Source organism: Passer domesticus, chromosome 11, assembly GCF_036417665.1.
Source record: "Passer domesticus isolate bPasDom1 chromosome 11, bPasDom1.hap1, whole genome shotgun sequence".
Taxonomy (NCBI): Eukaryota; Metazoa; Chordata; class Aves; order Passeriformes; family Passeridae; genus Passer; species Passer domesticus.
In genome coordinates this window covers 13,324,202-13,425,860 of record NC_087484.1, presented here as the reverse complement: position 1 = coordinate 13,425,860, position 101,659 = coordinate 13,324,202, and the positions used below count along the sequence as shown (strand labels likewise).

At 40.1% G+C, this 101,659-nt stretch overlaps 2 protein-coding genes across 4 annotated transcripts; both read right to left on the bottom strand.

The window, feature by feature from the left end:
• Window positions 1-24,953: 24,953 nt before the first annotated feature.
• Window positions 24,954-72,128, bottom strand: PLOD2 (procollagen-lysine,2-oxoglutarate 5-dioxygenase 2). Of its 3 annotated transcripts, none has more exons than XM_064385797.1 (20): window positions 72,029-72,128; window positions 56,976-57,067; window positions 55,382-55,518; window positions 49,736-49,899; window positions 48,511-48,623; window positions 46,545-46,608; window positions 45,713-45,810; window positions 45,039-45,140; window positions 41,311-41,436; window positions 39,612-39,733; window positions 34,497-34,601; window positions 34,112-34,237; window positions 32,778-32,919; window positions 31,508-31,570; window positions 30,070-30,183; window positions 29,600-29,665; window positions 29,013-29,117; window positions 27,549-27,695; window positions 27,191-27,316; window positions 24,954-26,165 (listed from the first exon to the last, which is right to left on the bottom strand). In XM_064385797.1, exons 1-20 carry the CDS (start codon window positions 72,111-72,113, stop codon window positions 26,010-26,012), a joined length of 2,253 nt encoding a protein of 750 aa, XP_064241867.1. In that variant the 5' UTR covers window positions 72,114-72,128; the 3' UTR covers window positions 24,954-26,009. The 3 variants fall into 3 exon arrangements, with proteins under 3 accessions (XP_064241867.1, XP_064241866.1, XP_064241868.1); XM_064385796.1 differs by lacking the exon at window positions 72,029-72,128 and adding an exon at window positions 71,442-71,797; XM_064385798.1 differs by lacking the exons at window positions 31,508-31,570; window positions 72,029-72,128 and adding an exon at window positions 71,442-71,851.
• Window positions 72,129-90,183: 18,055 nt separating this feature from the next.
• Window positions 90,184-101,294, bottom strand: LOC135278903 (phospholipid scramblase 1-like). The gene is given in 11 exon segments (XM_064385795.1): window positions 90,184-91,186; window positions 91,188-91,214; window positions 92,410-92,571; window positions 93,597-93,758; window positions 94,546-94,766; window positions 95,851-95,893; window positions 96,914-97,065; window positions 97,423-97,491; window positions 98,303-98,331; window positions 98,982-99,101; window positions 100,655-101,294. Coding segments are annotated over 9 exon segments (873 nt in total). The 5' UTR covers window positions 98,310-98,331; window positions 98,982-99,101; window positions 100,655-101,294; the 3' UTR covers window positions 90,184-91,156.
• Between the last annotated feature and the right edge of the window lie 365 nt (window positions 101,295-101,659).

Sequence of the window (101,659 nt, the reverse complement as noted above, 5' to 3'; positions counted from 1 at the left end):
TATAGCTTGCCTGTTTAACACACTGCTGCAGTGACAGAAACATTGCCTGCAAGGTGTTCGTTTAGAATATTGATCCCAAAATAAAAGGCTCATGTTTAAAAGCCTTCTTACTGCAACACTTTCAAAACATTTCAGTGAACTTTTTGTACTCCAACTTTAATCACATATGTCCCACATATTTGACATATTAATCAGGTACTGAATTTCCTAAATCAGGCAGTTTGAGGACATGTGTGTGTGTATTTGCTACCTAAGTGCTAATTTTTTCACCACAGTAAAGAATCTGTCTCTTTAATAATTTGGTTAAAATTTTAATTTATTCTTTCTGACTAAAAGTTTGTTTCTTTGTATTGCTGATGCCAGTAATGCATTAGCTCTTTAATTAAAGCAAACAGCAGAAAAAGAGGTGGCTGGGAAGAATTTCTAAGACCTAAAAAACCATCTTGCTTAAGATTTAGACACTATTAATACAGGGAGATTTATAGCCCACCTTAAACAAAGACAATTTAGCTTTTACTGAGAATATAAATTGAATGTCTTTCTTCTCCAATGTCAACACTGCCTTCCTATTTTATACCAAAATCCTACTTAGGCTCCGATGTACCTTGAGTTTAAACCAAAGCATCAAAAGCAGGAGAGTTTGATAACCTAAAATCCTGTGCAGGTGTTTTTCCAGTAATGAATAACTGAGTATTCTGATTAATCCCTACTCTTGGAGCCAGTGAGGGTTTTATCATCAGTTTTAATTGTAGTAAGTACACATTTGAAATTTATAAACACCTTCAAGAAAGCTGTTTTAAGAACAAGACTGGATATTTAAGAGCATTTTATATAGACTTCTAAAATTAATTTCCTTACTCGTAAGATAACTGATGGAAGAAGGCTGGTTACTCTCCCAGCTTTATATACCTACCAATCTGAATTGCTTTCTAATATTTCAGCATTAAAATGTTCCAGACTCTGAACACAATGGCTCTCATCTGTTTCTTCTGGGCTTTTACACCTGCAGCTGAGTTAGAGCACAAACCCAGGAGGAAGAAGGCACTGCCCGTGGGACTGGCAGCTCTCCTCCAGAGAGTGCCAGACAACCCCCACAGGGTGGGCTGGGCACAGATGTGCTCAGGAAGGTCCAGGAGCACCCAAGGGCCACTTTGGTGTCTGGTCATGCCCTGGCAGGGGATGGTGCCTGGCTGCTGGGGCTGGGACAGGGCTTGGTGACCTTGGGCACACCTTGGAGTCCTGGAAATGTCCCCTCACTCCTCGCCAGGCACAAATAATGAGAAAGAATGGAGAGACTGGGTTAGAGGAGTGCTAAAGGAAGCACAAGTCTTGTGTGCTTAGAAGCCAAGCTAAAAGAAAAAATTAAACTCCTGGTGGATTAAACTGCCTGTGTAACCCCATACCATGGAGCTGTGAGAGCAGGAGATGTGATTGCAGACTTCACCTTGGAGGACAACGTTCTCCAGCTGTCACTTTTAGAGATATCTTTCCAAAGGATGAGCCTAGACTCAAAGGTCTAACCTGGAAATTAAAGAATTGAGAGAAATTATTCCTCAAAGGAAACCACCCATGTAGTTAATTAGCAATGAGCCTTTCCATGACAGGGTGCTTTTTTCATAATTTTACTTCCACTGAACTCAAATGAATTGTATATTAGCTTTTTAAAATGCTTTGAAATGAAGATTTTTGGACTTAATATAAGAGAATGTAAAAGGGGTTAAAAGTTCAGAAACATACTTGAGACAAATAATTGCATAAAATGTGTCAGTACATCCTCAAGGAGGAGAAAAAAGCAATGGTGGTTTATGAATCTTTAATGATTTTACTCCAGGACCAGCGAAGTCTTAATCAAAGTGGGATGCACACTTAGCCTGGGCAAATAAGGCATAAAGATTCAAAAATTCTTTCTGAATACTAATGTGATTTTATACTTGGATATTTAAGAAACTGAGATTATAAAAATGTCCAAAGACCTCCAGACCATGTGCAAAAAATTCATGATTCAGTTAAACATTTTAAATTTTGTGTCTTACATGTAAATATTAACCTACTTACTGAAATTAAACTCTTTACTAGCCTTTTTCTCAAGCAGACTCAGGAATGCTGGATGCCTTTTTGCAAGCACACTCTGAGAAAGGTTTCTGAATATTCTCTTTAGCATCAGAAACTTTATATTCTCTTCAGCAAAGAGCACAGCAGGCAATAGTAACACATGCACAGAAATGTTGGAAAGTAGGAAACTCCACCCTCCTGTGTTATGGCAAGATTGCTAGATGAGAAAATGGATAAGTACATCCTAGGAACAACAACAAAAAAAGCAAGAAAAAGACACAGCTATTTTGGTTTTGTGAAATGGAGTTTTAAATACTTAATTTACTTTTTTTCTAATCAATACTAAGGCATTTAACTGCAAATGTGACCTAACAGTTTATTAAGGTCTGTAGTTAATTAAGGCTACAGCAAGATTTTGATTTATCCCTGTTAAAATGGCCATTCTCCAATGATACCCCAGTGTGAGTGCTTCTGCACTCCTGGGCTTTGCTTCCTTTACTTCCACTGTTATTACATACACATGCACACCTTGTCTAGACCTGAAATAGGAAGAAATATGAAATTACATCCATTAGTAATGTCCTCATCCAAGGTTTGTAAAGTTCCCTGGAATAGTTCTTCCTATCAGAAGGAAACAGCTCCACCAGTTATGTGGGAATTCAGTGATGGTCAAGGATCCCAAGTCAAACACCTCTTACTTGCAAGACCCAAAATCTGTGCAGAGAAAGACAAAGATATTTAACAGCAGGCATTGCAGACCAGCCAGAACCTGATTTTAATGAGGGAGAAGAGATTGATTTTATTGTGCCAATGCAGAAATACTTTCATATCATGTATGTCCCCCACAAAAATAAGTTGAACATTTTAATATTTAAAATATATAGAGAGGAAAAACGCAGCATCTCTGGGAAATAATAGACTGAGATATTTCATTATTTTAATAATTAATGTTTGTACAGTTAATTTTTATAGGCTGAAGAAGTGGGTGGATAATTCCTTATGAAAGAGGGGAGTGGTTATAGGACTTCACTATCAGTGAGACTATCCAAAATCTATTCACTGGTGAATGTGTGCCATATAAATCTATAGAAGGCAGCAAGCAGAGAGAAAACTTAGTGAAGGTATGATTACCAAGGAAATTAACAGGACAGATATTCATTAATTCTTAAAATTTAAGAAATGGATGTTTAGCCCTTTAATAAAAGAACAAGAATTAGCAGCTTCTTCCTGTATGTACACTTAAATTACTTTTTCTTTGAGGAAAGTTACCTAGATTCCTGCCACTCAACTAAAACTAATATGCAGCACTTTATGCTGTTTAGTACAATGAGGATTTTAGCCTTCATCCAAATATGTGACGACAGAATTTTAATATGAATTCCTCTAATATGCACTTAGAACTGTTAGCAATCCATCCACTCTGCTTGTTATTTTTTAGGTTTTTTACAGTGTTTGCTGAAAACCATTCCACTGTTAGGACAGTCAGAATGGCTCACTTTAGTCAAGATAGCTGTGATGTGGAAAATGCAAGCCAGCCATACCCAAGGAGACCTGGCTGCAAACAGAATGTTCTGACATTTGGTGGTGGTATTTCCTTCTCTGGCTTTATGAAATAAATCTTAACAGTATGAAAATCATCAACACTCAGAGAAAACTGGAAAATATGATGTTGTTGAACTTGCCTCTTGCTCCTGGAGGTGGCCCTTTCAAAACAGAGCTGAACACCTCTGCCAGAGCTCAGTGCCAGCACTGGTGTTGCTCAGTTTGTCCATACACTGAACTCAAGGTTTCCACCTCTGCTGAAATTTGGCAGAAGTTCTTTTTAGGAAGAAATGAAAGAAAAATACTTAGTTATATGGAGTATCTGAAACAACTTTCAATTCTAGGATAGCTTTCTAAAGTCAGGTATTTCTGCTTGTAGAATTCCTAAGGGAAAAGGATCCTCTCAGCTCAAATCAACAGCCTTTGACCTTTCCAGCTCTTCAAGGACACTGGGTTTGTGAGACACTGGTATTGATTGTGTCTAGCAAAAAAGGACACTGCAGCTCAGAGGCTTATGGATCCCTTGTTTGATGAAAGAGCTTGGCACCAAATAAGTGATCCAGGAACTGACTCCTGGTCACTGCTTCCATTGGTTAGAGGAATTTCCAGGGGGACCCAAACACCAGCTCTGAGGCTTTACACCAACACCACTGGAGTATTGATGGATCTAATTGTTCCTGACTCCAGTTTCACAACTGGGAGCACAGACAGCACAGATGTATCCACATTTGCTAGGGCAGAGAATTGTTCTTGGCAACTAGGTTGCCAAAATACTAAAAAAAATTAGATTATATGATACTTTAAGTAGTAACTGCCTTCTTTCCTTTACTGTATTTAAAAAAAACCCCAAGAAACAAAAAACAAAACAAAACAAAACCACTGTTTCTCCCTTAGCAATGCAAATGTTTTGAACTAATAAGACAAAGTGAATACATAGGACTATATAAACTCCCCAAATGGTAGCATCACATGCACCTTGCAATTCCTGTTTCCAGATATAGCAGCTCCTTGACTGCTCACTTTTAAAAGTTTTCATAAGAAAAGGTCAATTTATTATCTGTGACTCCCTATTGGAGGTTTTATTTTCTGTCACTACACAAATACTGTGAGTTTAGATCTTAGAGTAGGTATCAATTATTTAAAAAGGTGCTGCAGAAAGCAAGCACAGTTTTTCATGACAAATGGCACCATCAGCAGAGTTCCATAATCCAGCATGCAGCATTTTCATTTTTCAGAGGACAAAGAGAGGAATGACTAATACATCAATTTCAGTGCTGTTCCCTTGCACTTTTTGAAAAGCACCTTGCTACCCAAGACCACCCTTAATTTACCATCTTTTGAAGACAGAAAATGTAATGAAAACATCCGTCTCTGGTTCCTGCTAGCCTGTAATATTAAACATCAAGGTAATAGTTATTCTCCACCCACTCATCAATCATGCCCTTATCAATGCACACAACTCTGCTCTTCTGACACATTATTTAAACAAGCTAAAATGGACACCTCTGCTTCAGGAAATTTTCAAAACTGCAGAGGTGGAAAGTGGCTCTGAACTCTATGAATTCAAGATGGACAGTCTTTCTCTTAGGCTGATGATCCAGACCTTTAGATTTTAATTCCTTAGTGCTGTTAATGAGTTTAGAATTCCTGGAATTTAGAATTACATTCATCAAGACATGCTAAACACTAAACACGTAATTCTACCTCTTACTCCACAGTAAGAGGTTTTCAGGAGACACATCGCCATGTACTTCAGGTGAATTAAGGTGTTTGTACCCACCTGAGAGCTTCCCACTCTTTTTTACAGTTCAATAAACAAATTGTCTTTCAGCCACCCATGACACTTGGAATGAACTTGTGTTCATGCCCTGGAGGACACAGACCAGCTGACCTGATCCAAAAGCCATCTGACTCCATGAGTGCAGCACAGGGCCCACACAAATGCACTTGTTTCTCTGCAGGACTGACTAACTCAGAAGTGTCATGCCAGTACAGTGACAGAGCTGGCAGCAAGCTCAGAGCATCACCAGGGGGTCCTGTTCCTGTCCATGTCCCCACTGCCCTCAGAGAGAGGCTTGCTGCTTTGGAAAGGTTTATAAAACACAGTGGAACAATGTCAGTCTCTGCATGTCAGAAATTATGGCAACTGCCTGTAGTTGGCCATGCACTTTTTAGCTGCAAAAACTCTGCTTCTCTCCCCCACTGGCTGCCACAAGGTTCTGTGCTGACTCACCTGCCCTCCTGAGCCTCCCACAGCCCTGCTTTGAGGATTCCCAAATCTCCCAGCCCTTCCCAGGTTCAGCCAAGTCCCAGAACACTTTGTAAAGTCCCTGACTCCTCCTCCACAGTAGGAAGTCAGTGCTAGGGAATAAATTTCAAATCATTTATGAGAGTTCAATGGCTGGGTGTCTAAGGGATTAAATACAAAGGATACAGTGCATGCAGAGCACTTCCTTTTCAGAACAATTTGTGTGTGTGCACGTGAGTGCGGGTGTGTCAAACAAATTTTTCAGTGAAAGAATTTGGAAACATCAGTTCATCCTTACTCCTTTTATTTACTGCAGTGCCCTAGGCCCTGGCTGAGGCAGTCAGTGCAGCTGTGTGGATTTCTGCCACACAGAAATCCGTGTGCTGCTCCGGCAGGTCCCGACAGCAGCCAGTCATAGCCTAGTCCTGGCACTCACACCCAGGGCCCAGGGGCCAAGGAACTCATTGAAATCACTGAGTTTATACACAAACACAGCTACATGCATGCAAAAACACATGCTCCACTTGGAAATCATATTTTTCCATTGAAAAAAATCAAACCAAGCCAGAAAGCACTCACCAGTACTTGGTAACAGAAAACTGTTGCACACCATCCCGAGTGGTGGGATGTGTGCAGCTCTGTCCAAGAGGTTGCCATCATTGTTCAATGCTTTATGCTATCTGAAGCTTGATTTAGCAAGGCTATGGAGTAAAGAATAGCAGTCTTTTAATTTATGTTGAAAAAATATTAACCCCTGTAACCACCCTATATCCTGTCTCCTTCCTCAGTTTCAGAGTTTTCTCTAAGTTTTCCATTTGACACTGTTTAATGTAGAAACCTGTGCTATAAGTGGATCCACTCTAAATACTTTATACTTTTTTGGAGGTGGAAAAAAAGGGGGTTTTTATGAATATCATATTTCCATACCACATCATCCCACTTGCTGTAAGTCAACTGTCAATGAGAATTTAACATTCCAGCTCCAAGGCATTTCTCACAGCAGCAGGGATATCTTTGAGATGTTTCCTATCCACAATTTGTGGGGTTCCCCAGCAGCAAAGGCTAACCTAGGGCTGCCACAGCAATGCAGCAGTGCAGGGTTGGGGGAGGCACAGGCACCAGAGACAGCTTGTGAAATTATTCATCAGAACATGTTTGTAGAGTGCTCCAGGAAGAGCAAAACGGGTTGGACAACAGGGATTAGAGGTGGCATGAGAAGGGAATTTGTAGATGGAGTAAAATTGAGCAAATTGTGGCACCTCTGTTTGAGGCATTCTACCTGTGTAGTAAGGTCTGGAAAGGAGCCTGGGACTGCTGTGCCCATTGTGGGAGCAATTCTCTGCCACGGCAGACGTGTCTGACAGCCCTGGGGCTGCCTCTGCTGGGAGACTCCCATGGGCAGAGAAGGTGCTGTGCTGCCACAGGCCTGAGCCCTCCTCCTGCCCATCCACAGCATGGCCACAACTGCATATTTGCATGTGCCCACCTTTGGGGGCTTATTTTGGCCTCTTTTTTGCCCTGGATTTGATCTGCCTGAGTGTTCTTTATAGGGCAGCCTTCTCCCTGTAACCATGCAGGGAGCATCTTGTCCCCAATACATTTTGACAAACCAGTAGGAGGAGGTAAAATGTAAGTGGGACAAACCCCCTAGATTCCACATAAGCCATCAAAAATAAGTCAAATGCAGTTGTAGAAATGACAATTACTTTTAAGAAGTAAGTCTTAAGAGACTTAAAACTCATCTGAGTTTAAGTTTTCATTAGCATAATTGAACTTTACATAAAAACACTAAGCTCCTTTATTACTCACCCTTAAGAGATCATGCTGACTGATCCCTTAGTACCTACACCCTTTGCTGATAATCAGTTGAACTAACACATCCAAAGACCTACACTTCTTCCTGGCAAGGGCAGGACTGCACAGACAAAGCAAGCTGTTGTTTGAGAATCCAATCACAGAAGGCAAACAAAGTAGGTTTGAAGGCCAAATAATTTCCAGACTGATTTCTTTTCCCCTTCATTAAAAAATAAGGATTTGGAGCAAATCTAGCTCCCAAGGACCCAAAAATGGCATTTGCTGATAAAGAGCAAAATGGACACAAGCCTGTTCTTCTACTTGAGATTTTTTTTTGAGTCCTTGGAAGATTGATAACTTCCCAAAATGTCAATTCACAGAGAGTTAATCTTGCTGGCTATATGAAACTATATAACTGCCTCTGGCTAAACTCGAAGTGATACACATCCAAACAATTGCTTTTGTAATAAAATACGAGAAGGTATTCTTTACACACCAATCCATCATCTATAATGTCCTATCAGTGTTGTTTTAGTATATGCCAATATACTTCAGGAGTTCCTGGGGTAAAAAAATAAATGAAAAAAGAGGGCTGGGGAGGAGACTAGGTCATTCTTTCCTGATTTGAACATTAAAAAGGAAAATCAAGTGTTATCCCCTTGCAGAACCATGGAACTTGGCACAAAAATCCATGCCTTGTTACAGACTCCTGGCTTTCAGTTTCAATAATGCTTTTAGCTTACATTTCTGGGGCAGGGGGAGTTTCCAAACTATAAATTTTGTTTTAATTGGCAATATACTGCCTATATGAAACCCCAAAGCACCTGAATGAAGATCTCTTAACCATACCACTAACATCCATATAAAACCTGAAACCTCCCTCCCCCTGACTGTGGATTAGTTGGTCTAATAGACACCACCTTTACTAAGTCATTTACCTTGTTTATCCCTCCAGAAAATTTTAGTTAGAAACAAAAATGTTATTAGTGCCTGGTATATTACAACCTCCATTTGGGTCTCCACCCCCCTTGGAGAAAAGACCCTGAGAGTTCAGGTAATTCCCCTGGCAAAATAGATTGGCCAGCCAAAGGGATACAGCAGAAGAAAGGTTTGTGAAGTCCTGTTTGCAGTCACAAGTCCTCTCTCCCTTTACTAATCTGTTAATGATCCTGACAGGTCTCTCAACACAGCATATTCTATAGTTCTATGAACCTGAAAAAAATGTAGCCAGAGACTCAGAAAGCCTGAGTGCCAAGCTCTGTCTGGTCTGCTTTCCCAGCCTCTTAGGATCTGGCAGATCTGCTCCATATTTTAGCTCCTATACAGTGAGGCTTCTCAGCCTCCCAGAGCATCTTACTCCCGAGTGTGATCAGCATTTATGGCGACTGCAGGTTATTGCAAAACAAACCCTTTGTGCCACTACCCTTGCTACACTGCTACTGCAACTGCAAGCCAGCTGCATTAAACACCAAAGCTGATATGTTGCAGAAACAACTGAACTTCATGCCATCAGTATTGTACAGTTCTCGGTCTGCAATCTGTGTTGCACACCCTTTAACATTCAGATGCTTTTAGATAATACCACAACTTAAAATTGTAACTCTAGGTGTCCATTTTCCTCAACACAACACTTAATTATGCAATAGGGTTTGGCAAGAGAAGCAAGAAGAAAGAAAATCCAGTACTACAACCTAATAAACAACTTTGGCTTATTCTTCACATCATATGTTGTTGGCTACAGATGACAAAAGGAATTTAGAGCAATTACAGATTAACCACAAATACAACCAAAGCCAGAGAGGATGCAGACTGACATACCACTAAATAGCCATAGTCTATAACACCTCTAAATTAGCTCATTCGTTTCAATTCATTGATCCTTATATTAGCAAACTGTACACCTGCTCTGGCAATGCTTGTTTCAGCTGCAGCTCGATGTTGCCCTCCTGTGGGCCGAAAAAAGGGAGAGCCCTTGAGCTCCTTCACACCTTCACCACAGCGAGAGAAATCTGGGCATTATTTGCTTCTTTCCAGCTGAGAAGGAGTAAGCACAGATGAGCTGAATTCCTGTGGATCATGTAAATGCAACATTGTTCTCCAGATTTAATCACTTCTGGACTACATTTGGAACAAGTCTGCTGCATAGGAAATTATTCCATAGGAATAAACATCTGCATCTTGCCAGATCAACCACAGTTTACAAGATGATATTTATGCTTTCTTCCAGCCAAGGGAGGGGAAGAGATACATGAAGTTTGCTGGAACAAAAACAACTCTTCAATTTCTTCAGCAGTTTTTAATGGTGGAGTGATTTTTTTCCATCCTTTGCTTAACAGTGGAGAGTTTCAGTCTTGAGGAACTCCAGACAAACCATTCTTGCTTGAAGTGTGATGAAGACCTCTCCCTTGCCTAGGCTGGGGTGAGTTTGTCTGAAACAGCCTCATTATAACAGTTTAGTCTTTGTCACTTGGTGACTGCAGGTCCCCATTTCTGTACCAGACTGAATTTGGGGCCTATCTGCATTCTGACCTGTGGCTGCATTGATTTGGGGATAGCATACAGTTAAGTTGGTCTCCAGCTAATCTTCCACTTCCTAAGGATGGGTTAAAGGAGCAAATTCCCCACCAGCAGGAGGTATGAAACACTCCAAAATCAGCAATTCACAAAACACAGACACTACTTAAACACTAGGAAGCTAATATTTGATTTCTTCATGCCAGAAGCAACAGCCAGGAGACAGGATGGGATTATCTGGGCTGTGAGAAACGAGCATTCTCCTCTTCTTGTGCTTAATGCAGAAGTAGTGAGAGCTACGAGGAACACAGGTTAATATAGCTTGTTTTGGTACTTACATTGGTAATTAAGAATTCTCTCTGCAAAGTCCCAGCACTGTCACATCTGTTACTCCAACAAAGTTGGCTTCTCCAAGACTCCTCTAGGAGTAATGGGAAGGAAAAGGTGTTTGAGACAGCTGCAAGAAGAACCTGAGCTCCAATTCCTCTTACCAGAGCAGCACAGCTCAGGTCTGTGCCATGGTCATTGGGCAGAGATGGTCTCACTAGTATATGATACTGATATTTATGGCCCTCAAGAACAAAACCACATCAAGCACAGAGTTTCAGGTTATTTAATTCCTCTGAAGATGCAAGCTGTCCATAGCAGTGTTCCGAACAAAAGGAAAGGGGTTAAGTCTTCAGCAACAGGATTTGACTCCACACGTAGTCAACATAAAGCCATAAGCTGTGCAGTCTTGGGTCGTTGGTAAAATCCCCCTCTGAATCCAGAATTGCACTTTGTGGCTGGGTCTGACTGTTGCCATAGGCCAAACCAACATCTTCAATCCAAACACAACCTCAAACGGAGGAAGCTGAGGTCAGACAGTTGTGGCTTGTGTTCATGTCTGCTTGCTACCAAGTCAAAGGCTTCCCTCTCGAAAACAGAGTGCTAATGATCAAGTGACAATCCAAATGCAAACAAGAAAAAAGCACCAAGACAACATCTGGAAGCAATACTGGTAGGAAGAGAACATGAAGACGTGGCCAAATGCTTCACTGCCAAAGAGGGGTGAAAAAAAAAATATTTATGACAAGGGGCTTTTCCCTGCCTGTGTTCAAAGAACATCAATAGAGCATCTGTGCAGAATAAAAGACTAGGAGAGAAAGTACATACGTGGCGAGGGAATGAGGAAAGTAGAAACTGCTAGAAAAGCAACTCCAGGCTAGCTAAGGAAAAAGAAGCTGATTATCATGCAGTCAGTTGAGATCTACACAATAAATAGCATAATCAGCATTCAGATACATCTGTCCAATAAAGCCTGAAGGAGCCACCATTTCTCCTTAAAAATCTCAAAGTTTAAATCAGAAAATACCATGCACTGGCAAACAAAGTCAAATTTCTGAAATCTTTCTTGCCATGATCAATCCATTGATTAGGCATCAGCATAACACAAGGAGTCAATTTAATAAAATCCCCTGGAAACTTTTACAGTAGTGTTTAGGATATAGTGACTGCTGCCACAATGAATGCAGATGAATTCCAGAGACGAGCTGGCAAAGAAAATATGTTGAAGCAGAAGGAAATTTTTAAAGCAAATCTGTGCATTTCCTGAAATGGTAATTTTGCTGGATTTTGTTTCTGAGGAGGAGGAGAGGAAAAAAATTTAGAAGCTACTACTTTTCTCTCCTCTTCTGCTGCAGCTTTAACAGAAACATTCCTCTTTATTCCCTGTCCAGTTCTTATACCCACACACCTTCAGAGCAGATTTCCAAATATTAGGAGAGAGATTCAGGACAAATATTTATTCTGTTCTGGGAAGGAGGAATTAAGGGACAACAAAACCTAGGTATGCTGTCTTACAAAAAGAGTGATGGATGCTGCCAAAAGCACACATGGCCTGGTTTCCATTTCCCAGCTCCCAATCCCTCTCTGCAGGAGGCTGAGGCTCCCAGTGGTGTGGGGAGAGCCTGGCAGCAGCCAGGGCTCGTGGTCTCGGTCCTCAGGGGTAAGCTTTGGCACAAGCCTTCAAGCTGGGCTTCCTCCTCATGGCTGCAAACACAGAAGCCAACACCTATTAGAGTGAGGACATGGAAAAATCTGTTGTTTGTACAAGCTGCTTTTAGAAGACATGATTCTGCAGCTGAAAGCACTCCTAACCTACTGTTCAATTATACAATGGAGCAAGAGACAAATTACTGCCTCTTGCCACTCCTGCTAGAAGTGAGTTTCACAGGCTTTATTATTCCTCTGAATCACTTCAGCTCTGAAACAGTCTTTCAGTTAAAAAGCCATTTCTGAAAGCACCTCCATCCAAATGACAATTCAAATAAAATATACTATACACATTTATTTTTCCTAATAGTATCTTCCTTAATGGATACATACTTTCCATACACCTACAAAATGAAACCTGACCAGAGATGCGAAGAATTCCTGAGGATGCAAGATCTGATGAGTAAGCAGCTGCTTTACTAGCAGCCAAACAGCTCTTGATTTAGAGGCTTCATTCACTCAGAGCTGAGGAACATCTTCTGTGCCTGATGCTATGAATGTCAGTCAGGACTGAAAATGGCAATGGGACATTTCTGGTTTTGCTTCCCAGGCGTGTCACCCGAGCCCAGTGAAGCTGAAAGGGTGATAGAGGAAGCAGATGCCCTGGCGCGGCACAGCAGCCCCACCTTTTGCATCCACGCCTCCTCCTGTGCTCCTGCAGTGAGGACGGCTGTCGAGGGAAAGCAGAGCCATAAAACAGAGGCCTCCCTGCACCCACCCACAGCCCAAAGCACAGACTGAACCCGCTCCGCATTTCCAAATTTCCACCGATGGGACGAAAGCTCGGCTCTCCAGCACTGCTTCACTCTTTCAAAACTATCTGGGACTGCCAGATCTGTATTGATCCCTGGCCAAGAATGACCTCTCAGGATAAACACAGCGTGACCTACCCAGCTGACAGCCCAGCTGTGGTTGCAGAGTGCTGTAGGATGACCAGGGTATCCAGCACCGCCGCGCTGGTGGAGCAGTGCTGACACGTGGCACAAGAGCCACTCCATGCACCTTCCCATTTCCAACACTCTGCTTTCTCTGTGAAGAAAGTTGTCCTTTCCCCCTTGCCCCGTCAGTCTATTTAACCTGACTCATTACTGCCAACCACAGAAGTCCCATGATAAATAAAGATACTTGCTACATTTTCCATTCTTATGGGATAAAAGGTTCTTAACCCTTCATGTGCTCCTTTAGTGCATTTCAAAGGAGTAAAACATTAAGTAGCCACCAAACAAGATAAGGATTTCATTTACTGGCTTAGTCTTTAAGGCCAACTTAGGCATTCCCTTATTTTCCAGCTATTTTTTTGGAAAATGCTCTTCTCATTTACCATATCTAGAAAGGAAATTCCACAGCATGAAAAGGCTCAAAACCATAACTTTTCAGCTCACATAAAGATGACATCAACAATCTCAAGTAAGAAAAAAATTGCAATTGCAGTTGTATTCTCTGATCTGCCACACCCATAAAATCAAAAGCCAATCCAAAAAGTTCAAAATGGCTTTACTCACAAAGAAATTGCCTCTTCTGATAATGACTTCCTTTGACAATAAAGTTACCTTGAAACAACTGAACTTGGCCAAGAGAGAACTTATGAGGTAACACAAAGATTTTACATTCTATTAGTCAGCAGCTCAAGATCTTTACTTCCAGAGCAGGTAAAGAAACTAAATTAACAATGAATATTCATAAAACATAATAGCCCAAGCATTTTACAAGTTTAAGGCATAAAATGTACATAATTTTTCCTTTTTATATTTTTCTCCGAAGCCTACAAACCACATAATTGATTAATGCACCACTCAAGTATACAAAGTTTCCATTTAAATTTTTCTGACTTGACTGAGTAGACAAATCCATCAAATTAGAGCTGATGAAAATTGCTCTATTCACCTGCCTCTTGTCAAGAAATTTCAAGACATGGGTCTGTGCATTTTTTTTATATAGTTTGAAGTTCTATATTATTTTTTCAACCTGGCTTTGAAAATGTACAATTAAACATGTATGTTAGCGGTCACCTCAAATATTTGAGTGTTTTGGTAAGGAGTTAAGATATTAAAAAAAAAAAAAATAGGGTTTCATTATTTGAAACAGCAAATAATTTCAAAGAAACATGACAACATTTTACTTCTGGGAGGTAACAGTTGTGTTTTTTTATCCAAATAATTAGCAGAAAGGCTTGGAAAAGGGGTCACACCTCTCCAGGTAACTTCATACTCACCACCATACACCACATGGAAGTGGCACATTCAACCACCATCTAGGAAAACATTAACCAAATAACTAGCCCTGTTGTGTATTAAAACAACCTCTATATTTTAATGTTCAAATTTACAAGAGCACGAGACTCAGAGGCAGCATTTCATTAGAAGGCAGAACAGGTACAGGAGAGGCTGAGCACAGAGCAGGGAGGTGGAGGCTCTCTGCTGACCAGGGAAGGGAAGAGATGCTCCCACGGCATCGCTTTGGCTCTGCTGCTGCTCTTGGCTCCCGCAGTCCGGCTGATTTTGGGCTCGCACCAGAAGACATTTTTAGAAAGTAACAGAATAGCACCAGGAAAGAGATCCTGCACCAAACATCAGCTTGTTGGGAAAGTTTTGTCTTTGTTTCCTTGCTCTGCAGACGGAGCTGGCAGAGGCTGTGTCTGCTGTTCAAAGCCCCCTCTTACCCCAGCCCAGCCCCAGCCCAGCCCCAGCCGCGCTGCCGGGAAGCGCTCGCAGCACCCGCGGCCGCTCGCCTGGCAACTGAGTCACCCTGCCAGGGGCCATGGCCAAGGCTGAAACCGAGACTCTGCAGCCTCTTCCCGGATTTGCTGCCAAATGGAACGAACAAATCGGTTCCGAGCCACAATTTTCCCATCAAATGCTTTGACGCACTTAGATGAAAGGCTGTGTGAGCGCTGCTCTATTACCAGACACTATTTCATCCTCTCCCAGGTTGTAAATTGCAACCTCCACCTAAAAATGTGGGTATGCAAGCATTATTCATGACATTTTTAGGTGCATGTGGACAAATGCACACTGTACAAATATGACCATATTGCTTGACTTGACTCCTATAACTGTACCTTAAGTATTATGCTGGAAGTATTTTTGCAGCTTTTATTTCTGTCTTAATTTCTATTATCCAGACCCCATTAATAAGCATCTGTACAATTCAATTTTGGCTGCAGGATGGCAGACAGGATAAAGGCACTACTTTATCTGCAACTTCTATCCACCAGAGAAAAAGTACATGGATAAGACAAAGCCTTTTTTTCCTTCCACTCTCTCTGCTCATACTTTTATTAACTAGTTTAAATATTTTGACCTCCCCAGCAAATTACAGAAGAGAGTTTACAGAACACACAGATCATGAAATGAAATTGAGAAAGGTCATTTCCGAGAAGCTTAAGTCAAATGTGCAGAAATTCAGCATTTTGCCAGCAAGGCCCCACATTTTAATTGTTTCAAAATTATGGTTATTTAGTCTCTATTTATCAGAGTTTTAAAGATTATTCCTGTAAGCAGCCTTAAATAACCATCAAATAAATCAAATAATGTGCTTGTGGTATATTTATGCAATACATACCCAAGATAGCAGAATAAATTACCAGAAGCTTAGCAGACAGGAGACTATTGTAGAACTATCCAAAACTCACTCCTAAATTATAAGCATTTTTTCATGCTGTTATTATTCTTGGTTTAAGTTTAGTGAATATGAGAGTTCTAGTAGCCTTCTGCCCCAAGTTCTCATGAAAAACTTTATATATTCAGAGGGCCTTCTTTGAGCTTCATGTGTTATCATTTAACCAAAACATAATGCACTCCAGCTCACAGAAGGCAGCAGTTCAGTTCAAAGAGTTTTAACATACCTTCATATAATTTTCTGAATGACAAATAAATACAAAATTTACACTATGCAAAGCTGTTAGTCCACTATCTATGCAAGTCTTCAGACAGTCCTGAACTTACAGCTAGTCTAAAAAGGAAAGGAAAGTTCTATTTTGGCATTTGGTTTGAATATATTTACTTCTGAGCTGAAGGAGGGATGAAGAGAGAGGAACTGGAGCCTGGAGAAGCATACCATGAAGAAACCATACTTCACATTTAAGTAGCATTTTTATTGCCAGTGGTATTGGCTGTGTTGTTGGACTGTTTTCTCCTTTCCCACACCACTCCACTAAACAGAAAAACATTCATAATTCAAAACTTAGGCAGTTGGAAAGCTAGATGAAAAGGAAGAATATTCCCTTTATCAAGGTTCACTTTATACAGAGAGCTATCAACGTGCTGAACTCAAGCCAGGTGGGAACACAGAAAGAAGCTCTGTATCTTCAACCAACTTCCAGGAATCCAAGAGAAGCAGTGAAATGTTCCATAAAACAGTGAGGAAGGACTGCAGGCATCTCTGTAATCACTTTACCAGTGGACCACAGGCGTTTAGGAAAACACTGGGTTCAAGAAAGAAGCTGGCACAAGGGATGGAGAAGTGCCATGGCTCAGCAGTGCTCTGCTTGGACCACAGGACACTGCACCAAGCAACACACAAGGAATGCAGCACAGTAAAGGCAAAAATTAATGAATTCAATTTATCCAGGGGTTCCAATTAGTGGCGTTAGAAATAATTCTTACTGTTTCATCTGGCCAAATGTGAAATGACAGCAGAGATGCCTACTGGGAATTCAGCCCCTTAGAACAGAAAATGAAAGACAACTGAGGATCTGTTAACTTCTGACATGATCAATATATTTCACTCTCCATTACAGCTTGGCAAGTGGATTTAAATAAGACATTTAATATTATTTTTTGCATGAATGTTAGACCATGATATACAGTGTTGTCACTTGCTTACTCAATTCCACTGCTTTGCACTTTTTCTAAACTCATTTCCTACGGATTAAGATTTATAACTTTGCTTTTTTATACATCTACTTGGTTCCATTATTAAAGAAAAAAATCCTAACAAACAAAAACCCAAAAAAATCAAACCCACAAACTTACTTCTTTCCTTTTAAAAATAACTGATTTAGGATTCAGTTTCTTCTTTAGTAGGGTGTTTTGTTTTTTTTTAAATCTGCAAGCTTCAGTAGTGAGAGGAAAACATTCTTATCATTAGCAACAAACACTCATCACTTCTTAGACATTTAAAAGAGAAAAGATAAAAATCTAGTAAAGTTTACAGTAAGTTTTTATCATGAGCAGATTTTCTGAGGAAGATACTCAGTCCAAAAGAGCTTCCTTGGCTTGCCTTTGAAGTAAAGAAGCAGCACTACCATACAGCATGCTGCACATAAAATCTTCAGCTTGGAGATAAGCACATCAAAAACAAAAGGGCAAGAGCAGATGGGAATATTTGTAAAAGAATTATACACAAGCAAAATGTATATTTGAGTTACTTACATACATGAGTATCGTTCTCTAAAGTTTCTTTGTGAAGCAAAAAAAAAAACTTTTCAGCCTTATGAGACCAATTGCTTTTACATTAGCAAGGAATTTTACTTAGTTCATATTTTACTCCATTATCTGCAGAAATCAAATAACTCTGTAAGGGCATTTCCAGAAAAAATAATAAGATTTGCTTAATGCAGATCTCCAACACTTTGTCAACCAGAGTTTCTTCATATTTAAACACTCAGATTATGTATTTCTGTGATTTCTCTGAAAGAAAGAAGTGTTCACTTCTTATTTCTATAGTTCTAGTGATTTACATTGTTCTAGAACGGTACTAGCTTCCTTCATTTCCCAATTAAAAAGAAGAAACAAAAAAAACCCGAAGAAAATAAAAAGGGCATAAGAAACCAGCCCAGATCAGTGCCATGGAAGAAACACAATGTGGTATCAGCCTTTCCTCTTCCAGAGGCTTTGTTCTGTCTCAGTGTTCTGCTTGGACATTCATCCAGCCCTGGTGCTACTCTGCAATTGCCATCCTGCTCCTACAGATCCACAAGAAAAAACAAGGAGCTCTAGTTGGATTTCTTAATTACCAAGACAGAAAAGGTTCATTTTCTCCCATCCTCAGCTATAAGAGCCAGGTGAGATTTCAGCATCCTTTGAGAGGAGCATCCTTTCATTCAACAGTCATCTCATTTATCCCAAATGTGAAGCTTTTCCCAGACACCAGAATTGTTGTCCTATGCTCTCTCAACCCTTGGCCTCTGTGGTCTCACTATCAAATTGCACCTCCTGCTTTGCAGGAAATACATAAATTAGCACTTTAAGCCCAAGTATTTTGCAAACTTCTTACCTGTTCTTATGTATCCACAAGCAGAGGACATGTAGAAGCTGTGTGCAAAAGCTTGTTCCAGCTGAAATTAATCCTTATATTAGCAACCTGCACTCACAAATGCAATCAGTGTCAGTACTGCATGAAACCTGTCAAAAATACACCTGTCCCTATACTTACTGGCTAGCTTAGCAGAACTTACCCTGGAATTTTAATGCCAAGCATGAGACTGGGCAGGTATTAGAACATTGCATGTGGAGGCATCTCAGCTAAGGAACCTTGACTAGGTTGGTAGTTTGGCTTTATTTCTGAAATTCATGTTTTAATGAAATCTCTCATTTTGGTTGTACATGAAGAAAAGACCCTTCAGGAATCAAGTCCACAACTAGAAGTTCTTTTTAAAGAGAGTTAAAATTATGCAAAAAAAAAAAAATTGTCTTCAGGCTGTGGTATTTTGATGACATTCCTCAAGTGCCATCTCAGGGTTCTGGTCATAAAATCCTCCACACAGGGAATATTTTTGTTGTCTCAATGGCTGCAAAGTTTGTCTCTCCTCTGCAATATAATCTCTATTTATTTATTTTGAGCTTCTGATTCCCAGCATTCGAATACTGCCATAGCAGTACATTCATGTACTTTTGTTCCCTTGATACTAGAAGTAAATAAAAATGGAAACAGCTTGCCAAGAACAGGTCCATTTATTTGCTCAAAAAACATTTCAAGAACACCTGCACAGCTATTTTGGAAACATGCCCATTCAGCCTTTCCTGTTTGTGTAACTTCAGGTAGATTATGTCGACCTAATGTCGGAAAACAGAGCATTTCCCATACCACTATGTTCAAACTAAAGAACATCTCATTTTTCCTCCTTTTGCTATTTGAGCAACTAACATTAATTCATGTGAAGTTCATATTCATATACCCCTTTTTCAGGAATATTTAGAGAAAAATGAAGCCATCCCTGTGTACTCTTCTCTGTGCCCTAATTTTCAGAAAAAGGGGATTATTTTTTTCAGGATGAGCTACACAATGAAAAAACCTATTTGCTGAACAAGGCCAAGCCACAGCCAAGCTATAGGAAAAAAATGAAGCATAGGTTTGTGTTCACATACATACACTGATGGATAATGAGATGAAGACTAAAAAGCCCTCACCAAAGACAGACCACAGCAGTGAAACACGGCACAGGTCACCTGCTCCAAGAGCCACAAGCTCAGGATGAAGGGCTCACCTGTGGCAGCTAAGAAACTGCTCTTGCCTGGAACCCTCCATGTCCATCTCATCCCACTGGCTGCACAGACTACCCAAAGAAAATCAGGAAACCTCATCTGTGCTTTTTTACAGAGCACAGCTCTGTTGAGCTCTGAAGAAGCAGTTTAAAAATTTACACTTCAAGAACACTTGAAAATAAAGATCCCTTGTCTCTGTCTCCTTTGCTCCTGCCTCCATTCATGCAAAAGCCATTGGCCACCCATGCTTGTTTTTTGTCCCTGGAAAGCTGACATCTGGCAAACACATGAGATGTGAAGGGGGCACATTTTGGATGGAGAGACGTGCGCTGTATGCCGAGTGGTTGGAACACAGGCAAGGAGGCTAAAAGAACTAAAAGTTCATAGCACATGTGGCCAAAATGCTCTCATGCAGATTAACAGATGTGATTGAAGTATAAGAACTGAGAATTTCCTCTATTTTCAAGTAACTCTATCAAAATCTCCAGTTTGCAATTCCTGATGGCACAGCAAAGACAAGTCTGTGACAGCTGGATCTAGGAATTCTACAGCAAATCACTCTTTTATACACCAGCACCTAGCCTACTTTACGTGGCACGTGTTTTAGACAATGACCAAATGCTTGAAATAGCTCCCTGGTGAATCACAGTGTACAAAAGTGATTCAGAGATGATGAGTCTCTAAATTTGGCTGTACCAGAAGTTCATTGTTGCACTCTGTTCCCGCCCACCTCATACATTCTCCCAGCCCTGCCAAAGATAAATCTAGCTTCTAGTAGCTTGTACTTAATACTTTCTGCCCCAGCTTCTTGTGCATTCTATTTGCTTCATGCTGGAGTACCTTCCTTTAGGAGGCACTTCTTACAGAAGTAAGTGTAATACACTTCTTACCATATCTATGTTAGAAGTCTCTGAGGAAAAAGCAAGTTAACCCTCCCAAATCTTCATCTCTCATAAGCTCAGAGACTTGATATAATTTAGGAGCTAAAACATCAGAGGAGTTAATCCTTAAAAAGCACACTCCATTTTCTCTAAGCTCTTTATACACATCCTAGGGCAACTAAGTTGGATCAAACTCTAGCAGCAAACCCTAGATTTCTCTTTAATCAGTGTGCTTACCGTGGGATCAGAGCAGGATGCAGTTTGCTGTCTCTGGTACCCTCACCAATTCCATCTCTCCATCCTGACTGCTACCACAAAAGGTGGAGAAAGACCTATTGTTCAAATATTAACATCACAAATTGAACACTTTGAAGTTGAACTTTCCCATTACAGAAGAGTGATAATTGTTACCAGTCAGCAATTTGCTTTAAGGAACAAAGACCCGAGCAGTTATTCTGCCAGTCCTGCTGCTAGAGACATGGAGAAGTGGAAAACAGCAAGGCTGCAAAACTCCTCTTCACACACAGTGATGACCGTACACTGCGAGAGACCAGTGACCCATGTCTGAGGAAGCTTAAAGCCTCAAGTGTCAGCAAAGCCCACTCTGAAGGGTAGGTCGTGGTGTTTTAAACTATCAAATATGGTAAACCATCTCATGGGCTTACATTACTGCTCACTGATTGTCACTATTGCTCACACTGATTGTCATTCCAGCTCAGGCTCAGAAAACACAATGCTTTCATGCCTTCTCTACACTACAGACATTGCAGCAAGGAAGTAGCTTATAATAAATTTATTCTGCTCCCTTCCTTCTTTCTCTGCTCCTCTCTCTCAACAGACTGCAGAAACAAAATGGTACAGTCACTGGTAGTTGAGCAACTCTGCTCACAACTGCGCAAATTCTGGGAAATAGGAGAACTCTGGTTTGAGGCCAGCAGACAAGTTCCTGAGTCTGTTACTATATGACTATACATCTCCCTTGCCAACCTCAGGCACTCAGACATTCAACAATCATAAAACAGAAGTGCAGCAGGCAAGTGCAAAGGGATGCACAGGACCCACAACACGAGCAGGTTTTTTCAAGAAAGCACAGTTTTCTTCACTGCCTAAGCAGCACAGCATCACCGCAGGCCAAGACCCTCCTCGTGGCCAGGCTCTCAGCTTTGCTGCTTCTGCAGCTGCACTGATGCCAATACAGGCTGTAATCATGCTGACTGAAATCCTACATTTGAACTGTTTCCACACTCTATTAAATAACTTAAGACTAATATGATTTTATCAGAGAGCTGATCTTACATTTGATCCTTGTGCAAAATAATCCTGAGGGGCATTGCTTTAACACAGCTGAAACAGCTCTTGTGAAGTGAAGCTTAATCCAGAAAACTCACTTTCCAGAAGCACTGAATTGCCAAGAGAAAAAGATGATCCTGCATTTAACAGCCTTTGCATCATGCCAGGATATCAAGTGCTTCTCAGACCTCCTCCTGTTAGTTTAGGATTGATGTGCTGTAGGAACACAGCTCTGTGCAAACAGCTGCAGAAGGAAGGAATTATATAGGGTGAATTCTGACTTTCCACCCATCCCTTCCTCCTTCTGCCCTCCTCCTAGCCCTGAAATACAACAAAAGACAGCCACCACACTGTAAGTGGGATGCACTTATAAAGATTTGACCCATATGTCAAATAGGAAGAGAATTACAAACAGAAGAGAATTAAAAAAGAAAAGAAGGAAAAAAGGGACAAAGTGCCAAATATTTCATTGAAGAACAAAAAAGCTTCTCTTTCCATTTGTATTTAAGGTTTTGACCTAGGTTCTTAGCACTGTTGAGCAAGACTATCTGCTTTATTAGATTCCAACTTCTTACATTAAAATAAAGAAAGTAATTTAAGTGGCACTTCCACCATCTAGGTACAACAAAATCCTGGCAGCCATAAATTAACTACTTATACTTCCAACTCTACAGTTAACACTACTACTGTAAATCTGATCTCTAAGAACTACCAATATCAATTCTACAAATGCATTTTGTGAAAGCTCTGCCCTCCAATTCATAGTCTGCTGTGGAATCCAAAAAGAATCCTGGAAAAAGTAATAAAGTAATTTATTTGACACCTCAGTCATAGGGGCTGCTGAGACAGGTATTGTCTTCCTTTCCACTCTCAAAAATAGCAGAGCAGCTTACTCTGCCATGCAAGAAAGTGAGAATTCACAGAGGAAAATATTCAAAAACATACTTACTCATTCCAGAATTGAATCCACTGAAGACCATATCAGAAATAAATCAAATAAAACTGAAGTTCTTCAAAAAGCTCACTGCAGTAGCTGAAAATAAAAATCTAAACCAGTTCTTTCAAGCAGAGAAACAAAAGCAAAACTGGTTACATGCACATGGGAGGAAAGAAGTACAAAGGTCCTTACTAAATTTTCTGTCTCTTTAATATCTTTATCTGCTGCAAAAGAGAAGCTGCTGTGGAAGCCCTGCATTGAATTAGCATTTAGTCCATGAATACAGCAGATGTGGGGGAAAAGTCATTATAAAGAAACAGGCACAATCAAATAGATTTCATTATTATTGCCTCACTGAAAACAAACTGTTCTTTTGGGGCTGTCAGTCTTACTCCTACCCACTCACAGTAAGCATGAATCCTTTGGGAACAAAAAAAATGAACTGGCAAATAGATGCTGGAATTACTTGTTGAACAGTGAGGTTAAATAAGATTAAATGTGCAACAACATGACCAAAAGCGCTGAACATTTCTGAGGAGTACAGCTGGAATAGTTCACAAATATGAAATAAAACCAAGCTATATTCAGTATTTTTAAGAAAAAGGAGAGTTCAGAAATCTATTAACTATATATTGTTCTCTGACTCACACCACAGTCTCTCCAAGCACTTAACAGTGAAAAGTGAAGCTTGATGAAAGCAGAACAAACAAATACTTTACAAATGCCTCATCTGTTGCAGAGCACCCTTATGTCCCTGTACTCCTGAGGTTTCTCATACACTGCTGGAATTTAGATTGCTGCTGTATGTTCTATGCCTCAAAACAAACTTTGCTAAAGAGGCACGACAGTCTAAGTGCTGTTAAAAGTAATGAAATACAGAAAGAATCTTCTAATAGTGTCTATGTGATTTCATATCCTCACATTCCAACAGCATGGCAAAGCTTTCAGAACTAATTCAGGTGAACTGTTCAGAAAAAAAAATTCTTTTCCTGGCATGTGTGAGTTCCCAAGAAGTCAATAAGGACACTTCCATACCTGTTGCTGTCCACTTGAAAGGCAGCTGCCACCCTTTGCAAATACTTTATTGAGAGAAGAAATAAGAGAATGTTAGTAACTCAAGCATGGCAAACACATTTTCCCTTCCAACAAATGTACAGCACAGTAAACACAGAGTTACTTGTCACTAAGTGACAGAGTGAACTAAGAGTTGCAAACAAAAATTTAGCAGTAATTAAAGCCTCGGGGTTTTCTTGAGGCAAAATACACACTAAAAAAAGAGACATTTTGCTGAGAATTACAGAATACATAACTAAAATACAAGTTATGGGGAGGAGGAAAAATTTTGCAGAAATCCAGAAACTCCCCTGTGCTACAGGATTGTATTTTTGTGATTTTTTTTTCCAAGAAATCTCCTCAAAACAATAAACTGCCTGTTAACTGATCCAATGGTAAAAAATATTCTTCTGTTCTAAGTTAGCCTAAGAGACCACAGACAAATGCTCAGAAAAAGATGACTAACAAAGGCTTCATTCTGAAGGCTTGAAGATTTTCTTATCTGTAAGGTTTGTCTAAGCACAGGCAGTAGAGAAACACTGAGACAGCTGTTCCACACCAGAAACACAGCTGTGGGATAGCAACCCCCAAATATTAGCCTGAAAAGCAGAAAAGTTGACAGTGTAAAGAGAAATTAGAAGAAAGCAAAAAATTTCCTGTCAAAAGCCATTCCTTCTCAAGCCAGCTCATTTTAATACATGATTGAGGTTAACTCACTTTGATGTATTTGCTTCAGCATAACTTTAAATATGGTTAAAGCTCATTCCTCTAAACTGCAGAACAGGGACATAAGCAGATGTGGTTATTTTCAGTAAAAGAAAAATCTTTGAAACACTCTCCTAATCCTGTCAGCTGCAAACAAAGTTTCTGTTTGGAAAATGAGATTTAAAGCTTCTTCAAAGATACACAGTTAAAGAGTGAAGTACTGCTTAGATCATCAAACAGCCTCCACAGAAAAACAAACCCAGGAACCATCACTGCTGCTGGGGTTGTTCTAAAAGTGTAATGCAAGGCTTGGTACACAGGCACTCACTGAAATAACTCCAACAGCAAACAACCCAAAATCTGACATGCCCAGCTCCCCTCTACAGCTCATTAGAAAATATTTGTCAGTCAATCATTATTTTAAGAACAGTCACAAATGCAAAGAAACTACCTGATACAGTCAAGTAACAGCTGCTCCATTAATTTAAAATTACCTTTTATTTTTCTCAAGGTTTTCCAACATGTCGTGCATTTTGGCACGGTAGACTTTGAGACAGTTAGCTTCAAGTTTCTTTAAATTACAAACAGTAGATACAGTAGGAATATTTTAAACCAATTTCTTCAAAATAAATGTCAAGTTAAGATCCTTAGCTTTAAAAGAGACTGCCACCATTTCATTTTCCTGATACAAAATTCAAGTAATTTTAAGAGTAGAAAACTGTCCCTATAAAACATCCTATTAAAATTGACCAGCATTCTGAAAATAAGCATCAAATTTCCAGTATCCATTGGGTGCAACTACACATTTAGAAAAATAACTCACTTTAAACAAAGGTCACTTGCTGAAGAAAAGTAAGCTTTCAACAGGATAAGTTCTCAGAACGAATGATAAAACATTTTCTCCTTAGATAAAGGATTTAATCCTCGTCCCATATCGGCAATTAATTTATTTTTTTCCTTCTAAGGCTGTACATTTCAGTATTGACAATGAATTAAGCGACCAGGCTACAGAGACGTTTTCCCTTCAGTATAAACCAACATATGGCATTATTGCTTACCAGAAACAACTGTAAACAAGATTCATTTGATTTTGTTTTTATGCTGTGATTTTCCTTTCTTTGGTTGGTACCAAATATACAGACCACCAAACTTTAGCTGTGTCACTTAACTGAATGAAAACCACGATAAATTTTTCCGATGATTTTGTATTTAGCATTCCTTGGGGTTTGGGTTTTTATCAACGAAGAAATGGGTTCACTGTGCTTTTCCATTTTCTCTCCTTACCCACTCTTTAGGACAGCAGAATGGAAAAACAAGTAGGACATGTTTACTTTGGGACTCAAGGCTCAGAGCAGATATCAAGAAATCTCCAACAATATTAGAACATTTTCTGTTTTCCTCCTTTTAGCCCAAAGTATCTCTGCTGTGTAGTAACAGTAACTTAAGTTTCTTTTATCACCATCTTCCAGAAGAGATCTATAAATAAATGTTTATGTAAAGAACACTGCTGTTGAAGAGGACAAAGAAAAATAAAATTAAGGATCAATAAATGATACTGCAATGTATCTTGTGCCATTCAAGATAGGAAGTCCTTCGTGTAAATGCGTAAGTCTTCCTGGGTGCATGAAGCTCCATCCTTTCCTGGGAGACTCAATGGAGCAGTTGTACCTAAGGAATTTACATCCACCTCCCTGTAGTAAAAACACGAACACAATAAATCCCAAATATTTATCTTGTGCTTTAATAAATTCCTTTTTATATATTCATTACTTCAAATAATTTGCTATTATTAATAAGCTGGGTTTTTTACTTTTATCATGCCTCAGCAAGGTTGTTTATGTGACACTATCTTTAGAACATTAGTTAACAGACAAGCATTTGCAATCAGATTTCCTCTTGTCTTGCTTTAGCATTCACTGCATAACAACTCATTCAAGCAACGAATCTGACAAACAGATCTTCAATAACTTCATTACAGATTCTACCAGAGAGAAGCAAATTGTGTTCACAGGCCGTGTTTCAGGACTGCATCCCTACCAGGACAGCATTTAAATAAATCTTAAATTAATTAATCTGGCTGCTGATTTCACTCTGTAGGTGTGCTTTTTAAAATAGTAAGTGTGCCACGCACATTTATTGGTGTTAAGTACTATGAATGATAAAGGCTTATAAACACAACAGGTTAAATTTCTCTGTAAGTAAAAGTTCGATATTATTGCAACTGCCCTGTCTAGCTCCACACTCTGGGGACTGTCTTATTTGAATCAATATCAGACTAGGAAATAGTTTAGCCCATAAAAAACCTAAACAGATACAAGACTTAAAAATTTTCATTCTGTGGTTGATCTAAAAAAGAACCATTAGAAAAATTCTACAGAAAAGAAGCCACTTGAGTCAACTTGACACTATTTAAACTCTTTTGAAAAACTGGTTTTCACTGTACAGAAATGAAGCATTTCAGAATGAAAATTAAATTACTAACATCTCCTAAATTTTTCTTCAAACCACTTCTCTCCCACCATCTGAAACCAGCCTGACTGCATCAACAGTTCTGGATCCTGGAGTTGAGCAAATTTAGTGCTTGTCAAAAAACCACAAGGCATAATGTACTCAATTTGTGATGTGCATCTTTTCCTTCTCAGCTGGGTCTCTAAGTATCTGTGTTTGGGCTCTAATATTAGATACTCCAAGGACAAGTTTTAAGTCAGTAACTCACCTGGAAGTCCTCTCCTACTTTGTTGAGGGCGATGTTGATCGTGAAGGTAGAGGAGTCATGGTGAGGTCGGAGCGACCGCTGTCTGTCAGGGCTGTATTTTACAACAAAGTTCAGCAGAGCATAACCCTGCAACAAAACACACAGTCAGACTTCCAGCTGTGAACTGCCAAGTCACACACAGGATTCTTTGACTAAGCTTTGTTTAAAGCTTAGTCAAAAGAAAAAATCAACAACATTCATCTTTAACTACTGCTATGCCACATACAAACTCCCAACCAAACCAAAGAGCAATAATCATTAAAATAATTAAATTTGGTCACACCATGGAGTCATTTCTGCAGAAGCTTTTAACACATACCTTGGTATAGTAGCCAGCAAAGACTTTTAGTGTTACTGGGGCAATGAACTCTCGTATGAAATGCAGCCATTCATTATCCAGTCCTATTTGCTTCATATGAATGTCATCGGTTGGGACATTTTCATAACCTCCAGAAATGCGGCTGTCCTAATGAAAACACCACAAATAGCTTGGAAACAGGAACATGGGATGTTTCTGACATTTCAACAAATATTTATTTGAAATCTGCAGAATCACAGAACAGCAACAAAGCAATGTTTCAGTGGCTGTCTGTACAGCAATCCCACAGCTAACTGCCAAGGAAAAAAGTGTGTTGAGATACCAATGAGCAAAAACTGGAAGAGTCAAAAATAGGATGAGTCAATATTTGGATGTGTCACCTGTAAATAAAAGAGCTTCTAGGGATAATAAGTTTTATTTACTGAGCTGCAGATGCAATTGAAATTCTATCAGATAAGAGACTACAGGCCTCAACTTGACAGGGTAATAAATGTTGAAATATTTTAAAGACAAAAGTATGTTAAAATTCTTTCCAGAGGCTCCTACTTACACTACAATTGTGACTATAGTTTCTCATGGTACCACATTTGTGAATAAGATAAGCATTCCTCTGATTTTAGTGGTAGTTAATAAATACCTTGAATTCTCTGAGAATGTTGACACAACAACTCATAACATTTTCAGGTAACTCCTTAGGGGGACAAGTCTGACAAATTAGCACTTAAGAGACAAATGGGTAAAACTTGTCTGAACAGTTATCAACAGCTACCCAAAATCAGCCTTGGGTCACTGTAGGTACCTGCCACAGAGCTGCACCACTGTTAGTGTCTAATTTGCTGATTCAAAGTGTGCACTGGGTTTATGTGGCACAGCCTGGGCTGCAGGGGTGGCCTTTGTGAGAAGCTGCTGGAAATTTCCCCTGTGGAGCCAATGCCCTACTGCAAAACAACTGCCACTGCCAAGGCTGAGCCCAGCAGTGACAGAGACAGCACCTCTGGGGTGGCAGTGCCTTTAAGAAAGGGGACAAATGGCAGGAAGGTGTTTTTAAAATGTTGTTTCATTGATCATTATATTACCAACTGAACCAGATCAGAAAGTAAACTCATTTCCTCAAACTGAGTCTGTTTTGCCCTGTGTTGGCTATTGAATGATCTCTCCCTGTCCTTATCTCTCAAGTGAAACTCTTTTTTTTTTTTACGTTTTCTCTCCTGTCCAGTTGAGGACAGTGACAGAGTGACTTTGGTGGGTGCCACACCACAATATTAATTGAAGAATGCCTCTAAATCTACTGAAAAACAGCTACGTGATAGACTAAACTAAGCACTTCATACCACAAAGCAGATGTTTCAGATCATTGGCAATTGCTGGAATGTTTGTTTGTTGCAGTACACCGTGAGTTACTGTGAGTTGTAAAAGTAGTTAAGATCACTCATTAAGATTATGTTTATATAGGCTGACACTTACTTGGTGTTTTCCACCAGACCATTGCCCAAAATGTTCCATTTCTTCTACCAATTCATCACAGGCAGTGTCAGAAAATATGGGAAACCAAAATACATCTGGACATGGCTACAAGAAAACCCCAAACAATTAAAAACTTGATTCTCAAGCACATTCTCACAAAAGCAAAAACTATGAGCTGCGTTCTAAGGCCTGACCCAGCACTAAGAATGTGTCAATGCACCCACATCTTCTGTGCCTTATGGTTCTAAGTGACAACCCCAGTCTTCCACATTACAGGTTAATATGGGAAAACAGCTAAAAAATTAACATTGCTTTACGCAGAAAAAACTTATCCCAGCTTTTTAGAGAGGCAAAGTTCATTAAATCACTGTCCCTAATTGTCACAACTGATCATCCAACACAAGTGCTCTTTCCAGATTAGTTGCATAAAAGCAAGCAGCCTATATCAAATGGCAAAAATTCAGTTCTGATCCAAAACATCAAAAAACTGTTTAATCACAGACCAAAACAGCATTTGCATGGAAATATTTACTGCATGCCAATTTATTATGAGTCACACAAATTTCCAAAAAACAACTTCTACTCACCTGTTCTACTATGTTATCAGTGAAGATCTTTGAATAGTTTGGATTTATGTAAGTTTCCTTCCAATCCTAAAAAAATATGATTTAAAAACATTACAACAGAACAACGATATTTGTAAGTGATAAAAAAATAATTTATATTCTATTCATTTGTTCCAATGAAAGCACTGGAAACAATTCAAAATTTTCTTATTCTCATAAACAAACTTGTTCCCATCAGGTCAAAAATCATGAAACCTGTTACCTCAGGGCCATATCTCCAATTTCATGCTCTGGTCACCACCTGGCTTACTGATATGACATACTGTCATTTGCTTGGATGGGTAAAAACACCTTTTAGCACATAATCAATATTTAGCACACAGTAAACAAAGGTTTTCCACATAAAGCCTTCAAATTTCAAATCCTTTACAATATATAAGTTTATACTTTTTTAAAATGAAATAAACTTTTTAAAAGAATTAGACGCATACCACAGGATTCTCAAATATCTGCCAGAGGTCATTGTTGTAGTGGGAAGTATTGTAATTGGCTGTAGAAAGAAGTCTTCCAAATTCATGTCTGTTGGTGATGTACATGAAAACACCCTATACCAATTAGAGAAAACATCATTAGCAAAACTGTCCATCTTAGCAAAGCTTAAAAAGGTTTTCATGATTGTGCTTTCATAAAATATAATCACATTTGTACACATTAATTGTAAAGGTGCTGTTAACTTAGCATCCTAATTTTCAAATGGTTGACTCTAATCACCAAGTACTCTTCATAACTCCTTGTTTACAAGCATTTACTTGCATTTATTTTCTAAACACATTAAACCAAAACATAAAACATATATTGTTGGGAACATATGTAGAGTTATAGAAAGGAAAAAGCAGAGGAGTGATTGGTCAATTTGTTTTCCAGAAAACTTAAGACACACTGAAAGAATCTGATCTCAAACTGAAAACACTCACAACACAAGAAAACCAACATCTAGAGTTTAGTTTCAAATTAAAATCTGAAAGAATAAGCTAACAATCAAAGTGTTCATGAAAGTCAGAACAAGAAACTTATTTCAGAGTATTCACAACATGATCCATCTGGTGAATTGGCCTGAAATAAAAAGATATTGGCAAATACAGCACACAAGAAGATTCAGATCAGCTTCCAAAACAGCTGAGCACTCTGAAGTCTGTGCATGTAATTATATGCAAAATATCAACTGTGGTAAGATACAGCTTTATTATTAAGAGAAGGTATTAACAGAAGTCTCTTGATTAGAAGTAGTAGCAGAAAATAGTATTTTTAAAAAGAAATCTATGTTCTATGGGATACTTTTTAGTTTAAGGTTTTTCAGACTAAAACTTCTTTTCAGAAATATTTGTGACTTTTGGATTTACAGCAGATGAAGACATTACCATTTGGGTACTTTGGTACTTCTGTCTATGTTTTTGTCTGAAAAAGAGTTAAACTGTTAGAAAAGTAATGATTATGTTAAACATGCCCAGTTCTGGGCACTTACCAAATCATAAAATAGCTGCAGCAGGGAGAATAAGGAGGGCCTGGGTCAAGAAAAACAGCTTAAAGTGACAATGTGGTCACTGAGGGGGCCTGGCAGACCTACAAGTGATCTGAGCTTTACTCCTTCCTAGGACTGCTCTATCCATTTTAGCTACAGAAGCAGTGTCAGCACACCTTGACCTCAGAAGCACTGAAAAACCCCCCTGAGGAAACAAAGAGCCTCTATGAGATGCTTTCAGCTGGGCATGAAAAACCTGTCCCTGGCAAAAACCTGAACCCTAGAAGACTGAAGAGAAAGCCAGAGCAGTATTTCATCAGAGGAAGTGGACAGAGGAGAAGTATCTTTCTGTGGTAGAATGATACTGCATGTAATAATAACTAATCAATAAAAAACAAATAAAGCAACACCTTTGGGGCTCTGAGCATATGGAATGTTTCCGAAGAAGGGGAGTCTTTTTCCCTTTGTAAAGTCTAAAATGAAGGAGAATCATCACATCAGTTTTCTGACACAATCTCTCTCTCTTGCCAGCTACTTTTAGGTTTCCACGGGTACATCAGGGAAATAGCAGCCTTTGACCAAAAGCTGATATGCCTTTACAGACAACATGCATCTCCAAGCAAAGCTCTTCATACACATGTCAAAGCTGTTTCCACCAGCCCCTTCTTATCTGCTGCAGTACAAAAACAAGCACGTACCAAACCCTCCTACAGCCCAGACTGACAAAGAGGAAAAGAGGAAGCAATTTTTTTCACGAGCCAGTCAGATTAGTTTAATGAGCACATGGAAAGCACAGGTTTTGCAGGAACTGATGCTGAGGAGGTTTGAATACAACAGGACTAGACGGGGTTGTTCTGAAGAATCAGTACAAACACAGGAGATCATGCCTTGTTATGAGGGAATAAAAAAATTAATACTTGCCAACTTTTCTTGTTCAATTCAGCAAAAATATTTTTCAATGCTATAGTGTCTGGAAATAGGCCTGGTTTGGGTCTTATTTGTCTCTGTGCTGAAACTAGTGTAAATATCAGTAGAAATATGGATTTACAGGTTCATAACTTTACAGTACAAATAAGTTCTCTCATTACTTCCAGATGAACACAAGTAACATTTATCAGATACAGTTTTAATCTGTCTAGAAAAATTAATGAGTAATTCATGCTCCCTAAGAAGATTCCTAACATTTCTTACATCATCTAGGCTTTTTATTTGACACTGCCCATTGTTAGTTTCAATATATATCTACTTAATAAAAAATGGTAAAATATTCCAACTTAGTCTGCCAGAAGTTTCACACTGTATAAAAATGTGCACAATAGAGATAATCCAAATGAGTTGGTAAATTTTAAGTCATACACAGCAGAGCAGTTGAGCCCTCTTTCATCTACTGAGGTTGTGCCAAGGAGAAAGGTATTTTAACCTCAACAGAAATTTTCAAGGAATTTAACCAGAAAATACCATGCAGTCATTGCATCTGTGCATTGGCCTTGAAAAAAACATCTGTTCTCAACAATTTAAAAAAATACACCTGAAGGGTTTTATCACACAAAAATTGGCTAGTACTTTGAATTAGAAGTAAAATATAATATCCAAGATCAATCAAGTGAAGCAGTCTATGAGTACAGCAGGACACAAAGGAATGTGTGTATTTGAAAGCAAGCTGTTACAGATACACCTTACCATCTCCCTGGCATTCCTGCAGAGTGCCATATCAGGATCCAACTTATCACGCATGAAATAGTTCTTTTCTTTCATCTCAGATCTGAGAGTCTGTCCCTTAATTAAATATATATTAGCCATATAAGGGATATTCCATACTCCTCTGTTGAAAATAAGAAAAAGAAAAACCAACACAAAAATAGTTTAAAGCTATGAAAACTAATTTGTTGCCTATTCTATTAAATCAGCATCTTTGAATTTGCTGACAAGACTAAGCAAGCTGCAAGAAAAAGAAGCTGAAAGGTTCCCAAGACACTTGGAAAACTGCATCTGGACATCTCAAAAGTAGGCGTAGGCAGTAATTCAATTTTTATGAAATACTGTTATAAAAATATAGCAAGGTCAAATTCTCTATGGAATTTTAACTACACATGTACTTCATGTTTCCATAGTTAAGACAATCAGTCAAACTCTTTTAATATTATTTTACAATACCAGATGGAGAAAGTAACTCCAAAACAGATTTTTAAATGAGTTTAAAGACTTCACTGAGACTCCACACAGCTGGTCTGACCTCCTCACACAAATACCCACAGACCACAGCAGGCCATGTATTTATGTGAGTTGGGCCAATATCAACACAAAAGCATTGCTTTCAAAATGCTCCCTCTGCAGATTTCCCCCCTCCCAGTGCCACAAGCACTCTTTTAGTACAGTAGGACTGAAAACAAGCCAGTCCTATTCAAGCAGTCTGTTTCAGTCCCTTTTGTTCTTCCAGGGTGTAGAAAAGGCATCACCATATGGAACAGTCAAGCTTAGAACAACTTACATCACATTAATTTAGAGGAGGGATAAACCCAAAAGTTTATCCTTGACAAAAGTATTGCTGAAGAGCTCCTTAAGAGATATGTGACATCATATACAGTAGGAAACGCACAAAGAAGTTATAGCTGTTCCATTGATTAAGCATTTACCCCAAGGAGATTACAAAGTCATTTAATGAATACAACAACCATTCCTTGTGCTTGAGATGCCAGGGATGTAGAGTTTTGGGTTTGCTATTTATCTTGCCTTTTTCTGTATTGTACACTGGTAGAGCAACCAGACACCATCAGACAGGTACCAGTAATAGATGTGTCCAGTCCTAACACCAACTCAGCAGGTTAAACACTTGGTTTTTTCCCAAGCTGTGAGTGGGAATAAACAAGTATATTTCTATGAAATAGACAACACAAAACAATATACCAAACCTCATCTCTCCAGGAGTAATACCATATTCATATAGCTTCATGCAATATGTTGCTAATAACCATACTGGGTGCCCTGACTCTAGGAATTAGTTTACAGTTACTTACACTCTGTTCCCTTGGACAATGTCCACATAATCTTCTGATCGAGCATAATAACCATCTGGGCTCAAAGCACCCCAGAAATTGGACCAAAGCTTCCCATGGCGGGTTACGAGCGGAGCAATTATCTTCCTGTGAAGTGACATAATGAATAAGAAAATATGAAAATCTGAAATTGAAATTCACATCAGGAATTGCTGTTTGACAGGAACAAAATGCTTTGTGAATTGCTGGCCCCCAAGCCTGTTATGAACTACGGCAATGAAATACCACAAGTAAACAAAGAGGATTTAACTCTGCAAAAACAAATGGGATCTTATTTTCCCTGGACAGACCCCAGAGAATGCTTTCAATTTAGAGGAAATTCTACAAAATAAGAGATTTACTATACCTGTTCTGTTCAATCAGTATTCTTAAAGTTTTGGGGTTTGTCAGCACGACATCTGCATCTATGCTTAAGTAATATTCACATGTTTTATCCTGGCGACAAAGGTCCCTAAAAATACAAAAAAGAATTATTAACTCATGATAATAATAGTGTCTACATGGACAGATGTCCAGAAAAAAAAATCACAAACAAAACAAACACAAAGATTTTTAAAAACCCCAAACTACAAGTAAGTACTGAACTGATTCATTGCATTAAGAGTCCTCTGCAGCACAGTTTTGTAAAGAAAGGTGTCTTTAGACTACGTTAGTTTCATTAACTAGAAGTTTAAAATATATGGATTAGATGCCTTATATTTTTCTTTGGCCTCTAGCCTTTACCAAGTTCAGTAATACCTTCTACAGAGTGTCCTAATAGAAAATGGGATAGGGGGAGCAAGCCATTAATTTATATAGCTGGGTATCAGTACAATCACTTAACAGTGAAGTGTGACCTTATTTAGTAAGCTCCTCTAGCAAGTGGCTGTAATGCTGTCTTTGGAAAAAGAGTCCAGAGATGCAATCTGAATGGTAATTGAAACCTTATGGAGGGTGTAGGACAAAAACTTATAAACTTATATAAAGAAACATTTAAAGACTTTTTCTTTGTCTTTTTGATCTACAAGAACAACAAAGATGGTAAAGAGAAATATAAACCAATTGCAAAGGCAGTGAATTTATACTGGGTAAAATAACTGAATGCGTCCACACACTACTTCTATCAGTTGTGATTTTGATCTCAGAAGAACAAACTGCACAAACTCCCATGCCTCCAAGAGAAAGACAAAGAAAACACATTCTACTGTAAATATGAAAGATACACAGACTATGTTTGCATACTTCTGGTAGGGTGGACTTGCTAGGCCAAAACTTGGTATAGTGGATTCAGCCTTCCTGTGCCCTCAGAATAATAGGAGATTATAAGAAATCAAATATACTTTTAGAGAAGGTGGAACAATTTCCTCAAGTCAATAATACAGCAATAGCTTCCTATCATGCAGGTGGCATTACTGAATGTTTATTTTCTCTATTTTAATTCCACCATAATAACTTGAAACATTATCTTACTTTCTTGTTTAAAAATATCTATAATCAGTGCTTTAGTTCAAGTTCCACTTGATTTGATTGATTGTGACTGTTTTCTGCAAAGGCAAAGATCTCTGTCTATTCAAAAGATCTGACAAAGTGTGGATGTGACAGGTTACATACAAATGAAGGTAAGGGCTGCCATGGCTTCCTGCCTGCTCTTCTTCCAACCCCTTCCAATCCTAGGACTAAATCTTACATCAGAATTACTACTTATCAACACCTTCTGGGTCTTTCTGTTCAAACTTTCTTCTTCTCAAAGGACTCAAGAGGTATGACTTTGTTGGAATCACAGTAGAAGGCAGAGCTTTTTTATTCCATAACTTTAAGCACTCCTTCCTTTTCAAGCTTGATCACTAAAGATCAAGCAATAATTTCAGAAAAAATGTTTTAAAATACCCATATGTCAGAGATGATCTTCCCACTGCTGCTAAAATCACTGTGTTTTAACACACACCCAGTCTACATCTCTGGCCAGTCTCTGGGCATGCCTTACCTGACATCGTATACAGACATTTTTGTGACAGAAATTCCTTAATCAGCACTTTCACATTGCCCCAGCTGAAACCAGCAGGTTTTATTTTGGCCATAACATGGCCCTGCTATTCAGTCTTTATGGTATTTTCCTTTACTAATCCATTCTGTTCAAAGCTTTACAACCACTGAACACGAGTCACATAAAGACTTATCATTGGCTTAATTACAATTATTAATAGCAACCTGACTTTTATACTGCACTTGGCATTAGATGTAAAATTTCTTCCAAAAACATTCAGCTCCTTTATTCTAGTGAGGAAAATAGACCTGAGACCAGACTTGATTTCAGTCCAGGGTTCCAGCCACAACACTTGCCAGCACTACTCCAAAAGCAGGTAAACCCTCTGCTGCTAACAAAAACATGAAGAGAATAAATGTTTTTAATTATAAAAATGTGATGAAGTGGAACAAATTTATATTTAGTTATAGGCAAATATACCTTGAAAATTAATTACATAATAGCAAAATGCATAATCCTTTAACTTTTGCCTTTTTTTCTGCCCCCATCCCTTTTAAATCCAGACCCAGAAAATTCTATTCTAACTGGTCCCATGTGCTTAGTGTTAGAAACCCTCCTGTGCCTCAGTCACCTAATAATCCAAACCACAAATACTAAATTAGAAGTTTTGGTCTAAGTCACTCTCAGTCATTCAGTACTCTGTTGAGAACTCTCTAAGAGCATTCCTGTCCTAAACAGTCAGGAAACTTCAAGGTTACTATTCTGACTTATTTTTTTCTCCTTATTTCTTTCTCTACAGTATTGAAGACTGGATCACCACATGGCAGAACTTATCCTTCACATTTGACATGATGGCTTGCATCTGAAAAAGCTGGAAGAATTACGCTGCAAGCATGAAGTTTTGGCATTTGGTGATCCTTTGCACTTTAAGGTCACTAAAAAAAAAATCTCCTTAAAACACTACAGGTTTCAGATGGAGAGAAAGTGATAAAAGTTTCAGTCAAAATTAATAAAGCAAGCATGCTCTCTAGAAATTAATGCATCTTATATGTGAAACTATTTGTATGCATATCCAGGTCACTCCAAGGAATGAATACGTGGAAAGTGCTTTCTGGCAAAGCTCATGTGTAAAATGTTTCCTTATCTACATTCAAAGGCTAAACCCTTCAATCTACTTTCCTTCCACTCCACCTGATCTGAAGTAAGACCAAATGTTGAAAAGAAAGCTGCGTCCTTGTACATCACTTAGAGCAATTTCAGTGCAGCAATTAACAACAATTCAGAAGAAAGCCAAGATTTTTGGTTGGCAGTGTGAAGCTCAGCAGATCAGTTTAAAGTATTTTGCAATCAGAGTGATGTCTGACTGAGTTTACAAACCACAAGTCCATCTGGAACAGTGACCTCATCTGAAAATGGGAGAATGTCACAGCTCTTCCCTTCATCACACTTTCCACTGAGATAGTCCAAGGGTCTATTGGTTGTGACAGAGACATATTGTCTACCCAACTTCTCGGCCATTGAGCCATCTCTCTTTTTTTTAGACATAGTTCGAACTTGCAATTAATCAAGTTATCATTTTCAGACCTTTCAGTTTGGAAAGACAATTCCAAATATGGACTGCAAGCACAGAGGGAGAACACTTAAATAATTTGACAGACCTCTGAAAGAAAAGGTGTTCCAGATACAAGTCTGCAAGCAATAGCCTGAGTGATATCTCCTGCCTCCATTTAGGGTTACATTTTGCATCTCTCCAGACAGCCACAATGTGCACATTCCTACTTAACAGCTGAGATAAAGGACATTTTTGTATAAAAAGTTTTGGAAAATTCCTACCCTGTCCTGTTACTAATATTTTTGAGGGAGGAACAAAAAAGAACCAACTACCCTGAAAGAGAAATCCTGAAGGCTGTAAGTACCAGGAGAAAAAATATTATGGAAAACATACTTTTTATAAATAAAACCTCAGAAGTGAATATTTCCCAACTTTCCGTTATTACTTGAACATATTTAATTGCTTTTCATGTTTTCTGTCATAACAAATTCTGTAACAGCTGGCTGAAATCTCATCTGCAACCAAGACAAAAACAAAGATGATTTTTCCTTAAAGAAATAAAGAACTAACTGTAAGAACTCATACCTTAGAGACAAAGGCTAAAAAAAAGAAAGACATGGAAATGCCACTCGAGTGTTTCAAGTGTCATTATAAGTCAGTAGGTTCTTCCAAAAAATGACAGGTTTCCAGGTCTTTGGCTGAGATTTAGTATTACTATAGATATTGATGACACTGAAGATTCTGCCTTACGTTGTCAATAACAACAAAAAGGAAAAGGCAATTCCAAAAACTCCACCTCAGTTACACATAACATACACCAAAAAAAGTTTGTCATCAGTGTACATCTGCTTTAGAGAGTGTTAAAAACAAAGAAAGCATGATTTATAAACATGTGAGTGGGTGCTTCGACTACCACTGGACATCTGCAGCATTTCCTAGAAAGGCAAGGGGAGAGGTGTGGACCTCAGCCAGAGAACAGTCTTCCAGTGGCTTCAGCACAACAAAGCCCCATTCAAACAAGTTTCCAGCAACACCACGAGACTCAAGACCCTCATTCTTTCAGCTGAGGCTACGAACAGCCTATGCTCAACCTCTGAACAGAAATGGCCTTTTGAAATTGACTTCTGTGCTCTGACACTCAGGGAAGATCTGGCAGAAGAGTGAGTCAAAGTATCATCATTGAATGAATCCTGCTGCAGGGCCACAGCAAGGTGGTCCTGATCCTGGTGGGATCCTGCAGCACTGAAGAGACCCTGTGACAGGCAGGGCTGAAATAGGACATACAAACTCCAAGGTTCAACTTCAGGCACAGAAAGTGCCAGGTTTAAAAGCTAAAGTTTTGGATATGCTAGTAAGAACAAAAGAAAAAAGCAAGACCAAACATAAGATAAAGTCAGTTGCCTTTGAGAGAAATTTCTGCTTGAGCACTTCTGAAGGAAGTGCCTCTGAGCCACAGGAGGAAAGAGAATTCAGTCATCTGCACATCCAGGTCAACCATAGCTTTAACCATATGGCTTGACCCATATGGTTACTTAAATATAATGTCACTTTAGAAAAAAGAAAAAAGAGCAAGCACTAGGACAACAAAAGAGCAATTGCTAAAAGCATATCCAATGCAAAAATGAAAAAAATTCTGCAGTAAGGTAGCTGGAAAATAAAAGAAATACTATGCATTCTCTAGGCCATCATCACAAGACAAGATGATCAACTATTGAAGTAGCCCAAACCAGAGAGATTTTTTTCACAATGATCAACAGCTTTTTATATTACACAGAAACCATAAAACACTTGACAATTCATGTCTTATATCTACATCTTTTCTATCACAAAAGCTCCCATTTTCACAGGTGAAGATGTAAACATTAAAGGCACAAAGTAATACCCGTGCAAGATGAAACATTGTGAGTGTATGCATCAATATAAGAGATTTATAAATTAGAACCTACATTCCCATGTTCCGGGCTTCTGCTTGACTCAAGTTTTCTTCAGGTCCAACAATTTTAATATTTCTGATAATGTTCTTGGCTTTTTCCCAGAATTTCTTGATGTGCTTTTCATGGTAAACCTCCTGTAACCATGTAAACATTTTTTATTGCAAATGTAAGGCATCAATAAGTATGAATCATAAACACAGTGTCCAAGAACACACTGTATTCTGTCCTAAAGAAACAGATGCCAAACAGTGTTTGAAGATATTCCAGTATATCTGTCATTAAAATGAACCTCCTCTGTCCAAAACTTTAGGAAAATAATCCAACATGTCATCAATATTACTCAAAGCTGTACAATAATGCAAGATTCACAAACTATCTATGCAGTATTTCTCGGGATATTTATGTTACAGTCTTTAAAACCCCTCCTACAACCTCAGTGGCATGCAGGAGTTTTTTATGCCCCTCCAGAATCACTTTAGAGAGGGAGCTGTACCTGTACCAAACTGTACAGGCACAGCCGTTGTTTCTTTAAAAGGCAGTCCCACTGATTGTTCTTTTAATTTCTATTTACCCTCCTCCTTACCTCTCTATTTATTTATATTTAAGAGCTCTCAGCTGCATGCAATACTTCCAAACCAGTGCCCTCACTGTAGCTTTTGCCTGTTGTGGCTGACATTAGAATAACTGACATAGGGTAGGGGTTTTCCCCCTCTAACATAAAAAGCTCTTCAGACCTTATATTCCATTTCAAACACCATAAAACGTTTGGATGAAGCTACAAAACCTACACAGCCTACAATTCCCATGTGCCAATCACATTTATACCCCCAAAATCCCTTTACAAAACCACAATGGACACTTTAGAGATAAACTCTGCTTCTATTACTGATCCCCTTTTTGCTTTCATATCAACAGCAATGCATGCACACTGAAAAGTGGTACAACTAAATTTTACTCCCATATCTTTTCCAGCCTCATTTTTTTTTCCAAAAAAATTGCACACATTTGACACCTCACTGATTAAAATCACAGAATCACAGAATTATTTGGGTTGAAAGGGACTTTAAATATCATCTCCTTCCAACCCCCTGCCTTGGGCAGGGACAGCTTCCATTGGACCAGGCTGCCCAAAACAGCAATACTGGCTGAAGTCACTGGGGAAGTACCAGCAATGCCAGATCATTAGGTAATGAGCAGGGAGTATTCAAAAGCAACTTATTTGCAGTGCCAGCCAAAATACATCTGAACACACCAATCCTACCATGGGAACCAGCAGGAGTGCCAACAGAAACAAACTGGGCTATCAGCAAGATGAAGAAGGGTCCCATGTCCACTGTCAGGTGACAGCTGTTCATAATTTGGTGTCACTGCTGCTCAGTCCTGAGGTGGTCAGATGCAGGCCCTTCCAGCTGGAGGTGTTCTGTTATTTTACTCTATTGTTTAGGGCTGTCAGTACTTCCTCCAGAAGCACACACTTCAAAATACATTTTTTTCATTAGTAAAATAATCTAAGCAGTTTCTTTAAATACACTTCAGTAAGTCCTGAGACAATTTCATTTAATTTCTCCAGCTTTGCATACTGAACTCTGAAGGATTATCTCTTCCTATGCATTTTAACTGTGTTCTTATACCAAATCCATATACTCCACACTCTGATTCATTGCACAATTTCCAAAACTGAAGCTTTGTACAATGATAAAGTCATACTTACATTATTATGAATGAAGATACTGAGTGCCTCCCGTGGGTAGTCCAGAGTCAACAGTCTGTCTAAAAATTTAGTTAGGAAAGGAGTGGGTTGTTCAATGAAAACACCAATTTTTACTCTTGGATATTCCTAAAAAAAATGATATGTTGATACAACCAATAAGACTTGCCTCTTTTCTAAGATTAGTTATAATAAAGGGCAACTAATGTCATATAGTAAACAGTCCACACAGCTTTCAAACAATCAAAACCAGTGTGCTCAGAATTTTATTTTCACTGGCTTCAAAAAATAAGCAAATATAACGGATTTAATATTGGTATGAAACACACAGTGGAAGTAGAAAATAATGTAATATGGTTTTAAAATTCTTACTTTAAAAAACCCCACTAAAACAGAAAAGAATCATTTAAGGAAATATACCTAGAAAAGAATGTAATTTTTTTTAACAAGGTACAGATGCAGACTACATTTACAAGAAAATATAGAGGAGAGAAGTTTTTAAAAAATAGTTAAAGAATGAATACTACTAAATATTTTACTCAGCTGTACTTTAAGCCAAAGACTACAATACCCTTCTATAAATGTATATGCACTATTTCTCCCCATTCATTTGAACTGAGCTCTGCATTCCTTCCCTACTCACTGATTTTAGAAAGATCTTCAATAAACTAATGGAGCTGCTGTCCTTACATCCAAGAATACTGAACTTTCATGGACCTTATTTTAAAGTGAATTCACATCTTTTGATGGTATTTGGCTGCCTTGTATGTGCTTGACAGAGATCATGAGATCATGACCACTAAAAGAAACACAGACAGCACTTATTTTCTAGTCCTGAAGTGTATTACTGCAGTGTGCAAGACAAAAAAAGTTAACCTTCAAAGGCCTCAACTCCTACACAAAGAAATACTGACTACAAATTATTTCCATCTCTAAACCAGACAATTACTATAAAAATCGAATCCATTACAAGGCTCAGAGAGAAACCTTATATGAGCATAAAAGGCTGCCAGCGAGCTCTTTAAGCAGGCCAACACCCACTTGAGAAGTGTCTGGATAAAGCATCAACACATGCTGAGGTTTCACAGTGTCACTGTCTACACAACCGTGTTTCTGGGAGTCCAGAAACACCCAGTGTTTACCCTGACCCCTCCTGCTCACAGCTGCATCTGCAAACCTCGTAAGGGCTGCTGGGAAAGCACAGCCTCACAGACACCCCAATAACTCCAGAACAATCAGCAGTGCACTGATGGCCAGGGACAAGGAGAGGTGCCCGGGCTGAGCTGGGCACACTGAGCTACCAGTGCTACAGCTGCTGCAGCCACTGTACTTTGCACATTTTTCTAACTCAGAGTCATTACCGCCTTGTTCTCCAGGGGAAAGAGAAAGAGGTTCTGGCTGGATGTGCAAAGGCTATGGGGACAATGAGGAATTACTGACACTGCTTCATTACACTGAAATGTGAACTGCTTGGCAACACGCTGAAATCTCAGTGTAACCAAAGCATAATGGTGTTTAAAAAAATTAGGGGGAAAAATTCCTGTAAACTGCATCTCCTCAAAGCACAGAGTTCATCAATTCAGACCTTGGTTTACCACAAAGAGTTGTCACTGCCTAATCTGAATCTAGGTCACAATGAGCATTTTGAGCATGTGAAATCAGAAGTTGCCTCTCAGCAAAACCTCTTTGGGAATACCCAGTCTGCACCCAGATGCTGCATTTTCTCTGATAAATTTTCTCATTTTCAGTGAGGTCATGTATTTGACTTTTAAAGTTTACTTTTTAATAAACAGTAGTTGAGTATAAGACAATTTTTGGAAGAAACACAGGACAATGTCTCAGTACAATTGCACAGAGCAAAGTTCAGGATCTCTTGCCACAAGAGTTGCCAGTGAAATGAGAAGAGTGAGATCATCCTTTTCAGCCACATTGGAAAGTCTCCACACCAGTAAGAAGCTTTAGAATTTAAAAGCATTTCTAGGGAGGTTAAGTTGGGCAACAAACTTAATTTAGGTTTCAGGGAAAAAAAAAAACCCTTAAGAAAGTAGCAACAATTTGCACTTATTGAGTCCAGGTGCCCTCTTCAACTTATTTTCCATTATGCTGCTTCTACCTGAACACATGGTTAATTTGGGGCTGGCACAGGTTGCTGACATTACCAGAACAGAGCAGTTCCCACACCTCAGCCATGATTGCAGAAGATGCTGTTTCTGTCAAAAGGACAAAGACTGAACAAAAGACCATGTGTACTTCTGAGCTCCTTTGTAGGCAATCCCAACAAGCAAGCAAAATCCTCAGAAGATATGAATGTATAAATGCAGGCAGTTAAATAAAACAATATGGAGAAAATTATTAGAGGCACAGAAAAGGAACTGCTCTTTTCACTGAAGATTTCTTGTTAAGTAGCAACCAGACTGGCCTGAACAGAGAGCACGTTCAGAAAACTAAATCCTGATGTACTTAGAAATGCCTGAAGTAAACACTTCCACTGAGGCCAAGGAAAAGCCTTGTTATTTCTTCTGGCAGTGTGACTGAGGCATGAAGTCCAAAGAATGCACTACAGTAAAGACACATTCCAAGTAGATGTACATAAACTATAGGAAGCTATCCAGTAAATCATTGTGTCCCCCTTACTGGCTTTCAGATTCAACTGCTCCAAAACCACATCTTGATTACCAACACCATTGGAAAAAAATCTTTGACAACATCTTTTCCTCAGGTAAACTTTATGATGGGAGTGCAAACACTATCTAATTATAACACCATTCAACTGTTTATCTTAAAAGAGAAAATAAAATTTAAAAACAGAGAAAGAATATGAAAGTTATTAAAATTCCAACAAAAACTTTTTTAGTTTATATTCCAGCTCACTAGCTATTTATTGCCCAGAAATTTTTTCACTTTTTCCTTTCATTGCAAAGATAACAAGCCACTATTTCTTTCATGCTATCCTCCCAAAGACCTGTTCTCATTCAGATCTTCAATACAGAACAGAAATGAAACATCTGCTGGAAAGATCCTGTTAGACATAATCAGAATTTACTTTTTCATCCAAGTCTTACAATTCCACATGGTAGAGGTCAGTATTTACTCTGCCTCAAATTTACTGTCTACAAGCTGAAATATTTACAGAGACATGAAAGACATCATGCTTGGAGTGGAAGAGCCAAAGCTGCCAAGTACTGGATACACACACAGGCCATGTGTATGTGTCCTACAAGAATGCTGAAAACTGTACTGAAATCCAATCATCTTCTACAGAAACACATTTGCTTACATCATACAAATTATTTGTATTGCTCTCTACAAGGCAAAGCAGTTTTGCACTGTTTAATCTCAGAAAAGAGTAATTGTAACATGTTAGTTAACTATTAAACTCTATTTGCAACAGAAGTTCTTGAAATGATCCATATTGACTGTTTTATAGGTCAAAAACTCTGAAATATCTAGAATTTTTCTACCTCTTCCAAAATTCTAATTACTCCCTAGAACCTTGCACAATTCAGAAATTGTTCATTCACCCTCAGTGAACAGAGGTGAAGATCTAGAGGGCTTTTGGGGTTGGCATCATCTTCAGCAACACTGTGCAAAGCTATATTAAAATACATGCATAAAAATATTCCTGAAAGTAGTAAAACATATTGCAGGAAGAAGCCACTTGGCCTCAGGAATCACTGAACACCCATCAGCTGCACCCAAAAGGGCCTTGTTCCAGTGCAGAGTATTCTCACCTTTACTGCTGACAGGTCTAGTAAGTCCAAATCACAAACACTGCAGCCAGTTTCCCGTGTCCAAGCATTGGGAATATAGTTTCCCAAATAATTCAGGTGGATCTGATACAGAAATGAACAGTTTAAATTAATGAAAGATGAGTGCCAAGGATGATCTATACCTTTCAAACAATGCAGGTTAACTCATTTAATCACTTGTAACTAAAGGCAACTGACAGGAAACAAACATTAAAAATAGCAGGTAAAAACTTGACCTTATTCTTTTTGTTGACAAAACAGATTACATATGTACCATGAAGTCTACAAAAATAGTATTTCATAAAAATGACATGCATTTGAGGTGAAAAATAAAAGTATTACACATCAGAATGTAAAAATTATTTGGTAAACATTTCGAGAGATGTACCTAACCAATGCAATTTACTAATCTGCAGATTAGTACAAAGCAGAAGTATCTCATGAATAAAATACTTTAAACAGTTGGGAGTGAATTCTGGGAATTTTTTAATGCTAGTTGATTTACAAACTAGAGAAAACTTTTTGCCTAATATATTATTACCCTTTTGATTCCATCCTGCATTTAAAACAGAAGAATTTAACCACACTAACAAAGTGATGCATAGCAAAAGTTTCCTCTTGGTTTTACATGAAATTAAAACCAAACTGTCACTCACTTTAGTTGGACCATTTCCTTGAATGGTGACTGGTAGGGTGTCATACACTGAATTCCTTGCTCTTACTTTTCCTTCTTCAAATTTCAAAAGGACTTCATCTGCAAATCAACAAAGCAGTAGAGTAAGTTCATAAAAAAGCTAAAATTTCAGATTTTTAAGTCCTTGATGATATAATATACCTTGCTGTTGCTGTCATTGTCAGTATTATTTATTTAGAAGCTTTTGTTCACTTCTGCTAACTAGATCTTGAATTCTAAGCTCCTTATGATAAAAAGGTGACTTCAAACTTCATAGTTTCTCATCAGCAGCTTCAGTATTGCTATTTATAGAGAAATCAGTTATTTCAGATATGATCTGACTACAAAAAAGTTGTTCCAAAATTAAAGGTCAGATGTAAGAAAGGGAGTTTGCACAGATGCACTTTTCCATTTAAATTCATGACAGTTAAATAAAGAAAGTTTTACATTATTTGATATTCAACTTCATATGTATAGTCATTTGCTTGAGAACATCTAAAATGCAATTTTAATTACTAATCTTACGCCTGTAATTAAGTTTTAGAAAGGCAGATAGAAAAATTAACCTTAACTTTATATTTTCTGCCAACTTCATTTATTTAGAACTATTTTCTCCATTTTAAATCAAATATTTTACAATGAGATAATTCAACTAATAATCAACCCAAAAGCCCAGTAACTAATCTGGTGATCAGTTTTACCCATCCAATCACTTCCTTAAAATAATCACATGTTTAAAGAACTACACTCATGGTTAAGCAAAAAAAGAAGTGCTAATAACAGTTAATGAAACAATGTGCCAATCATACACTTACCAACAGCTCCATTTAGGGTCTGGAAAATTGTACATTTGTGGTCCAAAGTAATGTTAATGCGCTCCTGAAATCAAAGAACCAAAGCTGTTGAGGCGTTCTAAAAGCCAATGTTTTTACAGCAACACTGCAATTATACCACAGTGGCAGCAAGGAATCAGGGAAAATGTGTTCTTCAAATTGCTATATTTGTCTGTATTCCCAAGTTGTGCAGTTCTACAGCAATCACTTTTGCATATGCAGAAACTTTAAAGTTGAAGGATAAAGGTCATAACTCTCCACAGGAACTGTAATTTAGCAGTATAAGCCAAAGAAAATTTGTGTATTTAAAAAAAATTAACAAGTCTTTGCCAAGAAACAAAACATACTGTGTTTCAGAGTCACAAAAATATAAAAGTCAAATTTAAGTATCATGTCAGAATAGAAAACACTGGTGGTTTTAAAGCATGTTCCTAATGTTGTACTACTAATCCTACCTTATTTTAAATACCATGTTTTACCATCTTTAAAATGCTGATTCAAGTATGTAACATTCAAAACAGCCTTAAAAACAGATGACGTCCTTTGTTTTGGCCTTCCAAGACTTTCTTACACATTCTACAGCATTGGGCACATTATTACTACATAGAGAATCAGTGGTGATGTACAGTAAGCACCATGGAAGTGTTTTGAACCACAGCGCAGCAGTGCTCTGCACTGATACACAATTTTGGTCTAGAAGACAATCCATTTAGACAACCAATTATGTTACTTCTGACTTGGATGCAGAATCAGCTTTAATGTCTCTACACCCTGTCTCTTCAATTGCATACCTGGCATCTGACTGAACTTGCACATCAGCAACTCAGTCATTAAAGGCTGGAGGGAATTTCCCGTGAGGCGCAGCTGAGGTTTGTCTAGTTTAGAGGAGCAGGCTGAGGGGCCCCTCCGTGCTCCCTTCAGCTTCCTGAGGAGGGGAGGGGGAGAGGGAGGAGCTGAGCTGGTGGGAATGGTTAAAAGGTGCACCAGGGAAGGTTCTGACTGGACATTAGGAAGTGAACAGGGTGGTCAAACCCTGGATCAGTTCCTACAGAGGTTGTCAAACTTCCAGCCTGTCAAGTGCTTAAAAAGCATTTGGGCAATGACCTTAGTAACACACTTGAGCTTTTGATCAGGCCCATACTGGTTAGACAGTCAGACTAGATGATCACTATAGGTCCCTTCCAACAGACATGTTCTATTCTATTTCTGAATCTCTAGCCAAACAGAACTGATTTTCCATTAAGTTATGCCAGAAACAACACGTATATATTTCAAAAACTTTGCATCTGTCTTAAGCATACCAAATTATCAAAATCCTTCTCAAAATTCTTCTGTATCAGCTTCTAAAGTCTTTTTGCATCAGTATATTGTCAGCTTCCCTTATCCCTCTTCTTCCAGCATCAGGGACACACCTCTAACACCTTTCATGCTTTAACGCTGCAATTCAGCAGAGAACTTTGTTAAGTGAGGACACAGAGAGGTCTTCACCCAAAATTTACAATGCAGCTTTATTGAACTTATTTGCACAGAAAGCTAAGGCAGGATCTGAAATGGCAGCAAGCCAAAGTAAAAAACACTGGATCAGCAAGTAGTTCAGTGACACCCTGGCAAAATGCCACATTCTCTCGCCATCAAACTGCCAAGTACATGGGACCCTCATTGAGATAAATGTGTCTGATCATACACCTCAGAGCTGTTATTTCTAACAATGAAGCACAACCTGCCTGGGGCTGAAGACAGCCTGAAATAATATATCAAGTCATGACCCTTTGGGAGCCTGTTCATCATTCCAGCAGTAGGAATCTCAGGAGAACAAACAACTGTCAACATGGGACTCCAGTATAGACAGCATTCCTGAAAAGACAGAGTCTTTTCATCTCTTGGTGTTTTATGAGGAGCTGCGTGTTATTTCAAGCAGAAAGAAAAGAGAAAGCGAGTTACTACCTACCCTTGCCAATGGGTCAACATAGATTTTGGTGTAAAACAGCTGGTCATCATCATTATCCTGCAGATTCCATTGCTGCACAATACGATTTATGGATGGAGCATAACCAATAAATCCTGCAACATCACACACATAGGTTATTTCCATAAAAAACACTACCCTGTCAATGCTGTCCAACAACCAGGGACTTCATTCTGAGTGCTGCCAGTAAAGAAAAAGTATGAAATTTATGAAACTTGGCTCAAAAATCCAATCTTCTTCCTGAGGTATGTAACAGGTCTGTTTCAAAAAGTTAATAATTATTGGCTATTTTTATAGTAATGGTATTTTAAGGAAAAAAATAAATCAGATCTGTCCAGAATGGTTCTGAGAGCACCAAAGCATGATATCAGACTATCACTTTCCCAAGAAGCCTATCTGTGGAAAAAGTTTCCTTTTCATCAATCACTTCTTACTGGCAGAGACTCCTGAATCTAATACTGCCAGGAATACAATGAGAATTCAACTCAAAACCAATATACACCAAAATAAAAAAAAGACAGGACAAATAGGTGAGGGAAAGAAACAGGGACACTCCCAGATCTGCACACTGAAGAAGGGTGCCCCAGAAATGACACACTCAATAGCTTCTACACAGCACAGTGTTTGTATCAGTGCATGCATTAATCAAGTGCAAAATTATTAGCAAAGCTGGCATTTAAAGGAGAATTTCAGAATTCATCTGTCATTGAGATTACAGGGAGTAGCTCCCACTCCTTGTAGAAGGAGCTGTGTAAGCCATGCTGCCAGGCCAGGCTGAGCTGCCAGCACATCCACCCTGTGTGCAGAGATCTCCAGGAACCAGGCAGCCAAGTTTGGGAATTCTGTGACCAGGCTATAAATAGCACATGCTGCCCTGCTGGGCTTGTGCACTGCATTGTTTCTGCAGCAATGGGGTCATCCTTGCACAGCATTACACTGCCACACACAGCTGCTTGCTAGACCCTGACTATATTTATCTGCTTTTTACAAGTTATTGCCAAACACACACTGTGCAAATTTTAATGAAAACTATGCCTGAGCACAGAAGAGGAACAATTCAAGTGGGGAGGGGAGGAAGATGACAGCATATCCAGTCATCAGTTTTGTACTTGGGTAATTGAGGAACAGCTCCACATGCAACAAGTACATAGAACAGAAAACAGAGAAGGGTCATGCTCAAGTTCAAGTGTTTGAGGATCCCACTTGCCTCCTGCGTTCAGGAATCGTTTCCCACTCCGGACAACAGGATACTTGTCAGCCAGCCTTTTATCTGGCCAAATTAGTCCATCTGCTGCAAACACCACTTTGTGATTAGTTTCCTGAAATTTCTTTAGCAGCTCTTCAGGGCCCCCAGCAAAGATAACATCATAGCTTAAAAGGAAAGAAAATACATCCATTAGGTTAATTTCGTTGTAATGTTTCTGTGTTCAAAACAAGTCATTGGACTATTCATATTTAAAAATCAAACAGCCCTTTCATTCTGAAAAATGACTCAATTAAACAATATGTAACCACCATGTAAAAATTCAATACTCCTCTTGGAGAGGAACTTCAATCAGTACTACTTATCCAAAGTAGTTTCTCCTTCTGCTTTTTAGCCTTCCACATTTTGGACATTCTTTTTTCTTCACATTTCGTTTATCTGAATTTCATTTTCCTATTTCAAGCATTTTGCTTATGTCTTTAAGAACAACAATTAAAAATACCAAATTTTAACAGATGAAAAGTAGGACTGAAAGATGACTTAGATGACTTTCACTGGGAAAATCTAGATGATCTTGTTCCTAAACACAACAGCACTGACTCTTCTAAAAAGTCTTATCAGGAATGTACTAAGATCTCAATGAAGTCTAGTTGCCCATAAAGAATGTATTGCATCCTGACAAGGCACAGATTTCTCATTCAACCTCTTTAATGTGCTGAAGACTTAAAAGGTTCAAAGTATCACAATACCTATTTATGAAAAACTTTACCTGCCTTTGAGTCACAATTCCTATTGAGGATAAAGACCTAAAGGTGGCGAGGGGCTCATCGTTGTTAGACACAGCCAAAGGTCAACAGTGTGCCAAACCAGAATGAAACCTGCCTGGTTTGGCCAAGGTCCTGTAGGAATGGAGCACACCAAGCCTGGTGGTTTCTTATGGCTGAGCCAAATCTAAATCAATGCCTGGTGGGCACAGGGGGTTGGGAACACCACCAAGCAAACAAACCAATCCCCCCACCATGGGCAGGGATGCCACACACTAAACCAGCCTGCTCAAAGCCCCATCCAGTCTGGCCTGGAACTCAGAATTAGCCAGGGATTGGGCATCCACAGCTGCTCTGGGTGACCTGTGCCAATGCCTCCCACTTCAAGGTTCACTTTACACAGCATGAAGAATGTCACAGTGAAATTGGAATCACATCACACATTAGTCTCTGGCTGAAGCAGCAAAATATTTTAATGGCAGCATCACAGCCTTGCAGTTTCCTCATCTGAAAACAGGGATATTCTTGCTCTACACACGTACCTTAAAAATTGAAAATCACTAGCCCTGATAACAGGCAAAGTAACAGTAGAGTTACCAAAAACCAAGGTCTAACCTTGACCAAGACTTTTCTTGCAAAGCCTTTTAGCTGGGCTAACTAGGACAGCAGCACCCCACCTGCACTACACAGAATATTTTGCATTGCAATGGATTACCCAGCAATAGTGCCAACAGATCAACCATTACTGACTTATGGTTCTCCTTTACCACAGTTCTGAAATTATTCAAGATGTCATTTCTTCAAAAAGGATTTCATGAAATTGGCCTAAGAGAACTGAACAACAGCTGGCTTACAAATGTAAAAAAATATTTTCACCACAAAGCAAAGTATAAACCCTGGAGAGGAACTGTGTTATGTAGTCTATATAAGTAAGTGGTTTTCTGAAAACTCTGTTATGTTTTTCTGCAACTTTGGCAGAAGAATGCATGACAGAAATTGTACATTTTGGACCTTCCCCAGTTTCACAAAAAAAGCCTGTTTCTGCCCAAATTTACAGGAATACATTTCACTCCCCTTTCCATTCAATTTCTGTAGCCCGACTCAATGCCAGACCAGGCCTGTAGAACACACAAGAAACAGGAGACACATTGAAGACAGACAAAAAGAGATCTGTCTGAGGCTTTAGCTTAATAGCTCATGGCAGGCTGTGCTTCTCCTCCGTGATCAGGGCAGTGCTGCTGCTGCTAGCACTTCCAGCTGCAGGAAGGAACCAAACACCCTGGAACATTGCTTCCAAGGACTGTCATTCTGTGAAAGAAAGCCAAAGTTGAGCAACATGCTGGGCCAGCCACAGGCTCTGCTTGTGAAAGGGATATGCTACTTAGTACAGCACAGTTTATAACCCTAAACCCAGAGCTGAGCTGCTAAACTGCAATGGATATTATGCAGCTCTATTAATCCAGCAGGAACCTACATTTGCCATTAATGGTCAAGGCCCTCTTGTCAAGAGGTGACTTGCTGTCACCACACCTCTGGGCAGGACCTCCACCAGCCTTCCACCCCTTGCTGACACAGATGCTTTATGAGGCTCCCACTTTTCTCTCCATGGAAAGGAAAACTTCTTAACACCTGAAATGCATCATTTGCCTTGGTCACCTGCTCTGTCAGATTACATTCAGCCTAGTCAGACCCCACCTCCTGCAACAAGGGAGGATTCACATCAGGTCTACACCACTAAAGCCATCACAAAATAGGTCCCAAGACTATCCTTGACAGTTTATACTGTTATTAGGGGTGACACAATGACTTACTTTAAACAGGACTTCAAAATTTGACAGGGAAAAAGACTGTATACATATCCAGGAAAAAGCAGGCTTCCCTGGCAAGCAGGAACAGCTCAGATACTCTTTTATTTATTCTTCATAAATCCTTCAATTTAAGTAGAAAGCAAGAAGAAAAAAAAAAAAAGAAAAAGAGAAACCAGAAAGTTTCCACAACCTAATCCCATTTCCTGAAGCTCCCAGATGGCAGATGCTTGGGACTGGAATCCACCCCTCCCTCCCTCTCTTTTGCAGCAGCAAAGCATGCTGGCTGTGCACCCTGCACTCCCAGCAACCCAGGGAAACAGCAGCAGAGACTCAGGTGCTCTAGAACTGACCTTGCAAGTTCTGCATCCACAACTTCAACAATGAGAACTTGCTGCTACTGGAGCTGCAGGGTAAGAGCACAAAATACAAGACAGTGCCTACTAGTGACTAGCAAGGTCACAAAACAGACACAAAACTGTTTTGTCACTTAGACTGTGTCCCCACCAGGGCCACACCTTAGCCATTTTGAGATACATAGAAAATATAATTATCCCTTAGTTTCTGATGAACATTTAAATAAATACAACAAAACAAACAACAAACTGAGAGGCTTCAAGATACAAAGAGATGTGTGTGAGAGTTCTGGATGAACAGTCACAGCACCAACCAATTTATCCAGTCTACATTGGCCATTAGCCAGTTCAATCTAAAATGGTCCAAAATAAACCAGAAGTTGGCTGGAGAAAAAAACAAGCCTAATTTAAATAGTGTTCCATCTGCAGGCATTTTGCTATCTACACATAGGCACAAGCTGTCCACAGAAGAAGCTCAAACTATTTCCAGAATTCTGAGCCATAGAAAAAACTGCTGGGGAAAAAAAAAACCAAACCAAGAAACTAAGTTTGTTAAGTAAACAGCTCCCTAAAAATTACTTTCCTAGTTACAGTAAGCAAACCAGACATTTCCTTTCCCCACCCCCAAGATTAATATTCCAAATGCTTCACAATGAATATAATAAAAAACACTTGAAGAAGAAAGGAAGTTCATGACATTTGTCTTTTCCAAACTTACTGCTACATTGATCCGCGTTTAAATTGCAAACCAGGATTTCTGGAAATGCAAAAGCTCATTAGAATTAAAATATAATGCTAGAATCAGCAGACTGGTTTTTTCTCTCCTGTCTGGAATCAGTTCCACCAGCTTTAAACAAATATGTACTTGGGATTTCGGACTTCTGGAACTTGGGAGGCCTTAAATCCTGTGATTTTTCATGGGAAGAAAGATTATGGCTTTTGCACTTGGACACACATGGTCCTCTGTACTCTCTCACCCATGCCAGCAGACAGCCTGCCCCTCCAGAGAGCAAATTATGATGGAAAAAAATTTGAGCTAGACCTCTGTACAAATGTGATAATAAATTTGTATATTTTACCACATAAGAAGAAATAGTGATGAATTAGGATAATAAATTCAGAAACAAAGAAATTCAATGTAAGTAGAAAACATTTGGGAAATGTTTGTTTTATCTGAGCTTTAGCACAGAACAAAATTTTTGAAATTAACCTTTGAAAGTTTCAGTTCTTGTATGATTAGCAGGACAACACTATGAACAAACAATATATTTACTTTTAGAAAGATTATTTTTCCATTTAGCAAATACAGAATTGAACAAGTCAATTAAAAAAAATCAAAAACTTGATATGTATCTCCAAACTAGGTAACTTTTACAGACCTAAGCAAGCATAAAAAACATTCAGCATAATAAGCATCCCTTATTATGCTTATTTATAAATTAGTGACAATTTTTTGCTTTCTAGGTACTTTTTATTTATCACAAGAGGTAAAATTGGAACAGAAAATTAAGCAACATATTTGAATTTACTACCAGTTTAACAGGCCACTCCAGCTTTCCCAAAGTGTTAACTTATGCAAAACAAATTAACTTTCCCTAAATTGTCAGTGTCTAGCCACTTTGCCTTGTGATGATCCAAATGCTACCAAGCTCCTGCCTTGAAAAAGTTCCCCTAAGTTTCTTCAATAAGTTTTAAATAAATAAAGCAGGTTAAAAGCTGAAAGAGTATTCTGGAGCAGACACTCCAGCATGACGTGGTAACAGCAGCATGGGTGAACTCATCCATGGATCTCTCCAAGCTCACACTCAGCTACCCCTCTCCAAGGCTGCCTGTCAGCCACTGGAGCTTCCTGTCCCTGATCCCAGACCTGGTCCCACGCCTTCCCTGCAGTGAGGATTTCAGAGCTGTGACCCTGCTCTGGTTAACACGAGTGTGGAAGAGCCTGGTGTCTGCTGCAAGCTGGATTCTGAGCTACTCTGATCATGCTGCTGGCACAGGAGGAAAATAAGAGGAAGAGAAAAGGAAGAGGGAAGCAGTAGAGAAAGTGTTTTGAATACATTTGAGCTCTGTGCTCTCTGTGACAGGAGAAGCCTATCTGGCCTGCAGGGAGGATGTTCAAGCATAGCTGTGCTGTGAGCTACAATCTGGCACCTGCAGCAGCAATGTCTCTCTGTGCTTCCATCACACAGAGAGCACAGGCATCAGGCTACATCTGACACCAAGACTCTTGTTTCAGCTCTCTAACACATTCTCCTGTTAAATGCTTTCCTCAGGGAGCCATTTTCCAGCTTCCTCCATATCACTGTTTGTTACTTCGTGGAACAAGGTTATGCCTCTGGTCCCTGCTGGACATTTTATTTCTGGAGCTGCTTTTGCTCCCCCTCCCATCCACACTCCCAGCCTGCAGCCACATCCTGCTCTCACTGCAGCTGAACAGGGTGAGGACAAATGCTTGCCTAAAAGCCTCTCAGCTCCCAGCAACATTTTTTTACCCTCTCGAGGCAGCAGAACTATGAACCGCTCTTACATCTGTAAATCTGTTAAAAAGTAACAACTGCTCCAAAAGCAATCCACTATTTTTATGAATGAAGAAAGAAAGACGCCAACTCTCTCAAAATAAAACAGTGAAGAACAAAAGCATCAGGCAACTTTCAGCATGTCACAACAGCTACTTTTGCATATCTACCCAAATTAAAACAAAGACAAGGAGCCAGGTTTGCTCACCATTCCACAAACAGTACAACCAAGTCCTCTTGGTCAGCATAGCTTTCAATGCCCTCTTTCAGCAGTCGAACTTTCTGCCCTCCACCAATAGAGTTGGGCTGGTCACCACCTTTCCATTCTTCACCTTTTCCAAGAACCTGGAATAAAAGGGCAAAAAAAGCACTTTTTGCTAGTACCCAAACCCATAAGGCTTTTTCAAAGCAGACCCTTATTGAAAACAGATGCTAAAGCAGAAGTAACACATTAAAGCATAGCAAGCCAGCACTTCCAGCACCGTCGGTTTCCATGTCTGAAGCAACATTCAGCACAATGACATCACTGCAAAAACATGAGAGAGACATTTCTTAACCAAATAAGAATCAAGCAATTGCCTGCTACTGCCATTTATTCAAATGTGTCTCCTTCAGGAAAAAAGAAAAAAAAGAAAAAAAAAAAGCCAAGGATTGTTTCAAAATCTGTATTAGAAAAACATTCTGAATGAGACTTTAAAAATTCAATAATATCCCTTTAGGAACAGGAGGCACAAAAGACCTTGGTGGATCAAGGTATAACTAATTCGAATTGCAAGTTTTTTGTACGAAAAGGAAAGGATAGGTTTCCCAGTACACAGCTCACTGCTAAAACTGAGTTAAACATAAAACTCCTCCCCAGCCAAGCACTATAGCAGATTACATGCCAAAAAAAAAGAAAGGAAAAAAAAAAAGCTCTATGTGTTTTGAACATAAGGTTTTTGGAACATATAAAGGCTGGAAGAACTACACTGCATGATGCTTTGGACAAATCTGCAAAGCAGGAAGACATATCCAGAGCTCAGGCTGCTCAGGTGCTCTAGTACAACTCTGTCATATTAAGAAAGGCTCTCTCAGTCCTCTAAATTCAGTGATAAAAGTCAAAGACACAAATAATTTCCTATTTATAGTGCAAGCACTGTGGTAAGTAAGAAGAAAAATTTCATAACAGCATCTGAATATCTGAATTCCTGGATTTTCTCTTGGCAAAACCAATTTGTGGGGAAAGTTTAGAAGGTTAGTGCCCTCCCTTTTTCCCAAGGTCATGCAGAGGCCGACCTAAGTACGTGACATACAGAGGCATGGAGCAAGGCAGAAAAGGCTGGAAAGAATGATAGAAACACATTGTCCTCTCAGAAATTACAGGCTCCTGGGATACACAGAGAAATTTTCAGTTGTGAGCCTCCCTCTGTCCTTGCAGCAGTGCTTCAGCCTTGCTTAAGAAAAAAGATCCAAAGCCTTGAGTGCAGTACAGCTCCCAGAAGTGTTTATACAAACAAAATCGGCCACACTGAAAAACAAGGCTCTGAGATAAAACGTGCCAGAGCCTGTGAGTGAGGAGGATGCTGACCATGATAGCTACAAACAGCTCCTAAGGCAGTGGCAGCACCTCCCTGCCACGGTGGTTCAGAGGGACACCAGCAGGTAAGCAACAGGGAGAGCAGCAAGTGCCCTTCCTGCCCCCCAGCTCTGCTGTTGTTTCTCTCTGTCCCAGCACACAATGAAGCTAAGGCAAGGTCAGCTACCATTTACTGGTTGTTTTACAGCATGGACAGCACAAATCTTTGTTACAAAACACACAATACCTTTACTGTGTAGTTGAAATGCTTTGCAGTTCGCATGAAACGGTGAAAGCCATCGGTTTCTTTAGTTGCTACAGTAAAGACTAGAAGTTTATCTGAGGAAGAAAAGAAAAGAACATATATTAATATGCTTTCAGGGCACAGTTTTGACAAAATGCAATGAACAACAGCACTAACTCAGGGGACTCTACAACTTTCTGCATCTCATTCAAAGAGAGGAAGCAAATATGCTGCCACAGAATAGGTGTGAGATATTACCAAACAACAACTGCTATGGCCAAGGTGCTGCATTTAAAATTATCCTCGGGAAGACAAAGCAAATAAGTCTATCTACTCTGTAAACAACTAGTTCAAGGCACAAAACCAAAGTGTGATTACCGGACAAGAAGAAATCTTCAAAACAAAAAAAAATTTACTACTTTTCAGTCTGAGCTAATCCTGTTACCTCTTACCACAGGACTGAGTGGTGGTAAGAGAACTTCACCCAACCCCAGTAGCTCCCCTGAAAGCCACCAGTGCATACTCTTCATGAAAATAAGTCAAAAAAACCCAACCAATGAAACCAATCCCCCAACAAACAGTGTTTAATGCTTTTAAGTCCTTGGGCAGAGACAAAAGAGCAAGGAGTTTGCTTGGTTGGTTTTTTTATTCAGAGCATAGGTACATTACAGCACCACTAATTTTGCCCTCTTATTGCACACAGGCAAGTGACCATGCAACCAATTTCCTCCTCACATTCCAGAGCTTTTAACACAGTTCAAATGGGATCATGAATTTCCACTAAATAGCTTCCCAATTAAACTACTGAACAACATTTAGAACCCTATGTAATATGTTGTATAATGAAACTAAATAATTTGAAGCTATGAGAAGGTTTTATCCCTATCTAAAGTCAAGTATTTAATCAAACCGGTCTGGATGTCAGAGTACAGTGCAGTTTCCCCAATTCAGGCCCAGCTCAAGCAATAGCTGTGCTCTAACCAGAGCCCATGAGATCAATCTTTACAATAAAATAAAATTAATCACCTATGATGAGTATTCCAGACAGAGTGCCTGTTACTGCATTACTTGCCAAAAAAACATCTTCTGGATTTACCTTCCTCGATCCAGTAACATGTGCAAGAAGTGTCTGCTATGGAAAACATTCCTATTAACTCTTCAGCCTCATCCACCACCACAGGTTTAGCAGCCCTCAGACATCCAGGACATCATCCTGAGTGTATTCAAACCACTGACCACTTCCCATTTTGTTTTATGTGACACCAGCAAAAGTTAACACAAAAGATGATGACCCAGTTCCCACGCTGTAGAAGAAATGCACCTTGCAACTCACTCATGCAATGCTCTGCAGCCAATACTTCAAGTGTATTGACTCAGGCAGAAATACCTGTCAGCATGCATACATAGTTTGTAGAGCAGCATAAATGAAATTTATGTTCTAATGAAATTCAAGTCTGTCTGAAGTACAGTGGACAAACTCTGCACCAGTCTCAGGTGGCACTCATGTTTCCACTGAAATACAGGTCAGATTCAGCCCTGGTCACCTCCAGAGCATCCTGCCAGGTCTGACAGTGGTCTGGCTGCTCCATCCTCACCAGCAGCTCCACTGGTAGAGCAGGGATAGAGACAAGCCCATGTGACACTTTCTCTGCTCTTGCTACTGGTCTCAGTTTAAGGGTGTTCTTGGCTCAGGTGGTGTTTCTGCAAATTGCAGAACACTTGATCTGCTTTGTGACCTTGCTGTTCCCCAGACACTCCTTGAACAGGTAAAACCTTTAAGCAGTGACAGCACCCTGTGCCCAGTACCTACACCACCAAAACCAACCTGTGCCTTGAGCAATTTTATCTGACACTGCCCAAGTTCCTCCGCTACAGATGACATCTCTACCTGCCCTCCCCACTACACACAATTTTGTGGATTTCTCTCACATCCTCCTATTGCCTTTTTTTTTTTTTTTTTTTCCCCTTGGGTGGGGAGGTCTGGGAGGCATGTCTGTGAACAGTGGGGCAAGACACAATCCTTTTCCTCAAAAGTCCTAGAGACAATTTTAACTGCTGGCTCAACCAAACCAGACTGACACTCCGCCAACACAATATGCAACAAAGAAGAAACTGGAAATATTGTAAATTCTTCCATCAACTCAACTTGAACATCCAAAATTTTGGAAAGCCAGATTTGGAAGATAATTTGCTCCACCTTTTTTCCCCCTTAAGTGCTAGTAGACTTTTACAGTAAAGAATCAGAAGAAAATCCTCCAAATACATCTCAAAAGGACAGGAGGACCTCACAATGCAATGAGTTCACATGGATGCACAAAGAGACAGAAACAGAGAAATAATGGCTCAATACCTTCCAAACAGTTCATTACAAAGATCATGCAATTTCAAGTAATTCTACTGAAATCACCACAAAAATAATAAATACCATTGTATCTTAGACTGTGACTAAAACAGAACTGAAGGCAGAGGAGGGTTTTCCTCTATGAAGGAAATTAAGACTACTTTTTGTTCAAGCACTACATTTTCAAGTTACAGGGAACTGGAAAAATCTGATCATACCAGAATTGCATCATCAAGCCAACTGGATTATGAAAAGTTTCCTAGGTGACCAAATCACTGACTATAACCATGGAATTTGGTTTGAAGAAGGCATATTTCACACCTACACATTGCTAGGAAATGCTAACAGCAAAGATCTCAGAAATCTGTACTTGACAACATGATGTAAATGACAGAATGTGGGCTGCATCAGATTCCTTCCACAGTTACTAAGTCAAAGAAAGTTTAAACTAACATACAAGTACAGTTTGGCAAGCAAAAAATAATCTACTGTTCTTTATGGGATATTGTTACTCACTCTTAATGGAATACACATTATTCATGTATTTGAAGATTCACTATGGAGTCTGGTATGTTACTTGACTTTTGTGGAACAGGAGGAAAGAGAATAATGTGCCAAATCATAAGGGATTTCAACCTGAACTACACAAAATGAAGAAAGCTGAGAAGGCAAATAATACAGTTTATACTGATATGAAATGGTGAAAGAGCCTGTAGTGCACCAACAGACAATGAAGCAATCTAAATAGGCTGGATTGCTAGACCGGGGTTTGCAAACAGCCACAGAACAAAAGAAGGCTATTTTAAAGGTACTATTTACATGGGAGATGTTTTCTTTTTAACACGTTTACCCATGGTCTTGTTATTTTTTAATTAGACTTGAAGAAGTTGAAGAGGCTTTATTTTATGTCTTTGTTGCACCACTGACTTTTAAGTGCGGGTGGTACTTAAATAACTTTTTAAAGTGCAGCAGAACTGTAATTATAGCATTTGAAGTCCCCTTAGAATTAGTGCTTCTTTCTAGATTACTTAATGGGGCCTCTTTTGTTTTGGTTTGTTTGGTTTTTGTGGTGGTTTGGTTTTTTTTTAAGCTGTGTCTGACCAAAGAGCAGAGAAACATGTTTTTATTCTATATATGGTATAAATAGAGAGACAATGGAAACTGCAGTAAATGATAGTTACCTTGGCACATTATGGAAGATATTATTAACCAAATGAGGAAAGCAGAACCATTCTCCTCCAGCTAATACAAATATTAACCTAGTTCCTGTAGGTTGCTGTGATTATATTTAAATGTGACAACTTGAACAGTTTCACTGGCAGATTTCCACTAAATGTAGCATGGGAGATGTTTGTTTCTTCCAGTGGAAGTGAGTGAAGAGAATGCTTCTGACCACTAAATGCCTCTGCTAGTTTCTTTTCAACTTCATTCACTTTGAAAAAATCCACTCCTTGCTTACTACATGTAGGTACAACAATTTCTTGGAACACTTATACCAGTTGTGCATAGCAACATGGATACAAAGTGACTTTCATGATCTCACAGGAGTGTCAATTGAAGCACAACATTCCCAAGGCAGTAAGTTTATCCAAGTGTCATTTCCATTTCAGGATGCGCTCAGCTGTTTCAGCTGCTGCCACCCACAGAGTCCCTGGGCACAGAGCAGGTTTGGCCCAGGATGCCCGGTGGGTGCAGAGGTTCAGGGCTGCACCAGAGCCCTCCCTGCACAGAGAGGCTGAGTGAGAGCCCCAGCAGCATCCCTGAGGACCCAGGCACAGCAGTGGAAGGATGTCTGCAATTACTCAGACCCCAAGCTGCCACTGCAGCCCGGTACTCCCCAGTGAGAGCACTGCAAAATCCCCACAAGGAATTCCAGCTGCAGCTAGACACCATTCCTGCTTCAGCATCCCCTGCCTTCCATCGAGGTGTGCACCCCCAGGAGCTCTGCTGTGTGACCTTACAGACTTCAGCTCTGCAGTTCAGCCCTGACTATCCACCCCACACAGGGACAAATACAATCTTGGGAGTGTCTTCCAACAGGAACAGCATCCTCAAAGTGCAAACTCCCATGAGACCAAGAACACAGCAGGTGGTCCCCCTGCTTCCCACTCACAGGGTGCTGAGATGCCACAGTGGGTTTGGGCTGGCAGCTCCCCCACACACAGCCTGCCAGAGGCACCTTGGCACTCGCCCAGGGGATTGCTGAGCTTGGCATTTATTTCCACAAGTCAGTTTGTATAAAAAGGAAATGTAAACCCTATGCTGAAGTTCAACAGGAAGGCATGAAAAAAAATCTCCCAGGAGCTCCATGCCAGGTATGTGTTCGGTTACTAGGACGAAATTGTGTCAGACAGATTTCCGATAGTTACACCCACAAAACAGCTGCTCTGTTTTGAATACAAGCCCGAGAGGGCATGAGTTTAGCCAAGAAAAGTATATCCAGTGACTAACAGAATTCATTTTTACATGCAAATTAGAAATCCTCTAGCACACAAGTTGTGAAAGACAACAACACTGCACACAGAGGACATGCAGCGCGTTAGGAAATCCAGTGAAAGTTTATCAAAACAACTCACACTTCTAGTCTTTTTTGCTGCTACCTTCAGGGACCTGACTGCATGATAAATATTTATTTCCAGAAAGAAGATCAATAAACCAGAGACTTTATCTTCAGTGAATTGCCTGGCAAGGTCTAAGCCAGGAACTGCTGTGGCAGGACTGCTTTAAGCAGCGGTGACCTTTCTCAGTGTATCCTGGCAAAGAAGCATGCAAAGAACTACAGTCATTCCTCACACACCCACATGGTTCTTATTTATCTTGAATGAACACTCTCAGAGATTACTACATAATTTCTACCAGGGGTTGTGGGCACTGGTATAGTAGCTTCAGAGCAGCCAAAACTGAGGATATTGCTCACAGCCACAAGGAAGCTGACATTTAGTTCTTGGATTCGAGTACTACAGACTTCTCTGGAGTAGAAGTGAGCTGGAAGATCAAAGGACATCTGTTCATGGTACCACATTATGACATTAAAATCTATCTCTATCTTTAAAACCAGTGGCTTATAATGGTAAACAAATGATGTGTGGTACTTGTAATACATTTTTATCCATATTCTACATAGAACAGCTTACTTTCCTGTTTGCAGATTACATCCCACCCTGAGCTGCCCAACACAGGAATGACTGCTCATTTAATGGAAAGATTGATACCCTAAGTCAGTTATTACAACATGCAAAATAAATCAACAGCAAGCTAATAAATGAGTTGCTAGATATCACAGAAAAAGCTTGGAAACTGGAAGGATACTAGGAACACTTCTGTGGATTTAAGGAAAAAAAAAAAAACCCACACAAAAAGGAAAAGAAAGGTCTGGTAGTACTAAAGCATGGGCCAAACAAATACCTGGAAAAAGCACATGGATGCATCCAAGCTCATTGACAAAGCTGTGTAATTATCTACTATGTCTCCTGAATCTCTGGTAATGTGGGAAACCAACAGGATAAAATTTCCCAAAAAACAAACAAAAAAAGAAATAGAAAGAAAAAGGAAGGAAAAAAACCCAGACAAACTCCAAGCAAAGCACAGATTGATTCAGCATGCCTTGACACCTCACAGAAGCCTGCTTCTCTGTCATTGGAGAAATGCACTAAAGCTCAACACAACTGAAAAACTGTTTTCAGCATGGATTCCAATTGTTGAAATTTAAGAGCACAAAACGCAATTTTTCCACATGCTTTCATGGCAAGCTGAAGCTCTGCAGATAGCTAGAGAATCACCAGTGGTGCCAACAGCAACTTCCCTATTTATATGGACTCAGACTGTCTGCTCAAAATCCCAAGAACGCTTAAGACAGCTAAAATACCATAGAACACTTTCAAAATCCAGGTCTTTTAGCACAACACAATCCTACACTTATCACTGACAAAGGCAATATAAGACTTTAGAAAAAGGAATTTGGATTTTCCACTATGAATAGGAGTTATTGCCTAAACTTAAGATTCTGTGTCAAAATATTTGAAAATCCACATACTCTGAGAAGATGTCAAACAGCTGGAGATGGGGAAAACCCATCATATACAATGTAACCATGATTATAAGTTATACCTACAGACATATGCTTGGTAACTGTAATCCAGCAGCAAAGATCTTGAGTACACAATGAGAAAAACACAAACTATATCTGTGTATATATATATATATATGTATAGAGGTCTAGTGAGAGTTTATGACTTACACATGATCAAATAAAGTAGTAAGCCAACAGAAGAGTTTCTGGTCAAATAAAACTTTTGGCATAAAGAGAGAAAAGACAGAGCCATCCGACAGCTGTTTATTTTCCCCCCTAGGATTCTTCAGAAACACAACAATGTGCTGAAATAGCAAACATGGTCATCTTCTTTTCTCAGGAAATAAATGTGCATTACACTGCAGGAGGGGGAAAGATGACTGGGGCATAAAACAATACTACTTCATACTTGGGAGTCCTGAAGTTTTTTTTAATCTGATCTTCATACAATGCAGTCATCTTCTGCTCTGCACAGAACACTGCTGCATGCCTCCACTCATCGCACACTTCACTGCTGCCCCAAGAGGCAGACTGCCTTCAAAGTCCCACTAACCACAGCCATGATCACATAATACGATTGGATTCTCTGCAGTTCAGTAGTATGGTTGGATTGATGCTAAAAACTATCCTTGGATGGGAGACAAAATATGCTTGAAAAGCCCATGAAAGATCAGAAAGCAGTACAAAAATAAACAAAGCAGTTAAAATAAACAATAAAATTAGAATTAACAGATAGCAAGATAAGAGCAGTCATGGATTGCCAAACACCTGGTACATACTGATTTTCTATACCAACACAATTTTTGTGTGAGAGAGAAGGTTTTCTAAGAACCAATGCCTTTAAAGGCCAGAATTGAAGAAACTGACCTTAATGCACAGACCTTGGTTAGATCTGTTTTCCTCTGTATGACAAACCCCCCTTTAATCACTGCACTTCTGTGCATACAGGTCTTACTGCAACATACAGACAGTAACACAAACATTACTTTTGTAATTTCCAAAAACTTATGAGGTTCTCCTAAGGTACTTCTGTTTTTAAGCTGTTGCAAACAGTTTATAACCAAAACTGGCATATACGATTATTATTGGCATTTATCAGGATCACTCAGTGTATGGGCTGTCTATGGATAATCCTTCCTGTGCTCTTCCACGTTATCTGTAAACCTTGCTGAGGTTACTGAGCAATAGCTACTGGTACTGAAGCTGCCAACACTGTCCCAAACCAGGGAATAAACTTAATAAAGGCAAGAAGCTTTCAGGAGCTCTCTAGGGAAAGAAATGTACAAAGTATCATCTCCCGGTTTCAAATAGCTGGTACTGTTGCAACTTCCTCAGCCACAGTACATGCTGCCTGTTACAGGGCTCTCTCGTCTCTTGGGTTTCACAGGAACAGAGAAGCTGAGTGAGCAAAAACACATTCTTGCACTAAGCCAGAGCTGCTCTCAATTTTCTCACAGTAGAGAATCTATGTTAGATTCACACTTGCCAACACACACCCCCTGGACAGGACACTATTTTTTGAGGTTTTTTTTCCTTTTCTACAAACTGAAATTCCCTCAGGCTTTATTTCACAGCCCACAGTGGCATGAACAGGCATTTTCCTCTTCCATGCAGACTGACTCAAATGGCAAGTGTAGAGAACTGCTGCTTACTGCTGGTTTTTATCACATTATTTCTGATGTCATACTGATACAGCAGCTAAAACAGTTACATTAAAAATCCAAATGTTGAACAGAGCCAGTTCAAAACCAATCAAATAAACATTTATGGCACACAAATCACAGCTCTGTGTATGTTTATCCATACATACACACACTTTCAAAGGTTAGCAGAAACTCCCAATATACAACTGATTTCAGGAAACATTTGAAAGCTTATTATGTGCCAGCTCTTAACTTAGTTTCTTTTAATTCAGTAGTATTGAATGTATAGTCAAGAAGAGCTCATTAAGAACTGTATGTGCACTCATCAATCACGCACGTCAGCACTGGCCAGTGCTCAGGCCTGCGCCCACTCTAATGCAAGATTTCCTTGTTTTGATAGTTAAACAAAGCCAAATACAAGCAGCAGTAAAGTGCTTTTCCATCAGCTTCAGAAGACTTGGATGAGACTCTGCATACTGAGTCAGCTATTCTGCAGTGAAGCAAAGATAAGACGTGTTCCTTAGTTCCCAAACTAAGAAAAAAATTAAAATCGACTGTTTGTAAATGACATCATTGCCGTGCATGAAGGAACTCCTAGCTGCCTAACTTCCTGACAAATGGGGAACAGATCAGGTTGCAGCTGTTTATGGGTGCCCAACAGAAATGAAACCACAAACATCTTGCGAGGGAGCGGATGGAGTCATGGCACAGGCTGTGTCTTGCCTGAACGCACGGCTTGGACAGCCCTGCTATAAACTGTCATCAGGGACGTGCAGCTGAGAGCAGGACACAATTAGCATCAGCTGGCCAAGTGAGAAAGTTTACTCAGCTTCTGCCTTTTTGCAAGCTTGCCCTCTCTTGTCTCTCTCATAAATATGTATCTGCAGAAGAGCATGTTCCTTCTTGGGCTGCTGTTTAACAAACCCAGCTGTTTAAACAGAAGCGGTCACACACGGCACCACACATTGCAAAAGTCAATCTTTTGACAGTTAATCAATCCACCAATGAAACTCAGCAGTTAAGATTTGCAATAATAGTTTCTCCTTCAACTAATCTTAAAAAAAAGGAAAAAAAGAGGAATTGAGCTGGAAGTGGGGCCATCCTGAAGACCCACAGCTGTCCTTCATGCCTGCACTGTGGTTCATGCTGTAAGCAGATGCTACCACCCAGATCAGTCAGTTCATTTTAAAAAGCTGCCCTGCAGCTTCACATCTGGCCCTGTGTCCAAACACTGGACACGTAAAATTCTTCACACACAAGTGACACTACCGCAGAAATAAATAAAATTTTAAAAAACCACACTTCTCGAAGTTCCCTTCTCTGTGTGAACAAGAAATTCAAACTCCACACTTGTGCCCTGTCCTGTACAATTCAGTCCTTCAAATCATGAAATAAAAATTCTGTCCTAGTTGTGACACAAGACACCATAACATGGCATGTATGATGTATATTTAAAGATGTTTTTAACATCATACATTTCACCCAGCAGCCTCAGGTATTAAAGTTATGGGCCTGGTTCTGATCCAACACAATGGCTTTACAGTGAAGTAAGGCAGAAGTTAAATGCTTACAAAGACACTGTATTAAAGTTTTATGTGACTTACAAAATTAAACAATCTATTTTTACTTAAAAAAAATAAAAAATTAAAAGAGCAATGCTATCAGACACACAGCTGATTTCATCAAGAATGGGCTAATTCAGCACATTAACATAGAACTACAGGTACAGAATCTATTCTCAGAGGAGTGGCACATAAATGACAAGCCTACTTTTGTTTAGCTTTTTTTTTCCCTCTTTGTTTCCTTACAGTATGTCTCCATTAATTACAAATACTGGAGCTTTAAAAACATACTTGCTCTTTCCTTACAAAAATAGGTATCTGGGATAAAACTGCAACCTTATGTATTTAGTCTCCTTATCATCAGTGTAATCCATATTTTTAAAATCAAACTCATCTTAAGAAAAAAATTGAGAAGCAGTTCTATTAATCCTAAACCTAATTCTAGAGTCAGGCTGTGCTTGCAAGCATGTATTGACAGTTAAGTGTCATTTATTCTCTAGAACTACATTACCACACATGAGACACAAACCTGCTGCTAATCTGTTTGGTCAAGCTGTATTTTGCGCTGGAGACAACCCTGCTACTGTTCAAATTAAGAGGGATCAAAAATATTCTTCCCTTTCCAACCTGTTTACTACTGGTCCCTCAAAAACTATAAAAAAATAACATCATAAACTAAAACAAAAATGCCCTTTACTGCAAGCATGCTTACTCCCCATGACAAGGGAATTCACTTAAACAGCATGTCAATTAATTTGTAATTCAGACTGGCAGCTCTACAAAATGGAAAGATACTGCTTTTGATTACACGGTGCAATAGTGCTAATTCAACAGACAAACTAAACACTTCCCCATGAAAAGACAAAGTCGCTGATGTTTATATAAGCAGCAGTGAAAGAAAAATCTAAAGGCTTGCCCATAAATTATGATTCCCCAGAATATGCCAGCAAGCAAAAGAAAACCCTGAAATAATGTTAGTTTAGGTCCTTGACAGAAATACATTTCACACAAACCACCCCTGGCTCAGATAAATTCCACTGTGCCCCTTCAGTGCAATTTACAGCATCCAGCGCTGCTGATAAAGGTCACAACTGCTTTACTTCTCCTTGCTTTAACTGAAAATGCATTTTACAATCAAAGTTGCAGTAACCCCACTGTATATCAGAGCGAAGCAATGACACATCCAACACTGTGGTGTTAATTATTACTGAATTATTACCTTCATCTATGAAAAGAAAGAAAAGTCTGACCAAATAAATCTACAGGGTTTTTTAGGTTGGTTTTGTTTGTTTTTTGCCAATGAGACTGGCATTGTGCAGCCTCTAACCCAAGTGCTACAGAGAATTCAGACTGCAAACCTTGGGTGTCTTCAAGGATGAGTGTTTTCCAGGAAAACAATACATGATGAAAGCACAACTTCACTGCTCTGCACCTCTACCACAATGTTTGCTTATTTTTAACTTCCAAACACTCACACCTCCCACTACACACTGTTTCATTTGTCATATTTCAAAGCTGGAAGCTAAAGATATCTCCATGAGTAGGTAATTCCCATCTAAGTGGTGCACACTGATGGCACCTGCATGATGTGTCCCAGACAGGTAACCCAAGCACTGCCCACTGCACAGCCAGTTCTGGCTTCATCACCCTCTGCTTTTCCCCTTTTTCTCCAAGAAGCAGCTTTTCAATACAGCCCTCACAAAAAGGGTACAAAACTCCCAAGAGATCTGGAGGAGGTTTTTCCACAACACAAGTTTGTGCAGCAGTTTTAGGTGCTGTGGTGACAAGAGGAGACAGAAGTAGCGTCAGTAAAGAGGCAAGAGACAGAGGCAGGCACAGGGAGCTGTGCTTACGGCCTCTCCTTCCCCAAGCATGCCGAGTCTGTCAGTGCTTCCAATAAGTATGTCAGGATGGTTGAATGACTAAATTTTCTTGTTTGGGCACCACAGGTGACCCAGAAGGAAAGGCCTATCGATCGCTGTCACCCAGACCACTTAGGCTGAGCCCAAATTAACAGAAATGGCAGCAGTACATGCTGTACCTCAAAGCGAGTCCTCACAGAGTTACACCAGCCAGCAATTACTGCTTGAATCATTTGTGAGCAGCACTTGAGGGACACTGGGGTGGAGGAGAGCCCAGTGGCTCCACAGCCAGCTGAGCCGCCACACCTCCCAGCCCAGCTGCTCTGGGAAGCCACCCACGCTGCTGGAGCCCCCCAAGCCACCCCTCCTGCTTTGGGAGGACACAGAGACAGCAACAAACCATGGGGCCACCTCAACCCCCGCCTGGGGGCCACCATCACAACCTGGGCCCCGGCGCCTTAGCGCGGCCCCGGCCGAGCCGCCACAGCCGCTCTGGGGCACAGACTCAAAGGCTGCAAAGTCACTTTCCACGCAAAGAGCTGATTGATAAAACATCCCAGGTGAGAACATCACTTACATCTGCTGCCAACAGAGTGTCTGCCTCTCACACAATCACAAATGTCGTTTCCACCGACTTTCTGTGCGTCACAATAAGCAATCTGCAAGCAGCAAGCGTGGTGCAATGAAAATATTTCAGCGCTGATGTTTTAACACAGAAACTTTTGCATCTCCAGCACACAGGAGCCAGTGTTTCAGAGCTCAACAGTGCTCTTCTCTGTGACTGCCTGAAACATAACCCTGCGGCCAAGGAAGGAGCGCAGAGGGATTTCTGCAAACACGTTTTGCCACAGGGCCGCACTGATTGCTCCCTGTTAGCAGTGCTGTGCAACAGGCAGCTCTCCCAAAATCGCTTTTCCAAGCCTTTCTGAGGAAGGTCTTATTAAGAAATAAAGATGCAGCTTGGCAGTCGGTTCCAGACAGTCTTGTTAGAGCTTTTGTTACAAGTAAGCAACACTAATGGACTGCAGTAGAAACTGACATGTAAATTGTGCCTTCACCGGCTGTTTGACACTGAATTCTACAAAGTATCAAGAGACTAGAAATTGAAAAACAGATTTCTAGAAATAGAGGCACCATAAGGTCTGTTTAGTGTATTACTTCTTCAAGTAATACAGCACAGACCTAGGGAAAATATTTAAGGGTTAAAACTGGAATAAAAACAAGTAACACAGCAGGCAGTGTCTGAGGTCAAGAAACTACTCTCAGAGTAGTTTCAGTTCAGCAGAGATTGCTACAATTCAGGCTGCTCGTGTCTAAATTAAAAAAGAAATAAGATCTTCCTGCATGAACACCTTATATAAATCTACCAGTGCTTTCTTGCACTGTATCTTGTGTAGAATAATTTTTATTATTGATATAGACAAAGCGTCTAATTTTGGGTTGCTGAATAATACATTGCTGTCTGGAATAGAAACTCTGCCTTGCACACATTTGAAAAGCAGAAGGATTAAAGAAGAATCCTTACCATGTCAGCTATTAGTTTACACCAGCCTGAGAGCCCACATTTCAAGTGCAGTTAAAACATTATTTGAACAGATATGTTTGCGGGAATAACTGTTTGCCATAACTAACTTCCAAAAGTTCAACTTACAATCTCACTGCCCTGAAAACAGGGATAGGAGCTCAACTTTCTGCTCAAACCTGTCCCTGGGGGGTGCATTCCGAGGGGCAGCAAAGGCTGAAGGTAATGCCGTACCCCCCCAACACACAGCAACCACACCACAGCCTTCAGAGAAATACTCTGAATGACCAAAAGTAGCAAAGTATTACAAAAACTGGAATTTAGAACTTCATTGAATGGTCGGGTATTCTTCAACAGTTTTGGATTTTTAAAATTATTTTAACTTTTCATACTACTTATCCACTAAAGCAGTAGTTTTAATAACAAAGTTAGAACCTGCTGAAAAAACTTGCTGCTCAAATAAAGAAGCCTCCTTGCTCACCCCAGAAGAAATCAAGCTAGATTCTAAAAATAACTTGATAACTCCTGAGAAAACAAGCCAAGAAATGAAACTATTTTGGATTTCATGTGATAATAATGTAGTGGGATTAAATACCTTTGTATGCCTAGAACAGAAATCAGAAGTACAGACTCTAAACAGTATTAGAGCAAAAAATAGGTTTTGGCATATTGTTGAAAATACATGTGCTTGGACACCTCTCTCTGAGGGAATTTCCTGTATACATTTCTTTATTTTCCATACTGAAGATAAACGTTGTTTCTACATCCTGGCTCCGTGAAGCAAACACCACTACATGAGTGAAAGGCAGGGAAGGCTCTGCAGGACGGGAAGGGGCACTGGAGTCTCCGGCTGACTTTTGCATGAAGTAGGAAACCTCATCAGAGTTGCTGAAGTTCAGAGAAGCAGTGACTGATGCTATTGCTTTTCCGAGCACTGGAAAAATATGTTCATCAACACCTTGTCTCGCGGAGACGGGAGAGAAAGGGCGGGGGAGCGGGCAACGAGAAAGCTGAGGAGTCTCAACTCCCCTTAAGGAATCCTTTTTTTTTTTTTTTTTTTTTTTTTTTTTTCCCCTTAAGTGGAATTAGGCATCTCTGAACTCCTGGGCGGGTTAAGACAGTTTCAGCCGAGCGGTTCGTCTCGACAACAACCTGGGGAGCGCTGCCCCGGCGGCCCCTTCCCCCAGCGCTCCGCGCTACCGTGCGGGTCAGGGACGGGCCGGTGGGAAATAAATACATAAATAAATAAATAAATTAACAAGCCGGCCAAGCGGCGGGTCCCAGCGTTCCCTTCCCGGCGGATGTTGCCGAGCCGCCAGGCACACAGCGGCGGATGCCGCCCGGCCAGCAGCGCATCCCCGCCGCCCGCACACACCTCCCGCGGGCACGGCCACCGCATCGCAAGCCCCGCACCGCATCCCAACCCCCGCGGGCACGGCCACCGCATCCCAAGCCCCGCAGCGCGCTCACCTGCGGAGCCGGGGCGCCGCTCCGCCGCCGCCGGCAGCGCCAGGGCCAGCAGCGCCGGCAGCAGGAGCCGCGGCCACCGGGCGCCGCTCCTCGCCATCTTCGCCCTCCGCACCCGCCGGCCTGCCCGCGCCACCAGCCCCCGACAGCGGGGGAAAGCGGCGGGCGTGGAGAAGGAGCGGGGAGGAGAAGGCGCCTGGGGAGCGCGGCGGGCAGACACCGCTCCTCCTCGGCGGCGGGCAGCAGCCGGGGCGCTCCCCCCGCGCCGGGCTTTATAGGGCGGTGGGAGGGCCGGCGAGCCGGGGCACCGGCGGCGCAACAGGAGCCGCAGTCGGCGCACGGGGCCGCCGCCGCCGGGGAGGGGCGAGCGGCCAAGCCCCGCCTCGGGCCCGCGGGCGCGGCGCTGCACAGGCGCGGCACCCGCGGGGATCGGGCTGCGGGCAGCGCTCGCAGCGCCTGCCGGGGCCGGGCAGCGCTCCCGCCTGTGCTGTGCCTGCCCCGCCAGACACTTGCTCGGTGCTTTCACTGGCCATTATGTGTCGGTGAACGTGTTCCCGAGCATGCGGTTTTGTGCGGGAGAGGGTGAGTACCTGGAGGCGCTGCGCCGTGAGCCCATGGAAACGACGCGACCGTTCCGCCTGTGTGCCCCGATGGCATGGGGAGCGCATTGCCCATCCGCTCTGCTGGAGAAGGACACGTCTGTCAAAGCCTCCATCGCCTCAGCATTCAGCTGACTTGGTTCGTTTGTCTAATCAAAACACACAAGACTGCTACATTTTTACCATTAAATAATAGCCAAAAAACCGCTGCAGGCAAGCTCGGTGATGATAAAGAAGTGGACTGGCCCACCTTCACTCTTTTTCTTATTGTGATACAAAGCATATTCAAATAAATACCATAAATGTTTAAAAGTGACATAAAAAGCACATCCAATACTATAAATGTTAAAAAGTGACATGCAAAACATATTCGATACCATAAATATTTAAAAGTGACATAAAATTTTAAAAGCAGCTGTCAACCTATTGGAATCAGTGTAGATTTACACCTTGGAAATACTATTTGAAGACCAAAGGCATGATCCAAAACAAAAATTAGTGGTGAAAGTAAGATTCATGTATTTGAGTTCCACGTATATAATCATCAAATAGACACCTCATTTTTTATCCTAAATGTCACTATGGGCTTAACAGATGTTCTTTTTTGGACCTATAGAGAACAGAATAAAAAGGGGGAAAGAAAGGGAAAACTTGGCCTGGCTCTAAGTGCGTGCTGTTATTTGGAACCGGGGCAGAAACCAGAACCTGCATTAGTCTCCTAGATGCCTTTGTGGTTAATTGGAAGAGCTTGTTCTTTCTGGGTCTGACTGCACAGTCAGCAGGGATGGAGAGCAAACCAAATAAAAAGACTGGGTCCTTAGTCTGAAGGAGCATCTGCAACATAGAGCCTCATGAAGGCAGCAGCTGGGAACTAAAAATGTAATAATGCAATTGATAGAGTGATCCTCCAGTTCTTGGGAAATTACTCATTATGTGCTTTTTCCTCCCACCTCTTCCAGGCAGAGAACAAATATGTTGTGAATGCAGACAGTATGACCACATTACTGCACACATCCATGAACAGGCTCTGCTCACTCCAAGAAGCAGCACCAGTGCTGCTGATCACCTCACCACATTAGCTGAAAGTGAGCAATGCCATGACTGGGATGATCCTGCAAGTACATCCATCTTCAGGTTTGGTTTTTCAATAAAAAAAGTTCAAGAAATTTGGCTAATGGAAAATGAAGATGGAAAAAAATAGTTAATCACAGCTGTAGTTTTAAGGTAGAAAACAGTTCAAACAAGCATTTCAAAAGAGGTTGTCAACAGATCAAATCTTACCTCAGATCCAGAACAGTTTAATGGTAACACTTGTACTGAGAGATAGAAAGTATAATTGCAAAGCTGAAAAAAAACCAAAAAACCAACCTCATTGAGAATAAATCACTAAAGACATGTAGAACACACTCAGTACCATCAACCCTGAAAGAAATCACAGATTTCTTCAATAAAGTCTGAGAGGAAAAAACAGGACCATTGGGTATAATTTCAGAATACCATGGAGATGATGTCATGGCTCCCAGGGATGGAATGGAAATCAGACAAAGCTTCAGCCCCTAGAATTGAGAGTAAAATCAGTGGCTGATGGTCACGTACATACCCAGTGCTTTGAGAAATCACAGCCATAAGCAGCTGCTTTCACCAGAGAAAATACACAGGTCCTGAAAAAGCTCTGTTAGGTGGAAACCAATGGGCATAAAGCGGAGAGAGTGTCCAAGAGGAATCTTAAGAGGCATTTTGTTATCAAAACCTACAAGTAAACAGTAGCAGGGAAGAATGAAAAGAATTGGTGAAAGAACTCTGTAAATATGCAACAGTGAAAGGAAAGGAAATAGCTGGCAAAGACAGATTTCTAAAGTAGGAGGAAAATGGGTTGAGGGGACTGTGATATAAACACAGCACATACCTGTAAGTGCAAGCCCAGACTTGGACTAGAAATTTACGCATTCTCTTGTTATTTTCCATGGTCTCTTGAAGGCCAGTTTCAATTTTAGACTGTTCTTAGAAAATGCAAGCTTTGTCCCCAGAGAGAAAACAGAGCTGAAAGCTACCCAAAATACTGCTTTCAAAGTGACAGATGTGGTCAAGACTTCTCCTACCCCCAGAGGCTTCACTCGGACATTGGCTGATGGAAAGGAAAATGCTTGTGAAACTCCAGAGCTGAGCTGCACCAGCTGTGCAGTGCCCAGGGGCTCTCTCTTGCCCTGCTCTCACAGACACTTGGGTTGGAAATGCTGCTTTTGTGCACAAATACCAACTCCAAGGCCTGAACTGGCAGTTGGTGGTTAGCAGGGTCTTCAGCTCTCCTGATGCTTTTGCAGGCTGCTTCAGAACTGTACTGCTGGTGTAGCATCTGCAACACTTAAAACATTTAAATATTAGAGCTCCTAAGCTGAAACTTACCCTCAAACCAAAACAATTTTAAAGAATAACATAGGCAGTATTGAGTGAAATATCCAAGTATGCCTGTTAAGCTACAGAAGTTAACTCCTGAAGCAATTCCTATAGATGCTCCAACGAACAGGCTTACATTTTTGCTATTCTCACTATTTGTTCCTTTGATTTTTTTACTTTATTGAGCCTTTTTTCCTTCCCTCTGCAACAAGGCAATTTCTTCATAAGAAATGTTTTGTCAAGTAGGCGTAGAGGACAGAAGAGAGTTTTAGTTGTGAGGCCTTGAGTGTGGGAGCCCAAGGATTTGTTTGTCCTAAAACTACAGTAGTAGTGAGAAAAACAAGAATGAGAGCAACTGCAAGCAGTCCTCACTTCCAAAAGTAACTGTGTAAAGCAATTTTCAGACCCTGTGCATTTTCAACAGCTCAGCAATAATATCTGAAATTCAGCTGGCAAGTATTGAGACAAAATTCTACAGGACCTTTGCAGAAGACAACAGTTTCCTGAATTGTTTCTAACCCTAATTCTTTCAGTAGCTCTTCCTCGATATTTAGAGAGCTCTTTTAGGGTCTCAGTAGCTCCCTGTCTGTATCTGCCCATCTGTACCTCCTTTTCCCTTTCTCCTAATTGCCTGTAGGAAATTATCATGAGGTTAGAAACCCATCTTACCCAAACCACCACCAATTTTGTATTTCAAAATGCATGTAGCCAATGCCACGTGGAATGGAAACAGAGGCAGTTCACTGCAGTACCAGCCCACCACTACAGTCAAAGGGAGGGAGGTCCTGTTGCAGAAAGCCTTCTAAACCACAGGAACTTTTTATGAGACCTTTTTCACATCCTCTAATTACTCTTCATCTCGCCAGTGTGTGCAGTTGCAGTGCTTTTCCTCTCCTTGAATTTACTTCACCTTGCATCTAGACCTCAAAACCATTCTTTTATTCTGGAGCCCCACTAGATTACCTTTTCCACAAATGCTAAAATGGAGAAGCATTGGTCACATGAACTTCCTTCCCTAACTTTATAATACTAAAAATATTCATTATATATTAATTAAAACAAAAGACAAATAACAAAATTGATGAGTGGAAAGCCACAGACAGAAGAGATTTTCAACAATTCCCCAGCAGCAGCATTCCAAGAATAAAATAAAATCATCGTGCAAGGATCCCAAGTCCCTAACCTCAATAAGGATCATAGTTTTGTAACAGATAATAAAGTTTTGTCTGGGCAAAATCAGATATTCCCCATGTATTTTCAATAGCATCAGTCATTAGTTATTTGCTATAAGAACAAATTAATTCGTCTCCTATTCCAGATTTTCCTCTCAAATGTCTTTCTTGTTGCATAAATTTTGTCTTCTCTGTGTGTTATAGCAGTAACTCCACAGCAGTGATTTCATTGCCTGGGTCAAGTGGATATAAACTATAAAATTAAATAAAAGGTTTTGACTTCTTCCTTATATAATGGGTCTAATTTATTAATCAAAGTAGTTACATGAGTTCATTTTTGAAACTAGATTTGTGAAAGACCTTTGAGATAGTAAGTCATACCAATTTTTCCAGTTAAATTATTTGCCCAGTGTAATTTCTAAAATGAAGATATCAGTTTTGAATTATAAATTCAACACATATCATTATTTTACCTGAGTCAGGGATAGCTGAAAATAGATGTTTGCTATTACAGAATAATACTAATAGGAATTGACATTCCAAATTAATTTTAAAAAATAAAATCTCCTTGTCAGTCATGGGAAAAAACCTTCTTCAGATATAGTTTAGGTGCCTGAAGTTGTTTAAATTTGACCACAAGCCAATGAAACACTAGCATTAAACTATAATTAATTTTTCTTCTTTAAAAAAACATATCAATAGGGATGTGAAAGTCCATCTGGCATTAAACCGTGCATCAGACTGTCTGACTTAGTGTGTGTGTGCAAGCCTGCAACGAGGCCTCCTAAGTACTTCAACCCTAATAAGAACTCCTCCACAGACAAATTATTTCCAAAGAATCGGGCTAAATGGCACTGAAATTCTAGTCTTGCTTTCTTAAAATAGTTTCTCTTTGGTTGCCTCCCTTTAATTTAACCTCACTTTCAACCAGAATATTTCTCTGAGGTGCTGCCCCAGTGGTGTGATTGTGGGTGTGATCCAGCCATGGCCAAGAGCTGCCAAGGGCTCCTCAGGGATGCTCAGCACCTTTCACTGTGGGGCACTGGGGGAACCTTTTGGGTTGGAGTCAGGGTTTCTTTCCGAAACCACCCAATCAGAAATTACTTTGCATTCACTCGTTTATAATTTTAGCTATAAACAGCCCATATGAGCAAAAGATTAATAGGGCTAGCAAGCATTTCCAGGGTATAATCGGCTGTCATCCCATAATTACTCAAAGAGATTGAACGAGTGGCTTTGAAATTACAAGGAGAGTTGCATTCTTTTACTGAGATGGGAGCAGCAAAACATGAATACCCATGAAAAGCCCTGCTAAGTTTTTGTCTGTGGTTCATCCTTTAGCATTTAGGACACGGTTGCTCCAGCCTCAAGGGCCTATCCTGTGGTACAGAGGTCAGTGAGTGCCATAAGAGTGTTAATCCTGCTGATCTGGCCTTAAACCAGATGCATTAGTCCTCTGGTATTGCTTCTGGGGGACACAAAGGTCTGATCCTCATCTTTCACTTCCATTGCATTCATTTTTATGTGATTTATATAAGCAAAGAAACTGAGAATTAAATCCTGCAGAGTAATCCCTGCTGGTCATGGTTGATCTTGTAAAGATTTCCCTCCCATCACCCAATAAACTATAAAATCCTTCCCACAGCCTCAAATGAGAGGTGTTGAAATGCACAATTAATCAACATGACTAAAGTGTTGCTTTTGTTATAGTTTGGAGATGCAGAAAAGAATATAATAGAAAAGGAAACAACATTCAAGAAAACTGGCAAAAAGAAAAATAATTTTAAACACTTGCTGCATGGGATTAATAGAAACTAGTAGAAAAAAAGCCTTTAAGAAATCTTCTGGAGCTGGGAATCTATTTGATTGGAGTTTTGTGTCTGTCAAAACCCCATCACTGCAGAAGCATTCCACTGAAGTGAGCCTGTGGTGCTGAGCAGGCTGAGGGGTGTCACACGTGTGTGATCGACAGGGGAGGGGAGCTCATGGTGTGTTTTACATAGTTCCCCTAAAGCTGACTATTTTTGTGATTTCAGAAAACCAGAGAAGAGTTCTAGAGTGAGAGTTTGAAAAAACCACTGGAGCAGAGAACCATGCATTCCCCTACGGGAAGACATCAGATTTCTTACCCTCCGTTACTGAAATGGTTTTGGTCAAAATTTCTTTTCCTTCTTCCCCTGCTCTGGGAGTTTTATGTCTGTTCTGTCTATCCACAATGATCTCATTCTCTCCAGCTGACTTGTTTGAGGTAAATAGAAACTGCTGTCCTAATTTTGACAGGTAGTTGGTTTTTTTAGTAATTTAGTTTGATTTATAACAAAACTGCCATTAAATTAGTCTTATTCCTACTTCCTGTATGATGCAAATGAGGAATCCCAGATGGCCTGAAAACAACTTCTGGCAGCATTTCTGGAGCACTATATTCAAGAGAGAAAAGAAAGGAGATGGACTGGCCATTATTTTGCTGCTTCAGAGTCCCTTTCCACAGAGCCTTTCAGCTCCCACTTTGCAGCAGGCAGTGTGTGAAAGAGCAGCCTCAGGAAAGGTGAAGGAAAGCTAAGAACCACAGATTTTTTTTTTTTAAATTTAGTGGCTGGTCAAAATATTATATGGCTTTTCAATACCCAACTATTTTGCCTCTTGACAAAAAAACCTTTTACAGGAAAAAAAGGTGGCAGCCAATAAAAATAAGGAGTAAAAATAGCACATTTAAATGAACAGTTAAATACAGTTACCAGGAAAGCTGAGGTTGTGAGCAGTGTCCCTGGCACAAGCAAGGAAGCAAGAAAATCTCATGACTCAATCAGTAGAGGAGCGTGCTTTCAAACTCAGAAACATTTAGGAGCTTTACACCTTGGAGAGTTTTTTCCTCATCCTCTTCTCCCATCTTGGACTGTGTGTGTACATGGCTTTATTTGATAGCAGGGGATATGAAGGGATGGTAGGTTCAGATCACTACTAGAAAGCTCTCTGCAGAGCAGGCATCTCAGCTCACACTTGTGTACTCCATCACTTCACCCAGTGGCTGCTCAAGCAAGTGTGAGAGCAAAACAGATTCAGAGCTTTAACACTGAAATGGCCAGGAGTTACTGGAGGGATAAAAAGAGTGTTAGGTTACAGCCTGTGTACTGTGAAAGGGAAATGCATCCAGTCTCAATGGTTCTTCTCAATTGTGTTTTTTAGGCTAGAGAGCAAAAGCACACATCCTTTTTTTTTTTTTTTTGAGGCTGGGAGCTTGACTGTTCTCAGCTTACACAGAAAGGGGCACGGAGGAGGCAAACTTTGAATAGCAGCACAGTTCTGATGAATGTTATCCACTCTGTGTTCAGGACAACTCACCTGTCTACTGCTCATAGAGAGACTGAAATAAATTGAGAACTTCCAACAGAACCTCAAGAGAACTCTTTTCAAAGGATTTTGAAATTTAATTATTTTTTAGCACATCACTCAACAGAATCCAGGAGGATGGCTACTTTGAATTCAGAGACTGCAATTTGTGCTTATTTGGTTTGGATGCTCAAGAAGATGAAGTCTCTAAAATAATTCTGATGACTTGTCAAGATTGGCAAAACCTGACATTGGCAGTACATTTGGTTCTGGCTTTAGGAGGGTAGTTTCAGGGATGATCTGGCTGTTCACATCCATGCAATCCTAAGCCTGTGGTGTTCAAGGCAACATACAGATTGATTCTGCATTAGGGAACATGATGGAAAGAAATTCCTTTTTCCATTAAAAAAAAAAACCTAAACAAACTTTATGTATTGGAAGGCAGCAATATCCTCCAGAGTGGGGAGAAAATTGTGATGGATAAACAGCAGAAGTCCCAGGTAGCCCTGCAGTACCCCAGCACTCTGAATGGCTGCTCATAAAGTTCCAGGCAGAATTAAGAAAGTGGCCAAAATGGCACATAAACTGAATAGCAGGTGCTGACAAACCTGGTCTCTGTCTTGTTCTGCTTTTCCCTCCTCCTCAGTCCTTTTTCACTTCATCAAGAGGATATGTGTAGTATAAAATGCTGTAGCCAAAATGACTTTTGTAGAGTTTAGAAGATTGAAAATTACAGTACTCAGCCTAACAGTAGCCTCAGACAAACTGCAGGCAGCCTCTGTTCCAGGGTACCTCAGGGAGGAGGGACACTCGGTAGGCACAGAGCACACATCCCCAGGAGACTCCTACTAAATGGCCAGGAAAAAGCCCAATTGTTGTCATGGCAAAGAAAAGGGGTTGACACAAGTTCCTTTTCCTTGCATCCCTGTACCAATGTAAGGCTATACTGGCCTTTCAGACATTTACACATTAACAATGTTCTTTGATAATGCCAGAATGAAATAAGGAAAAACCTCTAGTTCCTGTATCTAACTCTGGCAGGCAGCTATCTAGCAAATTATCACCTCTGCAAAACCCTAACATACAGGAAAGTCTTATTAATGTGGTTGTCCCATCGTGCTTACATTTTGCCTGCTACAATTTGGAATTTAGCTGAAAATATGATTGCAGAACTCACTGTGGCTCAGCTATAATGCTCCCCACGTGTAGTGAGAATACTGATTTTTACTTGCATTCAGGTTCCTAGAGTGGGATTTGTACATGTGATTCAGGAAATACTGAGGTCAGTAATACTACTTTTGTTACTCTGCTTGGAAAAGCTACATAAACATTTGTGTTAAGCTACTAAATCTTTCTAACCAGAGATATGTGATATAAATTATAAACAAAAAAACCCCTTTATATCAGTTATTATCCTATTATTTCCCTTTCATGTATCCTCATTTTCAGGATGCTTCTTGACAGAAGTTTTTCAAAGATAAAAAGTATTTAGTAAACATCTTTCTTCAGAAGGATCATTAAGTAATCTTAGCAGGTTATTATTAATTAGATTTTGTTATTGGTATCCATTTGGTAAATACAGTATTGTTTGACTCCAGAGAGGAGTCAGACACAGTGCACAGTAGTGTAGTGACAGTCAGTATTGACAGCCTGCAAAATCCTACTGAGCACCACCTGGGCTAGCAGGGGGCTAGCAGTTTGAATGATGATGTTAAGACTGTTACTAAATATTTACTGAGCCATCAGGACTCCTCAAATCACTGTATAAAGCTATTGTGAGGTATTATTATTGCCACAGGCTATTCATGTTACCCAGTTTAAAGGTTCACCCCCCAATAGGTAACAGTGATAACATCCCCAGACTTCCAGTCTAAAGAATAGAAATCACTTGCTTTCAAAATAAAATATAATCTTTAAATTGGACCCTGCTCAAATACCTACCAAAACCAGAGAGAGCATAATGACACAATTTCCAACACCTATTGAAGACAATATAAAGGCAGGAAAAAAACTCCTCTAAATAACAGATATTCAAGAAAATGTATCCACTGCTAAAGTCAGGCTTCTGCAAAATCTCAGTGACAGCCTGTTTCTGTTCCTGATACCTCATGTGTCTTCTTCCAAATGAGTATGAGAGAAAATGAAGATTATTGTTGTTTTAGTAAGACCAGGCCATTTAATCCTGCTCTTCATCTTTTCCTTCTGCTGTTCATGAGCAGCCCAGATTGCTGTTTATCAATATACATTTGTTCTGTTGAGTTATTACAAATAATTCTCCAGTTCTCAAACATAATTCTAGCTTTTTATTCCCCCTATGCTCTAGGACTATAATTGAGACAGCTGATGATGTAGCTGAATATAAACTTCCATAAACAGACACTGTGAGCTGGAACTCAGCTGCACGTAGGCCAGCCACACACTTTTTCCACTCTGACTCTTTCTCCCTGCATCCAGTTGGGGAAGTTGTTTCGGCTGCGACTCCCCTGTGGCTTATTCCACGTCACACCAATGACCAACTGGAGTGAGGAAAAAGCTACTGGCTAAATGTCCACAGTCCTCAGTCAGCACACCAAGAATCTCAGGTGAGATGCACTCCTTTTGTCTTCTGAAAGGGATCTGCACTCTCCAGACAACCTTCAAAGCCTTGCAGCTCTGTTTGTGGAGCCTGTCCTCCTCACCTCTCCAAAGACAAGGAACTTACTGCAGCAGTCAAAACTTTACTGGCGGTGTTTGTTTTTCATATAGTGCAGACAGGGGATATTAGGCAGGAATTTTCTTTACAATCACCGTTTATATCATTTACCCTTGTTCTTTTCATCCCAGAGAAAGCCCAACCTTTTCCCATGGAATTTCTTTAAAGTGAGTCACAGAAGTCAACTGCTGCCCAGGCACTCACAGGAAAGGAGGATTTACATTTCATGTGTGTTTTTAGGAACACTCTCCTGTCACACCATTCGTCTCCATGACTAAATTAGGTCATTCTTTTGCTTTTTCCCTCTTTGTATTGTAGAGGAAAACAGACGTGATTTATCAGTCTGTCATTATGGAGGAGGCTTCATTCTGAATTCGTCCATTCACTCCTAACTCCACACAAACTTCAGCCTGTGATTCCCATCATTTTGGGGCTCCATAACCAGAGAGCATGACTGGGCAAAGACTTGGATACTTTGGTGATTAAATATTTATAAAACACCTAATTTGGATGGTGGGTGGATGAAAGCAAGGAAGCAACACTTCTCTGTGACGTGGTGTCCCCACAACCCACTGGAAAATATTTGGCAGTAAGCAAAGATGCAGAAAGCAGGTACTAGAAAATATGCTTTTTTTCTCCATGTGTGCTGTGCCTGAGGTGCCTGTTGATGGCAGGTCCCTGGGGGACAGCAGGTGTCACTGGCAATGGGACCTCAGCCCCCCTGCACAGCCCTAGAGCAGCGCTGTAGGGGACCCTGCACCTTTCCACTGGTAATGAGGAAGAGAATGCTACTCTTAAGGATGTGAATGCTTTCCAGACTTTTACAGATTTTAAATTTATCAAATGAATTTTTAATCTTGCACCAAAACACCTTTGGGAGCTGCATATGTAAACTTTTAAACCAGTGTAATCTTTTGCACTTGTGATCTGCTCCATTAATAGCATGGAACTGATGGGACTTGGAAGAAACTCATTTACTGCTCCACAGTCACAGAAATCTCCAACAAACAGGGCACTGTCTAACTAAGTCTAATATAATCATTAACTCCAGGATAATTATTTAGAGAATTCCACCATATACAAAAACTTTAAACACAAAATTGCTAGATTAACAGGAGCATCCTCATCGTTCTACCTGGCTGCTTTTATTCTTTTGGGAGAAAGAAATTATAGTTCTTATATTTTAACACGAGAAGAGACACTTGATCAGGTGTTCTGACCAGAATGTCACACTCACTGCATTTCTCTTCAATACACTCATATTACAGCCAAAAACAAACATGTGTTAAATTAAAACATTTTGGTCCTCAGCAAAGTAAACTGTTGATGCCATGCTGACAGCCTGTTAACAGCCATCAGCTATTGCTAGAATTGCTGTGGGAGTTTGTAGGAAGGCATTTGCAAATTCTTTATCAATACAGATTTACCTCAGCAGCGAAAGGACAGACAGCATCACTTGTTGCATCTTGGGTGGAAAATGCCTTATTCTTCCTCCTAGCCAAAGAAAAAGCACCTGAATCAAAAAGAATTGCAGGGAGACAGCTCAGGAGCTGCCTGGGGTGGAAGCTAACAGTCTCAGGGAAGGAATGAAGCTTCAGGAATTGCAACAGTTTTCCAATTTTTACCTGCAATCAGACAGCACACCTCCAAAGAAAGCTCTCATCATGCTCTTTTGTACAGTCACTCCAGACTGCAGCTTGATTATTCAGCTGAGATTTCAAGCCCTGGTATTTTTAGCATCATTCTCTTGCTTTTTCCCTTTGTCAGCAGGTATATTTGCATTTTTAAATAGTCAAATTCTAATTATAAATGTAGAATAGTGAAAAATCTGTATATCTGTAGCTAGATATAAATACTGCTCTGGCTGGATCTGGGCTGGGATGCAGAGATTTTTCAGTGGTGTTAGGTGCCCTCTGGACCAGGCAGCTCCTTGCCTTTGACTTTACCCATCTTGACTCAAAGGATTTTGAAGTCAAATGTGTTTTGCAGATGTTTACACCTCATTACCTCTTTCTGAAAAGATAAAAATTCACTTGTGCACACTTCACTCTTCAAACTTTCTTTGATTTCCTCTGATAGTGAGGGCTTTTGCTAAGTTTCACCACATAATTACTGAAGTGTAAATCCCCAGGAAAAACAGTTTGCTGAAAAGATTTCTTATTTGTAGCTCAAGAGATGCTGATTAGTTGGTGTTTTACTGTAGCATCGAATTGTAGTATGTTCCTCAGAGCATGCATAACCACTGATTTTTTTTAACTTATTTTCATTCCTTTTCATTAATATGCAATTTTGCACAAATATTTCCTTCAGCTACGCATATTGCTTAAAAAGTTGAACACCATAAATGGAGCACAACCACTGTACAAAAATTTTGTTGATTTATTCAACAGATTTTGCCTTAGTCTGTCTTGCTCTCTTCTCTACCACTACCACATTAACTAATTCTTTTTTCCCTTTTTTTTTTCTTTCTTATTTTTTTATGTTCTGCAACACATAGGTAAGTTCTTATTCATTTCAATGGCTGGCTTTAATTCTTGGTGCAATGTAATATTAGCTTACCACCTCTAATAGCCTTTCCAAAGTTTGTTCAGTGGAAAGGACAGGGCACAGTGAGCCCTTGTCTGTGTTGAACAACTTTGCTTGTATTTCTTTTCTGTCCCAATCTGGCACCAAGCAGAATACAGGCATCAACAGTGTCAGCAAGCTCAGCCTCAGTCTGCTGAAAGAACTGTATTTTCCACGAGCCACAAATTCTGCTCTCAGAAAAACTAGGTAATAAAACAGTGTGCCTCAGTCCCCATATGCAGTGGGATCAAAAAATTTAAAAAGCAAGATTGGCTGCAGATCAAAGGAAGGCAGGATTTAGATGGTAATGTGTAAGTTTTTGCCAGACTTACACACTCTTTCAGTATGAGGATTCCTTTTGTTCAAATTCCCCAGAGCAAGTGTTGCTCTGAGTGGCTGGAGAGAGCCACAGTAAGAGCAGGAGACTGAACTTGAGGCTGAAATATTGCCTGAGCTTGAGAAAGATCATAAAGAACCAAAGGAACAACTTGCAGCGTGTACAGACTGCTGGAGGGAGCTCCTCAATGAGGTACATGACAGCTCAGTTGTACAGCAGGCTATAACTAAACACAAAGCAGACCAGCACAAAAAAATGCTCGTGCAAGGTGAGATACCCTGGGAGGCTGTGCTGTTCAAATTGAGCCAAAAAAATTCCCCACATTCAGGAGAAACTGTGCACTTCCACAAGAGCAGGACTACACTTCAGAGCAGGAACATACAGCCAGGACCTCACTTAGAAAACACTACTGTTCTGATGTGCTGGTCATGCATAATACCAGTAAAATGCCGCTCTAAACCCCAAGGTCAAAGCAGCCCCAAAGTCTTGAATGTCTTCAGGGTCAAAAAATATGACTGGGTCATTTAAATTAGCAAGTTACCTTTTGTTTATTCTTCTCTTCTTATGAATAGCTTTAATTATAGCCTTCAGCACAAGCCTCAGTTAGCCTGGGAGGCTCCACGCAGCATTTGTTGCCCACAGCTCGCTCCTGGGGCTGCTGCCAGCTCAGTGAAGCAGCACGGTGCCAGCCCTGCCTCCCAACCTCCCAGGCAGTGCCATGGCAGCGCTGCAGTGCTGCACACTTCCCTTTGAACTGCACCTCTGTCCGTGCAGTGATGTGCAGTTGCATGGGAATTTTCCTGAGGCTGAACATCTCCTCATCACTCCCTCTCTGCAGCACATGATTTAAGGAACTGGAGGCTCCTGACCAGTGGTACCTGTGCTGCACTAGCCCACTGCCCCATTTATTTTTTGGCATGCATTTGCCCTCAGGGACTCACAGTGGTTGTGCATCAGGGCAGTGGGAGCTGCGAGGTCCTGGCACACACAGCTCTGTGCTTGCTGCTCAGCCTCCCACCACTGTCTGCCTGCTCCTTGGAAAAGGCAAGCAACAAAAGGAGAAATATTGACTGCCTCACATGCTACCAGCTGCCCTGGTTCAATAACTAGGTCAGCTAAAGGTTAAACCAGCTGAGGCATAAGCAGCAAGTTTAAATTTAACGAAAATAAAAAAAAAAGAGAGAGAGAAACAAAACCAAAGCGGGGGACTGGCAATCCACATCACAGCCATTCACACTGAGCCATCTCATGTCTAGGGGGCTAAATGCACCTTAGACACAAATCAGTGGCATTAAACCAGCAATGAAATCAGCCTGTTTCCGTGATGTACCCTGCTGTGATATATTAATAACTTTTTGCTTTCTGTAGTAAATTCTGTCAGAAATCATAGTCCAATTCCAAATTATACCATTTACCAAGCCTAATGCAACTTTAAGGACATTACACAGTATTTTGTCTAAGTATTTTAAATCAATCATGGTTTAACATGCACATGCACATTTTTTAATTTTCCTAGTGGTGTGTAATTGCATTTGAAGCTTAGGATTTTGCTGCTTTGGTGGGAAAGACTCATCTAGCTTTCCACACTCATGTAGGGCATACATACTTTGGAGATAGTGTAATGTGAAATTCCTCCACTGAGAAAATCAGAATGACATCTAAGGAAACTGCCTGTAGATTTCAGAGCCAGGTTTAAGCACTGGAAAGATATTTTCTGGGCTAACACTGCCACCCATAGAAAAATAAGAGGCACAGTCATTGTATGTCCCTGTTTTCATCTCTTCTTCCTCTTTGGTATGCTGCAGTGTTTTCATGGATATTTTCTCCTCATTCATAAAGTCATGTTATAAGGTGAAAATTGTAAATAAATTAAACCTAAGTGGTAGGTCAAATATAGCTATAAACCAGAAGATAAATTCTCTCCAGAACAAAATCAGTGATGTACAGAAGTCTCCCTGTGAATGGTGACAGGGAGCAGCTAAACCCCCAGCACAAAAACGTGACAAGTAAAACCATATACATCATCAAAGCCCTGATCCAGCAGAATGCCACCAGCTGGGCTCTTCCTTCCACCCTGGGAGAGCTGCACTTTTCCTTTGTTAGAGGGAGAATCTCCCTCTGACCTCTTGCTATTATCTCTGTGGTTCTTATACCTTTTTTATCTCCTGCCTCGCTAATATTAAAATCAAACCACCTGATTGCTTTTTGCTTAACATGGTTCCTTACCTTGTGGTGGAGTGGTGGTTTCTCCTTGATGCAACCCACAGTTGTTTCCTTGCCCGGGCTGTGGGAGGTTTCCTTATCTTCAAGTGTCCCTGGTTTCACAACTTCTTCCCCGAATCATGCTTTTACCATTTCCTCTCACAAATTATTAACATCTATATCATACAATGACTATTAGCAGTGAAACTCTTGAATCATGCAATTTTACAATAAATTCCCTTGCACAAAGATTTGATTTTCTTTATTATTTCTTGCATTTCCCAAGAGTTACCCCTGCACCTACAGTAGCAGGAACTAAATTTTGTTCAGGAAACCAGCTGCTCTCTCTTTCCCTAACTCACCTTTTGCTGTGCAGTCCTGCTCCCACTCTCAGCTTCTGGTCAAAGTTATTCTTGTTAGTAAAGCCAGCATGAGGTACATGAGGGATGTAAAGGCTGTCCTTGGATCAACAAAAAGACCCAAGGAGACCTTTTTATGAACTTTGCAAATATGAATTAAAATGTTTTTAAAAGACAAACTGTTATACAATACTTTAAAACAATGCTTCTTCTCTTTTCCAATTAGCAAGGTTATTAGCAAAAACCCAATCTTGCTCATGACGAAAGTAGTAAATCACTTTTTTTAACACTTATAACTTTGTTTTCTGGAAAGTGAAATTGATTATGTTTTTCTGTTGAGAAACATCATCATATAAATTAAGGTTTTGTGTGCTATATGAACCTGGGTTTTATTAAGTGACTGCATCTCCTCTAAAAGTAGAGATGAAAAACTTACCAGGATAGCACAGATGGAAAGGTCATTAACAGAGGTAGAGAAATCCATCTGCAAATCTCACTCAGTAAAGGGTTTTATGTAACAGCTCAATCTCACTGAGATATTATTAAATAACAGGCAGCATGCTGGAAATCTTCTAATGCTTCACACAGCCCGGATTTATTGACAGGGGGTTAAATCATTGTATTGCTTATTGTCTGAAGGATGAAGAATGAAGAGTTCTGGACTGGTGATTTATTAAATATGGATGCTGTTATGATTCTTTCAAAATGAAAAAAAAAGGCAGCTAAAATAATGATTTATTCTTCATTTAACATGGTCTCAGAAATGAGCAAGTCTCCAGAAGTTCTTGAAAAATTTAAGGATTAACCATTTTTCAATTAAATAGCAACAGAAAAAAGTGAGATGACAAAGGCAATAAGATACTGTTTGTGTAACCAGAGAGTTAGCCCTGGACAGCTTTAGTTAGGACTTCCCATGCAATATTTTTACCTTCATGAGAGAGTATGAACTGTTTCACAAGACAAAAGTTTATGAGCTGTGTAACCAGTGTCAGTTATCCAGTTCCCCAGCTGATGGAAAGTTCCTCCTAGTCCAATGCTCTCTGTTGTTTTATGATCTGAGGTTGCAGAACTTCTTTCCAGTTCTTACCACAGTTCTGGCAAATCTAAGATGCTTAGCTGCCACTTCTTACTCCTTAGCTGGATTCACTTATTCTCTCAGGTTATCTAAATTTTCACCTTATTTACTAATTTTGCTAAATACATGGTAAAGGAAACAACTGCAGCAATCTGACCACTAAACTTGAGCAGCACAAAATCAGAAAATCTCAATGGGCAACAGCAAAACTTACACAACTTCACCGCTGGATTTCACTGTATTTGAGAAACCTCTGTGCAAGCTCAGTTATCTTTGCTTTGATTAGGCTTCACACAATTGTTACTGTTTGCAACTGAAATTCTCCTTAAGATACAAGAATTGCAACATTGTTTTCCTACACATCTTGATGTGAAGTTGATCATTCTTAATGATTTGCATTCTCCCATTCTTCCCTTACTGCCCCACAGAGATGTACATTAATTTTTCTATGTAATTTTGTATGCAAGGTTATTGGAAAAATGGTGCTTCCAGGACTTAGGGTGAATAACTAAGACAAAAACTTAAATAAAAAATTTTAATTACTTGGAGGAATGAAAACAGTCTCCTGGTTATGTCCTATTAGGCCAACCTCCTAACACCTCACTTAAATTTGCATACCCTCCCCAGTTTATTGTCAGCAGATCAATTTATAATACAAAATCCTTCTCACCACAGGCAAAGGTGTTTTGTCTACTTGTAAAATATTATTCCATCTATTCCTCAAACAGCCATGGACCTCACTCTAATGCAAATTGGCAATTTAAATTCTATGCAGCACCTGCCACGGAAGTACATAGGTATTTTGAAATACTCCCTAACAATGTTTATAAAAATATTTGAATAACTGCTGAAGTGCAGGGATCAAATATGCTTGAGCCTGGGACTTCAGAGCTACAGACAGAAATGAAGGTGTGTGCCACCCCTTGTGTGCAGGAAAAATAAAAATGATGGACTTAGCCACATGAATCCCTAGAGGACAGATCTGGTTTCGAATACATGTAGCTTCTACTCCTAACTCAAGTAACCAGAAACTTTTAGCAGATTTTAGCAAGATTGGATTTCTGGTATCTCATTAATAGATGGTCAATAAAGCACAAACTATTTATAATAATTAACTTATAATAAGTTAATTCCCAAGAATAGTGCTGATAAATCAAAAATGCATCTCCAGCAACTCCATATACAAGGAAACTTAGCAGCAGAAGCTAATTTAATAAGGAATAATATACAATTTCCTTGTTAAATTTAAAGATTTTCAGAACAGTCTGGACTGTTGTTCCAAATTTACACAATTATTCCAACATCCAAAGAGAATCCAGGTACACAGCAGCAATGGCATTTCTCTTTTCTTTTGCTTTTTCACTGGCCAGAAGAAACCAATAATTTCAAAATACTGAACAGAAGGATTCTTCATTAGGGCTAGAAAGCAGCTGAAACTACTGGCAAGGACTTCTCCCCATAGCTGGATGCCCAGAACCATTCTGTGCATGTGCTTGAGTGCAGGGGTAAGAAATTGCAACTTATCCATTGCTTGGACATTTAAATAAAGCTATAAATGATAAGAAGTTGACCTGCCATTTCACATGTCTGCTTTTGAAGTGAAAGTGCTCTGTTTATGCAGAACACTTATTCTGTTTACTCTGTGCCCTCAAAACAACAGACAGACTCACAATCTGTGAAAACCGTGGACTAAATGAGGAGAAACTGAGTAGTAACTGACTTTTTTCTTGCCTCAGGCCACACTCCTGCACAAGGCAATTACTAAAGGATTATTAAACAGAAGCAGGCACAGACAGTTTTATTTCCTGTCACCTCTACTCTTGTCTTAACATGCCTTAAGTTTCAGAACAGCCCAAATAAGAAAACCGGGTCATGCTCAGGAGGAGTCATATTTGAGAACACATTCATCACTAGATGTGGGGGGCTGACCTTGGCTGGGTGCCAGGTGCCCACCAAGCCACTCCATGCTTCCCCTTCCCAGAGGGACAGGCGAGATAAAATAAGACACAAAAGAACTTGCAGGTTACGATAAAGCCATTTACTAAAACAAAAGTAAAAGTTTGTGTGTGCATAAACAAAGTTAAAAAAAGAGAAATTTTATTCTGTACTTCCCATGAGCGGGCAATGCCCAGCCATTCCTGGGAAGTGGGGCTTCCAGCATGGAAGTGATTGCTTGGGAAGGCAAACACTGTAAAACTGAATGCAACACCTTCCTCCTCCTTTTCTTATCTTTGATATCCCAGCTGATGTCACACGGTGTGGAATGTCCCTTTGGTCAATTTGTGCCAGCTGGCCTGGCTGTGTCCCCTGCCAGGACCTTGCCCACCCCCAGCCTGCTCAGGGCAGGTGGGATGATGGAGGAGACAGGGCTGCTGCTGGGCTGCACCAAAACACTGCTGGGCTCTCAGCAGTGCAAAGCACAGCTCTGTGAGGGCTGCTGGGGGAAATGAACCCCAGCTCACACACCCGGTACACCAGAGTAATAACCTTTCACACTCATTCCAGATAGTCCTGTTCAAATGCATTACTTTGCCCTGAATGTATATATTTGAAACAACAGAATGTGAACACCAAGGCAAAACTACCAAAGAGGAATACCCAGGAAAATATCAGTATCTCCTTATTAGGCTTAGGTTATTATTAATATTGAATATAGAAGTACTCCTCGTTTTTAGGAATCAAAATACTATTATAGTAGTTATAAATAACTACTATAATTAGTTACTTTAAAATTACAGAGTTCTTGGAAAAAAAAAGGTTGCTACATATTTCTGTATATGATATTATTGATCTGTACAGATAAAGAATCCTTATTTGAATACTACAAATTATTTCACCATATAAAACAAATAGTAGAAAAGACCATAAAGCTTTTAGCTTACAGAAATGTAACTATAACATGTACGTTTCTCATATTCTTACTGGAGGGCTGCAATTCATTGGAAAGTTGGGAGATTCATGTTCTTCTTCCTTCCATAGAGAACATCTAGATTTCATTACCAAACTCCTGCTTGCTGATGCTCACTTACCACTACGCTCAAAAAACATGAAGTCCTAAGGGGACAAAAAAAAGGCAAACTAAACAAATAATTACAATTCTTAAACGTGGTTCTTAGTTCCGAGACCCCCTGGCTGCATTGCACCTGATGTATACCTTCCTCTAAAAACCTGAATGAGTGAGAAGAAGGTGGAAGCACATTTGCCATGCCCTCACCACCTGGGTCTCTCAGAATGGGACATCCACAGAGACAGAAAGATAGTGAAGGATCAGCATGGGAACTTTTAATTTATCACTAGCCAAAGCTATGCTTCCTTTACTCGGGATTTCTGCCCTGATTTTGTTCAACTTGACTTATTCCCTCTCATTTTACCTGGAGCCCATCACAATGATGGCTATCTTGAGTTTACTGGTGGGGGCTCCATTTCTGTGCCTGAAAGCCCAGGTTGCTCCCACCTGCTAATGCTGCACTTAATGCACTTGGTAGCACAGGAACACACACAGCTAAACAAAACCCTGTTCTTGCTCAGGGCTGTCAGAGGTTGGAGAGACCTTTCCAAACTCAAGGTGCTTCACATGCCCCTTTCCTGCCCCTCAGCAGCCCAGCCAGCACAGAAACAGTGCATGTTCTGAAATGGTGCCTTGATGCAGAATTGTACTGTTAGCTGCAAACTGGAGCATGTTCCACCCTTTTTTCAAAGAGGACAGTGAGCTGCACTGCACTATTGACTGTTGCTGAGAAGTGCTCTGACAAGTTCCATAAGCTTAGCCTCCACACTAGTCCCTCCATTTGGAAATTACTGCTCTGAGAGCATTAATCCTGCTCAGTTCAGTGTTTCACATGCTTCCAAAGAGGGTTGGGAGCCAGTGGCTGCAGCATTCAGCTGTCCACAGCCCAGCAGGCTGCTCGGGCTTTGGATGGGTCTCTTGGCTATTGCTAATCTGTATTTTTCTGGTTTCACCACCCATAAATTTGCTTTCCTCTGCTAATGAGTCTGTAAGAAGTCTTCCCTTTCCCTTTTTTCAGTCCCACCAAATATGAAACTCTTATTAAATACAACTAGCTCTGCATGTAGTCTAGAATAAGCTTATTGTCTAAAATAATTCTGTGTTTCCTTTTGTGGTCAGCTTTACACACAGAAGTTCACAAGCTGTCACCCACTTGAAGGAGCTCAAAATTAACTCCTTTACCATTACAATTTAAACATGGAGATGAAAAAGTTAATGTTCGTGTATTAGTGAATAACTTACGATCAGGAAGCAAGCACCAATCATGACAGCTTTCATTTTCACATCAAGGTCCATTGGGAATGAGATTCCAAAGTTATCTGAATCTGTAAACATCTCCCGCACAAGACCAGTCCATTGCTTAGAAATCCTCCCAACAGGACAAGTCTCATCCAGAGACTTCACCTATAGTTTAATATAAAATTTTTAAAAGCATCATCAAACCTGTAATTCATAATATTCCCAAATCCATTTTGGAATAGATCCATTTAAAAGCTTCAGACAGTTATTTTAATTAATACAGTTATTGAGTGCAAGGGTTTGTACCAAAAGACAATCAGACTATCAGAAAGTTGGTCGAAAGTATTAGAGGCATGAGCTTGATTCTGAATCTGACTGGGAAGTTAATTCCTTGATGGTGCTGGGGTACACACTCTGCTGGAAGTGGTGTCTTTTAGCCAAGACAGTGAATTAGTTTCTCCTGTCATGCATCAGAAACCGCCCAAGTGAAAATTAAACAAATTACATTCTTCTGTTCAAAAGCAGAGGTTAGCCCTCTGGCAACATTACGTTTTCTAAAGACAGAGCCAGTCTCCTAGGTCATGTGAAAGATTAGTTTCCAAAATATAATTATAGAAATTTGTTGTAGTAACTATTTGCAACATCATTTTAAACATTAAATTGTAGCCTTATATCTTTTGCTTAATGTGCACAAAAACAATGTTGCTTTAAACAATATTATTTTAAAAGGAAAGTTGTAACTCTTCAGTCATTCAACTCTCTATTTCAAGTCTAAATTATTTTAACTTACTAGTTCATTGAATGATTATTAGATGATTAAATAAGTGGTTGAAGGAAGTCATTTTAATAAACACCTGATACAGCTTACTATATTTTTCTTAGAGCCTGACATAACAGATTCAAAAAGATTTTGCTGCTAAATATATCAATTAAGTAATTTGTGTGCAGCCACAGGGAATTCTCAGTGATCATTGATGAGTGGCTTTAACATGTAATTTCTAGAAGTTTTTCTGGTTTATCTAGAGTAATTTAAGTATCTAGAGAAGTAATTTGATTATACCAGCATTAAAAGATGATGTAGAAATTAATATATACTACAGTTCAATTGGTAGGTAGTGAATTGAGCAACAAACTAATACCAAACTACTATCTGAAAACAGGTATGTGCAAACAATTTTTACATTGCATACCTCAAAATGAATGTCCTCACAACACCGGCACACAACACATGGGCCAGTAATTTTCAGAATATCCTTTCTTTTCTCATCTTGAATGGTAAACTTTGGCAGGCAGACATGCCAGTTCTGGACAACATAACCAACTGTTGTTCCTGGAGGCGCCTGGACTTCCAGCTTCACAGGGAAGAGAAAATCTCCAGATGAATGATCATGCTTTCCTTTGCTAGTGAGACAAAACCCACACCAGCACACAAATGAAAAACAACCTATTTTTCCTCAACAATCTGGCCTTACAAAGCATTTTGCTGTGAGTGTTTTCAGAAGACCACTCAGAGTGCAGACCTCTTATTCAGCTTTTGCCTTCAAGAAAACAGTAAGAGACTACTCAGGCTTTGGAGCACACAAACTATGCATCTACAATATAAAGACCAAAGTCCAGTGAAAGAAAGGCAGCGAATATCCCAAAAGCATTCCGTGAAGGCATTACAGGGTGCAGCTACTATAAATGCCTTAGAGGAGCTCTGAGTAGGCTTGGATTTAGAGTTTCAGAAGTTGTATCATTCCAGAATTATGTTAATATTTAAAAAACCTCATGCTCTTCTATGTTGAATGTCACTATAGCTTTCAGAGCTGTAAGATGAAAACTCTAGCTGTTATTCTACGAAAGCTGTTGCCTTACTCTTCCATTCCAAGTCCATCCCCAGTGCAGATTTCAGCACCAGCCACAAGTTCCCCGCCATGCTGCTCAATCAGATTTTTCATTACCACAATCAGAACCGCCCAGTGAGTCCAAGAAGAACTTTCTTCCTCCCAGACCAAGAACCCCACGCACAAATCCCACACGTCTCTCTTCCCACACCATGCTGGCGAACCCTGGCTCATTTCACCTCACCTCGTGCTTGGAGACAAGGCCACCTTAGAGCTGTGGCGGCAGAAGGCAGGGAGGGAGAGCAGGACTCACCTCCTGCAGGCAGCAGGGGCAGCAGCAGTCGTCGCAGCGGAGGGACCTCTGCAGCGTTATCACCTCGCGGCCCAGGTTGTCGATGATCCTCATGGTGAAGGGCCGTGAGGGCCCGCAGCAGTTCCTGGTCAGGCAGTCAGTGTCCTCTGCCGCAAAGTACACCCTCTGTCCCAGCGCGTTCTTCAGCTCGTACTTGTTGTTTTCTTCAAAGCCAGTCACAACTGAAAAATGGGAAGAAACACGCTAAGTTCCTAAGAGTGTCTAGTGAGAAAATCCCTGCTCTTTGGGAAGGCAAAGCCCCTCTCAAAGTCTGTCAGAAGCATCTCCTGGCAAAGGGAAATGCTGGGAAGGACCCTCAAGCAGTGAAGCCTGATGGAGAAGCTCAAGGGAAAAAGCCACCATGAGCAAGGACATGTGGAAAGAAACTGAAATTCCCATCTGTCCCCAGTGTTCCCCCCTGGCCACAGGCACCAGAATAAGCACCACCATTACCAGAAACCCAGCAGGGAAGGTTCTGAGGGGAGAATTGAGTGGATAAGAGTAAAAGAGAGTTGTGAATTTGGGAGTGAAGCCAGAAAAGGGCACAAATATGTTCAGAATAAGAAAGCCACAAAAAGCCCTCTCAGTCAAGATTTACAGCAAAACATATCAAAAGCAACAAGAGGCAGGACAGAAATTTTAATTAATTTCTGTAACAAATGAGAGCACTCTTACAAGTTTTAGAAAGAACCGTAAAGAAAAATGCAGCAGCAGCATTAGGGGTTATCTGAGATGTATGGTCCATTTTATTCCTTCTGTTTGAAAGACATTGATAATACAACTTGGACATTTTTAAAGCACAGACTGAGGAGAGAAGAAGAAAAGCCATTCAGTTTGCTAAAACTGCAGGATTGCCTGTAAAAGGGATCAAAGCCAAATGCCAATCAATGAATTAGGTGGGATATGACAGGAGAGAAAACAAGATCTTTAAGTAAGGAAGAGGGAAGAGTAGACATCATTAACAAGCAATACTGGAAATGTGTGACTTCATCTATAACTAGCTATATATCAACTATATATTTATATAGCATTTATAACCAAGATTATTCAGTTGCATTGCTGTGTATCTTTTGAGATATGGAACCTGCTGAAAATCTTCTTCCCTCCTATTTTTCCTTCCTCTCCTCCACTTCTTCAGGACTTCTGCAGGAATTGAGACAGGTAATACAAGAAAAACAAAGGTGGTAATCACCTTAAAAACAGTGTCAAAAAAAGCCTAAACTTCACTGTTCTTGAGATTATTAGATTTAAATACTTTGTACTTACTTTCAAGAATTTCAAGTTGCTGATGAATTAATATCTGGTCAATCTGCTCATGGTTGAAAAATTAAACAGAATAAACAGTTAACAAGTTGCAATTAAGAAAAACTGTAGTTTTAAGAACCACTAGGGTTTCTTTTTAGAATGAAAATGTATCGATCAATACATAGTGTAGAGGCAGATTATCTCCCAGTTAAGCTATGGAATAGCTTGCTCACCTCCTTGGCCTCTCCTCTGCCAGGTTAGCAGAAGAGTGTTCCAGGGCACTGGAGCTGATGGGGGAGCTGAACCCAAACTGGTGTGGTGACAAGCACACGGGGCTAACACACCTGTGCTCCTTCCAGGACTCAGAGCCTGAGAGAGCTCTGACATCATGTCCCAGAGACTCCACACAGACAAAACCAGGAAATGGGCATATTTTGGAGTAGAAGCCCAGCTACTGCTCAGCTCTGTGGAAAATTCAGGGGGAAATCAGCCTCTCTTCACCAGTGCTTTTTTTATTTTGCCTTTTTTTTTTAGCTTTGCAGAACTGGCAACAATACATCAGCATTAATATTTCCAGTGCTGAGATGAACTGTATGTTACAGCACAAAGACATATTCAGTAATGAGGAAACAATTATTATTTTGCTATTAGCATTCTCTATGCTGTGAAGTCTGACTGACAGCTCTACTAACAATATTAAGAGGTGTGAAGAAAGTATCATATGGAAAATTAAGTGCTTCTAATGTTCTAGAGTTGCCCATTATAGGTATTTATTCTATGCACCTTTTCAAAGGTCATTACATCTCCCAAAGAGTAACTTCAGAAATGGGAAGGATGTATGACAGCCCCCGTCTCTCATCCTTTAGCACCCTACTTGGCAGGAAGGTACTCCATGAACAAGTGCTACATCTCCAACAGGTACTTCTGCATTCAGACAGTACAAAAGGCCTCATTTAGCAGCCCACAAGTACCAACCCATGCCACTGCAACATAGCCAGATGCTTTATTTAGCTATTTCATGGATGCAGGCTGCTTCCCAGAGCAGAATGCCTCATCTCTGGCGAAGGAGGAAGGGTGCAGGTACCTGTGTGAGGTACTCCAGTCCAGGAGGGCAGTTGGGAATAGAAGGAGGGATAGGCATCCAGATTGTCCCATCCATGGTGGGCTGGCTCTGGATAGGTGGAGCAGCAAATCCTCCTGGGAACCCCATGGGCTGTGCCTGGAATCCATAGTTCCCTGTGACATTTGGCATGGTAGGAGAGACACGGTTATGAAAGTCTGGTTATCAGTAAGAACCTGCTGCACATTAACTTCAATCGGTAACACCTGGCAAACCTCCCTAGCAAACTCCCCAGAATGACCACTGAGGAACACCTGACATTTTTAACTCTTATCACTGTTGGTACTGCTCAGCACATACTAATATGTAGAACCACAAAGGAAAGAAATTACTTTTCAGCAAAACAGAAGTTAAAAGAAACTCTATAGAATTAATAGCAGAAAAGCAAATTGGAGATGATCACCCTTTTACAGCCCCATATTCCCCATGCTTATTTCCTAATGGTCTCACAGCTCTGTAACCAAGCCACCCACCTTGGTAGGTCCCAGGGACCTGCTGAGGGGAGCCATAGGGCATTCCAGGTGCTATGGCAGGTGGAGGTCCTGGAAAAATGAAAATATGAAAAATGAAAATATGGATCATTTCCTCCTGCCCTGGGTGAAAGATCCCCAGCACTGACTCCTTTTCCAGAGCACACATAGAACAAAATCTAGGCAGCTGTTTCCTGTATAGCAGAAATACTTATCAAGATTGTATTTATGGGCAATGCATGAATCAACAAAACTTAGTGGAGTTCTGGTCCTTAAAGCACAGAAAAAAGACAGGTAGGGCACAGGATGTCATCAAGATGTCACAGAATCACAAAATTGTTTAGCTTGGAAGGATCTCCTGAGATCAACTAATCCAAGCCCTGGTCAAGCAGGGTCAGTTCACTCTGCCCGGAGCAAAGATGCTTTTGTTCATTGATATTTAGGAAGAGGCTTGATTTCAAAGCATTGCCAGGAACTGACAGGCTGCCTTCCAGTACAGAACATAGCAGTGAGCCACTCCCCTCTGTGTAAAACCTTTTCTCCCAGCTTCTTCAAGTTCAGACTATACTAATGCCCCACCAGCAGATGGAGAGTGTTATGGATTTAAAAACATTTACCAGCTTGGGTTTGTAAGTACAAATAACTTGGATTTCAAGATTACTAAATTATTTATTATTTTTACTTAACTTCAGAAATCAAGACCTGAAAATGTAAGCTTTACATTTTGTAAAGTATTCCATTTTAAAATGTAAATAATTTCAGGTTAAAACATTCATACATATTTCATATAATTAGAAGGTAAGCTAATAGCTAAGCTAATATTGCTTGAATGTGCTGTCTTTGATGTTAGCAAAAGTTGACATTTTGGTTATATTTTACTCACCTTGCATTGTCGTAGATCTGCTTATAGGTCTGCAAAAGAACATTTTTGTCTCATGATTTTTTAAATATATAATTTCACACAAGAGCTATTCAGTCCTCTATTATTGATAAAACATATTTGCCTTTCTCAATTGTATGGGAAAGCGAAATTACAAATACAAGCAAAAATAAACTTAGATATCTCAGCTTCTTTCTAGGCTATGTCTCAACTACTGCTTAAGTCTGACTTTTCTATGCCCACAGTGATGCTTTGAGTATCCTGAAATCATCCCCAACTCAGAAAAGCATTGGGATGTGCAAGACTCCACTGTGCAGCCATTCAGAAATATCCTGTATTTCATATTAACAATTTACTGCAGTAATTTAAGGACAGCTGGCTCAGTGTATTGATGTTGACCACAAAACCTGCTCAGGTAAACCCTGGAGCAGCCATGCTTCCAACTACTCTGTTCTTTAAGCTATTCCATTTCTCTAGTGATACTACTAAATAACATATATCCAGGACTTGCCTCCACAGGATAACAAAGTGTGGTTACCAAGAGGAATAAAAAAAAAAACAAAAACCCATGAAACAACATAGCCCACAGCAAAAAAAAAACAAACAAAGAAAAAAAAACCACACAAAACAATCTAACCCAAAACAAAACAAAATAAAACTACACACAAAAAACCCCACTTACTGATACCAGCTTAAACCTTGAGAGTTATCTCTTTCTCTGGGGTAATGAGTGAAGCAAGACAACAGCAGCAACTGCTATTACAGACAGATCCAAGACAGTAGGAAATCCAAACATGTAACTCTACAAAATAATGGAAACATTTAAAATTAAAAAAAAAATTAGTTCTTCTCTAAAAATAATCCAATTCAAGTTAAACCATGAATATAATTTGTCTGTTATGATTCTTCTAATTACTTCATTTCAATGAAGACGGTTGGTCAAAGCTGGGAATTGAAACTGAAAGCAATTTCTTCCTGTTTTTCACTCCCTAAGTAAAAGCAGATTTCACAGGGCAATGACTGATGCTTCTGGAATGTCATGCAGATTCAGTTGCTCTTAAACCATCCCTTTTTAATATACTTTTTCTTCTACTTTACTAACTCCTCTTTACTAACAAAACCACCATCCTGTTACACACACTTTAATTGGGTTCTGGTCATAGGGTAGATTGGAATGTAGTCACTGTATGAATGTAAGAATATCACAAAATATAGAATAAAACTAGCAAAAGATCAGTTTATGCTGTGAGATGTTCCAGCTACATGAACTTCAATGAAATACTGAGAATTACAACTAAACTCCCTGGTAAAGGGAGAGTAGAGACATAATCACATGATTTATTTAAAAGAAAGGCTTTGTAGTCTTCCAGAATCTTTCATTGTCCCTACAACAACACACACACGCCACTCTACAATCTAGGATTTAGAAAAGGTCAATATGCTCTGTAGTAGGAAGCAATAAAGATTTTACAAAGCTCAGCCCTCATTTCATCCCTAGATCCTTTTTTATGAATGTCCACGTTTCTTTTCAGTCACTTTCTCATTTTCAGAACTACATAAACCAGCTACATGTCCCTTAGCCTCATGCATGTCACTAGATATGCTACAAGTAATTCAGACATGTCATAATTATGTTAACTATAGGGCTTCTGCTCTTTATCAGAAAAACAGAATACTAGTATGACAAGTAGTTTCATTTTTTCTCCACTCACTAAAATATTACAAAGAGCACATTAATGTAATGAAAGCTCACAAGCACAAACATGCTTAGTTGTATAACAAGCCACGTCCTTTCCAAGATTTCTAAGAAGCTGTAATATTCAAAACCAGGAAGCTGAATAGCCAGGAGGCATGCAGTAGTTTTCTTTTTGAGGCTATTTTTTTTTTTTTTTAAGTTACATTATATTAAACTGTTCAGCCCCTGGATTTGAACCCTTATCACTGGAGAAACAGCATGCTTAAAAATCATTGATCTAATTAAATGAGTTGCTTTGTCCAGTGTTAACAAAATGTTATTCAGAGAAGAAATTAATCTTTTTTTTTTGTTCCGATGGAGCAGGATAGGTCTCTCTAAGGGGAGAGGGTTTCTCCCAGCGCTGGCAGTGCCAGCCCCGGCAGCCGCAGCCGCTCACCGCCCGGGCTCAGCCGCGCTGCTCCGAGCGCGCATCACCGGGCACAGCAGCGGGACCAGCCCGGGCAGCAGCACCTGCCCTTAACGCAGCCCTTGCGAGCCAGATCCTCCTCTAAAGGATCCGTTCTAACCCAGCCCGCACTGCCCAGCCGGACGAACGCGGCTCTCCCCCGGCAGGGCCCTGCCCCAGCCCCGCGGATCCCCTGAGGAAAGCCCCGGGATACCTGACGGGAGCGCCTGCAGGGAGCCCCGCTCGGTGAGGGCGCTCCGCGGTGCCGTGTCCCGCTGTCCCGTGTCCCGTGTCCCGCCGTGCCCGTCCCGTGCCGCTCGGGAACTCCCAGCGCTGCGGGGCGGGGAGCGAGGGCAGGGCTGGGCTCCGGGCTGGAAACTGCTGCCAGCCCTGCCGAGAAACGCCGCTATCCCAACAGCTTCGCTATTCGTGACATTCGCTTTTTCCATTTCTATCAGCAGCAATGCCGATTCAGTCCTCTTAAAATGAATTAATTATTAATTGACTTAATTTCTGCCTTTTAGTCAGGTTGCATACAGGTGATAACGCCAAGATCTATGTCCACTCTGAAAGCAGAACAAATGTATTTGGAACAATTTGACCTTGCTTATAAGGCCGGACCTCAGGAGGAAAAATGTATTTATGTGCACTTCATAGTTACAGGAAGAAGAACATACAATACTGAATTGTTTGGGAAACAAGGGACTTGGAGAAAGTTGGCTCACGCCCTGATTAACAGCTCTGATGAACAGATCTTCTGCATCCTCTTGTGTACATTCATGTACGTCAGATTGGAGCTGCTGGTGTCCACATATGCCAAGGGAAAGTTTCTTCAAAGAAACTTGTATTTTATGTAAACCACATAAATCTGATCACAGTAATAGGTGCATGCATAAAACCCAAGACTGGGGATTCAATAAGTGCAGGTCACCTTCTACATCCTCGGTAGTCTTTGTCTTCTACCTCCCAAAATACGGTCTCCATTTCAATATTGAACTTCTTCCATTAAAAATATCAAACCAAAAAAACCCCCACCAAACTATTGTTCTAGCCCTGCACTGGATTTCACCTAAACACCAAATTTGACAGGGATTTGGGGATTTTATTTTTCTTGTTTCCTCAGGTACAGAAGAATCTAATCTAAAGCTGACTAGCATTTTCCCACACATCTGCACTGAGTCCACTAAGAGGATTAATAGCAGACACCAAGAAATAGGTT

What these genes read in the sequence shown, in the direction of transcription:
- PLOD2 (XM_064385796.1), bottom strand. Translation starts at nt 71,538, where the DNA reads ATGGCGAGGAGCGGCGCCCGGTGGCCGCGGCTCCTGCTGCCGGCGCTG. An exon ending in ATTTCAACTACACAGTAAAG is followed by an intron (nt 55,519 to 56,975) that starts GTATTGTGTGTT and finishes CTTTTATTCCAG; the next exon opens with GTTCTTGGAAAAGGTGAAGA. An exon ending in CTGATAACATAGTAGAACAG is followed by an intron (nt 29,118 to 29,599) that starts GTGAGTAGAAGT and finishes GTTTTCTTGTAG; the next exon opens with CCATGTCCAGATGTATTTTG.